Below are 144,179 nucleotides of genomic sequence, written 5' to 3'. Positions count from 1 at the left end.
TAAGATTAACTCTGTAATCTTCTAAGGTGTTTTTCATCCATACAACTTGTGCACAGCATGCACTTGCTGCAATATATTCAGCTTCGGTTGTTGATAGTGCAACCGAGTTTTGTTTCTTAGATGACCAGGAAACAAGGGCATGTCCTAAGAATTGACATGATCCTGATGTGCTTTTTCTATCTAGTCTACAGCCAGCAAAGTCTGCATCAGCATAAGCAATTAACTCAAAATTCTCTGATTTTGGGTACCATAATCCTAGATTTGTGGTACCATTAAGATATCTAAGTATTCTTTTAACTGCTTTGAGATGAGATATCTTAGGGTTTGATTGAAATCTAGCACAAAGTCCTACACTGAACATGATGTCTGGTCTGGTTGCAGTGAGGTAAAGTAAACTTCCTATCATACCCTTATAAGTTTTTTGATCAAAGCTTTCTCCACTTTCATCAATTTCTAACTTAGTGGAGGTGCTCATAGGAGTGTTACTAGCCTTTGAGTTGTTCATATTAAACCTCTTTAATAAATTCATGGCATATTTGGTTTGACTAATAAAGATGCCATTGCTTAGTTGTTTGATTTGTAAACCTAAGAAGAATGTTAATTCTCCCATTAAGCTCATTTCGAATTCAAGACTCATAGTTATAGCAAAAGATTCACAAAGAGATTCATTTGTAGAGCCAAAGATAATATCATCAACATAAATCTGAACAATGAGAAAATTATTTTCAAAATTCTTATGAACAATGTAGTATCAACCTTGCCTTTTGTAAAATTATTTTTGATAAGAAAAGAACTAAGTCTCTCATACCAAGCCCTTGGGGCTTGTTTTAAACCATAGAGAGCTTTAGTTAATCTAAACACATGATTAGGGAGGCTATTATTTTCAAATCCAGGAGGTTGTTCAACATAAACTTCTTCGGAGATAAAGCCATTTAGAAAAGCGCTTTTAACATCCATTTGAAACAACTTAAAATTATTACTACTAGCGTAGGCAAGGAGCATCCTTATGGCTTCCAATCGAGCCACAGGTGCGAAGGTTTCTTCGTAATCGATACCTTCTTCTTGGTTGAAACCTTTGGCCATTAATCTAGCATTGTTTCTAACCACGATACCATTTTCATCTTGCTTGTTTCTGAAAACCCATTTAGTACCAATAACTAAATGGTCATTTGGCCTAGGAACAAGCTTCCACACCTCATTTCTCTCAAATTGATTCAATTCATCTTGCATTGCGATAATCCATGAATCATCTTTCATGGCTTCGTCAACGCATTTGGGTTCAATTTGGGAGAGAAAGGCGGCGTTTGCACAAAAAGTTTTAAGAGAAGATCGTGTTTGAACCCCCTTTGACGTGTCTCCTAAGATTAGCTCCTTGGGATGAGCATCTACATACTTCCAATCCTTGGGTAAGGATATTTCGGGAGTGGATGCATCCAAGTTGCTAGTTGGAGAAGGGGTTTCATTTAAATTCAAGGAATCAAAATTAACATCTTCATCAAGATCATTTTTCGTGATTTCGGAAATCTCATTGAAAACAACATGAATAGATTCTTCGATAATTAAAGTTCTTTTATTGAAGATACGAAAGACTTTAGAAACTGTAGAATAACCAAGAAAGATTCCTTCATCGGATTTAGCATCAAATTTTCCTAAGTTGTCCTTTTCATTTAAGATAAAACACTTACACCCAAAGACTTTAAAATATGAAACATTGGGTTTTTTATTGTTCCATAACTCATAGGGAGTTTTGGTTAGTAGGGGTCTTACTAGAACTCTATTCAAAATGTAGCATGCAGTATTTACGGCTTCGACCCAAAAATATTTGGGTAGGTTGTATTCATTCAGCATGGTTCTTGCCATTTCTTGTAAATTTCGATTTTTTCTTTCTACAACTCCATTTTGTTGAGGATTTCTAGGAGTAGAGAAATTATGATTGTATCCATTGAGTTCACAAAATTCCTGGAAATCATGGTTTTGAAATTCACCACCATGATCACTTCTAATTGACGAAATCATAGAACCTTTCTCATTCTGAACAAGTTTACAAAACTTGGTAAAATATCTAAGGCATTCACTTTTCTGTTTTAAGAAGTAAGTCCATGTGAATCTGCTATAGTCATCCACAATGACGAAGGCGTATTTGCTACCTCCTAGGCTTGATGTGGAGATTGGTCCGAACAAGTCCATATGGATCAATTGTAAGGGCCTAGAGGTGCTTATTTGATCCTTTGATTTGAAGGTACCCTTAATTTGTTTACCTAATTGGCAAGCATCACATACATTATCTTTGATGAACTTGATATGAGGAATTCCTCTTATAAGTTCTTTAGATGATATTTGAGTGATTAGTTTCATGCTAGCATGACCCAATCTTCTATGCCATATCCAAGCATCCTCATTCAAGACAGAAAAACACATTTCATTACATAAATCATTGATGTCAATAGTGTATACGTTATTTTGTTTCAATGCAATCATAGATATGTTTTTGTGTGGTTTTTCAATGATGCAAGCATTAGATTCAAATCTAACAATATATCCTTTATCACATAATTGACTAATGCTCAAGAGGTTATGTTTTAAACCATCAACTAATAAGACATCTTCAATAAAGAAGTTGGATTTGTTACCTATGGTTCCTTTGCCAATGATTTTACCCTTGTTGTTGTCTCCGAAGGTGACATAGCCTTCGTCTATGCTAGTGAGCTTAGAGAATTGAGATGGATATCCGGTCATATGCCTTGAGCATCCATTATCAAGGTACCATCTCTTGCTCCTAGCTTGCGATGGTTTAGTTTTCTACAAGAAAGGATGATTTTTAGATACCCATTTGCTTTTGGGTGCCTCACAAATAGATCTACATTGTTTATCATATTGTACAGAATTTATTATTGTTCCTTTAGGAACCCAGATCAATTTGTTTGGACTTATTTTCTTGAATGGACAACAATGTGTCTTGTGTCCAAATTTACAACAGAAGTTACATTTGTCTTGATGTCGAACATGTAAGATGGAGCCTTTTATGAAGGTGGTTGGATTTTGGTGAGGACTTCTCACGAATCCAATTCCACTTCTTTTTGGAACGTGACCCTTGTTCGTAAGGATCATGTTCAATGATTTGCTACCAACCTCGAATTTCTTCAAGGTGTCCTTAAGTAGCACGTTTTCCTTTTGGAAGGTTTCTAGATCATGGCATTTTATGCATGAGTTTAAACTATCATGATGTTCAGCATTTAACTTATCGAAATTGCAAATAAGACTATCATGCTCCTTTTTTAGCAATTTGTATTTTCTACTAATTGTTTTACATTCATCAAACAATTCATGGAAAGCATTTAATAATTCATGATAAGGTAAATCTTCATCTATTAAATCTGTTACCTCATCTCCGATGGCCATTAAGTCATAATGAGCAACTTGCTCGGTGTTGGACTCCTCTTCTTCGGATGCGCTCGAGTCATCCCATGTTGCTTTGAGTGCCTTCTTCTTCGATGTTCTTTTTTTGACTTGGGGACAATCACTTTTGTAGTGTCCCGGCTTTTTGCATTCATAGCAGATAACTTGGTCCTTCTTGGGTTCAAGTTTATTTTTTGCGTCATTCTTAAACTTGTTTCTTTTAAAGAATTTTTTAAATTTTCTTGTTAGAAGTGCTAAGTCATCGTCACAGTCCTCATCACTTGAGTTTTCTCTCAAGTGGCATTCTGAAGTTTTAAGTGCCATATCCTTCCTGTTCTTTGGAAGGATGTCTTCTTGCTCTTCATGAGCTTTACAAGTCATCTCGTAGGTCATTAATGACCCGATTAGTTCTTCAAGAGGGAAGTTGCGCAAATCTTTTGCCTCTTGAATAGCAGTGACTTTTGGATCCCAACTCTTAGGAAGGGATCTTAGTATCTTATTAACAAGCTCAAAATCCGAAAAGCTTTTTCCGAGTCCTTTTAGACCGTTGACGACATCCGTGAAACGGGTAAACATGTCGCCAATGGTTTCACTCGGTTTCATCCGGAAAAGTTCGAAAGAATGTAACAAAAAATTGATTTTTGACTCTTTTACTCTACTTGTGCCTTCATGGGTCACTTCGAGTGCAGTTTCACAAGTTGAAACACGGTTAAACTCGTTTTTATCAAGTGCACAAAATAAGGCATTCATAGCCTTTGCATTAAGAGCGAAAGCCTTCTTCTCCAAATCATTCAAATCGATCATTGGAAGAGAAGACTTCAAAAATTTGTTTTCGACAAGATTCCACAGTTCAAAATCCATAGAAATAAGAAAGATCCTTATTCGGGTCTTCCAGTAGGTGTAGTCCGTCCCACTGAACATGGGTGGACGCGCAATAGAATACCCCTCTTGGTTTCCGGCGTATGCCATCTCTCTTGGGTTTTAATCCGTTAGAGAGTTAACCGAGCTCTGATACTAATTGTTAGGATCGAGAGCACTAAGAGGGGGGGGTGAATTAGTGCAGCGAAAATCTTTCTGCGATTAAAAACGAAAGCTGCGTTCGTTCGATAAACACGATTTCGATGTAAAAGCCGATTCTAATATTACTTAAGATTGAGCGCAGTTTACGTCTAAACACAGTTTACGTCTAGATGCAATTTTGCATCTAAATGCAGTTTGTGTCTAAACGCAGTTTTACGTCTAAACGCAGTTTTACGTCTAAACGTAGTTTTACGTCTAAACGCAGTTTGTGTCTAAACGCAGTTTTACATCTAAACACAGTTTACGTCTAGACACAGTTTGCGCAGTTTATGTCTAAAACACAGTTTTACGTCTAAACACAGTTTGCGCAGTTTACGTCTAAAACACAGCTTTACGTCTAAACACAGTTTGCGCAGTTTACGTCTAAACGTAATTTTACGTCTAGATGCAGTTTGCGTCTAAACATAGTTTTACGAAAAGATCTGAACTTCGAAACTCGTTCGTAAAAGCGCAGAAGACAGTTTGCAATTATAAATAGAATCAAAACGTAAGCGTAAACAGCAATGTAAAGATCGTACGAAGACACCGATTTACGTCTGAATGCAGATTCAGAAAGATTAGAACTTAGAAACTTGTTCGTAAAAGTGTAGAGAGCAGTAGCTGTGAAGGCGGTTTGCAGTAATGATAAAGTGCTCAAAATAAACGCAAACCAGAGATTTAGAGTGGTTTGGTCAGTCTTGACCTACTCCACTTTTGGCTTCCTCCACCGACGAGGTCACCGACGTCAACTAGAGGCCTTCCTTCAATAGGCGAAGGCCAACTGCCCTTTTATAGTTTCACTCCTTTTGACAGGCTCAGGAGACAACCTTTACAGAACCTTTCTCTCCTCTCTTTACAACTCAAAACTTGAAGAACAGAAAGAGGAGAAATTTAGGACTTTACACAAATTTGAGCTCTTAGAATCACAGAAAATATCAAGAATTCGGTGTAGGTCTGTATCTTTTCAGTGCTGAATGGGTGGGGTATTTATAGGCCCCAACCATGTTCAAATTTGGAGCTCAAAACGATCAAATCCCGGAATTCCGGGATCAAGCGGTTGCACCTCCTGACTAGAGAGGTTGCACCGCCTGGCAGAGCTCGAAGACTGAGCCCAGGCGGTTGCACCTCTCTGTCAGGGGCGGTTGCACCGCCTGCCAGAGCTCGAAGACCGAGCTCAGGCGGTGCTACCTCCTGTCAGGGGAGGTTGCACCGCTCAGTCTCGCTCGGAGACTGAGCCCCAGGCGGTGCTACCTCCTGGCTGGGGCGGTTGCACCGCCCAGTCTCGCTGGGAGACTTAGCCCAGGCGGTGCCACCTCCTGGCTGGGGCGGTTGCACCTCCTGGTGCAATCAGGGTCCGAATGGGTAGCTCCATTCGGCCTAATTTCGATTTTTCAGGGGCCCAATTGCCCCAAGATTAAGCTAATGGGATCACCTCCCATTTCCAACTTAATCAACGTGCTAACTACGATTAAATCTAAGACAATTTCTATAGCTTTGCTTCGGTGTGTCACTCGCTTCTTCCGGCGAGTTTCCGGCGGACTTCCGTCGATCATCCGATGAACCCTCGGTGATGCTCCTGCGTACTTCCGGCAAACTCTTGGACTTGCGACGATCCACTTGGCGAGTTCCGACGAGCTTCGCTTGGCAAGCTTCTGGACTTCTCGGATCTGTTCCCGCAGAACCTCCGACGACCGTCCGAACTTTCGTCGAACTCTCGAACTCCCAACGTGATCATGAACTTGACTCTGGCACAACTCCTGCTGCTTATCTAACTTTCATCGTAGTTAATCCTGCACACTTATCTCAACACATAGATTAGACAACAAATGACAATTGACTTCATTATCAAAATCCGAGATTCAACAGATATAGCGCATGATCTGAGTGTCATAAGCAAGTATCAAGCGGATCCAGGCTTGGAGCACTAGAAAATAGTAAAGTGTATTCTTAAGTACTTGAGAAGCACTAAGGATCTTTTACTAGTATATGGAAGTAGTAGCCTCATGGTTGAAGGCTACATGGACTCGAGTTTTCAATCTGATGTCGATGATAGCAAGTCAAATTTAAGGTATGTGTACACCTTGAATGAAAGAGTAATGTGTTGGAAGAGTTCCAAGTAAAATACTACTACTGACTTGACCATATAGGCGGAATACATTGTTGCAGCAAAGGCAGCAAAAGAGAAAGTCTGGATGAAGAAGTTTATTACAGATCTAGGAGTTGTGCCGGGCAACCTGGGTCTCATAAGAAATGTTCTGAGGAGGTTCTAGCTTATTAAAAAGATCATGACCTGAGGAGATGTAGTAGTGGAAAGAGTTCCATCCGAAGATAACACTATAGATCCACTGACAAAGCTGTTATCTCATATTGTCTTTGAGCGTCACAAGGGTCTGATGGGGACCAGACACATAAGTGATTGGCTTTAGGTCAAGTGGGAGATTGTTAATCATATGTGCCTTGCAAGTCAATTACGTGAGTAATGGCACGTGTGACTTGACATACAGTCTTTTTGTTTATTATATTTTGACATTTTATCACTTTATATTGACTATTGCATATATGCATGTATATATATTGTGATGTCCTTGGATTTGTGCAATGGGAATTGGATCGTGATGAGATCACGATAATGAGATCGATTTGCCTTTAAACACATATCCTAAATAATCTCGGTCATAGGTTACTCGAGAGAGACATCGAGATAACTAGATAGACTGGTGTTGTATACCTATCCATATGATAGATGCAGCTAGTCTCATAGTTGCTCGTGTGGGGACACTAAGGATATAGTACAAGTGCTCATTGGAGAATGAGTTCATTGATTGATCCGCTTACGGAATGCTGAATGGTCTATGATGCCTTATTGTCAAATAGTGATTCCGTAGTCCTAGTGGTGTATTTAGTTCTTAGACTTGAGATACCAAGAATGTCCTATATGAGTGCTCCACTCTTTGATACCAGACTTATAGGTTTGGATGCCCCAGATTTAGCACAGTCGATTATCGGGAGTGGCAATCAAGCTTACGAGGGCTATTGAGTGTCGATAAAGGATCATCTACTCTCGATGTCATGAGAAAAATATCTCATGTGTTCTTGCTCAGACAAATCCTTGGACAAGATCATTCGGATTGAGAGAAAAAAGTTCTCCGGGAGAATCCGATTAGAGTGAGACTCGAGTAAAAACCGTATGGGTCTGATAGCACCATGCTTAGTATATAGTCTCTAGGATATTAGATGGATGAGGGACTATAAGTAAATGATAACTATGGACAAGTATATCCATTGGATTGGATTCCCTTATATCATCTAGGGACTACGATGTAGTGGCATAGTACATCCGTAGTCGATGTGTCGAGTGAATTATTATGAAGATAATAATTCACTGAGCCAAAAGGAGTTCTAACAGATATGACTCATGACCTGCTCGATATTGGGCCTAGAGGGTTACATATATATGGTAGGTGTTGCGATGAGTAGAGGTTCGTATATGAGATATCCACCAAAGCCCCTATCTTATTGGATATCCAATAAGCCCCTGAATTATTGGATCTTATGGATGAGATCCAATAAGAGCCAATGAGAGATTATTGGATAGAGATCCACTAATTTAAGAGGCTTAGGTAGTTGGATGGAGATCCAATACCTAATAGGGTAGGATCCATTAGGGTTAAGTTGACATGAGACCTCTATAAATAGGAGGGAATCAGTGGTTCATAGGCTAGAGCCTTTTTGGTTTGCCTCTTCTATTCTCCTCTCATCCTCCTCCTCAAAGTAGGCCTAGAGTTTTGAGGAGCATCGTTGTAACCTGTGGATCACTGCTAGAGAGGAGAGCACTTGACCTCCTTCGCCCTCTCCTAGAGATCTGTAGGGATTTAGGGATATACGATCTCCCTAGATAACACAATCTATCTCACACGTGGTTTACTATTTAACAGATTTTTGTGCACCAATTTTAGCATAACGATGAACATATCTTTGGGAATTGGGGATTTTTTTTTTTTAGTTCTTTCGCTGCGCATGTGATGTCGCCCCCAAGATTTCCCAACAGTTCTTTCCTTACTACTTATTCTCTTTACTTCATTGCAAACTATGCAATCCTCTCTTCTATACTCACTTGCAAACTTATTCGAGTCTAACTAACAGGTTTTGTCGAACTTAGAATTTCATTGAATGAAGTTTTTCGAAATCATTGAAATTTATCATTTTTATCCGTTGCACTAATTCAAACCCCCCTCTTAGTGCCATTCTTGATCCTAACAATTGGTATCAAAGCGAGGTCACTCTCACTTTGGTTTAAAACCCAAGAGAGATAGCATTTGCCGACAACCAAGAGGGTTACTCAATCACACGTCCAACCATGTTCAATGGGACGAATTACACCTACTGGAAAATGACTACGGATTACACCAACTAAAAAACCCAAGGATTTTTCTAATTTCTATGGATTTTGAGTTATGGAATATTATGGAAAACAACTTTCAAAAGTCTTCTCTTCTAATGAACGATTGGAATGAGTTGGAGAAGAAGACTTTCACTTTAAATGCCAAGGCTATGAATGCCTTATTTTGCGTTTTAGATAAAAATGAGTTCAATCGAGTATCTATTTATGAAACGACTTTTGATATTTGGCATACACTTGAAATCACTCACGAGGGCACTAGTAGAGTAAAGGAGTCCATAATTAATCTTTTAGTCCATACTTATGAATTGTTTCGGATGAAACCAAGTGAGACCATTGGAGACATGTATACCCGATTTACGGATGTTGTCAATGGTCTAAAAGGACTTGGTAAAAGTTTTTCTAATTTTGAACTTGTTAACAAAATATTAAGATCCCTCCCAAAGAGCTTGAGAACAACTTTCCAAAGAACAGGAAGGATATGATACTAAGAATTCATGAAGACCACTTAAAAGAAAATTCAAGTGATGAGGACTATGATGATGACTTGGCACTCTTGACAAGAAAGTTAAAAAAATTCATAAAAAGAAATAAATCTAAAAATCACACTAAAACAAAATTGAACCCAAGAAAGAATAAGTTATATACTATAAATGTAAGAAGCCAAGACAATTCAAAAGCGAATATCTCTAAATAAAGAAGAAACAACCAAAGAAGAAGAAGGCGGTTAAAAGAAAGTGGGATGACTCGAGCGATTCCAAAGATAAAGAACAAAGCAACAAAGAAGTCACCAACTATGCACTAATGGCTATCAGAGATGATGTAAGTAGTTCATTAGATGCAAATTTATCTTTAAATGAGCTTTTAAGTGCTTTTCATGATTTGTTCGATGAATGTAAAATAATGAGCAAAAAGTTTAATGGTTTGAAAAAGGAGCATGACCTTTTAAATACTGAATTTAAAAAACTTAAGTATGATAGTAATTTATTACCTCCATGCACTAAGTGCAAACACTTAGAGGTACTTAAGGAGGAAAACTTGTAGCTCAAAGAAACTCTAAAAAAGTTTAAGATTGGTAGCAAGTTCTTGAACATGATCCTTGCCAATAAGGGTCATGTTCATAGAAAAGGTGGAATCGGATTTGTGAGTAGCTCTCATCAAAATCCAACCACCTTTGTTGAAGGCTCTGTCTTGCATGTATTACCCCCCAATAAATATAACTTTTGTTATAAACTCGGACATGTTGCTTATAAATGTCCGTTTAAGAGATATAGTCTACACAAATTGATTTGGATTCCTAAAGGAATCATAAAGAACTTCATGCAAAATAATAAACTGGGTAGACTGATTTTTGAGGTACCTAAGGTCAAATGATTGCCTAAAAATCACCCTATTTTGTAAAAATGTTTACCATCATAAGCTAAGAGCAAGAGATGGTACATTAATAGTGGATGCTCAAGACATATGACTAAAAATTCATCTAAATTCTCTAAGTTCATTAGCATAGACGAAAGATATGTCACATTCGGAGACAACAAGAGTAAAATCATTGGCAAAGGAACCATAGGTAACAAATTTAACTTTTTGATTGAAGATATGTTATTAGTTGATGACTTAAAGCATAATCTTTTGAGCATTAGTCAATTGTGTGATAAAGGATACGATTTGAATCCAATGCATGCATTATTGAAAAACCACACAAAACATATCTATGATTGCCCTAAAACAAAATAATGTATATACTATTGACATTGATGATCTTTGTAATGAAATATGTTTTTCGATTTTGAATTATGACGCTTGACTTTGACATAGGAAATTAGGTCATGCTAGCATGAAACTAATCTCTCAAATCTCATCTAGAGAACTTATAAGAGGTATTCCAAACATTAAGTTTGTTAAAGATAATGTATATGATGTTTGTCAATTAGAAAAACAAATAAAAGGTAGTTTCAAGTCAAAGAATCAAATAAGCACCTCTAGACCATTGCAATTGATCCATATAGATTTGTTTGGACCAATTAATATAATAAGCCTAGGAGGTAGCAAATACGCCTTTGTAATTATAGACGATTATAGTAGATACACTTGGACATACTTTGTGGCACATAAAAGTAATTGCTTTAGGTATTTTTTAAAGTTTTGTAAACTTGTTTAAAATAAAAAAGACTTTATGATTTCATTAATTCGGAGTGATCACGATGGTGAATTTCAAAACCGTGAATTCCAAAATTTTTGTGAATCTAATTGATACAACCATAATTTCTCTACTTTGAGAAATCATCAACAAAATAGAGTAGTAGAAAAAAAAAAAATGAGTTTATAAGAAATGACAAGAACCATGTTAAACAAACATAGTCTACCCATATATTTTTGAGCCTAATCCATTAACATGACATGTTATGTTATGAATAGGGTTGTAGTAAGATCATTACTTTCCAAAACTCCTTATGAATTATGGAATAACAAAAAATATAAAGTTTCATATTTTACGGTTTTTGGTTGTAAATATTTTATCTTGAATGAAAAAGATGTCTTAGGAAAATTTGATGTAAAATCCGAAGAAGGTACTTTTCTTGATTATTCTTCTATTTCAAAAGCCTTTCATATCTTTAATAAAAAAACTTTGGTTATAGAAGAGTCTATTCATATTGTCTTTAATAAAGTCTTTGAATTTAAGAAAAATGATTTTGATGATGATCTTATTTTTTATGCTTTGAATTTAAATAAACCCTCTCCTCTAACTAGCAACTTGGATACATCTTCTTCCAAAATATCCTTACCTAAGTAATGGAAGTATGTAGATACTCATCCTAAAGAGCTAATCATTGGAGACACATCAAAGGGTGTTTGAACTCGTTCTTCCTTTAAAAATTTTTGTGCGAACGCCGCTTTTCTTTCTCAAATTGAACCGAAATGCATTAACAAAGCCTTAAAAGATGATTCATGGTTTATTGCAATGCAAGAAGAGTTGAATCAATTTGAAAGAAATAAGATGTGGAAGATTGTTCCAAGACCTAGTGACCATTTAGTTATTGATACTAAATGGGTCTTTAGAAAGAAACAAGATAAATTTGGTATTGTGGTTAAAAACAATGCTAGATTAGTGGCCAAGGGTTTCAACCAAGAAGAAGGTATCGATTATAAAGAAACCTTCGCTCCTGTGGTAAGATTAGAAGCCATAAGGATGCTACTTGCTTATGCTAGTAGTAATAATTTTAAGTTATTTCAAATGGATGTTAAAAGTACTTTCTTAAATGGCTTTATTTTCGAAGAAGTATATGTTGAATAACCACCCAGATTTGAGAACTCTTTTTTTCTAATCATGTGTTTAAATTAAAAGCTCTATATGGATTAAAACAAGCCCGAGGGCTTGGTATAAGAGACTTAGATAATTTCTTGTCCAAAATAATTTCTCTAAAGGAAAGGTCGATACTACATTATTTATTAAAAATTTTAAAAATGACTTTCTTATTGTTCAAATTTATGTTGATGATATTAATTTTTATTCTACAAATGAATCATTATGCGAATCATTTGCCAAGAGTATGAACCAAGAGTTTGAAATGAGTTTAATCGGTGAACTAACTTTCTTTTTAGGCTTACAAATCAAACAACTTAGTGATGATATTTTTCTTAGTCAAACCAAATATGCATTAGAATTACTAAAATAGTTTAATATAGATGGTTCAATAGTTATCAATACTCCTATGAGTACCTCCACTAAGTTAGACATGGACAAAAGTGGAGAAAGCTTCGATAAAAAAACTTATAGGGATATGATAGGTAGTTTACTATACCTCACCGCAACTAGACCGGACATCATATTTAGCATAGAACTTTGTGCTAGATTTCAATCTAATCCTAAGCTATCTCATCTTAAAGTAATTAAAAAAATCTTAGATATTTTAAAGGAACCCCTAATATAGGATTATGGTATCCAAAATCTAAAAACTTTGAATTAATTGCTTATGTTGATGCAGATTTTACTATATGTAGAGAAGATAGAAAAAGCACATCTGGAACATATCAATTCTTAAGTCATGCACTTGTTTCTTGGTCTTCCAACAAACAAAACTCGGTTGTATTATTTATAACCGAAGTGGAGTATATAGCAGCTGGTGCATATTGTGCACAAGTTGTATGGATGAAAAATACATTAGAAGATTATAAGATTCACCGTAAGAATATTCTCATAAAATGTGATAACAAGTGTAATATGTTTAACAAAAAATCCTATTTAACACTCTAGAACTAAACATATTGACATTAGGCATCATTTCATAAGAGATCATGTTAATAACCATAAAATATCTTTAGAGTTTATTGATATGAAAAATCAATTAGCCGATATTTTTATAAAACCTTTAAATGAAGAATAATTTGATTTTATTAGAAGAGAGTTTGAGATGTTAAATTGTCCGAATACATGAGTTTGTTGTATATCTTTTCTAGACTTTCTTAAACTTTTAAAGCTTTTATGAAATTATAAGGATTTAATGAAATCTGGAATATCAATTTACTTGGTATCAAATTTATTTCATATCCTTGCTCCATCACTTAATGATTTTTGAGACACTTAGTCCCTTCACTCATGGATTTCATTGATAAATACATCTCTCATGGATTTCATTTGTGGATTTTTTATCCTTAATTTGATGCTCCTTTCCCATGAATTCTTCCGTACTCTTCTCACAAAAGAAGAATTTTTATGGACTTTTAGTATGCGATGATCACTTGCGATGAATCCTTTTAATGAATTAAAAGGATTTGATTTTGATCCTTTTAATGAATCCTTTCTCTTTGTTAAAATAGAAGCATAATTTGATAAAACTCATTTATTGTTTTGGATTTGACTTGGTTCAAATCTTTTCATGAATTTGGTTCTTGATGAATTCTTCCCTTACTCTTCTTCCTCTTCTTCTTATTTTTTATGACAAAGGAAGAAAGAAACTTGCACATTTCAAAGAAGAACCAAAAAGCTTTTGCACATCTAAAGTAAAAATGTTAGCTTATCCATTTTAAAAACCAAAAGTAGTTATCATGCAAAGTTTTTACTTACCTTCCTTTTTGGCTTAGATAAATTGGTGTGGAACTTGCTTGAATTTTTTTAATACACTTGCATTATTGAATGGTTCTCCTTTTTGTTGATGACAAAGGGGGAGAAATATGACAAATTGATGACAAATTGGCATTACGAATATTGGAAATAATGTGTAAAATGTATTTTATCGTAAATGCTTGAATGTTTTGTGAATACTTAGAATATGATTGGAATCGTCAAATTCATCGTAACATATCACAAATACTTGAAATATATCAAAATGTATTGCATATGCATCATATGTATCATAGATACTTGAAATGTTTCATGAATGCTTGATAAATATATATTTTTATAATAAGGTATCATGAGCTTAATTTTCTAGTTACAATTGCTATCATGCCTTGGATTGATGAATTGTCATCTTTGAAATTTGAATCTTACTAAATTTCATATTTGAAATTTGTATCATACTTGAAAATGATGATTTTCTATCATTATTCTATATTAGACTTAAAACTAGATATCATGCCTTGATATCATTTGTATTATGATAAATAAGTTGTATCATATTTTGAGATGGTAAATCATGATTGGTATCATGATGTGTATGTCGATAAGTTTAAATGCTTATAACTTATCGATTTGATACTTGAATTCAAATGCCTTGAATTCAAGAGTGTCTTTTCTCAAGTATGGCAAATAGATAGGGGGAGTTAAGGTTAACTCTGTCATCAATTGATTGTCATCTTTAAAATTGGGGAGATTGTTGAATCTCGAATTTTGATGATAAAATCAATTGGTAAATTATTTGATCAAATCTATATGTTGAGAAAAGTGTTCAGGATTAACTATGATAGTGATCAAGGCATAAAGTAAAATAAAGTGCTATAATCAAGATCGAGATTTCGTTGGGAGTTTGAGAGTTTGTTGGAAGTCTAGAAGTTCGTCGGAAATGCTACTAAAATTGACCAAGAAGAAGCTCGTCGGAACTCACCAAGAAGATTGTCGTGAAGTCTAGGAGCTTGCTAAAAGTTCGCTGGAAGATTACCGAGAGATCCTCATATGTTCGACAGAAGATCCCCGGAAGCTTGCCGGAAGAAACCTAGACTTACTAGGCTTGTTTTATTTAGTATAAGCCTTAAAAATCATAGTTAATATATAATTAGGATTAGGTTTGGGAGGTAATCTCATTAACCCTATTAAGGGCTAACTAGATCTGTAATTGGACTAGTTTGGACTGAATTCAAGACCCAACCAAGTTGCTGGACCCTATTTGGTGGTGGCACCGCTAGACTAGGGCGGTGGAACCACCCAGGGAATGGTCTCCTAGGTGGTCTGAGCAGTGAACCACCCAGACTGAGTGGTGGTACCACCGGTAGTTATTACTTCCAGGCGGTGGTACCGTCCTATCAAGTTATGGTACCGCCAGAGCTCAGTATTTGAGACTTTGTCAGGTGGTGGTACCACCAAATTGGGTAGTGGTACCACCAAATTGGGTAGTGGTATCGCCAGTATCGAGAAATATAGGATAATACATTTTTTGGCTCTAATTTTGAAGCCAATGGGGCCTATAAATACCCCACCCTCTTCTGCATGAAAGGGTAATAAAGTAATATCTAAGTGTAGAAAAATCTTGAAGTCTTGGGGTGTAAAAGTGTAAGAGTCCTCTCTTTCTTTAGTTTTATAATCATCCAAGAAGAGGTGTGAGACTTGTAAGAGTTATCTCTTAAACCTATGAAAAGGAGAAAGCACTGTAAAGAGATAGTTGGTCTTTGCCTATTGAAGGAAGACCATTAGTGGATGCCGGTGACCTCGACGGAAGAGGAATCAGAAGTGGATGTAGGTCAAAACAATCGAACTACTATAAATTCCGATGTGTTCTTTCTTTATTGCTTATTCTCTTTACTGCATTTTACTTTGCTTCATTGCAAACTGTCAAATCCCCTCTTCTCTACTCGCTTGCAAACTTATTCGAGTCTAACTAACGATTTTTATTAAACTTAGAATTTCATTGAACGAAGTTTTCCGAAATCGTTGAAATTTATCATTTTTATCTGCTACACTAATTCATGCCCCCTCTTAGTGTCGTTCTTGATCCTAACAGTCCCTACCTATGATAATGGAAAGTCACGTGGGTTAATCTAATTACCTCATATTTATCAACTTAATATTATCAAGAGAGGGGATTTTGATTCGGTCTCCGAATGTAATGTGCCACACACATACATATTTAATATATATGTACATCACATGTAAATGTATATTCATATCTGGTAGGTGTATAATTCAATTACACATCATATGAGCAATCACACTAGATGATCATAGACCACATCCTAATGTGATTAAGCCCGAGCTAGTGAGCTTGATCAATTATATCAAGATCTATATATGTCACGGTGTATCTCTATACCTTGTGATTGTCCATCTCGTCATCGTCGGTTCTGTTGACATCACGGTGCATCTTCATGCATTGCGATCGTCCATCTCGGCCGCGTGGGTTTCACTATTACCTCCATGCTCCCGCTGTACCTTCTTATATAATTATAACTTAATCATAGGTACGCAGGCCCGACAATAAATGAGAAATAAATTAGAGGCTCGTAGGCCCCAATAATAATAACAATCACATCACACGTACACACACACATTATGTTGGGAAATCTTGCGGGCGACATCACATGCGTAGCGGAAGAACAAGAAAACAAAATCCCCGATTCCCAACGAGATGTTCGTCATCGTGCGAAGATTGGTGCGCAAAATCCGCGAAACTTAAAACTGCGTATAGAGTAGATTGTGTTACATAGGGAGATCGTATATCCCTGTTTCCTTACAGATCTTTAGGAGAGGGTGAAGGAGGTCAAGCGTCCTCCTCTCTAGCAGTGATCCACATAGTAGGGCTGTGACGACGCTCCTCAAAACTGGAGAATAGGAGAGGCAAGCAAAGTCTCTAGCCTATGAGGCTCTGAATCCCTCTTATTTATAGAGGTCCCATGTCAAACCCTAATGGATCCTCGCCTAGTGGGTATTGGATCTGCATCCAATAACCCAAGCCTTTTCGATTAGTAGATCTCTATCCAATAATCTCTCATGGGCTCTTATTGGATCTCGTACATGGGATCCAATAATTCAGAGGCTTATTGGATATCCAATAAGACAAGGGCTCCGTCGGATATCTCATATCCGAACCTCTACTCATCGCAATGCCTACCATATGTGTGTGACCCTCTAGGCCCAATATCGAGCTGGTCGTGAGTCATACCTATCAGAACTCCTTTAAACTCAGTAAATTATTATCTCTGTAATAATTCACTTGACTAATCGACTATGGATGTACTAGGCCACTACGCCGTAGTCCCAAGACGATATAGGGGAATCCAATCCATTGGACCTGTCTGTCCTCAGTTACCGTGTACCTATAGTCCCTCATCCATCTAATATCCCAGAGACCGTATATCAAGCATGGTGCTGTCAGACCCATAGGGTTTCTGCTCGAGTCTCGCTCTAATCGGATTCTCCCGTAGAACTCTTTTTCTTTAAACCCGAATGACCCTGGCCAGGGATTTGTCTGAGCAAGAACACATGGGATATTTCTCTCATGACGCTGAGAGTGGATGATCCTCTATCGACACTCAATAGCCCTCGTAAGATCGACTACCACTCCCAATGACCAGCTGTACTAGATCTGGGACAACCAAACCTATAAGTCTGGTATCAAAGAGTGGAGCACTCATACAGGACATCCTTGGTGTCTTAAGTCTAAGGACCAGATACACCACTATGACTACGGAATCGCTGTCTAACAATAAAGCATCATCAACCATCCAGCATTCCGTAAGCGGATCAATCAGTGAACTCATTCTCCAATGAGCACCTGTATTGTATCCCTAGTGTCCCTACACAAGCAGCTATGAGACCAACTGTATCCATCATATGGACGGGTATACAGCACACCAGTCTATCCGGTTATCACGATGTCCCTCTCTAGTAACCTGTGATTGGGATTATTTAGGATCTGTGTTTAAAGGTGAATCGATCTCATTATCGTGATCTCATCACGATCCAATTTCCATTGCACAAATCCAAGGACATCATAATATATATATATATATATATATATATATATATATATATATATATATATATATATATATATATATATATATATATATATATATATATATATATATATATATATATATATATATGCAATAGTTATAAAGTAATATATTCCGAAATATAATAAGCAAAAAGATTTTGTATCAAGTCACACGTGCCATCACTCACGTGATTGGCTCGTTGGGCACCTATGACTAGCAATCTCCCACTTGACTTAAAGCCAATCACCTATGTGTTTGATCCCCATCAGACCCTTGTGACGCTCAAAGACAATATGAGACAATGGATTTGTCAGTGGATCTACAATATTATCTTCGGATTGAACTCTTTCCACTACTACATCTCCTCAAGTTATGATCTCTTTGATAAGCTAGAATCTCCTCAGAACACTTCTGATGAGACCCGGGTTCCCTTATTTGAGTAATCGCCCCATAGTTGTTGCAATATAAGGAAGTCGGCTTCTCGCTATCCGGCACGACTCCCAAATCTGTGATGAACTTTTTCACCCAGACTCCCTCCTTTGCTGCATCTGATGTAGCAATGTACTCCGCCTCTGTTGTCGAGTCATCAGTAGTATCTTGCTTGGAACTCTTCCGGCACACTGCTCCTCCATTCAAGGTGTACACACACCCTGAATTCGCCTTGCTATCATCGACATCAGACTGAAAACTTGAGTTTGTGTAGCCTTCAACCTTAAGGCTACTACCTCCATATGCTAGTAAAAGATCCTTAGTCCTTCTTAAGTACTTAAGGATACACTTTACTGCTTTCCAGTGCTCCAAGCCTGGATCCGCCTGATACCTGCTCGTGACACTCAGAGCATGCGCTATATCAGGCTTAGTACATAGCATGGCATACATGATAGACCCTATTGCTGAGGCATAAGATATCATATCTATGTTCACCCTTTCTTCTGAAGTCTTTGGGGACATATTCGTAGAAAGCGATATCCCATGTCTTATCGGTATGAAACCTCTCTTGGAATTTTCCATGCCAAACCATTTGACAATAGTTTCTATGTACCTGGACTAGGACAAGCTAAGCATCCTCTTGGATCTATCTCTATAGATTCTAATCCCCAAGGTATAGGATGCTTCCCCTAAGTCCTTCATGGAGAAGTATCTAGATAACCAAGCATGTACTGTGGATAGCATTCCTACGTCATTCCCAATTATCAGGATGTTATCTATATATAACACCAAAAAGGTGATAGCGCTCCCACTTACCTTCCTGTACACACAAGGTTCATCTTCGTTCTTAACGAAGTCATAAGATCTGATTGCCTCATCAAATCTTATGTTCCAACTTTGAGAAGCTTGCTTTAGTCCATAAATGGATCTAAGCAACCTGCACACCTTATCTGGGCAGTTCTTGGACACGAATCCTTCAGGTTGCATCATATACACCTCCTGCTTGAGGTTCCCATTGAGGAATGCGATTTTCACATCCATTTGCTAGATCTCATAATCATAGTGTGCTGCAATAGCCAATAGAATTCTGATGGAATTTTGCATTACTACAGGTGAGAAGGTTTCGTCATAGTCAACACCTTGCCTTTGACGATACCCCTTAGCCACTAGCCTTGCTTTATAGGTCTCTACCTTTCCATCTACTCCAATCTTTTTCTTAAAGATCCACTTGCAACCGATGGGTACAATACCTTCGGGCATATCAACTAGGTTCCAAACCTTGTTGGAGTACATAGAATCCATCTCAGAATTCATGGCTTCTTGCCACTTCCCGGAGTCTATACTCATAATAGCCTCCTCGGTTTGAGGATCAATATCCTCAACATCCTCTCCTCTAATATGTGCCACATATCTCTCAGGAGGATGAGATACTCTATCAGACCTACGTAAAGTTGAAACTTGTGTATTAGGTACCTGAACAGACTCGGGCTGTAGAGTGGTGCTTGAGCTTGGTTCTCCAACCTTGCTCAACTCTATCATGCTCCCACTATCTGTGCCAAGAATGTGTTCTTTCTTAAGGAACACTACTCTCTTAGCTACAAAGACCTTTTAGTCCTCGAGATGATAGAAATAATACCCACAAGTTTCCTTGGGGTATCCTACAAATTTGCATCGCTCTATCCTCGATTCTAACTTATCGGGGTTGTGTCTTTTAACATGGGCAGGGCAGCCCCAAACCTTAACAACCTTAAGATCATGCTTCTTCCCTTTCCATATCTCATATGGTGTAGACACTACCGACTTAGTTGGAACTCTGTTCAGAAGGTAAGCTACGGTCTCTATGGCATATCCCTAGAATAAGATGGGTAGATCAGCGAAACTCATCATGGACCGTACCATATCTAATAGCGTACGATTCTTCCTTCCAAAGACACCATTGAGCTGAGGTGTATAAAGAGGTGTCCATTGGGATAATATCTCATGGTCCTTGAGGAACTGAGTAAAGTATGTACTTAAGTACTCACCTCCTCGATCTGATCGAAGAGTTTTGATACTCTTTCCAGTCTGGTTCTCCACCTCATTCTTATACTCTCTGAATTTCTCAAAAGCCTCGGACTTGTACTTCATTAAGTACACATATATATACCTTAAGAAATCATCAATAAAGGTAATGAAGTAGGAGTAACCACTAACGGCATGAGTTAACATGGGTCCACATACATCACTATGTATGAGTTCCAACAGCTTAGTGGTTCTCTCTCCAATTCCACTAAATGGAGAGTTGGTCAGTTTTCCACGAAGGCAAGGCTCGCAAGTTCCATATGACACATAGTCGAATGGATCTAGATATCCATCATTTAGTAACTTTTGAATCCTTCTTTCATGGATGTGACCTAGCCTACAATGCCACATATATGCACTGTTCATCTCATCTCGTTTCCTCTTAGACACTTATATTCATGATATGTGGAGTAGTGTCTAACATAAACAAACCTTTATGCAATATTCCTCTCGCCAATCTCCTCTCGGCTTTGCTAGAATTTATAATAAATTGTAGATGTGATAAGTAATACTGGTATCCAATACCAATGCACTATCACAAAAATCTGACAATTGGAGATTGATCATGAATGTACCTGAAGCTTCTCCAAGCTTCTATTTCGCCCTTTCTGCAAGGTACTCTTTGTAGTTCCTCTTCCAGTGCCCATCTTTACCATAGTGGAAGCACTGGCCTTTGTCCTTTGCTGGGTCTTTCTTAGCAACCTTTGCTTTACCTGGTCTGCCCTTGCCCTTTCCCTTCTTAAGGGACCTTTCTGCTTTCCTTTTCTTTCTGGTCTCACCAGTGTAGAAAACTGGCTTCTCTTTCTTAATAGTACTCTCTACCTCCCTCAACATATTGAGGAGCTCTGGGAGAGTCACCTCAATCTTGTTCATATTAAAATTCATTATAAACTGTGAAAAGGAATCTGGTAGGGACTGAAGCACAATGTCCACACACAAGTTATCCTCTAGGACCATTCCTAGACCTGTGAGTTTCTCTATCCACTCAATCATCTTTATGACATGGTTTTGAACCGGTGTCCCCTCAGTCATCCTAGCGCGGAAGAGGCTCTTGGATATCTCATATCGTTGAGTCCTTCCCTGTTCCTCAAACAATTTACAGACATGTAGGAGAATGGATCTAGCATCCATCTTTCCATGTTGTCTCTGTAACTCAGGAGTCATAGAGCCCAACATATAGCACTGAGCAAGAGTGGAGTCATCAATGTACTTCACGTAGTGAGCGATCTCATCCTCGCTTGCCCCTTCTTCGGGCGTAGGCATCACTGTATCAAGGACGTACACGATTTTCTCCATCGTGAGAACAATTCTCAAGTTACGGAGCCAATCCGTATAATTTGGACCAGTGAGGCGGTTGACATCAAGTATGCCACGTAAAGGATTTGAAAGCGACATTTTCCAAAAAATAAAGATGCAGCAGGAATGAATAACATGTAGATTTTGCAAAAAATAAACTATTAAGATATGGACTTCTATCTTAATATGCTCCCACTATTTTACTAACGAGTCACGCGACACTCTCAGCACATGAAACGGAAGTCTCTGGTAGACTTCTAGTGGGGATTAGGATCCAATCAGCGTCTTAGTGTAACCTTGAGGGACTCGACCAATCACACTAAGCCTAAAAGATAGGCAACTCTTGCCGATCATAACTCCTTGTGATTCCCGTCCTGTTCGGCCTCCGAATCACCATGGTCTCGAGGGACTCAACCAACCATGATGCTCGGTTAAGTCAACACATTCGTTACAAGATGAGTCTGATTTGATGATATACCCTCGAGGGACTGGACCAAGCATACCATGCCCTCAGGTCACCGGTGACATCTCTATGTCGTAAGCAAGATAGTGAATCGTGATATAGGTGAGTCTTGAGGGACTCGACCAACTTAACCTACACCGGGAATCGGTTCCTACTTATAACGATGGAAGGCCACGTGGGTCAATCTAATTGCCTTACGTTTACCGACTTAATATTATCGAGAGAGATGTTTCTATGATTTGGTCTCCTAATATGACATGTCACACATATACATATTTAACATATATCTACATCACATGCAAATATATATACATATCTAGTATGTGTATACGCAATCACACCAGATGATCATGGACCACAACCTAATGTGATTAGGCCCGAGCTAGTAGGCCTAATCACTCACATCAAGATCTATGTGTGTAACGGTGCATCTCCATGCCTTGTGATCATCCATCTCGTTCTTGTTGGTTCCGTCGACATCTTGATGCATCTTCATGCATCGCGATCGTCCATCTCGTGAGTCCCGCTATCACATCCACGCTACCGCTGTGTCTCCTCATGTGATTACAACTTAATTATAGGCACACAGGCCCGACAATAAACGAGAAATATAATTGAGGCTCACAGACCTCAATAATAATAATCACAAGTACACACATCACACGGTCCATGATCATCCGTCCACACATCAATAATCACATGTATAAATAATCATCATCATTTAGGACTACTAGATAATGATAAAAAATAATAATCAACTAAATATTTTAATTAATTAATATTTTATGAAATCAGGGACATATAAAAAATTTCTAAATTCATAGGGGTATTTTCATAATTTGGACAAAAGACAAACTAAAATTTCTCAAATTCCGAGGGGTAAAACTATCTTTTGCCCAAAAAACCCTAATGTCTTACTGCCCTTTGCTGCTACCGCCACCCTACTGGCGGCGGCCTATGTGGCGGGTGCCCTCGCTTGCAAGCGTCACGCCCGCTGGCGCCGCTGCCGCTGCAGGTGGGCGCCCCCACGGGTGTCGTCGCCTCCGCGGGCGGTTCTGCCCGTGGGGCAACGCCCGCAGGCGGTGCTGTCCCGCCGGGCGGCCACCCCTGCGGGGGGTTTTGCCCGTAGGAGCAGCGGCGGCAAGCGCCGCTGCCTTGCGGTGCCTCACCCCGCGGGAGAAGCGGCCACATGCGCCTTTGCCCGCGGGTTGCCAGCCCCGCCGGACGCAAGCCTGCTGCAAGCAGGCCGCCAGCCGGCTGCTGCAGGCGCAGCCCCTTCTCTGCCTGCCTTCGGCTGCGTTGTACGCACGCAGATCCAAGGCAGCAACTGTTGCTACCCTTCCTTGTTTTTGCGTCAACGATTTTGACGTTGAAATTCTTCCTAAACACAACACACGCAGTTCAAAACCAATCATTCACACGAACAACCTAGCTCTGATACCACTATTGGGAAATCTTGCGAGCGACAACACATGCGTAGCGGAAGAACAAGAAAACAAAATCCCCGATTCCTAAAGAGATATTTGTCGTTGTGCGAAGATTGGTGCGCAAAATCCACGAAACTTAAAACTACATATAGAGTAGATTATGTTACCTAGGGAGATCGTATATCCCTGTTTCCTTGCAGATCATTAGGAGAGGGTGAAGGAGGTCAAGCGTCCTCCTCTCTAGCGGTGATCCACACAGCAGGGCTGCGACGACGCCCCTCAAAACTGGAGAATAGGAGAGGCAAGCAAAGGCTCTAGCCTATGAGGCTTTGAATCCCATGTCAAACCCTAATGGATCCTCGCCTAGTGGGTATTGGATCTGCAACCAATAACCCAAGCCTTTTAGATTAGTAGATCTCTATCCAATAATCACTCATGGGCTCTTATTAGATCTCGTCCATGGGATCCAATAATTCAAAGGCTTATTGGATATCCAATAAGACAAGGGCTCCGTCGGATATCTCATATCCGAATTTCTACTCATCGCAATGCCTACCATATGTGTGTGACCCTCTAGGCCCAATATTAAGCTGGCCGTGAGTCATACTTGTCAGAACTCCTTCTAACTCAGTAAATTATTATCTCTGTAATAATTCACTTGACTCATCGACCACGGACGTACTAGGCCACTACGCCGTAGTCCCCAAACAATACAGGGGAATCTAATACATTAGACATGTCTGTCCTCAGTTACCATGTACCTATAGTCCCTCATCCATCTAATATCCCAGAGACCGTATATCGAGCATGGTGCTGTCAGACCCATACGGTTTCTACTCAAGTCTCGCTCTAATCGGATTCTCCCGGAGAACTCTTTTTCTCTCAACCCGAATGACCCTGGCCAAGGATTTGTCTGAGCAAGAACACATGGGATATTCCTCTCATGACGCCTAGAGTTGATGATCCTCTATCGACACTCAATAGCCATCGTAAGGTTGACTACCACTCCTAATGACCAGCTGTACTAAATCTGAGACAGCCAAACCTATAAGTATGGTATCAAAGAGTGGAGCACTCATACAGGACATCCTTGGTGTCTCAAGTCTAAGGACAAGTCTAAAGGTGAATCGATCTCATTATCGTGATCTCATCACGATCCGATTTTATTGCAAAAATCCAAGGACATCACTATATATATATATATATATATATATGCCACATCAAGTCACACGTGCCATCACTCACGTGATTGGCTTGTTAGGCACCTATGACTAGCACATTACACAGTCCATGATCATCCGTCCACATCATACATCACATATACACATCACCACATAGGACTACTAGATAATAATAATTAATTAAACTATTTTAATTTATTATATGTAATATTTTGATAACTCTACCTTAAAGTGCTCCACATGGCAGGTAGTTTCTTCTTAAGCAAGCAAATCTTACTATATAGAGACTCCCCAAAAACTAAGAATCCTAGGCCACTGGATTGCCTTGTGTGGCTAGGAAACCCTAGCCACCAAGGAGTCCCATGCAGCTAGGAAACTATGGCTATGGGGCTGCCATGGGCTACAAGTACCCTATGCTGCCAGAACTCCTAGCCACTTGGGCAACCCCTATGGCCAAGAAACCCTAGCCGCCATGGGTGCCCCTTGCAGCTAGGAAACCTGGCTACAGGGGCTGCCATGCAGCAGGTTGAGGGAAGCCATGCTGCTCTTGTTCCTGCTGGTTTTGGTCTAGCTGAAGCAGTAAATTGGAGCTCTCGGCCAAGGCTGCAAGTAGCCTTCGGCAAATCCAAGGGCAACAACAATTGCTGCCATTTCTTCCCCTATTGTGTCGACAAATTTGACATCAAAAATCCAATCTAAAATATCTCTTAACAACAAGAAAAGGTGCAGCACATATTTGAAAACTATAACAAAGAACCATAGTAATCGGGCAAAATAATTTCAATGTGATTGAATACAACACACACAGTTTAAAAGCTAATCTTTTGCATGAGCAACTTAACTTTGATATCACTATTGAAAAATCTTGAGCAACATCACATGCGCAATGAAAGAATAGAAAATTTAAAATCCTAGAATTCTCGTAGAAAAGAAGGTTTCATCATCGTGCAAAAGTTGGTGCGCAAAAACCCGTGAAATCGAAAAATTATACGTAAGAGAATTACCTAGGGAGATCGTATATGCCTAAAAACCTACATATCTATAGGAGAGGATGAAGGAGGTCATATATCTTCCTCTTTAGCGGTGATCTACATGGTAGGGGCTACGAAGATGCCCCTTAAATCGTTGTCCAAAACTCTTTCTCGTGTGCATCACGCAATCGAGAAGGGGCTGCCCCTTCTTACTATCAACACGCCCCCAATAGGGGCTATAGTATGAGGAGAAGAGGAAGACAGGAGAATAGGAGGAGGTGTTGAATTTTAGATTTTGATGATGAAATCAATTGATAATTTATTGATCTAATTCATATGTTGAGATAAGTGTTGTAGGATTAACTACGATAATGAATAAGGCATAAAGCATAAGTTCGGCTAGAGTCAAAGATCGGACGATACGTCAAAGATTTGGATGATGTGCCGAAAGTTTGTTGAGAGTTCATCGAGAGCTCGCCGAGAGTTCGTAAGGAGTTTGCTGAGAATTTATCGGGAGTTCGGCAAGAATTCATCGGGAGTTCGCCAAAAGCTTGCCGAGAGTCCATCGGAAGTTTGTCGAGGTTTCGTCGGAAGAACAATTGACATAGCAGACAAAGATTGCTTAGTTATTGCTTTAATTGTCATAGTTAGAACCTAGATTGAGTTAGGATTGGGAGTCCACTAACTCAGTTATGGGCCAATTGGGCCTAAAACAAGGTTGAGTTGGGCTGGATGGTTGGCCCACTCGGTCACTTGAAACCCTACTAGGTAGTGTCACCGTCCAAGGTGGGCGGTGGAATCACCTGAGGCTTAGCCTCCCAAGAGATCTGGGCGATGGTACCGCCTAGACTGAGCAGTGTTACCATCGGTAGTTAATGTTGCCAAGCGATGGTACCACCTTGTTAGGCGATGGTACCGCTAGAGCCTAGTCTCCAAGGTTCTGTCAAGTGGTGGTATCGCTAGACTGGGTGGTGGTACCAACTAGTGTCAAAGTGCTAAGCGATAGTATCGCCAAATACTAGTAGTGGTACCGCTAGTACTCTAGAAATCCGGGATGAGACACTTTTTGGCTCATATTTTGAAGTCATTGAGGTCTATAAATACCCTACTCTTTTCTACATGAAGCAGTAATGAAAGTATGAACAAAAATCTTGAAGTATTGGGGTGTGGAAGTATTGTAAAAGTGCTAAGTGCCTCCTCTTTCTTTAGATTTGAGATCATTCTAAGAGAGGTGTGAGGTTTGTAAGGGTTATCTCCTAAACCCGAAAAAGAAGAGAGTATTGTAAGAAGGTGGTTGGCCTTCGCCTATTGAAGGAAGATCATTAGTGGACATCGGTGGCCTCAACGGACGAGGAATCGGGAGTAGATGTAGGTCACGATAACCGAACCACTATAAATTTGGTGTATATTCTTTTGCTCTTTAATACTGTAGTTCTTTGTTTTTAATTGCTTATTACATTTACGTGAAACACACTTTCGATATCAATTCCGATATGTGTTTCATCGAATCAAACTTTTTAAAATCATCGAAGTTTTATTATTTGACATGATTTTTTTGAAAGTGCTAATTCACCTCCCTTCTTAGTGCTAACTTGATCCTAACAATTGGTATCAGAGCAAGGTTACTCTCAATTTGGTTTAAAACCCAAGAGAGATAGCTTTTTCCAGCAATCATGAGGGTCATTCTATCACACATCCTCCCATGTCTAATGGAATGGATTACACATATTGAAAAACTAGAATGATGATTTTCTTAATTTATATGGATTTCGAGTTATGGAATAAATTGAAAATAGGTTTCAAAAGTCTTCTCTTCCAATGAACGATTGGAATGATTTAGAGAAGAAGACTCTCTTTGAACGCCAAAGCTATGAATGCTTTATTTTGTACTTTAGATAAAAATGAATTCAATCAAGTTTCTATTTTCAAAATGACTTATGACATTTGACATACACTTGAAATCACACACGAAGGCACAAGTAGAGTTAAGGAGTCAAAAATCAATCTTTTGGTTTATAGTTATGAATTGTTTTGTATAAAACCAAGTGAGACCATTGGAGACATGTACACCCGGTTTACGAATATCGTCAATGGTCTAAAAGCACTTGGTAAAAAAAATTTTAATTTTGAATTCGTTAACAAGATATTAAGATCCCTTCCAAAGAGTTGGGATTCTAAAGTAATCGCAATTCAAGAAGCCAAGGATTTGAATAACTTTTCACTCGAAGAACTTATCGGGTCTTTGATGACCAACGAAATGACATTCACTGCATATGAAGAACTTGAGAATAACCTTGCAAAAAACATAAAGGATTTGACACTTAGAACTCAAGAAGACACTTGAGAGAAAACTTAAGTAATGATGATGATGATGATGAAAACTTGGCACTTCTAACAAAAAATTTAAAAAATTCTTAAAAAATAATAAAACAAAATAAGACATTAAGAACAAAAGTAAACTCAAAAAGAACCAAATAATATGCTACGAATGCAAGAAGTCGGGGCACTTTAAAAATGAATATCCCCAAGTGAAGAAAAAGTTACCAAAGAAAAAGAAGGCACTCAAAGCTACTTGGAACGATTCAAATGCATCCAAAGATGAGGAGCTAACCAATAAAGAAGTCCCGAATTATACTCTAATGACACTCAATGACAAGATAAGTGACCTAAACAAATCTTATTTATCTTATAATGAATTACTTAATGCTTTTAATAATTTATTTGATGATTTTAAATTAGTTAACAAAAAGAATAAGTTATTAAAAAAAGGATCATGCTTCTTTTTCTAGTTAACTTGAAAAATTAAAAAGTGAGCATGATAAGTGTTTATTAACTCCTTGTACTCAAATGTGCAAAATTAGAGTCATTTAAAAAGAAAATTTTATTACTACAAGAAACATTAGAAAATTTTAAAATAGATAACAAATATTTAAACATGATCCTTGCTAATAAGGGTCATGTTCATAGAAAGGTAGGAATTGGTTTTGTGAGTAACATTCAACAAAAGCTAACTATCTTCGTTAAAGGACTCACATTACATATCTCATATAGAGAGAAATGTAATTTTTATGGAAGAAGTGGACATTATGCTTATAAATATCCATTTAAAAGGTATAGTCCACACAAATTAGTTTGGGTTCCTAAAGGAACCATGAATAACTCAATGCTACTAATCAAGATAGGTAGAACTATTAATGAGAAACCCAAAATTAAATGGGTACCTAAAAGAAAACCCCCTTTCTTGTAGATGTGTTTACAATCAAGGGTTAGGAGCAAGAGATGGTACCTTGATAGTGGATGCTCAAGGTACATGACTGAAAATCCAATACACTTCTCTAAACTCACTAGCTAAGACGAAGGGTACATCACCTTCGGAGATAACAACAAAGGAAAAATTATTGGCAAAGGAACCATAGGTAATAATTCAAACCTTTTGATTGAATATATGTTATTAGTAGATTGTTTAAAACATAATATATTAAGTATTAGTTAATTATGTGATAAAGGATATATCATCAAATTTGAATCTAATACTTATATAATTGAAATATCACACAAAAATAAATCCATGATTTCCTTAAAGAATAATAATGTGTATACTATTTATATTGATGATTTTTGTGATGAAACATATTTTTTGACTTTAAACAATGATGCATGGCTTCGGCATAGCAGACTAGGTTATGTTAGCACAACCGGTCATCGGGAGTGGTAGCCAACCTTACTAGGACTATTGAGTGTTGATAGAGGATCATCTACTCTCATGAGAGGAATATTTCATGTGTACTTGCTCAGATAAATCCCTGGCCATGGTTATTCGGATTGAGAGAAAAAAAGTTCTTTAAGAGAATCTGATTAGAGTGAGACATGAGTAAAAACTATACGGGCCTGACAGTACCATACCCGATATACGATCTCTAGGGCATTAGATGGATGAGGAACTATAGATACATGGTAATTAAGGATAGATATATCCAAAGGATTGGATTCCCCTATATCGTTTTGGGGACTGCGGCATAGTGGCCTAGTACGTCCGTAATCGATGAGTCTAGTGAATTATTATAGAGATAATAATTCACTAAGCCAAAAGGAGTTCTGATAGGTATGACTCATGGCCAACTTGATATTGGGCCTAGAGGGTCACACACATATGACAAGTATTGCGACGAGTAGAGGTTCAGATATGAGATATCCATTGGAGCCCCTATCTTATTGCATATCCAATAAGCCCCCGAATTATTAGAACTTATGGATGAGATCAACTAAGAGCTAATTAAAGATTATTGGATAGAGACCCACTAATCTAAGAGGCTTAGGTAGTTGGATGGAGATTCAGGACCCAATATGACAGGATCCATTGGTGTTAAGTTGACAAGGGGCCTATATAAATAGGAGGAAACCAAAGACCCATAGATTAGAAGTTCTTTTTTAATGCCTCATCCTATTCTCCTCTCTCTCTCTGTACTCCTCATACTACAGCCCCTATTTGGGGCATGTGGACTGCAAGAATGGGCTACCCCTTCTTGATTGTGTGATACACAAGGAAGAGTTTTTGGCAGCGATTTGAGGAGCATCTTCGCAGCCCTTACCATGTGGATCACCGCTAGAGAGGAGGATAGTTGACCTACTTTATCCTCTCTTATAGAACTGTAGGTTTTTAAGTATATACGATCTCCCTAGGTAATTCTCTTATACATAGTTTTTCGGTTTCGTGGGTTTTTACATACCAACTTTTGCACGATGAAGAAACCTTCTTTTCTATAGGAATTCTAGGATTTTGTTTATCTGTTCTTTCACTGCGCATGTGATGTCACCCTAGATTTTCCAATAATGATATGTCGGACAAAGAATTCATGCTTTGTAATCACTTATCTATATTGAAGTAGTTTAAGGGACTAATTGATTTAGCTTTTGGTGTAATCATTTTAACTCAATTATAGGCCAATTGGGGACTAATTTGGGCTCATTGGGAAGCCCATTTAGTGACCAAAAGTTAAGTCAAGTGATGGCACTACCAAATTGATAGTTGAACCGCCTATGAGTTGGAAAAGTCAAGAACACACTTTTCCAGGCTGTTAGGTAGTGGTATTACCTAGTATTAGCATGTCAGGTAGTGGTACCGCTAAACTGAGTAGTGATACCGCCCAATACTAGAGATGGTACTGTAGGGAAATCATGGGGGCGACATCACATGCGCAGCGGAAGAACAAGAAAACAAAATCCCTGATTCCCTTATGATGTTCGTCGTCGTGCGAAGATTGGTGCGCAAAAATCCGCGAAACATGAAAGCTGCGTATAGAGTAGGATTAGTGAGATTATCTTTTAGCAACTTCAGCATTTTGTCTCTATCTTATAGTTTTATGTCTATTTGTTCCATTTTAGAGGTGCCTAACACATATTTTGAGGTCACAGGAAAGGTCGACCATACATAGCCTCATAGGGAGTACATTTTGTGAATGAATGAAAAGTTATATTATACCACCACTCGGCCTAGGGTAGCCACTTTGTCCACTCTTTTGGCTGGTCATTGGTGAAGCATCTAAGGTATGTCTCTAAGCACCTGTTCACCACTTCAGTCTGGTCATCGGTTTGTGGGTAACATGTCATACTCATTTTCAATTTAGTGCCCTACATCTGGAATAACTTTGTCCAAAATCTGATCATGAAGACCTTATCAAGATCACTTACAATAGATCTCGGCTGCCCATGTAATTTATAATATTCTTCATAAAAATTTGAGCAATACTAGAAGCAGTGTAGGGATTACGAACAACACAAAAGTGAGCATACTTTTTAAGGCGATCCACCATGACAAAAAATTTACCTTTTCCTTATGATGAGGGAAGCCCTTCGATGAAGTCCATTGATATATCAGTCCATATTGAGTCCGAGACGAGTAAAGGTTGCAGCTTTCCGGGACTTGCCATTGTCTTGCCTTTATATCGTTGACATACATCACATTGTGCCACAAATTTAGCAATAAAATTTTTCATCTCTACCTAATAAAAATTTTACTTAATTCTCTTATAAGTTCTAAGGAACCTAGATTGCTCAACCACAGGTGTGGAATACATCTCTTGAAGGATGATCTTTATGCAAGTAGAATTTGGCACAAGCACAATGCATCCCTTATAGCATAATTCTTTTGAGTCCCAACTGTAATGAGTCACGAAGCTTGGTGTTTCCTCCCATTTTTTGAAGATCTTACTAGTCTCCAGATCTTCCTACCATTCCCTCTTAATATCCTCAAGGAAGTCACTGATCAGAAGTGAAATGGTCGAAAATTCAGCTTGCTCTAGTAGTCATGAAAGCACATCTGCAACAATATTTTCTTTCCCCTTTTTATAAGTTATTTCATAATCATATCCAAGAAGCTTTGTTACCCATTTTTGCTACTCGGGGATGTTGAATCTCGAATTTTAATGATGAAGTCAATTATAATTTGTTTGATATAATCTATATATTGAGAAAAGTATGTAGGATTAACTATGATGGTAGTAAGACATAAAGAAGGTATTGTGCCAGAGTCAAGATCGAGATCATGTTGGGAGTTCGAGAGTTCGTCGGAAGTCCGGATGTTCGTCGAAAGTTCTACTAGAACCAATAGAGAAGTCCAGGAGCTTGCCATAGAAGCTCGTTGGAACTTGCGAAGAAAATCATCGCAAAGTCCAGGAGCTTGCCGGGAGTCCACCAAAGCATTATCGAGAGTTTGTCGGATGTTCGCCGGAATTACGCCGGAAGCTCGTCGAAAGAGCAATTGATGCATCGGAACAAGAAGTATAGTAAATATGTCTTAATTGTCGTAGTTAGAGTATTTAAATTAACTAAAGCTCTATATGGTTTAAAATAAGCCCCAAGGGCTTGGTATAAGAGACTTAGTTCATTTCTTATTGAAAATAATTTCTCTAAATGCAAGGTCGATACTACATTGTTTATCAAAAATTTTGAAAATAATTTTCTTATTGTTCAAATTTATATTAATGATATTATTTTTGGTTCCACGAATTAATCTCTTTGTGAATCATTTGCTAAAAGTATGAGTCTTGAATTTGAAATGAGTTTGATGGGGGAATTAACTTTCTTTTTGGGCTTACAAATCAAACAACTAAGTAATGGTATATTTCTTAGTCAAACAAAATATAATTTAGATTTGCTAAAAAGGTTTAATATGGATAGCTCAAAGGCTATCAACACTCTTATGAGCACCTCCACTAAGTTAGAAATTGATGAAAATGGAGAAAGCTTTGATCAAAAAGCTTATAGGGGTATGATAGGAAGTTTATTTTACCTCACCACAACTAGACCGGATATCATGTTTAGTGTAGGACTTTGTGCTAGGTTTCAATCTAATCCTAAGATATCTCATCTCAAAGTAGTTAAAAGAATACTTAGATATATTAAAGGAACCACAAATCTAGGATTATGGCATCTAAAATCTGGGAACTTTGAACTAATTGCATATGCTGATGAGGATTTTGCTAGATGTAGATTAGATAGAAAAAGTACATCCGGAACATGTCAGTTTTTAGGACACGCACTTGTTTCTTAGTCATCCAAGAAATAAAACTCGATTGCACTATCTACAACCGAAGCTGAGGACATTACAACTAGTGCATGCTGTGCATAAGTTGTGTGGATGAAAAATACTTTAGTGGATTATAAGATTCATCTTAAAAATATCCCCATAAAATGTAATAACACAAGTGTAATATGTTTAACAAAGAATCTCATTCAACACTCTAGAACAAAACATATTGATATTAGGCATCATTTTATACGAGATCATATCACTAATCATAATGTAATCCTAGAGTTTATTGATACAAAACATCAATTAGCCGATATTTTTACAAAGCCTTTAAGTGAAGAATAATTTGATTTTATTAGAAGAGAAATAGGAATGTTAATTTGTCCAAATGTATGAATTGAATATATATCTTTTCCGGATTATCTTTCACTTAATGGATTTCTTGAATTAAGCTTTCATGAGTTTATGTCATATCAAGTTTACTTCGTACCCTTGCTCCATCACTTAATGATTTTTGATACATGGAATTAATTGACAAATGCATCTCTTATGGGTTTATCTCTTGTGAATTTTTAATGAGAAATGGATTTGATGTGATTATTCATGAAATTTCTTTTATTGGAATTTCTTTTATCCTTTATATAATGATTCTTTCACATGAATTCTTTCTTAATGAAAGAAGAATCTTTATTCTTTTATGAGATGAACACTTGCAAGAGTGAGGATTTGATTTCATATGAATATCTTGATCCTTGTGAAAATTGAAGCATAATTTAATGAATCTCTTTTATCATTTTTGACTTGATTCAAATCATTTCACAAAGTTGGTTCTCAATGGATTTTGATGAAAAAATGGAGAAGTTGATGGAAGCTATCTTTTTTTATAACTTTTAATGTGAGAACTTTTGAATCATACCATGTCATGAATGCTTGAAATATGATTGGTATACAAATTGAAATGCGGCATGAATTTTTTGTTGAATCTCGGATTTTGATGATGAAGTCAATTGTCATTTGTTATCTAATCTATATGTTGAGATAAGTGTGCAGGATTAACTACGATGAAAGTAAGACATGCAGCAGGAGTTGCGCCGGAGTCAAGACAATGATCACGTTGGGAGTTCGAGAGTTCGACGGAAGTTCGGACAGTCGTCGGAGGTTCTACGGGAACAAATCCGAGAAGTCCATAAGCTTGCAGAAGAAGCTCGTCGGAACTCGCCAAGTGAATCGTCGCAAGTCCAGGAGTTTGCCGGAAGTCCATAGGAGCATCACCGAGGGTTCATCGGATGATCAACGGAAGTTCGCCGGAAGCTCGCCGGAAGAAGCGATTGACGCACCGGAGCAAGTTGCAGTAAATGTCTTAGGAAAAATCGTAGTTAGCACATTGATTAAGTTGGAAATGGGAGGTGATCCCATTAACTTAATCTTGGGGCAATTGGGCCCTTGAAAAACCCAAATTGGGCCGAATGGATCAACCCATTCGGACCCTGATTTCTGCCAGGCGATTGAACCGCCCAAGGCAGGAGGTTGCACCGCTTGGGCTCAGTCTCCGAGCAAGACTGGGAGGTGCAACCGCCCTAGCCAGGCAATGGCACCGCCTAGGGCTCAGTCTCCGAGCGAGACTGGGCGGTGCAACCTCCCCTGACAGGAGGTAGCACCGCCTGAGCTCAATCTTCGAGCTCTGCCAGGCGGTGCAACCGCCTCAGTCAGGAGGTGCAACCGCCTGAGCTCGGTCTTCGAGCTCTGTCAGGAGGTGCAACCGCCCTTGACAAGAGGTAGCACCGCCCAGAGGCTCAGTCTTCGAGCTCTGCCAAGCGGTGCAACCGCTCCAATCAAGAGGTGCAACCGCCTGATCCCGGAATTCCGGGAATTGACAGTTTTGAGCTCCAAATTTGAACTGGGTTGGGGCCTATAAATACCCCACCCACTCAGCACTGATAGGAAAGAAATTAACACCGAAATCTTGATCCTTTCTGTGATTCTTAGAGCTCAAAATTGTTGTAAAGGCCAAAAGTTCTTCTCCCTTTGTTCTTCCAAGTTCTGAGTTGTAAAGAGAGGAGAGAAATTTTCTGTAAGGGTTGTCTCCTAAGCCCGTCAAAAGGAGTGAAACTGTAAAATGGTGGTTGGCCTTCGCCTATTGAAGGAAGGCCTCTAGTTGACGTCGGTGACCTCGTCGGTGGAGGAAGCCAAAAGTGGAGTAGGTCAAGATTGACCGAACCACTCTAAATCTCGGTTTGCATTTACTTTGAGCATATTATCTTTACTGCAAACCTCCTCTGAAGCTTACTGCTTTCTGTGCATATACGATCGGGTTTCAAGCCTTTCACTTTTCGAATCAGCATTTAGAGGTAAATCTGTTTTTTCATACGATCATCATATTTCAGATTGCATTTACGTTTTGAGCTCTACCATAACTGCAAACTACCTTTATACTCTTGCTTAAATTGCATCTTGCCTAATCAAGTGATTTACGAATCAGCATTTAGACGTAAATCAGTTTCTTCGTACGAACGTCGTATTTCTGTTTGCGCCTATATTCTGGTTTTCATCATAGCTGCAAACTACCTTCAAAGATTGACTTTAACATCATCTTGCTTAGAATCGGCTTTCACACAGAAATCATTTTTATCGTTCGAACGCAGTTTCATTTTAATCGCAGAAAGTTTTCCGCTACACTAATTCACCCCCCCCCCCCCCTCTTAGTGCTCTTGATCCTAACATTTTTACCACACTTGCATTGTTGAAATTGTTCTCCTTTTCGTTGATGACAAAGGGAGAGAAATAATACCAAAATGTGGTAAATTGATGATAAATTCATGCAATGTATTTCATCATATATACTTGAAATGTTCGCTTGATAAATTTTTTTCATTATGATAAGATATCTATAGCTTAACTTGTAATTTTACAAATTGATATCCTACCATAGAATGATGAATTGTTATCTTTGTCATCTTTCATATTTAAAATATCTTGGAAATGGATATCATGCCTTGACATTATTTTGAGAATGTTAGATCATGATAGGAATAATGATGTGTGTATTGATAAGTTTAAATGAACTTAACTTATCAATATGTCTCTAGAATTCAAAAGCTTTGAATTCAAGAATGTCTTTTCTCAAGTATGGCAGATAGATAGGGGGGGTTAAGGTTAACTTCATCATCAATTGATTGTCATCATCAAAAAGGGAGAGATTGTTGAATCTCAAATTTTGATGATGAAGTCAATTGTAATTTGCTTGATCTAATCTATATGTTGAGAAAAGTGTATAGGATTAACTACGATGGCAATAAGACATAAAGCGGGTGTTGTGCCAGAGTCAAGATCAAGATCACGTTGGGAGTTTGAGAGTTCGTCGGAAGTCCAGATGTTCGTCGGAAGTTCTGCGGGAACCAATTGAGAAGTCTAGGAGCTTGCCATAGAAGCTTGTCAGAACTCACCAAGAAGATCGTCGCAAAGTCCAGGAGCTTGCCGGGAGTCCGCCGGAGCATTTTCGAGAGTTCATCGGATGTTCGCTGGAAGTACGCCGGAAGCTCGCTAGAAGAGCAATTGACGCACCAAAACAAGAAGTGCAATAAACATGTCTTAATTATCGTAGTTATAGCATAAATTAAGTTAGGATTGGGAGGTAATCTCACTAACTTAATTAGGGGCCAACTGGGCCCTTGATAGGGCTGAATTGGGCCGAATGGAGCAGCCCATTCAGCCCCTGAATTCTTGGCCGGCGGTGGCACCACTTGGGAGACTCGGTCTCCTAGGAATTCTGGGTGGTGGTACCGCCCTTGTCAGGCGGTGGCACCGCCGGCAGTTATTGCTGCCAGTGGTGATACCACCCTTGTCAAGCAGTGGTACTGCCAGAGCTCAGTCTCCGAGCTCTGTCAAGCGATAGTATCGCCCAGACTGAGCGGTAGTACCGCCTAGTGTCAAGTGTCAGGTGGTAGTACCGCCCAGTAATGACGGTGGTACCGCCAGTACCCTAGAAATTCAAGATGAGACACTTCTTGGCTCTATTTTTTAAAGCTATTGGGGTCTATAAATACCCCACCCTTTTCTGCATGAAAGGACACGAAAACTTGATATATTCTTGAGTCTTTAGAGTGCTAAAGAGTTGTAAAGGTACTAGAGTTCTCCTCCTCCCTTTCTAAGTGTTGAGATCTTTCAAGAGAGGTGTGAGACTTGTAAGGGTTCTCTCATAAACCCGTGAAAAGGAGAAAATGTTGTAAAAGAGGTGGTTGGTCTTCACCTATTGAAGGAAGGCCTTTAATGGATGTCGGAGACCTCATTGGAGGAGGAATCCATAAGTGGATGTGGGTCACATTGACCAAACCACTCTAAATCTGGTTTGCATTTCATTTTGAGTAATCTTCTTTAACTGTAAATCATTTCATAGCATAGTACTTCTTCTCCTCATCTTGCTTTCACTACACTTACGCTCTCTTACGTTTTAAAGTTACTATCTTTCCGAATTGATTTCCTTCGAACGTATGAAATATTTTATGAAATCGTAAAAGTTTTCCACTACACTAATTCACCCCCCTTCTTAGTGCCGCTCTTGATTCTAACAAGGGAAAGATATCTTTTGCTCCAAGAAATATTTTAGGCTTTTATGGTTAGTCTTGATTTGAATGCGTCACCCGATCAAGTACGGTCTCCATTTGATCACCGCATGCACAATCGCGAGCATCTCCTTATCGTAAATAGTCATCATGAGATAGGAAAGAGATAATGTCTTACTGGTATAAGCGAGAGGGTAGCCATCTTGTATTAGTACAATACCAATTTTGACTCCGGAGGCATCGGCTTCAATAATAAAAGTCTTGCCGAAGTCGGGTAGCGCTAGTATGGGCGCTGTCATCATTATGGCTTTAAGTTCGTTAAAGGTGGTGGTGGCTTTGTCCGACTACTAAAAAGAATCTTTTTTCAATAAGGAAGTAAGGGGTGCACTGATCTTTCCACAGTTTTTCACAAACTTGCGGTAGTAGCCTATTAAACCGAGAAAGCCACGGACTTTATGTTCCTCGGGGTTGGCCAGTTCTGTATTGCTTCAATTTTGGAGGGGTCTACCACCACACCTTCCTCTGATATGATATGCCCAAGATATTCCACCTTTTATTGAATAAAGCTGCACTTTGATTTTTTGACCAAAAGAATATGTTCTTGCAAAATCGTCAAAACAAATCGTAAGTGCTGAAAATGACTTTCAAGAGAAGGGCTATAAATAAAGATATCATCGAAGAAAATCAGCACAAACTTACAAAGATAATTTCAGAAAATATCATTCATAAGGCTCTAGAAGGTAGAGGGAGCATTGGTGAGACCAAAGGGTATTACCAAAAATCCGTAGTGGTCGTTGTGTGTTCGAAATGTGGTTTTCGGTATATTTTCTTTGCACACTCATATTTGATGATATCCGGATCGAATGTCCAGCTTTATAAAAACTCATGCTCCCTTTAATTCATCAAGCAATTCATCTACTACTAGAATAGGATATTTATCCTTGATGGTTATGCCAATGAGAGCTCGGTAATCAATGCATATTCGCCATGTTTCATCCTTCTTTCATTCAAGAAGCACCGGTAAAGAGTCGGGGCTGCAACATGGCCGAATAACTCCAATTTCGAGCATTTCTTTTACAATCCTTTCCATTTCATCCTTCTGGAGATGTGGATACTGATATGGCCGAGTATTTGTTAGAGGTTTGCCCGGAAGAATCGGTATAGGTAAGGCCATCTGGATAGCAACCTTAGTGTTCATAAAATTATTAGTGCTCCTAATGTTAATAAGAATAGCGATAGGTTGTTGCTTCAAAAGTCCTCCCACTTTCATCATTTGCGAGTTCGTGTAACCGACAAGGGCATGCATTGTAATATCAACCGACTACTGTTCTTCATCTGCGACCTCTTCCTCATGCTCCTGGACCTCCTCCTCCATGTCTTCAAGAGGTTCAATCAGTAGGAGGTGGCCCCTTTTGTAGTGATGATCGTGGTTTCACGACTCATCACAATGCAAACAAAGTCCCTTTGCTGATCGGTCACGTAGTTCTTCTCTTGTCAATTTTTTTGGCAGCAAAGGATAGTTGGGAGCAGAAAGAGGTTTATATACCATAGGCCTAGGAGAGGTTCTCATCCTCTAAGCATCTTAGTTGAGCTATTCTTCTTGTATTCGGGTGAAAGAAATTGTAACTGTTACGGTATAGGGCTGTCGCGCCTTAACCTCCCCTTTTATCTCTAGCTTGAGTCCTTCGATGCATGTTCCTAACAATTGACGGTCAATCCAATCATGAGCAAGGTAGGATAGCTTCTCAAACCTAGTTTGGTACTCTTGAATCGTAAAGGTTTGTCGAATCTTTGCGAGTTGGCTATCGATATTTTTATACTCCATAAGTCTGAAATAATTCAGTAGTGCGTTCTTAAATTGATTCCACATCGGAGCCCCATGATTATATTCCAGCCAATTGTACCATTGAATAGCATCTCCTTCAAGGTGGATGACAGCAATTTACACCATAGCATCATCCGACGTTCTGTCACGGCCTTAGCTGGAATTGCCTAAGGCATGAGGCACCCTTGTGGCCAAAGACGCGAACTTAGCTTGCGTTGCCTAAGTCGCAAGTCACCCTTGCGGCAAAGACGCGAACTTAGCTTGCATTGCCTAAGTCACGCTTCGCCCTTGCGATATTGCTCCGCAAGAATCAGCCCACTTGTAACCTCTCGCAGGTCCCGAAGGACCTGTAAAAGAGAAAGTTGGTTAGTTCGAAAGAACGAGCAACGGACAAGTCCCGAAGTCTCGCAAAAAGGGGAAGCTTTACAAGCAATTCAGCGAGCACCTTGCGTGCACAAGAGAAAAGAGGGAGAGGGAGAAAACAAGGCTTTAGAAGGATGAACGAATAGCTGCAAGCCCACAAACAGCCGCTCACCTGGTCCCGGGCGCGAAGACAAGTTCCCGTAAAGGCCACGTGCGAACTTGCGAAAGAGAGTTCAACGCCCGGTATATAACCGAAGCCCCATCCAGCCCTATGCCACCCAGGGGGTTTAAAGGGGCTGAGATGGCTGACGTTTTGGTGAGCAGAGGCAGATTACCGCAACCCTCCCGCGGCACGCGAAAACGGAGCTGTTTTGGGGCTGTTTTGCTCGGTTCGGTGAGTGGTCGCTTTGCAACGCTGCAGCTTGTTCAAACTTATATTTTTACAAGCAAAATGACCCAAAACCAAGAGAAAGTATGCTGTCAAGCAGCTGTACATGCAGGTGTGAGCGACAAACGGTTCGTTGAATGAAGTTGTTGTGGGTGCGCAACGACCGTTCGTGACATTCTCCCCCACTTAAACTGTCGACGCCCTCGTCGACGCTTGTTGGTAGTTGTTGACGACTTCTTCTTCATGTCGCAGGGCGTCTTCAGGCTCCCAACTGGCTTCAGTTCGGGGAAGCTTTCGCCACTTCACCAAGTACTCTGTCTGCTCAGCTCCGTTGGGTAGCTTTATCTTGCGGTCTGCCAGAATGGTTTCCACTCGCTTCTCGTAGGAGGCTGTGATGGGAGGTAGCCGAGTTGGAACACTTCGGAAAGCATCTCGCGGATCCGAGTGGTAGGCTTTTAGGTTGCTGGCGTGAAGAACGTTGTGAATTTTGAACCACGCCGGCAGATGCAACTTGTAAGAGACATTGCCTACCCTGCTGATAATTGGGAAGGGCCCTTCATACTTGCGCACCAATCCTTTGTGGACTCTGTTCCTAAAGAATTGGAGTGATGCTGGTTGGAGCTTTACCAACACCAAATCGCCAACTTTGAACTCTTGCGGTCGCCTTCCCAAGTCTGCCCACTTCTTCATCCTTTTTGCCGCCTTCTCCAAGTAAGCCCGCGCAATATCTGCATTTCGATGCCACTCCTTTGCGAAATGATAGGCTGATGGACTACTCCCAGTATACCCAATTGCCATGGTATGCGGAGTCGACGGTTGTTGTCCTGTGATAATCTCGAAGGGGCTCTTGTTGGATGCAGAGCTCCGCTGCAAGTTGTAGGAGAATTGGGCAATGTCCAACAGCTTCACCCAATCTCATTGATTGGCACTCATGTAGTGCCAGAGCGAGTTTATCCTTTCAGTCTGGCCATCCGTCTGGGGGTGGGGGCTTGTAGAGAAGTATAACTTCGACCCCAACAATTTGAACAGCTCGGTCCAGAATCATCCCAGGAACTGAGCGTCTCGATCGCTAATGATATTGTGCGGGACTCCCCAATACTTCACTACATTCTTCATCATCAGCTTGGCCGCCTACTCTGCTGAACAGTGTAGGGGAGCAGCAATGAAAGTTGCATACTTTGAAAACCGATCGACCACTACGAGTATCGATCCGAGTCCCCCTACAGGTGGCAAGCTTGATATGAAATCCAAGGAAATGCTCTCCCACGACCTTTCTGGTACGGGCAACGGCTCCAAAAGCCCCACCGGCTTCCGCTGCTCCACCTTGTCTTGTTGGCAAGTAAGGCATGTTCGAACATATTCCTCCACATCAATCCCCATCTTCGGCCAGTAGAAGGCCCTCTCCACGAGAGCCAACGTTCTGTGAATGCTTGGGTGTCCAGCCTAAAGGGAATCGTGACACTCTTTTAAGAGCTCACGCCTTAAATTGTCCACTCGAGGAACATAAAACCTATTCCCTTTTGTGTAAATAAGTCCCTCCTGGACCCAAAATCGTCGTGCCTTGCCTTCTTTGATGAGTTGCATCAGGATAACTGCCTAGGGATCACTATACAGTCCATCCCTGATTTGGGAAAGGAAGTTGGGGTGCAACTGACTTGTTTGGCCTCTGCCCTCCAGTTGTACGGCATTCACGCATTCCACTTTCCTACTCAGCGCATCGGCCACGACATTCGCCTTTCCGGGCTTGTACTCCATTGCCATATCAAATTCAGCCAGGAAGTCCTGCCATCGCGCCTGCTTTGGGGAGAGCTTCTTCTGAGTTTGGAAATAGCTCAAGGCGATGTTGTCCGTCCTCAACACAAATCGCGACCCAAGGAGGTAGTGTCGCCAAACTCGTAGATAGTGGATCACTACTGTCATCTCCTTCTCATGCACTGGATACCGTCGCTCGGTCTCGTTGAGTTTGCGGCTCTCGTAGGCCACCGGATGACCTTCCTGCATGAGTACCCCCCCAATAGCGAAGTCCAAAGCATCTGTATGGACTTCAAAGGGCTCTCCATAGTTTGGCAATCTGAGCACCGGTTCTTCTAGAACAACAGCCTTCAGATCTTGGAATGCTACCTCGCATTTGTCAGACCACTTCCAAGGCTGCTCCTTCTTCAGCAACTCCATCAGTGGGGTTGCCCGCTTCGAATATCCCGCTATGAAGCGTCGATAGTAGTTGACGAAACCAAGGAAGGATCTCAACTCTGGCACCTTCTTTGGAGTTCGCCATTCCGCAACTGCTTGCACCTTCGACTTATCCATTCGAATGGAGCCATCACCGATTCGATGCCCCAAGAATAAGATCTCAGTTTGAGCAAAGTAGCATTTCTCCCTTTTCACGAACAAAGTGTTCTCCCTGAAAACCTTGAAAATCGTCCGAAGGTGCTTAACGTGCTCCTCGAGCGTTTGACTGTAGACGACGATATCGTCTAGGTAGACGACCATGAACTTATCCAAATACTCCTTGAATAGTTGGTTCATGAGAGTGCAGAATGTGGCCGGAGCGTTAGTTAAGCCGAAAGGCATCACTAAGAACTCAAACGCTTCATACCTGGTCACACAGGTAGTCTTCGCTCCGTCGCCTTCAGCAATGCGCACCTGCCAATACCCCGACCGAAGGTCGAGTTTTGAGAAATACTTAGCCTTGCCCAATTGGTCGAACAAGTCCGCAATGAGCGGGATGGGATACTTGTTCTTCACTGTTACTTTATTGAGGGCTCGGTAGTCGACGCATAATCGGAGGCTCCCATCTTGTTTCTTCTAGAAGAGAACTGGAGCTCCGAAAGGTGCTTTAGAGCTGCGGATGAGACCACCGCTTAGCAGTTCACCTAACTGCTTCCTGAGTTCTGCCAACTCTGGCGGGGGCATGCAGTAGGGTGGTCTCACTGGAGGCTTCACTCTTGGCTCCAGCTCGATGCTGTGATCCACGCCTCTACGTGGTGGAAGAGTCTTCGGCAACTCGGGTGGCATAACGTCTTTGAACTCTTTTAGGACGTTCGCCACCACAGTAGGTTCTTGAATGGCCTTCTCGTTGAGTGGCTCTAGCTTCATAGCAGCCACGAATGTCAATTCGCCTTTTCGCACCCCTTTCTTCAGTTGTAATGCCGAAATGTGTTGGGGCTCCTTAGTTCCTCTCTGAGAGACGGGAACCACGCAAGGGTCATCGCCTCCCATCATACATAGGGAGTTCAAGAACGGCATCGGCACCAACTTCGCCGTGTGCATAAACTCCATTCCAAGAATCACTTGGAAGTCATCCAGTGGCACGGCCATCATGTTTGTGTTTCCGCTCCAAGTCCCGATTTTGATGGGAACTCCCTTCGCCAACCCAGAGATTCGCTTGGCCTCCGAGTTCACCGCCTCCATTCGGCTTGGGCTCTTCTCCAAGGTCAACCCAAGTCGCTGTGCTTCACGATCGGCTATGAAGTTGTGGGTAGCGCCCGTGTCCACCATTGCACGGGTCGTTTGGCCATTTAGCTTGATGTCCACATACATCAGCTCGCTACTCCATGCTTTTTGTACCTTTGTCTTCATGTTCTCCCCCACTTGACCCCGCATAGCGTTCAACAAACGCATTACTCCCATTCGGGGTCCTTGCGACCCCTTGTCGTCGCTGCTGGATTCAGAACTACTCGAACTAAGAGCAACAGCTTTGCCCTTGTCCGATCGGGGGGGCTGGATGGAAGCCGTTAAAGCATTGAGTGCCTGTTTTTGTGGGCACTCCCTTACCATGTGCGATCCTCCGCACAAGAAGCATCCTCCAGGTTTTGAGGCCTTGCCTTTCGGGTTCGGCCCTTTGTGGGAGCTCTTCTTCTTTTGTTCGCCCCTGAGCTCCTTCCCTCGATAATGCTTTGGAGGGCGATTGCCTGAAGATTGTTTCCTCCTTGCTGGGTCTTTAGAGGAAACAAAGTCAGTGAGCCTTTCTGCAGCAGCAATTGCCCCGACCACATCGGTAACATTCCTTCGATTTAGCTCCTGTTGAGCCCATGGTTTCAAACCATCGAGGAAGCTGCACAACTTGTCCTTCTCGGACATGTCCTGTATGTCCAGCATTAGTGCAGAAAATTGTTTCACATAGTCTCGGATGGTGGTACTTTGGCGGAGTTGTCTCAACTTCCTTCTTGCGATGAACTCTGTGTTCTCCGGTAGGAACTGAGTTCTCAACTCCCGCTTCAAGTCCTCCCATGTGTCGACTCTACACCGACCTTGTTGGATCTCCTCCCAACGAGTTCGCCACCAAAGTTTCGCATCTCCGTTCAGATACATTGTTGCTATAGAAACTTTGGTATCTTCAGAATCGGGCCTTGTAGCTCGGAAGTATTGTTCCATGTCGAACAGAAAGTTCTCGAGCTCTTTGGCATCTCTGGCCCCTCCATATCCATGAGGCTCAGGTGCCCTCAAATTTTATGGTGGTGCAACACGGGTGTTGCTTCCTCTCGCATTTAGTGTTCTTGTGAGCATGGCCACTTTTGCAGTGAGTTCTGCCACAACATCATGTAAGTGTTGCACGGAGTCTTTGGTGTCATCAGACAGTCGGTCGACTAGGGCCTTGACCTTGTCGATCCTGGACTCTACTTCCTCTTACGAGCTCTCTACCCCAACAAGCCTTTGTTAGCCATGGTAGAGTTCCTCCACGCTCGCTTCAAGAACATCCAGGCGGGTTTCTGCCGTTGTGAGTCTCTCCTTGTGACTCTTTTTCCCAGTTAGCACTCCAGATTGCGCTTCCTCCGCTCGCGGAGAGTAGCCAACTTCTCGCTCATCCTGTTCGCTGCCGCGCTCCTCTTGAGAAGCTCCAACAGCATGAGAGCGAGTGTGCACATGCAGCCCACCTGCGGCTGCTTGGGGCAAGGGTCCAGCTTGCCCCGTCTTGCTTGATTCGCCACGATGCTTTGCCATGGCGAAGTTGCGAAGTTCGTTCGCTACTCGCTCGAAGTGCTTGCCCGCTCTGATACCACAATGTCACGGCCTTAGCTGGAATTGCCGAAGGCATGAGGCACCCTTGCGGCCAAAGACACGAACTTAGCTTGCGTTGCCTAAGTCGCAAGTCACCCTTGCGGCAAAGACGCGAACTTAGCTTGCGTTGCCTAAGTCGCGCTTCGCCCTTGCGATATTGCTCCGCAAGAATCAGCCCACTTGTAACCTCTCGCGGGTCCCGAAGGACTGTAAAAGAGAAAGTTGGTTAGTTCGAAAGAACGAGCAACAGATAAGTCCCGAAGTCTCGCAAAAAGGGTAAGCTTTACAAGCAATTCAACGAGCACCTTGCGTGCATAAGAGAAAAGAGGGAGAGGGAGAAAACAAGGCTTTAGAAGGATGAACGAACAGCTGCAAGCCCACAAACAGCCGCTCACCTGGTCCCGGGCACGAATACAAGTTCCCGTAAAGGCCACGTGCGAACTTGCGAAAGAGAGTTCAACGCCCGGTATATAACTGAAGCCCCATCCAGCCCTGTGCCACCCGGGGGGTTCAAAGGGGCTGAGATGGCTGACGTTTTGGTGAGCGGAGGCAGATTACCGCAACCCTCCCGTGGCACGCGAAAACGGAGCTATTTTGGGCTGTTTTGCTCGGTTCAGTGAGCGATTGCTTTGCAACGCTGTAGCTTGTTCGAACTTACATTTTTACAAGCAAAATGACCCAAAACCAAGAGAAAACATGTTGTCAAGCAGCTGTACATGCAGGTGTGAGCGACGAACAATTCGTTGAACGGAGTTGTTGCGGGTGCACGACGACCGTTCGTGACAGTTCGGTAGTGGCGAAAGTAACGTTCAGCGCGTGAAATCCACCCCGCCGGGTCTTCTTCTTCCCATCGTGGGAAGTCCACCCTCATGCGTGGCTGAAGTATGTCCGAGGGCTATCCCTCCTTCTCTGGAGGTCTCTCTAAAGTCTCTCCTTACTAAAATTTGGTTGGACTCAATGGTTGTTCAATTTTAAATTCTACAAACAAAGCACGCAATTTGTCCTCCAAGCACGATTCAAGTCGCAATTCAATTCGAGATTCCAATATTTCAAATTTGGCATCAATTAATTCTTGAGAAGCTATAGCATATGCTTTTAGATCAGAGATGTCCTTGTCTTTTTTTTGTTGATAAGTTAATGGCATGGGGTGTGGAAGGTTTGGAAAAATTGAAGATCACGGAAAGGTACTATGGTAGATTTTTACGTATAAAGTATAGCAATTTGGACATAAAAGGTCAGTAGTTTATATTTAGAATTTTTTGACGAAACCAAAGGGAAATCCACCGTTAGGAAGTGTCAAAGCCATCATAAAAATTTCGTAGAGATTTGGATAGAAAAAATACAGTAGCAAGATCAAATAAATTGTGCTATATAGTTGGAATTCTGCAATACATCTTTTGTCGTAGAGATGAAAACTTTACAACGAAAAGTTTATGCAGCAATATAGGAATAACTTTTTTGGATTTTTGAATAAGGAACTAAATTACAGTAGTAGTAAGATAGGAAACCAGAACCTATTATAATTCACGAAGAAATCAAAGGATGATCTGCGATGGTAGAGATGACGGCGGAATTCGGCAACGATCTTTTAAGCAATTGTGGAAATTACTTTGGGCAACTGTGGAGGGCTAATGGATAGCTGTGGAAGGGCAACGAGATGCCAAGAATGCTACTCTGATACCAAATATTAGAACCCTTGTAGATTCTAAACTTGGAGTTGATCTCTTTAGGGATCAACCTCCTTAGAACTCTATAAGGGTTCCTTCCTCCAAGTTGCTACTCAAAGGCTACTAAAAAGATTCATCTATTTCTTTCCAAAAGAGGATGAATACACAATTATTTATAGGGATTCTAAACCCCAACTCTTAATAGGACTCCTACTCTACTCATACTTTTAACCAACTCCTAATAGGACTCCTATTCAAGACTTCTACTTCCAACCAACTCCTAATGTTTTTATAAAAAAGCAACCTCCAAACTAATCTTATTCTTAGCCGGCCTCTTCACCTCTTTAATAAGAGTCGGTTAGGTAGGTTTTACATGAATGTCTCTTTCAATAAAACTCAATTATGACTCTCCTAGCTAGAGTCCTAATATTATCACTCTAATATATTGATGACCCCATTTAAAGCTCTTTATGGAAGTAATCGTAGATCACTTGTGTACTAGGATGAGGTATGAGAGTGAAAGCTCTTGGAATCTCAATTGATTTAACGAGATGTTGATAATTTTTGAACTATACATCAAGGATTATTAATAGCCCAAAGTCACTAGAAAAGTTATGCAAATTAAAAGCGAAGAGATCTATAGTTCAAAGTTGATGATCACGTCTTCTTAAATGTATCACCAACCAGGGGAGTCATGAGGTTTAGTCAAAAGCCAAAATCAGCCCCTAGATTCATTGACTTATTTAAGATATTATAGAAGGTTGATTTGTAACATACATATTGACATTGTCAATGGCTTTGGTTTTGACCTATGGTGTATTCTACCTCTGAAATATATCAAAGATACATCCCATGTCATATATTACCAACCATTATAACTAAAAAGATTATGTCACCTTTGTAGAGCAATCAATCTAGATATTGAAGATGAAAGAGGGTATTTTGAAAAATAAAGTTATACCTTTAGTAAAGATTCATTGGCATCATTAAGTAGTTTCTTAGGGCAAGCTAAATTTTGAAAGAGAAAAAGATATAAAAGAATAATATCATTAAGTAGTTTCTTAGGGCAAGCTAAATTTTGAAAACAAATTTCCTTTAGCAAGGGAGAAATATAATCAAACCCTCAATTTATGCATGATTTTTTAATTTTTTTTTCTTACTAATAAAATTTAAAACATAACTATTCAACAGTTCAAGTAAGATGATGCCATTTTTGTTAATAAATTAAATAAAAATAAATATTAAATAAATATGAGAATAAAAAAATCTCTTGCATAGAGGGCTTACCTCCTTTTATTTAAGGGGGGATTTCACTCATTTATTCGTCACCAAACTAAAACTAAGCCTAGTAATAGGAGGAACGAAGAGTTACATCTTATTGAGAAGAGATAGGTTTTCTCATCTTTTAAAAAAAATAAAAAATTTCTTCAATCCCTTTAAATATTTAAAATTTTATTCTTAAATTAAAATATATTATATGCAGTTCTAAAATAATTTTTATTCCTTTAAATGTCAAAAATTTTATTATCAGATTAAAACATATTATATAAAGTTTCTAAAATCTTCTTTTATCCTTATAAAGGTTTCTAATTTTACTTTGTGATTAAAATATATTAAAATTATTTATGTCATATGTATTTCTAAAATTTTTGTTAGATTTATACGAAACTTTATTAAGAATACAATTTCCTTCTTACGTAGTTTATTTTTTAATCTATTATTATTTATTATGTTTTGACTACTTATTAACTAATTAATAGATGCTTGATTATAATTTTATGACATCATAATTTAAAATTGAGGGAATTAGATAGGATTTAGATTGAAACCGTTAAGTCTAACCTATAGGTCAAGCCACAGCCCGCAAGTTAGGTCACAGCTTATAGATTATGTCACAACCCACAAGTTAAGCCTAGTCAAGCTAGGTCTAGTCAATAGATGAAGCTCAATCAACAAGCAGGTTAGACCTAACCCATAGGTCAGACCACAGCTTACAGGCTAGGTCTAGTCAATAAGCCAAGCCCATCTAGCAGGCCAAGTTCGCTCGTAGGTCAAACCCCAACCTATAGGCTAACTTAGCCCAGCCTAGGGCAAATCATGTGTGATATATATGATCAATCCATGAGTTATGAATTGGCCTAGCCTACTATGGTGCATGCATAACTAGTGCACATGGGCTAGCCCAACCTAGCCCAGTATAATATAATTTATCTCATTATCTTTATTTTATTTAATTTGAGCCTAAATATTGATTGACCCAAATAAAATTCGATCAATTTAGATTGTTTCAAAGTGTTATCAAATTGATTTGACTTATTCAAGTTTGTTTAACTTAAATTGAATTTAATATGATCTAAATTATAATGATCTAAATATCAAACCGATTAAATGAAGACTAGAAATTGATTCATATATATTCTAGTTAAATCAAGTTCAATTAGACTAATTGAACTAGAGTTTAAGTTAATTAAAAACTAATCGATATTTGAAAAAAAAAATTTAATATATTATTTTATATTAATATAAACATAATCATTGGATGACGTTATTTTTCTATCGACACTAATCTCATCCCCCTAATCATTCTGTCACCACGTGTCTGTCTAATCGACAGATATACTTAATTAATATATTTCCTTAAAATGATCAGAGTAAAGCTGTCACGACCTTAATTAGTAAGATGACCTTTTCTCTGTGCTCTCTTCTGAAAGAAATCACACAGAAGAGTCATGAATGAAAGAATTGGACATTTGATGGAGTTTAGAAGGTAAAACACGACCATGATATTTGAGGTAACCATCCTCTCTCTCAGTATCAAGCATTCATAACACCATCAGATTAATGCACAGGATTGTAAGTAATCTAAGAACTCGACAGCATATACAAAGGATCTCTGTATTAAGCAACTTCAAGAGACGACAATACTCAAACCTCCTGGTCTACTAAACAAAACTCGAGTTAGCAGCCTGAAAGCAACCACCTCTCTCTTCCTTCCAATTCAGATGATGCATCTGTTCTGCCATAATAACAACATTTGGCCACCAGGAGAACATTTAGCTCCCACGCAATTTGTTGACGAAATCATTCTTCAGAGCTTCCTCCAATCGTGAAAATAAAGAAGAAAACACTCCTGAAAAGAGCAATTAGGAACGTACTGCAAAAGATGAAGTGACCATCATAGTACTGCAACTGACCATGGTAACCACAGTATGTCCAGTACTACACAAAACCAAATAAGCATGTACTTGAACTGAACTATATCTTTCGTAAGTATAATCAGAACCCTGCACGATCTAACAACTACTTTAACTACCATACTCTGATACCCATATCAATCAACCTACGTCTCGCTACCAGCTGCACAACTAGTTTGGCTATGACTGGAGAAAATTTCTCTTGCAGGTCAGACATGCATGTTTTGAAATACTTCGACACAGCTGGACTTGTATGTTCCATTGCTCGTTCATAACTCCTTACAATTCAATTGCTTAATACATCCTTTTAGTTAAGCTACAAAATTCATCTAGATTTTTCTGTCATGGTAATTCATAAAACAGATAGGCACTGATAGAGAAAATAAGATGTTGAAAATAGAGATTCCCAGAAAAAAAAAAGAGGAAAATTCACTAAATAACATAAAACACTCAAACAATTCTTATCATATTAACATCAGCAAATAGTCTAATCAGCAACTTCATGCATTCACCAAAGAGAAGATAAGTACCTAACAATGGATTGTCTTTGTGCAAAAGTGATCCTCTTACTAAAACTGTGCCAGGAGACTGCTCAAACACCTAGAAGAAGCATTTGATGATATTAGAAGCTAAACCACAAATTAGCATCGAGTACATTTTAGTACGACATATACCGAAACATGAAACAAGAGTTCCTTCGGAAACTTCAAGTCAGTTGATGTATTTGACATCGAACTAATGGCTCTTCCACCTATATTAGCAAGGCCATCTTTAAGTAAATCACCTATCTGGTCATTTGATAATGTAACCTATAAAAAGGCCATGAAGTTAAAGAATTTGAAATGCATAATATGACACAAATATAAACAGAAATTTTCAGAAATTAGAGAGCTCACATTAACCAAAAATGATGAAAAATCACATTTACAAATGGCACCATTGGCCAGGAAAAAAGATTCAACAGCCTTCAATATTTGGAATGCACCAAACTGTCGTTGAAGCCCCTGCAGCACCAGAGAAATGGTAAAAAGTCATCATTACAAAAAGAAAAATCAAGCACATTTCAGGATTTCTTAAAAGAACAAGATTTGTAATTCACTATTGCCAAAAAACCTGACATGTCTGAATCATCCAATCTGGCTGATCTTTTTTTTTCAAAATGGTCATATTTCCAATAAAGATGTTTTATTACTTAATTGCTTATTATAGATGCACCATATAACAATGTTTTAGCTTTCTAAATACATCAGTCTATTAGTTCAATAGTGTGTTTGATGTACAAACCTCGAGCATGAAGGAATGATGGCTCTTTATTTGTGTATTTAATGCAATGGAACTTTTCTTTACAGCTATAAATGACCATGCAAGACCCCATCTTGCTGTTTGGCCTTGAACAAACTCAGTAGTCTTAACTAAAGAAACCCCAACCTCACGAAGCTTTGACACCAAAACTTTCAAATTTGCCTTTCTCCCTACCATTGATGTGAACCACCTACAACCAAAAATAAACAGAATGTGACCTCCTTCGGAAAGTTGTAACATATACTAACAATAAAATAGGTTCAAATCTTACCGAAAGGAGTTCCTCAGCACAACACTGTCATTGATAATTTGAGTTACAAAAGCTTGTTCTCCACCAGGATAAACCAGTTCCTCGGGAGTTCCTCCACAAGAAGTTTTGGGATTTAGACCTGCTTCTTCGATGCTCTCAAAAAATGGAGGATTGCACATGCAGAAGTCGAATTTCTCATCATCCTTGACCACACCTACAAGTACATGAGGTTTAGAAAAGCTGCTCAACACCAGCTTTGGTTCCAAGGATTCTGCTTCTTTTTCTTCTGCGAACAGCTCCCCCTCAATAATTTTCCCTGATTTGGGCTTGACTTCAGAGGAACATAAAAAATCATTTGCATTTCTGATTTCAATCAACTCTGACAGGTGGGGATTGCTCTCTACATTCTTTCGAGCCCATTCTAATGCCGCATCTGTTACATCTACAACCAAAGTTCTTTTACCATGATGCATTTTCAGGAATTAAGAACTAATCAAATACAACAACATTCAAATAGTATTTAGAGAGCAGAAGGTTAGAGATCACATAGCTCACCTGATCCAACAAAACTCCATCCAAGGAGAGATGCACCGAGGAGAGGGTATATGCAGTTTGCACCAGTTCCAATGTCAAAGCCTCTCACTTTTCTATTAGAGCAGTCCCATGCTGGGATCAGATCAGAGGACAGCAAGTCCTCAATCCAATGGATGTAATTTGATCGATTTGGCACTGTAGGACAGAGCTGACGATCAGGGATCCACCTGCAAAAGTGTCAAATATCAGACTAGTACTATGTACAATCCCCCTTATGTAAATTGAAACCATACAAGTGGAAGCTTTTCTACAAAGGAACAATAGCTATAGAACACAATATATCAAATAATTTAGTAATATTAAGTCCAAAGATCCTAATAATAACAACAAAACTGCAACTTCTTCTGTGAATGTGAAGTTATAAAGGGTAATTTTATGTGCACCATTCAAAATATGTAAAAATTTTACATATACCCCTTTTGAATTGCACTTATTATTGCACTATAAGTTTAACAAACTCTCATATATACTCCAATTTTAAATCGAATAGGTAATGGTGAGGTTTGTAACTTTAGAAGGGTACCTATAATATCCCAAAATGTGTTCATAGAAGCTTATTAAATTTAGAGGAGCATCTATAATATTATAAACGTGCAGGGAAGCATCTAAGAACTTATCTGCTAACAATTAATAATATGTGCTTCAAAAAGGGAACTATGAACGGGGCAAAAAGAATTTGGTAGATATAACGAAGAAAAATCAAGCAAATTTTCCTGAGAACGAAGGGGATAAGCAGAAGGGCACAATCAAAATATTAAAACATTTATTCAAAATATTGAAAAAGATCCCCTTTTTTTCGAATATAGCCATATAATCCAACACAAATGAAATATTATCCATGCTCACGTTAAATTTCATAAACTGACTATTGCTTAGTTCTACAGATACAAAGGAGAGTGAGAAAAGCGAAGTCATCAATACCCCCAGTTGGGGGAGCAAAGGAAGGAGAGAGATGTCACCAATTGACGCCGTGATCGTGGAGAAGGAGGACACGGGTGAGCTCGCGGGTGGCGTTGAAGTCGGTCCAGTCGATGGAGGGGCGGCCGCCGGGGCGGGAGGATGGGAAGACGTAGGGGCTGAACGAGGGGTAAAGGTAGGCGAGGAGGCCGAAGTCCGGCGGCTTCTCCGAGTACCGATTCCGGGGGTGGATCGTCGGCGGATCGACCCGTCGCCTCTTCTTGCTCTGCATCGCCGCCTGCCCAACCGGAAAAGAAACCCTAGCTGAATCCCGCCTTCTCCCTCAAATAGAAACATCTCGGTGTGCACGCGGGCCCTCAAATGGACCTGACCCGATAACCCGATCCGAATCCAATAACAAATCTACAAACCTGTCGAGGGAAAAAAGAATGAAACATCAATATAAATATGATAACAATGATGCTTGTTCGGTCTTGCATTTGATTGATGCTAATAAAACATGAATATAAACTACATTAAATATATTTCAGGCTCTGAAGAAAGAGAATCCACATCCGAAAGGAATAGTAACGTCTTAGGGTAGAAAACAGCAGTATCAACATAAAAATTCATCAACACAATTTGCTTTAAATTAATAGCAAAAGAAGTAGTAACACTGTGAATGACATCAGACACATCAGAAGACTCTTACGGCATATTCCACAACTCAAACCTCCCACATTGGCCAATTCAAGCGTCACATCATCCGTGTTAATGTTCTCGCTCCATCATAAACCACGAAGCACCAAGTGACTAACCACAACCAAGAGGATTCCGATCAATCCCTCCTTCCTTGAGCACCCACTGTCGTAAGCATTGTTGTCCACCAATGGTTGGTTCACTCCGTGCAAGCCGTGGAACGCCGACATCTGCTGCTCTTGCTGTTGGCCGAAGGCTACATTGCTTGAATATGATGGCGGCTGCTGGTTGTATGGGATGTTCTCGTCTCCACTTGTGGGTGCTGCAAATGGTGCCGACGTTGGTGCCAGTGGCGGCGCCTGGCCAGATGTGAGGTTGTCGTCTCCAACAACTGGAGGCGACGCCGGCGCCAAAGGCAGAGCTCCTTCGCTCAGATACGGTGGCGGCGGTGGCAGCTGCTGGCCTAACGGAGAGCTATCGTCTCCACCGACGAACGTGGGCGACCCTGATCCTAGATCCGGCGACCCGCAACCTTGGTTCACCCTCGGATCGTCGCTGGCCTTCCAGACCAGCTCCCCGTCATTGTCTGCCACCATCATGTCGCCCAGGTCGGCCAGCTCCAACGTCGCCGGGAAGTTGTTGCCGTTGCTGGCACCAGTATCCCATACCGACTGGCTCCCGTCGAGCACCGCGAGCCCAGTGTCGGAGAACACGAGCGTGCACGCGTTCGCGCTGCTCACTGGCTCGCACTCCGACTCCCACACGCTGTCACCGGAGGCCGTGTCCTGTATTTGGATGTAGCAGAAGTCACTTCCGTAGCCGCCGGACTCCGGTGTGGTCTTGTGGCGGAGGAGGTAGCCGGTGTACTTCCCCGTGGGAGAAGTCAGGAAGGGTTGGGTGTTGGACGACGAGTCTGGAAGTACGGTCGCAAGGATTTGCTGATCCATCTCCCTCTGGATTTCACCTGGGGGGGTGGGCATGGTGGTAGCGTTGGGGTCAGCCAGTGAAAGTGGGGATAGGAGTAGAGAAGCCATGGAGAGTAGGAGCAAGAGAGAAGCCATGTCCACCATGTCTGGGTTGAAGTTTGGATGAGTGAAGCCTGTACTGAATGGTAACGGTATTTAAAGAAGCTTGGAGGGAAGGGTCGGTGCAAAATGAGATGGAGTGGGGGACAGCAATGACCTAAAGATGATGGAGTAGGGAGTTCAAGGTTCTTATTCTTATGAGAACTAGTTAAAAAAGGAGTCAAAGAGATTAATGGAGTTGGAAGGAAGCCGTCCGGAAGTCATCACTCATCTTCCTTTTAGTAGGGCACCTGTTCCAGTATGCAGAAGCTCTTTTTTTCATAGTCTTCAAATGCAGCATCCCACAAGAATGTCACACCATAATGTGTTAAAGAATGAACTATAAATTCCTCTTCTCCAACCTGGCAGCATTGATTTGATCTTTTAGTTGGAACAGCTTCAAGCAGTCTCATCAATGCTGGAACAGCTAATCCACCCTTAAGGTTGCCTTAACAACTGGTATTGGTTCTTTGAAGGTGTTTAGCCATCACTGATATTTCAGTCACCAAGTATGTAGATAGAAGTGCCCTGAAATGTTCTCTCTTCAGCTTGATTTAAGCTTCACTGCCTACTTGCATCAAGTTGGTTAATATTTTGAATATATTAGGAATCCACAGATATCCATAACAAGCATAGTCGAATTACTTTAAAATTGTGGCTTTTACCAACCTATATGAGAAAATAAAGCAAATTTGCTGACCACAAACATTGACAAGTTCAATATGTGATGATCAGCCTTTAACAAGAAAAAGAATAATCTTAATGCTCTAATGCTTTGTCAAAGTTCATCCCAGAACACAAGAGTATGACAAAGGGCAGAAAGCTTCTGTGTGATAAGTTTACAACTACTAAGAGAGCCTTCTGTTAAAAAGAACAATTTAATTATCCTGAAATAACTACTAGCATTATGCTTTGCTTAGCACACAGATAACAAGCAATCCCCACCCACTTTAAGGTGGTCTTATATGCGAGAATTGATCTTCGTAACCATGGAAATGACTTCTTCATAACTTAAGATGTCACAAGTGTGAATCCACAACCAGCATAGGCTTGCATGAGAGACGAGGCATTACAGTTACACCAACAAAGAATTCAAATGAACTCAAACTGAAGTGTGGCACAGATCACATAGGATCACACTACGCCAGAAGGAAGCCGGAGCACCAGCTGTCCACCAACGAGACTGCAGGAGAAATGAAAAGGCAGAACAAAAAAGGGAAGATCGATTTCAGATTTCAATTTTTTCCATATGGGAATGTAGACACAAGAAGATTTTTAGTTACCTTTTCACATAATAATAACAGAAATCAGCAAGAATGAAAGTTTGAACTATTTCAGCAAGAAGAACCATTGATGGCCACAAGCCATACCCCAAAGCTGTCAACAATCGCCCACGAGTGTCCAGGACCTACAAAAGACACCAAAAAGGAAATACTTCATGTAACATATGTTTAAGTATAACAAATGTCCATGTTTCCAAAAGATTCCCTTATTTCACATTTACAAATTTCTCTGGTAACTAGATTTTTTTACTTCTCATACCTTCCCATACAAATTATTTAAACTTTACTACCAAAAATGTATGTATCTGTTTCTGCATGATGTCAAAAACACTTGTATACAACATATGTTTTCTTGATTTTTTTTCTAACTAGTTTTTTCTTAAATCTTCTACTTATTCTTTACACTTAAGGACAATTACAAGTCAATTAATTAGGAATGATTACAGAAAGTGTGGAAACAACAGAATTCGAGTTGGATTTTTTTTTCAAGAATAACAAAGGTTCCAGCCACCTTTTCTACAGTAAGATAGTGCAAAAGCTTTTTCTTTGTGAGTTTGTGTTCCATTTATAATATTCACCTCAGAGATAAAAAGTATAATGCTAGCCTATACTAGCAAAGTAGAACTCATTACTCATAACTGTGTGGCTCCATATAATTAGACCTATCATGGGTCATGCAAATGATTGTCATAGTATGGAAATGCATTGTGGATAAAGCTAACTTGTGGCTGTCAATACAAATAATAAAACTATGACTTTGAAGGTATAAAGCAGATCGAGAGAGGAGGGAAAGTGAAAATTGTCTGTCCAATTGCAGTAAAACAGTGACACAAATAGTAGATCTTTGGTATGCAGTAAAATATGGACACCAATATTGGTCACCTGGAGAGATATCCAGATAGATTGGAAGTAGGATAGGCCAGACCATAAAAATTACTACAACAAAAATAAATGAAAAATCAATACACATGCCTTTCAAACTGATAACACAAAAAAGAAGCAGGACAATAATGGTGCACTATGTATGGGCTTCACTAACAGGGTTTATGGAAAGAACATATATTCACATTAAAATCTGATTATTAGATTAAAAGTTTCAGAATTGAAATTCAAGAAAAAACAGATTTGCAATGATGTTGAAAACTCAAGTTAAGAATTTCAAAATATAATAAATATAGTAGGGCAATTTATCCAAGCAAACAAACACAGAAAATTTGCAGCAATTTTATAAATGGTAAATAGGTTATTGTCAATCAACTTTCTATGTTAATAGATGAAGAACCAGTAGCCTACAAATTATCATGATCATGAACAGTAGGAGAAAATAAAATTATCCTGCCTATGCTTAAGAAATCAATCTGTTAAAAGCACATGGGTGACATATTAATAATTCCTAATCAAAATGCAAATATGAACAATATTTCCATAAAAGAACCAAATCTCATACTAAACCAACCTGAAGGACCCAGTGAGCACAACTCAGAAATCTTGCAACCCCCAGAGCAAAAACGTAATGAGCTGTGAATGGTTCTACAATCTAGAAAGCATGTTGAAGATACAATTAGAAAACTTTTATAAAAAATTTACAAGAATCTCAGAATTCAGGTTGCACCTTTGTGTTCTGCATCAACCGTAACTGGGGCAGAACTGAAACAGCTTCCAAATAAACACAAAATGCCCAACATATCCTATTGAAAATGTTATGTGATGTAGAAGGATGAACTGCAAAGGCTAACAGAGCACAAGGCACAACCTACAATCATATAAAACAGAAAAACGGTTGATCCATTTATAATCTTAAATAAAAGGTACACTGTTATAGCAGCTAAGAAAATTTTCTGAGACTAGCAAAGAGGCTTAAATTAAAAGAAACTCTTAGTAGAAGAAAAATAAACTTTTAATAAACTTGTATATTTCCTTCAAAATCCCAACCCTCCATGTTATTGACCCTTGAGACCCGAGTGAAGGAAATACAAACTTTGAAAAACAAATTCATCACCCAAATTTGAAGAACATTTCCTCCATCACAAATACAAAATATTCCAAAGAGTAGGCTAAAGCCATTACTTCAACCAAGAAAATAATTTCCAATGAGATTATTATCATTTTGTTTTTGAAAACATACATAACATATCTTACCACATAATATATGGCAAAGTTGTCCTTATCCTCCATGTAACTAGACTTCAGTTTAAATCGAATCATGTAAATAACCCAAAGAGTAGTAGCAAGAGTGGCAGAATCTAGCAATGTGTGTATATCGTATTCCATAACGAAGCTGCAATAAAGTCTGACAGCTAAAAACAAAGCTGTTAAATCTTGAGACTTCAATGAAAGTCCTGCAAATTAAGAATTGTAAATGCACGAAATCAATTCAAGAAGATAAGTGCAATTTATATAAGCTTAGAGGTAGGTACCATGAATTCCAAAGCAACAAAAATTCATGACGTATTAAATCCATTCAACTCCCTAGTAAAAACAAATATCTAAGAGCCTCACATATAAGTAATACAAATAAATCTTTAAAAAGTTTGATGCAATCAACTATTTGAAGATACATGTGAAAGAAATTATAAGGTTAGAAGTTCTATTTTTTTTTAGCATTTCAATGCTCCATGAAAGAATGTTCCAGATTCCCAAAAAAAAATGTTAATTTTCTTCAAAACGAAGTTGGAACTCCTTATGAGACAGAAACTGAATAACTTAATTGGAAAAATTAGTAAACATAACAAAAATATATTAAAGAAATCCATAATCAGATAAATTCTAAGAAGGGTTTTTTCTTGTAGTTCTTTTATTTCATGGTCTCACATGTACTCATAAATGATAATGCTGGAAAAATAACACCAACAATGGGGCAAGCAAGAGAATATGCAAATGTCCATATAGCAACATGAATTTTATGATAGATTTTGATAAGCTCAAATTGTAGACTCACTTAAACCATCATTAAGCAGGCACATCTATTCAATCCAGAAATAGAACATGTTCTAAATATAACTAACCACCCAAAGCCAATCTTTTCGAAGTTCTCATGAGCAGAATTTTTGAACTTTGTAATCAGCTGATAATTCTGCTAGTAGCAACGATGTAATACGCTTCTCCAAACTTCCATGTCATAACCCTACCATCAACGGTAACGGCAGCTCCAACAAACTCACAAATCAGAACCCTGACGATAAATCAGATATTGCTCCAGCCCATAAATTATGTCAGACGGTGAACAATTAACTTTCTTGAGTCATCGTATCTAAAGCACCCTTTAGGTAAATCACAAAATTTCATCAAGTATTATTCTCGCCGCTACATCCACAATCAAATCAAGCACACAGAAGCAGTAAGATTTACGATTTTTTTATCAAAAACTATACGAAGATCGATTTCTTGAATTAACAACAGATCAAAATAAACCAAAACAGAGCAAGCAAAGGGAAAGCGAGGGCGGCAGGCACCGGCGCAGGTCCTCTCCTTGGTGAGCTTATAGATGAGGACGGAGATTCCAAGGGCGTGGACGGCCTCTGCAGCGACGAAGAGATTGTCGTGGTCGTGAACGATGAAGCGGAGGAAGACGAGGGCCGCCATGCCCGTGACCACGCAGAGGAACGCCTTCACTTTGGGCGGCTGCCGCCTCACCCATGCCGCCCCGGCGTAGATCGGCTGCTTTGCTCCCCTCATCGCGACGCCTTCCCTCGCTGCGATCCGATGCTCGAATCCAAGCAGAAAAGAGGGCGAATCGAGGAGCCTCTTTTTTCCGCTTCCTTCACTCCCGAAAGTAGCGAGCTGAGGTTTGGAGGATGGAAAAAATGGGACCCGGATGAGCTATCGCGTGGTATGTGCGCGGGTACGAGATCGTGGGGGTTAGTCGATGCTGACGTCGATGCCATTGCCCCATGGCCGTTAGATAAAGAAGCGGTGCGTTTGGCGGTCACCAACTGGTTGGGTCTAAGCCTTCGAGATGAACCCAACTTGGGTCAGAAGTTTGATCACATCATGATCATTTTCTTCTTCCTGTTGCTAATACTACTTACTATTACTACTGATATTAGTAATTTAGTACCATTATAATAATTATTATTGACATATGGAGAATGTTCTGTGTGGAAATTGGAACTAGAAATAAAATGTTATAAAAATGGGTGTCTTTCTCTTTTAAATTTTGGGAAGAAGAAAACACATGATTGATTTGAGCTTGTGAGAATCTAAAGGCACGGGCAATCCTAGTGGTTGATTTGAGTTCAATAAAGAGTGACATAAAAAGTCATAACGAAAAGATGAAAGTAAAGATGCAGCAAAAACATCAACCTGTACAGAGAACAAAGAAGGCAATGAATGATTTCCAAATTGTATCAGTATGACTTCAACCGTGTTATGATAGGATTTCAGATATGATGCTCTTCCACAAAAATGAGGAACCAGAGAAAAATCAAGCAGAGCTAAAAATTGAACCAATATGATATGGGAGCTATATGATTCCTGTTAACATAATAACAATGTCACCAATAGTCATTAGAAAAGGAATAGAACAAAGAAAGTGTGGTACATGAAAATGACGAGTTTTAGTTGGAGAAACAGGATGATCATTCCCGCTTGGATCCTTGAGTGGCACAAAACATCAATAGGACCAACATCTCTGATCTAGCATTGCTCATTAGAAACAAGCATAGAAGTTAAGACATATAAGGACACTCTTCGATTCTCTGAAATAATAATCAGAATGATGATAGCACATTCATAAATCCCAGTGACATTTTGGTCGATCAATGTAGCAGCCAGTTACATTTTGCAACATGTCCGAAAAGCTGTATGTACTTGACCATTGCACACTCAGAACTGTACAGTTAAAGAATTTAACCACAAACTTTCAGTGTGGTAGAAGGATCACCACGTTGAATATTTCAACTGTTCAATATATGATCAATTAATTGCCACTACTAATAGCCATGAACTTACATTGTTCATTCATGGCTAGTAATTCAGCCTCCTTCTTGTCTAACAGAGCTCTCAATCTCACATTCTCCTCAATGAGCTTCTGAACTTCAGCCTCCTTCTGAAACTTATCATTCTGTAAATGAGTCGTCTCAACAAGCAGCCTGTATATCGAAACAAAGAGCTCTTTGGTAAAGTAATCCTCTGGATTTCAATTTTAAAATCCGACAAAAATATAAAAGAAATTTTGATATGTTGGCTATGAAAATACATACTACCACAGGAGTGCTACTGGACTCTGGTGATAAGTCTGAGAGACTGAAACTTTATTCACATCCATTTCATGAAAGAAACAGAAAAGCCAGACAATGTGAATCATTAAAAAAATATCATAAGCTCACGATGTAGAAATCAGCATGAGAAAGCAATTACCATGCATGATAAAGCAAATACTGAAATCTCACGATGTAGACATCCATTTAGGAAATAAATAGTATGATTTACACTAAACAGATGTAGACATCAGAGTGATATCCATAACTTCACATCAAAATACATTATGATGTTCACATACATATTAAGTTATATTGTACTAAAAGTTTTACCCGGTACTAGTTGAATCAAAACAATAAAGAAAAAGATGTTTTAGCAAATATGACAAGAGAATGAAATAGAAAATATATACCACGGCAAAATGTAGATACTTTCCTTATTTTTATTTTTAACTATTTTAGTGCCACCACATGGCTTAAAGCTATGAATACAAACTTGACTTCTTAATTCAAATGATGATATTGCTAATTAGATGTACACAGGAACTATCAAAAGTTAAGGATACTACAAGTCAAGCTAGAAACAACTTATGTAAGTTAGAATCTAATAACTAAAGCAACAAAAATGCGGTTGGCTCAAGTAAATAGAATAAGGTACCTGTCAAAAAGTTCATCAACAGTCTGAAATTGTTGCTCCGATGATAGGAGGAGTTCTCTGACACTGATAAGACTTTTAACAAATGATCTTAATGTCTCAAAGTTCTGCTTTACACGATGAAGCTCCTGCTTGTTCTCTTCAGCTTGTTGTCGCTGTATTAATGTTTCTTCGACCATATCCTCAACCTTCTGCCGCATTTCATTCAGAATACTATTTGCACCAAGTGCAAACTTTTCCATCTCTTCAACCTTTGCTGACATGATCTCAATTTGAAGGGTCATCTTTGTATTTTCTTCCATGCCCAACTTCACTTTTTCCTTCTGATTATCAGCTTCAGTTTCTGCCATGATAACTCTCTTAATGAGAGATTCCATGACATCTGATACCATGTGTACTGTACTGAGTAATTCACCAGTATATGCTCCATCATTGGCATCAAAAGATTCAAACTGAGGAATATTTGTCAGTTGAACTTCCACATCTGAATCTTCCGAGGAAGGGCAATCAACATCCTTAAACCAATCAGATACTGGTATCCCATGTTTGTCAACAAGCCCTACCCCCTCTTGATGTTTGATCCCACATGACGTATGAGCTAATTGAGGAATTGCCATGATTGTTGCTTTAGATTTCAGGTAGGCAAGCATTGTTGCAGTACTTTTAACTCTACGCAAAAGGAATTCTATCTCATTCTCAGAAGCACCTTCTGAACATTCTGTATTAGCCTTCACCTCCACAAGTTCCAGTTTTTCAATGTCAGGTTGCTGAAACTCCACCTCATGATTCTGTATAGTATTTGTATTAGTGAGCTCACTAATTAGGGCCAAATATTCACCCTCCTGAATTTTGTTCTCCATTACCTGTCTGTATGCCACGAAGGCAAGAAAAGTTTCTTTAAGTAAACAGAAAAATGATTATCTTATAAGAATAACTATGCAACTAAAGAAAACTAAAATGCTGAATTTATGCTTATATTAGTCAGACAACTTTTCATTATTTTGAAAACAAGGAGATAATGGAACTCCATGTAAAACAAAATAACCAAGCAACACACATAGTAAGTAATCCACTAATTTTGTTTACTTACCAATAATCCACTTATCTGAGATATAATCAAATTTTAGGAAAAGGCTTTTGAAAAACATATATATACATATATTTCAAATACAGCGCAAAAGAACAAAAAAATCTTAAGAGTTGTTTCATAAATGAGAACCATAAATAATTTAAAAACTTAAATGGCCAAGTGTATCATAAAAAAAAATTAACTCAAGTTCAACTGGACGCAATTACCAATATATTTCTCATTGGTTTCAACGTAAGAGATAGTACCAGATCCATGAAAAATAGTTAATGCACAAACTTGATGATGGAGACATGTTGAACTGAAATCCAAAGAAAAACTATATTAGTTGGAACAAAATTAGCAATAGCTAATATATAATGATAGATGGTATCATGGAAAGCTCTTTTAACAAACTCGCCCAATGCAAGCAATTTTGGCTCTGGTAGGAACATTGATGTAGGGCGAGTTCATGACCACCAAAGGAAGTATATTTATTTTATAATAATAAAAGAACAAAAAGAGAGAGAAAAGAAACATAATAGCCAAAAGATATTAGAAAAGGAAAGGGGATAACAAGTTAACAACAACATTCGCTCTGACTCAGAGAAAATGCCCGAATCACAAAATCCTCTTTGAATGTCCATCTTAAAAGAACAAATCAAATATCAAGAAACCATGTCATTTTTCTCCAAAAACTATCACAAATCTAATTATAAGGACTTACCCTCGTTTTGATTTCGATACCTTGACCAATTCGTGCCTGTGCAACAGAACAATTAGTCTCGCGGAAAACGCTTAGCATAGCAAATAAGACATAAACAATAGACCGATACGTATGACTTCCTACGACAACCTCTTCGAATCAGGATACCCTTCGTAAAAAGAAAAGGTGCCTTTTTATTGTCCAAAATCGAAGAATGTCTCATTGAAACATCCCGCAAAAAGAAGCCAAATCCCATCACAACCGACGGAATCGGACATAAAATGGCATTTCTCAAACTCTCATCACAAGATCCAGAGACCCACGTGTATGGATGAGAAAGCGCAGACAAAGGAAACCGATCTAATTTATGCGATGAACGAAACAGACACTAGGGGAAGAAATTTAAATCTTGAAACCCCAACCCTAGTTATTATCAGATCGCCATGATGACGAAGATATGAATTGATTTCACAGAAAAAATAACAAATTTTACATCAAAATCTTACCTTTTCCACGTTGAGAGACGACGAAGGGCACTTCTTTTGTTCTTCGTCCGCGTTGCCTACTTTGCCCTCTTCTCTTCTCTCGGTGCTTTTTTATTGGCTTTTCCTTGAAGAAAAAGAAAAAGTCAATTGAGGCTTTTTAATGACGCTGCATGCGTATACAGATAAATAAAATAAACAAAAATCATTTTAGTCATATTAATATAAAATTGTAATAATCTTTTCAAAAAAATAATGCTCATATGACAACATTTTTTTAATTAAGGATAGCATATTGATGAATGAAATAAGTGCCAAAACGAACCAATAAATATATTTTAAAATTATTTATCTAAAAAATAATTTAAAATTTGGACATTTTATCTGAAAAAAACCCTTCAATGTTTGACTTTTATAAATGACACCCTCCTAATTAGTTTTTACCTAAGGGGCACCATTTCATCAATTTAACAAAACTACCCTCCTCCACCATTCACTTTGACTGCCACCACCGTCGTCCGTCGCTCCCACCCCCCTCCTCCTCTCCCCCTTCCCACTTCTCCTCCTCCTTCCCCCCTCTCCTCCCTCATCGCCCACCCTTCCTCATTGTGGTGAGAGCATGTCACTCGCCCTTCCTCCTCCCCCCCTCCTCCCTCGATGCCCATCCCACGGTGCTTCACAATGGGGGTGATCGAGGGTCGAATATTCACGGCAGGGGACGCCGATGGCATAATCTCAACAATGGAGTGCTATGACCTCGTGGCGTGCCAGTAGGCACTAGTCGTGGGGATGCGACGGGGGATGACGCGGTACAATGCGACGGTAGTGGGGCAGCGGATGTACGTGACCGAGGGCTCGCCGAGGGGCGACGTCTACAACATGGATTGCGAAGCATGGGATGAGATGCGGGTGGAAGGAGATGCCTCGCGATGGTGACACTTGTGCAACGCCGCTAGCTGGCGACAGCCTTGTCCCCCTCCCTCAGCAAGGCCGCCTCCGTCGCCTCTTTGTTGCCTCCATCGTTGGCGCCCTCGCTGCTCGCCTCCGCTCTACCAAACTGCTCCCACCGCGACGCGGAAGGGCGAGCGACGGGGGAGGAGGGGGAGGAGGCGACGGGTGGCGCGGCTTGTGGTGGGAGCAAGGGCGGGGCTGGTAGCGGAAGCGACCGACGATCGGGGGCATTGGGTGAAGAGCAGAGGGTATTTTTGTCAAATTGACACAAAAAAATCCCCTAGATAAAATTTAATTAAGAGCACCATTTGGTAGAAACCCAATTGTGGACGCTCTTAAAATTTTAATTTGGAGCCTTTTTTTTTAATAAGTAAATAATTGAAAATAGAAAAAATCATGATTAGAATATAATAAGTGCATCATAAGAACTCAGCCAAAATGACAAAAAAAAAAAAACGCTTTATAGTTACAATTTGGTTCATCCTTTCCGGACTAAAATGTTGAATTTATTGTTCGAACTTTCCTCGTCTTCTCACGCGCTAAAAGTGTGTAATAAAAATTTATAAGGTGCAAGAATGGGAAGAGAGGAACATTTGTATAAGTACGAACAATTTGGGGGGGGGGGCATCTATGAAAATATAATGCATTTTTTATACCTATAAAATAATAATAATTCAAGTAGTTATCACAAATTAATAGTAAATTTCTAAGAGTTAAATTCTCCTCATCAAATATCTATTTCCTACTTTGATTTAAAAAAATAATCTTCGTCAATAATAATTCTTGGTGTCTTGTGAAGACCGGAGGTCATTAACGTATTGTTGTATTGTTACTGATTTTCACACACATATTCATAAACATAAATTTAATAAATTAAAATCATTTATAATCATAAATAATCGTTTATGTCTCGTTTATCTACATTTATATTAAAACCACAATGTTACAATGTTAAGATTCTATACATCCGATATAGAGAGAGAGAGTTTGGATCAATTAGAGTTTATTTTCATATTTATTATAATATATACTGTCATGAAGATAGAGAGTCGACAAATAATCTTATAAAAATTACTATTCTAAGTTAGTAAAAGATTTAAATAATTTAAAAATATAATAAAAATTGAGGCAATGGTTAATACAAATAACAATTACGTGGATTATTCGATTATTATTGAGTCATGATTTCGTGTATCGAATTATTAGGATTGTGATTATAAAATAGTGGCTCACCTTAGCATCGAGGTTATCGTTGGTTGTCTCAGTCGAATGGATTGCCTCATTCACATAGAGTCAATCTCTCTGTTCATATCACGTTGCCAATTTTGTAGGATAGAGATTCGAGTTACCTGAAATATGATATCTCATCATATACTTTGGTCTCAGGCATCCCTTGTCATTTAGAAAAAAACCAGTAGGCTCCGGTTTTAACAGGCATACTTGGTCATTGATTACTATATAAGTCAATATCAATATGCTAAAAAACTATTAATCAATGACTAAAAACCTTTGAAACTTTCATGGATCCGTCAAAACCAATGACTGATTTCCATATAGCAAAATTAAAAGAAGTGGACAAAGACTATTACTAAATCAGTAATTTTCTAAACCCTAAACCATATAATACTAATTGCTTAAGACTTCAATTTTATTTTGTGAAAATGGAGCTCATTCTTCTCCTTCCTGATATTTGCTGGAAGTCTTTTTCAATCATCTGGCTTATTTCAAGACCAAAGCAAGTAAGCATAGGCTTACTCCATCATATAATATATATATATATATATATATATATATATATATATATATATATATATAGGCAGAAGACTACCGGATGCTGCCAGGCAAGTTTTCCTGACATGTTGAACCATGATAATTTATCATTCCAAGCACCATGAACACATTCCTCTCGAGTATGATTGATCACCTTACTATCTTCTATCATAGTGCTTCCTTGCAGTAGATTCATGATGAGTTTTCCTTTTCTTGGACTAATTTGAACAGTTGCTGGTTATTTGTGTACATCTAGTAGAGGCTTTACGAGTTAATTTGGTCACTTAGTTCTTGTTTGATTGCTTCTTCTATTAGTAAATATTACATGTAGGGTTATCATATAATCTGTTGTCTGAAAATAATTGCTTAAAGTTACTAGATTTCTTGCAAATTTATCTTCCATTAAATTTGTCTGTTCGGTAGCATATAAATCGCAACTCGTTTCATTTTAGGTATTCGATTTCGATCATTATCTTGTTTCTGTATCTCTGCAAACAATTCTAATCTTTAAATCTGGTAGTGGAGTGTAAAAAATCATAAAAAAGTGTTGAAGGAACGAAACAATATAATTAGTATTTTATTTAGCTCAAAGAAAGTAAATAACTTCCTATAACTCAAAGAAAATAAGTATTATGGAATTCGCTTATTCCGTCTAACTTCCATACTCAAATACTGAAGAGCTGATCCTATTAATGGACCTCAGACTACAAAGGCGCTTATCGACTTAAGTTGATTAAGCTGCTGAATTCATTTAGGATTACCAAAACAGGACCCCCTAAGTCTTAGTTATATATATGAACTTGTAACCATGCTTGATGTGTGTATCAACAAATGTAGATGTCATCTCCTTTATTCTTTAGTAAAGAGTAAAAATTGACAAAAGAAATCAAAGGGATCATGAACAAATTTTTATTTTTGTGCTTTGCAAAATTGATTTGTGAGTAAACATAAATCAGACCAGAATAAGGATTATCTGCATGCCACCTTTGGAACCTTTTTCTCATCTTGTTTTGGGATCCAGAATCAGTTTAGCTTCATCCAATCCAACCTTTTGGTCTGCTTTTCGGCAAGTAATAAATACCATGGTAACATACATTCTCCATGTAAAATGTTTTGGAATCTTTTTTACAATTTGGAAAATAAGTCAGATTGTTATTAGTAGTGTGGTGTCCATTTTTGCTGGATGGCCTGTACATTCTGATAAATAATGATGGGATATACTTGACGAATTCTTTACGAAGCAACATTGGCCAACCCAATTTGGTGGGTTAATTTAATATTATAGCACTTCATTTTGTCCTTAAACGTGTAAACACTGTTCATTATAGTGGTGGTTTCTCCACTTTTGGGGACCGTGGCTGACCTTTCTGCGTTGTATTCATAACCTCTCTAGAAGAAATGTTTTCAGTACTGTGAGATGGCTTGAAGTAGCATTATTAGCATTACAGTGACGTTCCCACTTAGTTTATTGTCCTATGCAATAAACTAAAGAATCAGTCCCTCACACAGACTGTTGGAATCGTTCCCCTCCAGTATTGACCAATTCTCGAGCTGTGGTAGGCGCAAGTTCACCATCAGAAGGGACGGCCGACGAGGAGGCACTACATGTGACGGGCAAGCTAGCTGCTAGGGCGACTGCCGACGCGGACTAGTTAGCCCTATCTAGTGTCCCTTCCTTCGCCTGCGCTATTAATGCATGCGTCCGTTGATGAAGGCTTGAAATTTCAATACTCATTCTAGTAAATGTTTTTATAAAAGGTAAGAACATGGACGATCCCTGAAGGTTACGAATAAAGATTTCCTTGAGAACGAAAACAAAAAAAGATAAAGATTTTATGTGATGATGATTGATAGGGGGGTCACCATAGAGTCAACGGGGACACGGACTGTGACGCCAGCCATCCTATGGTTGGACAATCGAAGTGACTCCCCTCAGGGAGTAATGGCGACGCGACATGCCACGATGCCATCCGCGCGTGGCCCATACCCTGCCCGAGTGAACGGCCATTAACGCTGACCCGACGTCGCCAACGTCACCCCCTCTCAGCCAGCGGCTCCGTCGCCCATACCCTGCACGTTCACCCAAACGTAGAAGGCGACGACCGAGGCCGCCCATACCCTGCGACAGGATGGTCCGCCACGCGACCCTAATGGCGATGTCAAATCCAGCCAGAAGCACGACCCTGCTCTGACAGGCAGGAACATCAGGTAGTATCAGACCCAAACTATAAATAGTCCAGAGCCCTAAAGGTAATAGGGGGGACAACAGCACGAGTTCTACACACAGAAATCCTCTTCTCGTCCACTAATTAGACCGTCGGAGGGGTCGGGCCGAAGATACGGTCCGACCTTTGTGCAGGTACACGACGACCGCGTTACCGGGACGCTGCAACTAGCCATCTCCGAAGACCACGCCCCGATCGAGTTGCCGCGAGCACTTCCCCAAAGACGTCAAGAAGCTCTACCTGTGATCCTCGGCATCCGGACCCCTGAACCGAGCCGCACCGCCCCGAGGTCACGGCTTAAACAGGTGCAGACCGCATCAGATTGTCGCTAGAAGGAGGGCCCGAATGTCGAGCGATCCTCATGCCGACTCCGTCGGACCCGTCGCCCACGGAGAAAGAGAAATGCCGACGTCAACGCCGGATCGTTATTGGCGCCTGTTCAACGACTTAGGGATGCCACCCCCATTACCCGCGGTCGGCCCCCCGGCCGTACCGCCCGAGGCGTTTTTCGCCCTCGCTAAGCAAGTACAGGGAATAGCGGAGATAATGCAGACCGTTGTCCCACTTATTTCCGAAATCAGGCAACTGACATACGCCTCCGCCGACCCAACCCAACAAAGGCCAAGCACGGGACAGGATGCAACCGGTGAAACCTGAGACAGGGCCGTTCACCACGAGAGTTCGCCCGCACGCGTTTCTCCCGCACCCTCCCGAGCCGCGCGACGTCGCCCTGAGCCTGACTCCGTATCATCCGACTCGGCGGACAGCTTCATTAAGGTACAATTCTCCCAAGTCAACTGCTGCCTGGACGAATTCCAACGTGAGCTCCAGAAGTCACGGGACGAATCAAACGAGGGCACCTCGGGTGGATCCCCTTTTGTTCAGGAAATACAAGAGAAACCTGTTCCCCTCAACTTCAGGGTGCCGGCCCTAGAAACATACGACGGCGGCTCCGACCCAGCGAAGCATGTCGCCGCGTTCGGGACTCAGATGGCCCTCTACGGCACGTCCGACGCACTAATGTGCCGTACATTCCCGACCACCTTCAGAGGACCAGCACGCGCATGGTTTAGCCGGTTGCGCCAATCCTCAATCACATCTTTCGACCAGTTCGCCAAGGAGTTCGAACAAAGCTTCCTTACCAGCGCGCGACCTCAGCCTCCCATAGCCGCCCTGCTAGCGCTATCGCAGCACGAAGAGGAGACGCTCGCACAGTTTGTAACACGCTTCGCCGCGGAGATCCGCGGGTATCCGGATACTCACCCTTCTTTGATCATGCAGGCGTTCCTGACGGGGCTGAAACCCTCGAGGTTCTTCTGGTCACTAATTGAGAAGCCGCGCGACGTCGCCCTGAGCCTGACTCCGTATCATCCGACTCGGCGGACAGCTTCATTAAGGTACAATTCTCCCAAGTCAACCGCCGCTTGGACGAATTCCGACGTGAGCTCCAGAAGTCACGGGACGAATCAAACGAGGGCACCTCGGGTGGATCCCCTTTTGTTCAGGAAATACAAGAGAAACCTGTTCCCCTCAACTTCAGGGTGCCGGCCCTAGAAACATACGACGGCGGCTCCGACCCAGCGGAGCATGTCGCCGCGTTCAGGACTCAGATGGCCCTCTACGGCACGTCCGACGCACTAATGTGCCGTACATTCCCGACCACCTTCAGAGGACCAGCACGCGCATGGTTTAGCCGGCTGCGCCAATCCTCAATCATATCTTTCGACCAGTTCGCTAAGGAGTTCGAACAAAGCTTCCTTACCAGCGCGCAGCCTCAGCCTCCCATAGCCGCCCTGCTGGCGCTATCGCAGCACGAAGAGGAGACGCTCGCACAGTTTGTAACACGCTTCGCCGCGGAGATCCGCGGGTATCCAGATACTCACCCTTCTTTGATCATGCAGGCGTTCCTAACGGGGCTGAAACCCTCGAGGTTCTTCTGGTCACTAATTGAGAAGCCGCCGGCCACTGTCCCTGAGATGCTCCACCGTGCCAACCAATACGTCGCCGGCAAAGCGTTGGCAGCAGGAAGACGCACGGTCGGGAAGAAACCGCGGATCGAGCAATCCCGAGCCGCCACCTCGTCGGTCGACCCGCAACCCCGTCGGAGGCTCGACCATCCCGAGTAGCGGCTCCCGAGGCCTCCGCCCCTCCCACTCAACACGCCTCGTGCCGAGATCTTCCTCCAGATCAGGGAGAAAGGTCTTTTGCGGCCCCCCAATCCCATGAGAGCTACTTACAAAAATCGGTCGAAATACTGCAGGTTCCACCAAGACCATGGCCATGACACAGAGGACTGCCACGACCTCCAGAACCAGATTGAGGAGCTGATCAGAAGGGGGTACCTCAGCCGCTATCTCAAGGAACCTCGAGAAGCAACCCCTCGTCCCTGGATGCCCGTCGAAAGGCAGGTCGATGTCATCATCGGGGGACCGGCGGCAGGCGGCGGCAGCTCAAGCGCAAGGAAATCCTACGCCCGGAGCTCGGTCGAGAAATGCCCCCGACCCGAGCTAGAACCCGAAATCTCTTTTGGGGCCGAGGAGGGGGAACGGTCCCATCATGACGACGCTCTGGTGATCTCCATCTAGATCGCCAACGCTCGGGTAAAGAGGGTAATGGTCGACACTGGGAGCTCCGCCGACATCTTGTACCTCGACGCCTTCAAAAGGCTCGGCTTGCCCACCGAGGACCTCATTCCCATAAGCTCAGCCCTCACGGGATTCACCGGAGACTCAATCTCCCCGCTCGACACCACCACACTCCCTGTCACCATTGGGGAGGAACCAAGGACCAGGACAATAATGACTACGTTCATGGTGGTCAACCTGCCCTCGGCCTACAACGTCATCCTCGGACGCCCAACGCTCAACAAGCTGAAAGCGGTAGTCTCAACCTACCACCGAGCCATCAAGTTTCCCACCTCGGCAGGGGTCGGAGAGTCACGAAGCGACCCAGGAGAGTCGAGAAGGTGCTACCTCACCGTGGTCTCCCTCCCGAAGAGGGCATGCCCCCATATCCCAGACCCTCGAGAAGAGGCTGCCACACCAACGCACCTTGAACCCCCTGAGCAGCTTACCGAGGTGCCGATAAAGGGAGACCAGCCCGGTCAGACTGTGAAAATCGGCGCGGCCCAACCCAAAGAAAACCAGCTCCAGCTCGTCGAGTTCCTGAAGGAAAACGCTGATGTATTCGCATGGTCGCCCAAGGAAATGCCAGGGATCGATCGCACAGTAGCCGAACACTAGCTTAACATCAATCCCGAGGCCAAGCCTGTGAAGCAAAGGCCACGGAGGTTCGCCCCCGACCGGCAGAAGGCGATCAGCGAAGAAGTCGACCGATTGACAGAGGCCGGATTCATTTCCGAAGTGAAGTACCCCTAGTGGCTGTCAAATGTAGTCCTTGTTAAAAAGCCTAATGGAAGCTGGCGGATGTGCGTTGACTACACCAATCTCAACCAGGCGTGTCCCAAAGACTACTACCCGCTCCCGAGGATAGATCAGTTAGTCGACGCCACCTCGGGTTGCGAACTCCTTACCTTCTTGGACGCATACTCGGGCTACAACCAAATCCACATGGCACCAAAAGACCAAGAGAATACCGCCTTCATCACCGACAGAGGAATATATTGCTACAAGGTGATGCCGTTCGGCCTAAAGAACGCTGGGGCAACCTACCAGAGGATGGTCGACAAGCTGTTCAAACACCAAATTGGCAGGAACATGGAAATATATGTGGACGACATGATCGTAAAGAGCAGAACCGCGGAGGCGCACCTGGCCGACTTGGCGGAAACCTTTCAGACCCTCAGACGATTCAATATGCGTTTGAACCCCGCAAAGTGCGTCTTCGGGGTTAGCTTGGGAAGATTCCTCGGCTTCGTCATCCACCAGAGGGGAATAGACGCCAACCCGGAAAAGGTACGGGCCATAACTCGGATGCACTCACCCCGCTCCGTCAAAGAGGTACAGTGCCTCACGGGGAAGCTAGCGGCACTCAGTAGATTCATATCCCGGTCAGGTGACAGATGCATGCCCTTCTTCCAGGCCCTGCAACAAGTCAACAACTTCACCTGGACCCCCGAGTGCGAGGAAGCTTTTGAAGACCTGAAGACGTACCTTACCCGCCTGCCCCGACTCGCTTCCCCTGAGCCAGGGGAAACCCTGGACCTTTACCTAGCGGCGTCAGCGCGAGTAATCAGCTCGGTACTGGTCCGAGAAGCACCGCCGAAGTAGCAGCCTATCTATTACGTCAGCCACGTCCTCGCTGGAGCCGAGGCGCGGTACCCCCCTATCGAAAGGCTGGCTCTGGCGTTGGTAAAGACAGCGCGAAAGCTGCGCCCATACTTCCAGTCCCACACAATCAAAGTCGTCACTGACCAGCCGCTGCAGAAAATCCTATCCAAGTTCGACGTGTCAGGCCGAATGTTACGGTGGTCGGTCGAGCTCAGCGAGTTCGACATCCAATACTCTCCTCGGAACGCCATCAAAGCCCAGGTACTGGCCGACTTCATCTCTGAATTAACGCCCGAGGATTGTGCAGATGGACGGAGGGACACCGACCGCGCGTGGACCCTACACGTCGACGGCTCCGCCATCACCGGCGCAGCCGGAATCGGCCTCGTCCTTAGAAGCCCTACTGGAGAAACCTACGAGAGGTCCATCCGACTGCAATTCCAAGCCACTAACAACGAAGCCGAGTATGAGGCGCTACTACATGGCCTACGCCTCGCCTTGGAGATGCAGGTAGACAACCTCGAGGTATTCAACGACTCTCAGCTGGTGACAGGACACGTGAATGGGAGCTACGAGGCCCGGGACCCCACAATGGCATCATACCTGGCGGAAACGCAGCGGCTCGCCCGCCTCTTCAGCCGGTTCTCAATCACGCAAGTGCCCCGGGCCCAGAACGCATCAGCCGACGCCCTGGCGAAAGCAGCCTCCACATGGGGTTTAGAAGAAACCTCCATGACCGAGCCCATAGCGGCGCCAACCATACCATCCTACGGCGTCGTCGAGACTCGAACCCCGCCCAACTGGATGGAGGAGATACTCCGCTTCAAGACAGATGGGACGGAGCCCGACGACCCAACGGCAGCAAGACGACTAAGGCGAACACAGGCCTGGTATAGCTTAGTTGGTGGGAAGCTGTACCGCAGAGGTTTCTCACAGCCCCTCTTGCTCTGCCTCGCACCACCCGAGGCCAACACCGTCCTCGCCGAGCTTCACGAGGGAATTTGCAGGGAGCATATCGGGGGTCGGACCTTGGCCTTCAAGGCCCTCCGACAAGGATACTACTGGCCAATGATGCGCCGAGACGCCGCATCATACGTGCAACAATGCCAACCGTGCCAACGGCACGCCAGACTGCAGCATCAACCGGCGGTCCCTCTCAACCCGATGGAAATCGCTTGGCCCTTCACCCAGTGGGGACTCGATCTCCTCGGCCCCTTTCCTCCGGCTTCGGGGCAACGACGTTTCCTCATTGTCGGGGTTGATTATTTCACAAAATGGGTTGAAGCCGAACCCTTGGCCTCCATCACCGAGAAGCAAGTTCAAAGCTTCACGTGGAAGAACATCATCACTCGGTTCGGGATCCCGAGGGCCATTATCACCGACAATGGGGCCTAGTTCAACAACGCCAAGTTTAAAGCTTACTGCTCGTTGTATGGAATACAACTAAAGTTTAGCTCGGTGGTGCACCCCCAGACCAACGGGCAAGCCGAGGTAATGAATCGGGCGATTCTAGAGGGCCTCAGGAGGAGAGTCTCGGGCACGCACGGAACCTGGGTAGACGAGCTGCCGAGTGTTCTATGGGCGATGCGGACAACCCCGAAGACGGCTTCAGGCGAATCCCCGTTCAGCCTTACATTCGGGACTGAAGCGGTCCTCCCGCCCGAAATGGTATTCCCAACTTTTCGCACCTCGGGTTATAAACAAGATGGTTCTGAGGAAGGCCTGAGAGCGCGCACTTAGACCTCCTTGAGGAAAGGAGGACCGAGGCCCACCTGCGCTCCCTGGCCTACAAAAAGGCCGTGGCATGAATGTACAACCGAAGAGTTCGTCCCCGCCCAATCAAGATCAGAGATCTCGTCCTCCGCAAGGCAGAGGTAACCGACCCGACCCGGGCGGGAGGCAAGCTCGCACCCAACTGGGAGGGCCCATACAGGGTCTATGACATGGTCCGAGAAGGGACCTACCGACTCAAAACTATGAAAGGAAACCACTTACCAAGAACCTGGAACGCAGCAAACCTGAAGAAGTTCTATCCGTAAAGAAAGATCAAACGAGGGCATGCATTATAAGGGACTCACACGACAATAGTCAGAACGAACTACCTCCAATATAAAAGATCTGTACATGCAATGGGTAGGCGATACAGAGATCAAAGGCCGACCCGACCAAAAACAAAAAGTAAAATACAAATCAACTCGGAGGAGGCGTCTCGGGCCCATCATCAAAGGGAACGCTCCCCGGCATATCCACGCCATCATCCGCAGGGTGATCGGCAAAAGGGTCCGGCTCCAGCTCCCACTCCGGATGGGTCGATCGGGCGCGAGCACAGGCCACCCGGTATCCGAATTCATACGTCACCCGCCCCGACGTTACCAGGCCACACTCAAAACTCGCCGAGGCCTTGTACTCAACGACCGCTCTCTCCAGCCGCTCGGGCAGCGCTCGCTGCTCTTCCTTCAGGGCTTCCTCAGCCGCCCAGGCCGAAGATCGGGCGGACTCGATGTCGTTCGAGAGCGTCTGCAGTTCGTCATCCAACGTTCGGGCTCGAGCCTGACTCTCCTCCAGCTCGGCCCTCAGGCGCCTCACCTCCTCCTCCAAAGCCGAGGCGCGCTGCTCGGCGGCTGCTACAACCTCTGGGCCGGATGACCGCCTCAGCTCTTCGTTCTCAAGGCGCAGCGCGGCGAAGGCGCTCGATTGGCGCTCGATCATCTTCCCAGCGTCAAGGGCCCGGTCAAGCAGAGCCATGGCGTAATGTTGGCCTTGCACCGAGATGTAACGTCAAGATCCACAGGAAATAGATGTTGAATGGGAGCGGGATGCCGGTACTTACCCAGACCAAAGACTTGGCCGCCCGATCTGCCAAGGCCTCCGAGGTCAGGCCGTAAAGCTCCTTGGCCAACAGCGGGTGCAGCGCACCCCGGATGAACTCCTGGGCCATCGATCCATCGGCCCATACATGGCTGTCCGCTTTAAGGGCGGACCACCGAGGAACATAGGGAGTTCCCGCCGCTCCAGTAGGAAGGCAGGTCATGCCCGGAGTCCGGTACTCCTCGCCGGCCGACCCACCGATGCGGCACAAGTCCCGCATCGACTTCGGGCGCAAAGAAGCCCCTGGCGCAGGATCCCCTCCGGCTGACCCGGCCGCCTCCTTGCCTTTGGCAGCCCCCGAGGCCTCGCCCAGCGGAACGCCTCCCGCAAGATTGCATTCACGAGTAGCCGACCTCGCGGACACCTTCCTGACCGCGGTCTTCAGTTTCTTGGACGCCTCACGTCCGGAGAGCCCGGGCCACCCTCCGACGCCCCCCTTTTCGGGACGGCTCCCGAACCGTCGCCACCCCGAGGCGCGGCCACCCTGGATCAGCCCTGAGACGCTTTCTTCACAGATTGAAGATCCACCATTTCTGCAAGAGAAAGCCCGGTTGGTCAGGCGGCTCGAGACAAAAAAGCTATACGCGGCATAAAGAACAACCATACCCCCGGCAGCCGGGCTCAGCCCTGCGGTGGCCAGCCACTCCTCGATCATCTCCTCGATTGCCCGAGAAGAAGACAGAATGCCCCTCAGACGATCCACATCCGCCGACTCACTACCAGAAAGCAGCGGGAGGACATTGTCGACAGAGCGGGAGGTCCACCCAGTGCTGAAGCCCCATCCCCGACTGCAACGACGAAGAAGAAGCGGCTCTTCCAACCTTTATTGTTGGAAGGAGCGTCGCCGATCTTGAACCCGCTACGCGCGGCCAGGTAATAGCCGCCCCGACCCCAACACAGTCGAAAGCAAGTCAGAAATAGATCCCTGGACGGTTCTATCCCGGTCGCTCGACACTCTCCAAGGAAGACGACTAAATAGCGCCACGAATTTGGCGCCATCTGAGATGGCGATATACCCCACTTACGGAGGCAGTCCTCAATCATGGGATGGAGTGGAAACCGTAACCCCGCCTCAAGGGCGCCCGCCGTCAAACCAAACCCCTGAGGAAACTGGTCATACGGGCGCTGACCCGGACGGGGGGCGGATAGGGTATAACCCTCCGGGATCCAGTAGCGAGCCCGAAGCTCCCCCAGAAGCTCCTCCGTCACCACCGAGTCTACGTCATGCCACTGCTTGAACTTCTCAAGCAGGGCAGAACTCCCTCCCACTTCTAGGGATACGCTCCCCGGAGACAAATGCCTAACCCCGGGGCGCTCGGAAGAGGAGGTAGAAGTTGAAGGAGAGGAGGAGGAGGAAGACAAAGACATCCTAACCTCAAGACGATGGGAAAAGGCCTGAGTCGAGAGACAGAGCGAACCCCTCTGGGGAAGGCTTATGTATAATAAGTCGTGGACGACGGTCGAGCTTCCCGAGGAAGGAAAAGCAGATCGCGGCCCTCGAGGCCAGCAGGGCGCCTTAGAATCCCACATTCACCGATTTCGGAGATCCCGCCCAGGGGAACCTGATCCCTGAGAGCCGCGCCACCTCCCCTCCAAGCGCCATGTGGCGTGCAGCGCCGCACACCCCACCGCCACAACTTACGGCGCCTGCATTCCTGCCTTTGGAAGACAGCAAAGCAGTGACTCCCAGGTACAAGAGAGGCCTGCGTCCCAGGCACAGCGCCAATGCGAGGCAACTTGCGACTCGTCGATCCAGTCATATTACGAGTCGCTCCAGTTCGGCCTCCGACTTGCGACTCGTCGGTTCAAAGCATATCCCGAGCCGCTCCAGTTCATTTCCCGACTTGCGGCTCGGCGATCCAGTCATGGCGAGTCGCTCCAGTTCAGTTCCTGACTTACAACTCGTCGATCCAGTCATATTACGAGTCGCTCCAGTTCGACCTCCGACTTGCGACTCGTCGGTTCAAAGCATATCCCGAGTCGCTCCAGTTCATTTCCCGACTTGCGGCTCGGCGATCCAGTCATGGCGAGTCACTCCAGTTCGGCCTCCGACTTGCGACTCGTCGGTTCAAAGCATATCCCGAGCCGCTCCAGTTCATTTCCCGACTTGTGGCTCGACGATCCAGTCATGGCGAGTCGCTCCAGTTCAGTTTCCGACTTGCAACTCGTCGATCCAGTCATATTACGAGTCGCTCCAGTTCGGCCTCCGACTTGCGACTTGTCGGTTCAAAGCATATCCCGAGCCGCTCCAGTTCATTTCCCGACTTGCGGCTCGGCGATCCAGTCATGGCGAGTCGCTCCAGTTCAGTTCCCGACTTGCAACTCGTCGATCCAGTCATATTACGAGTCGCTCCAGTTCAGTTCCTGACTTGCAACTCATCGATCCAGTCATATTACGAGTCGCTCCAGTTCATTTCCCGACTTGCGGCTCGGCGATCCAGTCGTTACGAGTCGCTCCAGTCCAGTTCCCGACTTGCAACTCGTCGATCGAGTCGTTACGAGTCGCTCGTTTGAGTCAAACATTACACAAGGATGCCATCCATCCACGGAACTCTAAAAAATCAATGCAACACGCCTCCGCCTGGGGGGGGGGGGGGAAGTGATAGGGGGGTCACCATAGAGTCAACGGGGACACGGACTGTGACGCCAGCCATCCCATGGTTGGACAATCGAAGTGACTCCCCTTAGGGAGTAATGGCGACGCGACATGCCACGATGCCATCCGCGCGTGGCACGCACCCTGCCCGAGTGAACGGCCATTAACGCTGACCCGACGTCGCCAACGTCACCCCCTCTCAGCCAGCGGCTCCGTCGCCCATACCCTGCACGTTCACCCAAACGCAGAAGGCGACGACCGAGGCTGCCCATACCCTGCGACAGGATGGTCCGCCACGCGACCCTAATGGCGATGTCAAATCCAGCCAGAGGCACGACCCTGCTCTGACAGGCAGGAACATCAGGTAGTATCAGACCCAAACTATAAATAGTCCAGAGCCCTAAAGGTAATAGGGGGGGGGGGACAACAGCACGAGTTCTACACATAGAAATCCTCTTCTCGTCCACTAATTAGACGGTCGGAGGGGTCGGGCCGAAGATACGGTCCGACCTTTGTGCAGGTACACGGCGACCGCGTTATCGGGACGCTGCAACTAGCCATCTCCGAAGACCACGCCCCGATCGGGTTACCACGAGTGCTTCCCCAAAGACGTCAAGAAGCTCTACCTGTGATCCTCGGCATCCGGATCCCTGAACCGAGCCGCACTGCCCCGAGGTCACGGCTTAAACAGGTGCAGGTGCAGACCGCATCAATGATGATGATGATGATACGCCCCAAACAAAAAAAAAAAAGCTATACTAGTATTTTTATGCTTCGATGTCCTTCTTATAAATATTAATCCCTTGTTTTTTGCTCGGTCGTGGGACCCACATATTACTGATTCACACTGACGCTTGTATTTATCCCTTGTTTTTATTCGACAAAGCGGAGGGGGGCCCACCCAAGCGGTCGTACCCTTTCGAGACACGAGAAACTGTTTGAGTCAAATCAGCACTCGCTGAGACTCAGCTATCGTCGAGTCAAATCGAATTCAAGGCGCCGTTTCGTGTCGGCTCCACAGAAGGCCTAACGGAACCTAACCTAATCATTTTAGTCCTCCCCGCCAACCGCTGGGATTCGAAAAGGCCGGAATCGAGTGAATACAGGAACCGTGCAGCCCCCACGGACGGAAAAATACGATCTGGGAGTGAATACAGGAAAACCTGAGCAGTAATTCTTTTCTCTCAAAAAAAAAAAAAAAGGGAAAGAGAAAAGAAAACAGATCAATTAGCATCTCCTACTCTGCTAAGTATTTTTAATTATCATCTTAAACTAAAGGAGGCGTTCTCGTCATCGGAAATTTGGTGGCTTCTGTGTGGCCACTGTTACCCGACAACAGGGTATCTTCTCACCCATCAAAACATCAGATACCGGCCATATTCCCACTCGATAAGAGTACAACACTCACCACATCCTATTGCTTGGCATGCACAGAAGAAAGAAAGTAAATGGATAGCTTCCTCGTCTACGCCGCCGCCTGCCTCCTTGCCGCCCTGTGGTACGCCGCCTGGTTCCGGCGGCACAGCCGCCCGAGGTCCGCCCCCCTCCCCCCCGGCCCCATTGGCCTCCCCCTTGTCGGTAGCCTCCCTTTCCTCGAACCCGATCTGCACTCCTACTTCGCCCGCCTCGCCCGCGCCCACGGCCCCATCTTTAGCCTCCGTCTCGGCGCCAAGCTCGCCGTCGTCGTCACCTCCCCCTCCCTCGCCCGCGAGGTGCTCAAGGACCAGGACGCGGCCTTCGCCAACCGCGACGTCCCCGCCGCCGCCCGCGTCATCACCTACGGCGGCGGCACCGAAATCGTGTGGAACCCCAACGGGCCCGTGTGGCGCATGCTCCGCCGCGCCTGCGTCCGCGAGATGCTCTGCCCCGCCGGCCTCGACGCCGTCTACGACCTCCGCCGCCGGGAGGTGCGGGCCGTGGTCAGAAGCCTCCGGGCGCGCGCGGGCAGCCCCGTGGACGTCGGCGCGGAAATGTTCCTGGCTATGATGAACGTGATCACGAGCACGCTGTGGGGCGGGACGCTTGAGGACGGGGAGGAGCGGAGCGTGGTGGGGAAGGAGTTCCAGGAACTGGTGGCGGAGATAACGGAGCTGCTGGGGAAGCCCAACGTGTCGGACTTCTTCCCGGGGCTCGCGAGGTTCGACCTGCAGGGGATTCAGAAGCAGATGCACGTCCTGTTGGAGCGCTTCGATCGCATCTTCGAGTCGATCATCGAAAGGAGGAGGAGGAAATTGGAGGAGGGGGGAGGCAAGAAGCAGGGAGGAGACGACTTCTTGGAGTTCATGCTAAGGTTGGAGACGGAAGGTGGCGACGGTAAGACGCCGTTTACCATGACTAACGTTAAAGCGCTTCTCATGGTCAGTATTCTCTCTTTCTATTCCTTTGATTTTAGATGTCATGTATTTGATGTTTTATCGGTTTATCGAATATTACATAATCAAACAAATAAGAATATTTAACAAATTTTCGAATAATTTTACTTATTTAAAGGTGTAATTTAATGGTACGCTCTACAGCCGGTCATTTTCGAGTTGACCCAGCATCTCACGAAACCTCTCATGTGGCCCCGTAGCTTGACGCTACTAGAGGTCAAAATTGATGGGAGAAAACATTTGGGACACTAGAATATATACATAATTAGAGAAAACATTTGGGACACTAGAATACATACATAATTATCCACTAGTATATATATATATATATATATATATATATATATATATATATATATATATATATATATATATATATATATATATATATATATATATATATATATATAAAATCATTTGTTAATATGCTAATGGAATATTTCCATTGTGTTAGTTTATATAGTTCTATCTAACTATATAAGATATATTATAGATATAATTAGATTTTAATTATAATTATCAATCAATGAAAAGAAACTCAATTATGATATAATTACTTAGGAAATAAGTTTGCTGAAACGAAATTTCATAATTACTTATTTTAGACCCTTTGTTTTCACTTATAAAGACACACGACCTTTTAGGAACTAAGTATGGATATGGATATGTGGATATACCAATAAGGGAAGACAGGGATACATAATATTATCAGATGATTATAAATCTTCTCTTATTAGTCACGTAAATTAGTCAATGATAGATTATAAATCTTCTCTTATCTCTCCTTTATCATAATCTATCGCACATAATGGTCCTGTGAAAGATAGAAAGAGAGGAGAATGTGAGTTTAGTTCACTAGAGATAATCCACTATGAGAATAATGAATATACAAATCTCAATCTCTTGCCCTAAACCTTAGCAACAATCTCAAAAGAATAACTCGGATATAAGGATCACGTCATTGTCTATAATATCTAAAACCTCCCCAAGTAATCACAGCAAGAGTCTACTATAGATTTGATCTAACCTGAGATGAGAACACTGCTAGATGATTGAGAACAGTCTCTTTACGTTGTCCTTGTCTTCTTCCCTTTCTTTCTCTTCATTTTCTGCCTTGTTTTCCTCATTTTCTTTGGAATCCCGTGGCTGTTTCCTTCTCTCACGTTGCTGCCTTTTTATAACCTTTTTCTGCCTCTAAAACACAGCCACCACACCCCCCTAATGTTAATTAGGGTTAAGTTAAGAGGGGGTATGGGCTGTGGGCTGCCCAAGCCCACTATGGGCTAAATCTGTGGGCTGCTAGCCCAATAACATATTAGTATCACTATAGCTTTTGGATCGAATGAAAGTGTGCTCGCTTAAAAATCAAATGAAAGTATTTTAAATAACATCAAAAGGTATACATTATAAATTAGATCGATTGTTGTTTGATTTCATACTTTAGTATTAAAATTTTTTGTATAATAGTAGCATAAGGATAGTTTTTATACTTACAATTGATATCAAAATCATGTTTATAAAATAAAAAATATGCTATTTGATTTTTATTTACGATCCATGAATGATTCATCTGTATTGCTAATCCGCTTTTTTATAAAGTTTGTCCTATCACTTGCTTATAAGATATGTGAAGTTTCTCGTGTTTGATTGATGGAACACTATCTATAACTTGTTATCGACCATTATTTTGTTAAGGGCGGTAATCTTTGATGGTCGCTAGCCCAATCGTGGGTGGTGATTATGTATGTAGTGAAAGTGCTATAGATTACAGCAACCTTGCGGCAGCTATAATTCATGCTACGGCTATGCAACGTTGTTGCTTGTAGCAACTTCGACCACTACAGATGCATGTGGTGGCTACAACGATTGTCACTGCATGCAATGGTTACAACAGTATCATTGCTGCCTATAATGGTTATGGTAGTTGCAATAATGCCATTGCAGCGTCATCTGTTGGCCACGGTCGACGTCATTGGATGTCGAAGGCCAACAGGATTGTCGGGCGACGTGTAAGCGATGGTGATCACATAAAGGGAGTATAATTAGGGTTTCTTTCTTTTAAATAGAAGGAGATTTTTACCTCTATGTAATTAGTAAAATTTTAATCTATGTCCTTTTAACAATTCTACCCTTCAAAAATTATATATTTTATCTACATATCCCAATAAAATTATAGTTTTACCCTTGAAAAATTAAAGTTTTTTTATTTATATCCTTAATTATAAAATTAATTTAATTTAATTTAAATTAATCAAATATTTGGATCGAACTTGATCATTATTGTGTTTTGACTATTTGATTGGATTTAGTTTCGATTAATTAATTTTTGATCAAATTCAAGGAAAAAAATAAATTTTGATCAACTTTAATCTTGATAAGTCTAATTGAGTGAATGATCCACCCAAATCTATGAAGCTAATTTGGGAAGCTCGGTTATAGGTCTGTCCAATTAAATAGAGTTGATTGTTAGAAGAGTTACATATAAAATTAAAAAAATATATAAATTATGGTTTTCTTTAATAGTTTTCTCATATAACATATTAATAACATTTTATATATGATAAATAAAAATCTAAGTATTGTTCATATACATTTATTTAGTTATTCATATACATATATTTAAAATTATGAAATAATATTTATTTTTTACAAAAAGGCATGATTTATATTTCATCATGATTACAGTAATCATATGAGTTTTTTTATATTGACTAATGTTCAATAATATTATGATTATTATTATTAAACTATTTTAGCATAAATTAGATTGAAGAAATTTTATGAATATTATTTGTAACTGATATCCCTAAATTTTATTTGACTAGTAGCTACCAAAGTGGTTTATGATGGTAGACTTATAAGATGTAAATTATAATAAAAGTTATATCATTTATAAGATAATTTAAATTATATTTTATTTTATGATATTAAACTTATAGCTATCAAATTGGCCTAGACCAATAACTTATAAATTAACCCTAAATATCATTAAAAAAATAACATTCATAATAACACACATAATTAAGAGATTTAAATAATCATAAAGAATAATCTATTTCAAATAATTATATGATAGGGTATGGTGATGTTATTTTGAAAATTCTTATAGTTTAAAGTTATATTATATACCCAAAGGTAGCAACTCTATTCTACGAGAATGGTATCAGTTCTCCATAAATATTTGTATATGAATACTAGATATGTCAATATTTAATCCAAATGTAAAATAGATATGATATTAATAGTTCAGCATTTATTAAAAAACTTAAAACTTTAATATTATATTATTTTATTATAATGATACTTTCTTAATTATTTTCTAATAAATGCCCTTATATTTTTTAGATTAAATTATTATCAATGACTTGAGTATATGTAATTTTTATTAGGTGTGTTACACCTTCATTAGATTGGTTGAAAGAATCACAGACTTAGCTACTAAAAGTTTTGTAGAACAAATAATTGAGATAAATGATAAAAAAGATTTAAAATACTCAGTTTTATGATAATTATTAATAATATCCGGACATCATTACAGTATACAACTAGCACACTAAAATATTTAAAGATCAATTTATATTTATTAATAAGTCATTGACTTATATATTAATGAAAACACTAACTGTAATTCAATATGATAATATTTGAGAAATTTAATATTATATCCTCGATATGGCTTGCAAAGCTAAGCTTAAAGAGCATTGAGCATGAATGTAATTGAGCTCCTTCTTATATAATTTATTTTTAATTTTATTTATTATTATTTTACTCATTTAAATTTTAAATAATAAAATTAAGGATATGTAAAACCTAAATAAGTTAACTAGTATATGTTTTTAGAAAGAATTAAGATTAAAGTAAGAAATACTCATAATATTTGGGTACTAAATAAGGAGTGGATAACAATAAAAGAAAGTTAAAACATAAATTATCTAAATTTATAAATACTATATAAACTAAAAAAAAATATTCGTAGTAAAGTACTACTTCAATGACAAGAAATGTCACGTGAAGAAGAACTATAAGATTTAGTCTAAAAGTAAAAGATATAAGCATAACTTTTATATGTTTTAAATCAAACATTATAGAAATATTTTTCTAATACTTGATAAATTGATTGTTAGGAATAAGTCGGCACTAAAACGGGGGGGTGGGTAAATTAATGCAGCGGTAAAATATGATTTCGATGAAAACCATTTCAGAAATATCTTTAGATTGAAAGCATACGGAAGTGTAGTTGATGTAAAGTAAGGAAGACAGTTTGCAATTAAGATAAATAGCAAAACATAAATGCAAACCGATTTATAGTGGTTCGGTCATCGTGACCTACATCCACTCCTCCGATTCCTCTTCCGTCGAGGCCACTGGCATCCACTATCGATCTTTCTTTAATAGGCGAAGATCAACCTCCTTCTTACACCCCTTTTATCCTTTTATCGAGTTTAGGAGACAACCCTTACAAGTACTCACTCCTCTCTCAAACTATTCTAACACTTAAACTAGAAGAGGAGGATTCTCACAAGAGATATAATAACGTTTTTCCCTCTTTAAATTCTCTATGGTTGTATATGTTAACTAGGGATGAGAGGGGCATTTATAAGCTTCAAGTTGATTCAAACTTGGAGCCTAAAAGGTCTCATCCCATGTTTCCTAGGTACTGGCGGTACCACCATCGTTCTTGGGCGGTACTACCGCCGTAGGATCTGGTACTGAGTGGTACCACTACCGAACAGGCGTAGTACCACCGCTGGCAGCATTACTGCCGGTGGTACCACCGCCCAGGTTTCTTGGGGTGATGTTCCCCAAGCGGTGCCACCGTCAGCCCTAGTGGTGCCATTGCTGGCCAAGGTTTCAGCACCCTGGTTGGGACTTGAATCCGGCCCAAACTAGCCCAACTTCAGGCCTAGTTGGCCCCTAACAGAGTTGATGGGATTACCTCCCAATCCCAACTCTAATTATATGCAAACTACGATTCCTAAGATATATTCTAAGTAAGATAAGTCTGATTTCTTCTAGCGAGCTTCCGGTGAACTTCCGACAATCTGTCGACAATGTTCCAACGGACTCCCGACAAGCTCCTGGACTTTACAACGATATTCTTGGCGAGTTCCGACAATCTTCTTTGGCAAGCTCCTGGACTTTTCTGTTGGTTCCGGCAGAACTTCCAACGAATGTCTGGACTTCCGACGAACTCTCGAACTCCCAATGAAATTACGTTCTTGACTCTGGAACTTCATTTTGCTTCATGCCTTGCTATCGTAGTTAATCCTACACACATAAAAATACACTTCGATCTAGATAATTATTACTAAGCATGAATCATGTCGTCCAGCATGTCATTGGTCCGTCGATGCTTCATCCGATTCTTCGATGCATTGTCCTCTCTTGCGGCCTATTGCCCAATCGGTCAGTTGACCTCGTAACTCCGATATACTTGGTGTAATATCCGCTCTTCTTGGCCCAATGCCCGAATCCATGGCCCGAAGCCTTTTGTCGATACGTCGACCAATCCTCCAGCCCGACATCTAATCTTCTGACATGTTTTCCTCCGGCCCAACATGATTCTTCCTGCTTTAATTGTCTCTCCCTGATTAAAGCATCCTGCGTCACTTAAAATGCAGATTAAATCATAAACACTTATTAATTGGTTTCATCATCAAAATCCAAGATTCAATAGGCCATCCATCCGGCCCAACTCAACCTTGTTTTGGGCCTAATTGGCCCATAACTGAGTTACTGGGATTAACTCTCAATCCTAACTCAATCTAAGTTCTAACTATGACAATTAAGGCAATAACTTAGTAATCTTTGTCAAGTATGTCAATTGTTCTTCCAGTGAAACTTTGACGAACTTTTGGTGAACTCTTGGTAAGCTTTTGATGAACTCCCGATGAATTATTGGCGAACTCCCGATGAACTCTTAGCGAACTCCCGACAAACTCTCGGTGAGCTCCTAATGAACTCTCGGCAAGCTTCCGGCACATCGTCCGAATCTTCGACGTATCATCCGATCATTGACTCTGACCCAACATCTGTTTTATGTCTTATTCATTATCGTAGTTAATCCTGCAATACTTATCTCAACATATGGATTAGATCAATAATTTATAAATTGATTTCATCATCAAAATATGAGATTTATCAATCTCTCCCTTTTTGATGATGACAACCAATTGATGACGGAGTTAGCCTTAACTCTCCTTATCTATATGCCATATTGAGATAAGTCAAACTTGAATTCAAAAGGAATCATGACCTTTGAATGCAATATATCAAATCAAAATTTTATATAAGAAGTGGAGAAGGGTTTAGAGGTGCGAAGGAGAGGTGGAGGAAGGTTTGAGGATAATTCTACCATCGGCCCTAAAAACCCTTTTATAGGGCATAGTTTCGAGTGATGGTACTACTATTTAGGCAGTGCTATCGCCAGTCTAGTGGTGCTACCACTAGTGTACTACCTTGGTTCTTTTTCAAGCTGCAATTTTATCTTTCAACTATTCAAGCTTCAACATTTGACTTTGAACTGTCCAGCACCCATATTTAACATTCTAGTGGTGTTAACATTTAATATTCAAGTCAATATATAAAAATATTCAAGTTAACGTTTAGGCGGATGATACCAATTCTGTATTTAGCATTCAAGTGGTCACTTTATTGAAGGTATAAGCTTTACAGCACTGAGATATGCAGGCTAACAATCTTTTGTCCTTATACATCAATGATTCAATCAGACACATACAAATCATAAATATAAGATAATTTATAATATAATTCAAGTCATAAACATTAAGAAATCTTAGTGACATACTATAGTTTATTTGGATAAATCCTTTCCTTAGTCAAAAGGGCAGAATTATAGAGAAAATGATTAATAAAAAACTTATAAATAAATTTAAACAGGTGAAATAATCAAAATTTGTTTGGATAAATATTCTTGAGAATCAAAAAAATTGATTCATGTATGATACATCTCAAGTCAATAACATCAACATATCATCTCATACCAAGACAAATCCAAAGTCATCATCAAAATGACTTTTTGAGAAATCCAATGAAAGCAATGTAGATACTTTCCTACAAGATTAAAAATAACTAAAGTTCTTTAGCTTAATTCATTTTTATTCTTAGTATTCTCTAGCATTCCATACACAAATCATGCATCATGATTTAAAACCTAAGGACAATATTTATCACAATAATCATCAAGATCAAAAGTATAACACATAATTTCATATTTTAAACCATCATTACTTCAAATCCTCATGCATAATATAATATCATTAAGAATGATTTCATAAAGCATCCTCAATTAAAATTATTTTGTTTTGACTAGTGAACTTTATAAAGTGTATTGGATATGTGGTTATAAACCTTGAGCATCCTCTATTAAAATTTTATTATTGCTCCTAGCTTTCAGTTGTAGAGATGTTTACAAGAAATGTGGTTTTCTTTTAGGTATCTATTTAACCTTGGGTTCATCATAAAAAGATCTGCCTAACTTATCATTTTGCATTGAGTCATTTATAGTTCCTTTAGGGACCCAAATTAGCTTATATGGACTATACCTCTTACATAGACATTTATAAGCATAATATCTAAATTTATAACAAAAGGTGCATTTGTTTCAAGGTGAAACATACAAAGTTAGACTTTTAACAAAGATGATTGGATTTTGGTGAGTGTTACTTACAAAGCCGATTTCATCTCTTCTATGAACATAATCCCTTTTTGCAAGGATCATATTTAAGGATTTACTTCCTATTTCAAATTTTTCCAAGGTTTCATGTAGTAGCAAATTTTCCTTTTTAAGCATCTCTAACTTTTCACATTTTGTACAATGAGATAATATTTTATTATCATACTTTATATTTAATCTATTGAATTCACTAACAAGAGAGGCATGCTCTTTTTTTTTAATAATTTATACTTTTTACTAACTAATTTATATTCATTAAATAAATCATGAAAAGCATTCAATAATTCATCAAAGGATAAATGGGCTTCGATTGAGTTACTTACCTCATCGCCAAGCGCTATTAGAGCATAGTTAGCAACTTCTTTGTTGGTTGGCTCCTCATCTTCGGATTTGCTTGAATCGTCCCAAGTAATTTTTAGAGCTTTGTTCTTCTTCAATTGCTTTTTTTCACTTGGGGCCGTAGCAAATTATTTGATCATTTTTAATTTTAATTTTATTTTTAATGTCATGTTTAGTTTTATTTATTTTTATGATTTTTTAAAATTTTCTTGTTAGAAGTGCCAAGTCATCATCATCATCATCATCATCATCATCATCATCATCATCATCATCATCATCATCATCATCATCACTCGAGTTTTCTCTCAAGTGATCTTCTTGAGTTCTATGTATCAAATCCTTTCTGTTCTCAAGTTCTTAATATGCATTGCATGTCATTTCGTAGGTCATCAAGGACCTGATAAGTTCTTCGACCGGAAAGTTGTTCAAGTCATTGACTTCTTGAATTGCAGTTACTTTAGGATCTCAACTCTCTGGAAGGGATCTTAATATCTTGTTAACGAGTTCAAAATAGGAAAAACTTTTACCAAGTGCTTTTAGACCATTGACGACATCCGTAAACCGGATGTATATGTCTTCAATGGTCTCGCCTGGTTTCATGCGAAACAATTCATAACTATGAACCAAAAGATTATTTTTTGATTCCGTAACCCTACTTGTGCCTTCGTGTGTGATTTTAAGTGTATGGTAAATGTCATAAGCCGTTTCGCAAATAGAAACTTGATTGAATTCATTTTTATCCAAAGCACAAAATAAAGCATTTATAGCTTTGGCGTTTAAAGAGAAAGTCTTCTTCTCCAAATCATTCCAATCGTTCGTTGGAAGAGAAGACTTTTGAAATCCGTTTTCAATGATATTCCATAACTCAAAATTCATAGAAATCAAGAAAATCCTCATTCTAGTTTTCTAATGTGTGTAATCTGTTTCATTGAATATGAGAGGACGTGTGATAGAATGACCCTCATGATTATCGGTAAAAGCCATCTCTCTTGGGTTTTAAACCAAATTGAGAGTAACCTTGCTCTAATATCAATTGTCAGGATCACTATTGCACTAAAAGGGGGGGGGCTATAAATTAGTGCAGCAATAAAAATGACGGTTGTGATTTCAAATCTTTCCGAGTTGATAAAAATGTAAAAAAAAAAATCATATCGAGAAGATGTCATTTTGAAGTAAATGTACAATGCAGAGTGTAGCTAAGTAATGAAAGTAAGTAGTAAGGAAAGAACATACCAGATTTATAGTGGTTTAGTCGTTGTGACCTACGTCCACTTCTGATTCCTCCTCCGTCAAGGTCACTGACGTCCATTAATGGTCTTCCTTCAATAGGCAAAGACCAACCACCTTCTTACAATACTATCCTTTTTTAGGTTTAGGAGACAACCCTTATAAACCTCACACCTCACTTGAATGATCACAAGACTTAGAAAAGGAGGAGGAGGACACTTAGCACTTTTACAATACTTTCACACCCCAACACTTTAAGATTTTTGTTCACACTTTGTTGCTCTTTCATGTAGAGAATAGTGGAGTATTTATAGGCCTTAATGGCTTCAAAATTGGAGCCAAAAAGTGTCTCATCTTAGATTTCCGAGGTACTGACGGTACCATAGCCAGTACTAGGTGGTACCATCGCCTAACACTCTGACATTGGGCGGTACCACCGCCTAGTCTAGCTGTACTACCGCTTGACAAAGCCTCGGAGACTGGGCTCTAGTAGTATCACCACCTAACAGGGCGGTACCATTACTTGACAACATTAACTATCAGTGGTACCATCGCCCAATCTGAGCGGTACCACCACCTAAACCACCTAGGAGGCTGAGCCTCAAGCAGTTCCACCGCCCACCCTGGGTGGTGCCACCGCTTGGCATGGCTCCAAGTAGCCGAGTGGGCCATCCATCCGGCCTAACTTAGCCTTGTTTTGGGCCTAATTGGCCCTTAACTGAGTTAGTGGGATTAACTCTCAATCCTAACTCAATCTAAGTTCTAACTATGATAATTAAGGCAATAATTAAGTAATCTTTGTTCGGTATGTCAATTGTTCTTCTGACGAAACCTCGACGAACTTCAGGTGAACTCTCGGTAAGCTTTTGGTGAACTCCTAATGAATTCTTGGCAAACTCCCAACGAACTCTCAACGAACTCTCGGCGAGCTCTTGATGAACTCTCAACAAGCTTTCGGCACATTGTTTGAATTTTCGATGTATCATCCGATCTTTGACTCCAGCCCAACATATGCTTTATGCCTTATTCATTATCGTAGTTAATCCTGTAACACTTATCTCAACATATGGATTAAATTAATAATTTATTAATTGATTTCATCATCAAAATCTGAGATTTAACATACCGGGCATGGTACTGTCAGGCCCATGGGGTTTCTCCTCGAGTCTCGCTCTAATCGGATTCTCTTGGAGAACTCTTTCTCTCTAAGTCCGAACGATCCTAGCGAGAGATTTGTCTAAGCAAGAACATATTGGATATTCTTCTCATGACACCGAGAGCGGATAATCCTCTATCGATACTCAATAGTCCTTATAAGGTTGGCTACCATTCCCGACGACCGGTTGTGCTAGATATGAAACTTCCAGACCTATAAGTTCAGTATCTAAGAGTGGAGTACCATACAGGACATTCTTGGTGTCTCAAATCTAAAGACCAGATACACCACCGGGACAACGGAATCATTATCTGACAATGAGGTATCATTAATCATACAGCATTCCGTGAGCGGTTCAATCAGTGAATTCATTCTCAAATGAGCACCTGCACTATAGCCCTAGTATCCTCACATGAGCAGATATAAGACCAGCCGCCTCTATCATATATACGAGTATATAGTACATCAATTTATCTGGGTATCTCAATGTCCCTCTTGAGTAACCTATGATCAGGATTGTTTAGTATCTGTGTTTAAAGGCGAATCAGTCTCATTATTGTGATCTCATCATGATCTGATTCCCAATGCATAGATCCACGAACATTATAATATATATATATATATATATATATATATATATATATATATATATATATATATATATATATATATAACAAGCGATATAAAGTGATAAAATGCCAAATAATATAATGAGTAGAAAAAATATGTATCATGTCACACGTGCCATCACTCACGTGATTGGCTTGCATGACACTTATAACTAGCAGTTGCATCAGGCTAGAGGAGGCAAAGCCGAAGGGGATGTCGAGCGTTCGTCGAAGGGAACCTCCACTGGGGCAAGCACTTCGACGTTCAAGGGAAGCTCAGCATACAGGTCTTCGTCGACCTCAAGTTTAGAGTACCTCGCCTTGAAGCGACCAGTGATGATCTGGTACCCAAACTCATATACAGCTTGGTTGGAGTGTCGGAGGCCATATTGAAACCCCTCTGATTCCTTGTAGGAGGCCCCTCCTAGGCTTTTTTCACCTTCTCAACTATCAGGCGGGTAGCCAATAGCTTATCAGAGTTGATTAATAATTGCTCCCCCAACAGCCTCCTCTCCGTAATGACCTTGCCCAACGGCTTTGATTTGCTGCTCACCCTCCATTATGCTCTTGACAACCATGTACTTAGCCCTAGCCACTTCGACCTGAGCCTCCTCCACTCGTGCCTCAACTTCTTCGGCATAGTGGATGGCTAGGTCTAGATCCAAGGCCGATTCGAATGTCTCAACCTCCGCCCTCTTGCATGCCCCCACGAGGCACTGCTCCACCTCCTCGACTTGATGGCAGTCCTAAGTTAGCTACGAGGACAACTATGCAACCCAAGCTTCTATCACCTTCTTCTCCTCCTCGGACCACTACTTGAGCTTGTAAGGCGAAGTTAGCCTGAGAGGGCTGGCTGATTAGTGTCCCCGCATCTCGTAGATAGTCGATGAGCATTATCACGTAGCTATGGTGCTACAAAAGCAAGGTAGCTAAAGAGGAAGACCAAAGAAAATAATAAGGTATGCTCAAGGAAGGGGCCTTACCGGGACTTCATTGCAAGAATAGAGGTTAGCTAGTACCTCTAGCGGGCAACAGTATACCAGGCCAACTAAGATAGGGCTGAGTGAGCCTCGATAGTAGCTGGCGGCCGGTTTGACCTCCTCCCACAATCGCTGGTCCTCGATCAGCCCCTCCCAATGCGGTTTCAGGCTGGCACCTAGGGATGGAGCCATGCAACCAAGCTCAGTAGTGGCTGACAAGCAGGGGGCGAAGAAGTTCTAGCCCACCAAGGCATTGGCACACAAAGGTGGGGGAATAACTAGCAAACCCTCGATGGCGTCATTCCCCTAGGGGGTGAAGGGCTTTTCAGCCACCCCCTCACATGGTGGTGTCGCTGTAGGTGGACCCAAGGATGGGTCCAAAGAAGTTACGTGTGGACCCTCCCCTATCAAAGATAGTGACAGGTTAGGGTCCTCCTCAATAGATGGCTCCATATGTGGATCTGTGACCTCAGGGAATGGAGCAATTAGGGGCTGGAGTGGTGATGCTTGTTACCCAAAGGAAGCCTATTCAAATGGCTCTAGGGTCAACCCAAATAGTGGCCTTGGAGAAGTGATAGTAATAGGATCGGGACGCCCAGCCAAGGAACCCACTAGAATGATATGATGGCTCTTAGGAGGCCCTTGCCCCCATAGGTGATCTCGACCTAGGAAACAAAGCCACCTCTATTATCACGGGCAATGACTCCTCCGTGAATAGTGGCTCCGGGGCCTATGTTGTGGCTCGAGGACCTCAGCAGGGGCCCCAATGCCTCTTTCGAGGGTATAGGCCTGCAACGTTGTGCTCATATAAGGACCCCAAAGAAGTCAAAATCCTCGTAAGAAGTTGTGTGTCCCCCTTGAATAGATTGGCGCCAGCCTTTGAGCTTTCGGAGGCCCTGATAGGAGGGCCACAAAAGGAGCCCTGGGCCCACGACAATGGCTCGCCCATCAACAGGCCCTCCTTAGGCCCAGAGAGATGAGCAGAAAGTGTTGGGAAATCTTGGGGGCGACATCACATACACAACAGAAGAACGGAAAATAAAATCCTCAATTCCCAAAGATATGTTCGTCGTCGTACGAAGATTGGTGCACAAAAATTCGTAAAACAGAAAACCACGTGTGAGATAGAAAACTCAATTACCTAGGGAGATCGTATATCCCTGAATCCCTGCAAATCTCTAGGAGAGGGTGAAGGAGGTTAAGCGCCCTCCTCTCTAGTGGTGATCCACACAACAGGGTTACGACAATGCTCTTTAAAACTCCAGGCTGAGGTGGAGAGGGGGAGGAGAATAAGAGAGGTAAGCAAAGAGGCTCTAGCCTATGAACCATTGATTCCCTCCTATTTATAGAGGTCCGCTGTCAAACCCTAATGGATCCTGCCCTATTGGGTATTGGATCTCCATCCAACTATCCATGCCTCTTAGATTAGTGGATCTCTATCCAATAATCTCTCATGGGTGCTTATTTGATCTCATCCATAGGATCCAATAATTCATGGGCTTATTGGATATCCAATAAGATAGGAGCTCCGGTGGATATCTCATATCCGAACCTCTACTCATCACAATGCGTATCATATGTGTGTGACCCTCTAGGGCCAATATCGAGCTAGTCATGAGTCATACCTATCAAAACTCCTTTTGGTTCAGTGAATTATTATCTCCATAATAATTCACTTGACTTATTGACTGCGGACGTACTACGCCACTACGTCGTAGTCCCTAGACGATACAGGGGAATCAAATTCATTTGACCTATCTATCCTTAGTTACCATGTACCTATAGTCCCTCATCCATATAATATCTCAGAGACCGTATATTGGGCATGGTGTTGTCAGACCCACACGGTTTCTACTCGAGTCTCGCTCTAATCGAATTCTCTAAGAGAATTTTTTCTCTCTCAATCCAAATGACCCTGGCCAAGGATTTGTCTGAGCAAGAACACATGAGATATTCCTCTCATGACACCAAGAATAGATGACCCTCTATCGACACTCAAGAGCCCTCGTAAGGTTGACCATCACTCTCGATGATCGGCGGTGCTAGATCTGGGACATCCAAACATATGTCTGGTATCAAAGAGTGGAACACTCATACAGGACATCCTTGGTGTCTTAAGTCTAAGGACCAGATACACCACTGAGACTACAAAATCACTGTCTAACAATAAGGCATCATGAACCATTTAGCATTTTGTAAGCGGATCAATTAGTGGATCAATTAGTGAACTCATTCCCCAATGAGCATATGTATTATATCCCTAGTGTCCCCACATGAGCAGCTATGAGACCAATTGTATCCATCATATGGATGGGTATACAATACACCAATCTATCGGGTTATCTCGATGTTCCTCTCGAGTAACCTATGACCAGGGTTATTTAGGATCTGTGTTTAAAGGCGAATCGGTCTCATTATCATGATATCATCATGATCTGAATCCCATTGCACAAATCCAAGGACATTACAATATATATATATATATATATATATATATATATATATATATATATATATATATATATATATATATATATATATATATATATATATATATATATATATATATATATGCAATAAGCAATATAAAGTGATAAATGCTAAAATATAATAAGCAAAAAGACTGCATGTCAAGTCACACGTGCCATCACTCACGTGATTGGCTTGCAGGGCACATATGACTAGCAGAAAGGCGCTGCCTCTTCAGCTCTCCAGGGTCTCGGCTTCAATTGAGGACACAGGGTGCAACGTGTTATCTATGGTGTGCACTGCCCAAACCACCAGGAAGCCCCAATCTTGGTTTCTGCTAACATTGAAGAAGTAACTTCTCGACCCCTTGCTACAGGCGGCTGCTCCACTTATCTTAAACTCCGCATGAGGAGATAGGTAGTAACTACTTAGCCCTTGACTTAACCGAAAGCACAAGGCAAAGAGGTCACGAGATGGCCCCATCCCAACATCGTTGCACACCCTGAGGAAGACTCTCAGGAAACACTAAGAATTTGGCGCCATCTAGGAAGGCAAAATCTGCCAATATCCTAGATAGGAAGCCACCACTCGAGGAAGAAGAAAGCATAACCCTGCCTCCATAGCATCGATGGAGAGGTAGAACCCTTTGGAGAGCCAATAGAAAGGGCGAACCTTATCCCCAGCGACGAATAGAACAAACTTCGATAGTGATGAAAATAATAAAAGATAAGAACAATTATTGAAGAAGCTTTATTGAAGAAGTGAAAAAGCTTAAATACATTAACATGCCCCTCTCCTATTTATACAGATTAAGAGGAAGGATTTCCCTCAATAGAATAGAGGATTTTCCTTAACAGAATAGAGATATTTCCTTATATAGTTGGGGAAATCTTATCTTCTATCTTGCCCCCGTGCTCCTATCAAGGATACCAATCTTGGATCGATGCAAAGAATGGTTTACGAACGAGAGGCTTCGTGAGTAGAGCAAGAGCATATCGTTGCTGTTGCTGCGATTACTATTGCTGTGAGGGCACAGGCGTTCCTTTCGTTCCCCTTAAGTTCACCCTTCATTCTCCTTAAGTCTATTGACTGTTGGCAGATCAACGAAGACTATCGCGGTGAGGAAGATGAGGATTAGCCATGGAGCCTCTTAGGAATTTGGCTATAGCAGCGTTGGTCGCTGGCCGAAAGCAAGGGCAAAGCTTTGCTTTTCTCAGCCGAAGGCAAGAGCGAAACTTCACTTTCTCACTGCTCTGATACCATGATAAAAATAATAGAAGATAAGAACAATTATTGAAGAAGCTTTATTGAAGAAGTGAAAAAGCTTAAATACATTAGCATGTCCCTCTCCTATTTATACATATACAGATTAGGAGGAAGGATTTTCCTCAATAGAATAAAGGATTTTCCTCAACAGAATAGAGAGATTTCCTCATATAGTTGGAGAAATCTTATCTTCTATTAGATAGAACCCGGAAGCAATTGTGCAATGCCTCTAACTATAACAAGGTCACCAGGAACTGCATTCATGGACCTCCTTTATTCGCATAAGGTCCCAAGGGACTATAGAAGTCTCAAAAGGTTCACTCTCCATGAATGAAGAGCTCACTTGAACTACCTTTCGGGAGGAGGACGTTAACATTTCAGCACCCCGTTGGTATCGAGAAAGAGGACTAAAGGCAATCAGAAGGTCATCGCCAGAAGAGGACGACCCTAAAGGAGAAGGCAGAGTTTTATTAGAGGAGGAGGACATCTTAGTTTGCACTGAAGAATTTAACAACCAACAACAAGAAACAACGATAGAAGAAGAAAAACAAGAGAATACTATATAAAAACAACTCCTTGTCTAATAGGCATCGGTTTGACATAACGATATACCTATGGACCATGCAAGCAATGACTAGCGAAGATCGCATCGCCTACCCTAGTACAACTATAGAAGCACTAGAAATGGAAAAGGGGAGCTCAGATTCCTCTGTGAATCAAACCCACGGAGGAGGACCCCATAGAAAGGGGTGTATGCTATCAAGATAAGGTGGCACACCATATATGCCCCGCAATACCAAAAACTGCCTACAACGCAAGTGAATCCGACCCCGGGTGGATCCAATCTCTTGCTTTAATGCGGTTGGGTTGAACCTTCAAATGAGTCTGGACTCTTGCTTCAACACAACTGAGTCTGGACTCCTGCTTCAATGTAGTTGAGTCTGACCCTAGACGAGCTAGATCCTCTACCTCGATGCAGCCAAGCTCAGCTCCTGGAGGGCTACACCTATGCTAATCCTACATGCTCCCTAGATGTGCACCTCAGCATGAAGACCTGAGGGATGCACCTAGGCCAAGTTTACACACTCCCTAACCATGCACTCAATGAGAAGCCCTGAGAGCTACACCTAGGTCGAGCCTATGTGCTCCCTAACTGTGCACCTTGGCATGAAGACTCGAGAAATGCACCTAGTCCGAGCTTGCATGCTCTCTAGTCGTACACTTGGTGAGAAGCCCCGAGGGCTATATCTAGGCTGAGCCTATGCACTCCATAGTCGTGCACCTCAGCATAAAGACCCGAGGGCTGCATGACACGGGAGTGTCTAATTTACTACAATCTGATTATATGAGCCTTGATTATGATCTAGTATCTTTTTCAGTCAATAATGATGCCTCATAATCTTTATCTCAGCATACTCAAATATGACAACTCATCAGCATATTCTCTGCACAAAGTTAAAGCTGTTTCAAGGTGCTTTTCTTCAAGACAAAGGAATGCATTAAAGGAGTTGGTTGGCAGCTGTGAACATTTCTTCATTACCAATGAGTGCATTAAAATAGTTGGTTAGTAGTTGTAAACACTTAATTTCGAAATTCCCTATGTATGAAGGGTTGTTTCATGCACTAGTATTTATTTTGGTGTTTAGGACTTAGAAAGGATTTTAGAAACTGATGATATTTGGGCAGAAGCTCTTAGAGAACCCCTTAAACTCTGTATCTCTTGGATGCGTCCTTGAGTGGTGAGTCTTTTATTTTCTAGTTCTGTATCCTCATTTAATTTTCGTTGGGTGGTGAACTTTATGTATCCCATTGCGATTTTAAACTTGGTGGTGAGCTACTTTTCGTTTTTATCTAAGCTGCTTCGTTAGTGCTTCTGGTATCAGTTCTTCCTTGTCTACTGTGACATTTTCTATCTGAACAAATTTTTCATCGGTGTTATTTGGAAATCCATTCTGCATTTTTACCCTCCCCGGTATCAGTTTGGTATCAGAGCTAAAGGCTAGAGGTCATGGCAAGGCGGAATGGAAAAGATGTAGTTGGTGAAGGTAGCGACCATGGAGATGACGCTGAGTCGTTGAGGCTGCAGCTACAAAAATTACTACGTAGCCTACAAGAAAAAAATGAAATAATCGATGAACTTCAAAGTAGACACAACCAGCATGAAAATGACGCTCGACAGTTTACTTCTGATGATGAAACACCTCATCTTCCAAGGGAGTCAAGAAGATGTCGGAGAAGAAATGAAGTCTAAGACGAGTGGCAGAATAAATATAATCCCAGATTTGATATTCCAGAATTTGAAGGGAAAATAAATGTTGATGACTTTATCGATTGGCTTAATACAGTAGAAAGAATCTTTGATTTTCATGAACCACCAGAACAAAAGAAGGTCAAACTTGTGGCACTCAAACTCAGGCGGAATGCATCTTTTTGGTGGGAAAATCTGAAGAAACAAAGAGAACGTGAGGGGAAGAGTAAGATCGTTACATGGGAGAAAATGAAAAGGGAGCTAAAGAGAAAATATTTACCTGATAATTATAGACAAGAGATCTTTCTCAAAATACATGATTTCAAGCAAAAAGATCTTAGTGTGGAGGAGTACACTGCAGAATTTGATAATTTGATGTTAAAAGAAGAGCTTGTGGAACCGGAAGAGCAAATAATTGCAAGATACTTAGGAGGTCTGAAGTATGAGATTGCTAAAGTTGTTCAGCTACAGCCATATTGGTCTTTAAATGATATGAGCAAGCTGGCATTAAAAGTTGAAAAGCAACAGAAGTTTGAAAAGAGTTTTCGGTATGGCTCAAAAGAAGGCTACACAAAAGGAGGAAGTTCCAAGCCTACTGTCCAAAGCAATGTGATATCGAAGGTGCAAGAAAAGGGTGAAGAGTCTACTGGCAACAAAAAAACACCTAATTCTTCTACCCCAAGTGGTCGAAAATGCTTCAAATGTCATGGTTTTGGGCATATTGCTTCGGATTGTCCAAATAGGAGGATTGTAACTTTGGTTGAAGATCATAGTGATGGAGGCGAAGATGAAGCTGACGACGAACCAAAATACAATGATGATGAGGAAGAGATTACTTATGCTGATCATGGTTTGTCTATTGTATTGCAACGTAGTTTACAAGTGTCATATGTGGCCGACGATGAAAGTTGGGTGAGAAAAAATATGTTTCACACTAAATGCACTTCACTTGGCAAGGTGTGCTTGGTGATCATCGACAGTGGCAGTTTTGAGAACGTGGTTTCTTTGGAGATGGTGCAGAAGCTGAAGTTGGATACGATCCCTCATCCACATCCATACCAATTATGTTGGTTGCAAAAAGGAAATGACATCAAGGTAGCTAAAAGATGTTTAGTTTCATTTTCTATTGGCAAGTATTATAAAGATAAAGTGTGGTGTGATGTTGCCCCTATGGATGCTTGTCATTTACTATTGGGAAGACCTTGGTATTATGATAGAAGAGTGTTGTATGATGGTTATAAACATACTTATTCTTTTAAAGTGAATGAAAAGAAGATTATCTTAGCTCCATTACAACCTTCCGAAATCAGTGCGCCAAAGAAGGAAGTTAGTGCTTTTATTTCTTATAGAGAATGCAGATATGAATTGGACAAGGGCGGTCATGTTTTGGCCCTAATGGTAGTAGAGGAGAACGAACAACATAAAGAGACACCGAAAATCATGCAACCAATTCTAGAAGAATTTCAAGATGTTATACCGGAAGAGATTCCACATGGCCTTCCACCTTTGAGAGACATTCAACATCACATTGATCTTATTCCGGGGGCTGTTCTACCTAATAAGGCTGCGTACAGAATGAGTCCTAAAGAACATGAAGAACTTCAAAGGCAAGTTGATGAATTGGTTAAAAAAGGGTTAATCTGGGAGAGCATGAGTCCTTGTGCGGTTCCTGCTTTGTTAGTGCCTAAGAAGGATGGTTCTTGGAGAATGTGCGTGGACAGTCGCACCATCAACAAAATCACAGTGGACTATCGCTTTCCTATTCCAAGGTTAGATGACTTCCTTGATCAATTGTGTGGTGCTTGTATTTTCTCAAAAATTGATTTGAGGAGTGGCTATCACCAAATAAGAATGAGGCCCGGAGATGAGTGGAAAACAACATTTAAAACTAGAGAAGGCTTATATGAATGGTTGGTTATACCATTTGGACTATCTAATGCTCCTAGCACATTCGTGAGATTTATGAATCACATACTTAAGCCATGCATTGGAATATTTGTTGTAGTTTATTTTGACGATATATTGGTGTACAGCAAGAGTGAAGAGGAGCATATGAGTCATCTGAAAGAAATCTTTCGTATTTTGAGGTAGCAAAAACTTTATGCTAATCTAAAGAAATGTGATTTCTTTACTTCTAGTGTGGTGTTTTTGGGGTATGTTGTTTCAAAAGATGGAATCATGATGGATCAAAGTAAGGTTGAAGCTATTCTCAATTGGCCAACACCTGCTTCATTACATGATGTGAGGAGTTTCCATGGCTTAACATCTTTTTATAGAAGATTCATCAAGAGTTTCAGCTCTATTGTCGCTCCAATCACCGAATGTCTGAAATGTGACAAATTCAAATGGACTAGTGAGGCTAACGATGCTTTTGAGCTTTTGAAAAGAAAGGTTACTGAGGCTCCTATCTTAGTTCTACCAAATTTTGATAATGTGTTTGAAGTTGAATGTGATGCATCTAATGTGAGAATTGGTGCTGTTTTGAGTCAAGATGGAATGCCCATTGTATTTTTTAGTGAAAAGCTGAATGATACAAGAAAGAAATACTCTACTTATGATAAGGAGTTTTATGCGATTTATCGAGTTTTGTCTCATTGGAGTCAATATCTTCTCGCCAAGCCATTTGTTCTATATTCTGATCACGAGGCATTAAAGTTCATTAATCATCAGCACAAGCTAAACAAGAGGCATGCAGCTTGGGTGGAGTTCTTACAATCTTACAACTTTACAATCAAGCACAAATCTGGTGTTCAAAATATAGTTGCTGACGCATTGATAAGAAAGCATTCTTTATTATCAACAATGGAAGTCAAAGTGGTTGGATTTGAAACATTCAAAGATCTATATGAGAATGATGTGGATTTTGGCTCGATATGGTAGAATTGCAAATCAGGTTCCTTTCAACAATTTTCGATCTTTGATGGTTTTCTTTTTCGAGCTAATGCTTTATGTGTTCCAACTTGTTCTTTGAGACAAGTAATTCTAGCTGAAGCTCATGGTGGTGTTTTGGGAGGACATTTTGGTAGGGATAAGACTCTAGCTCTTGTTCAATCAAATTTCTACTGGCCTAAAATGTTCAGAGATGTGGATAGACATGTGAAGCAATGTCGATTATGTCATTTGGCAAAAACAAGAAGTCAAAATTCTGGGTTGTACACTCCATTACCAGTGCCAAATGCTCCATGGGAGGATGTGAGTCTTGATTTCATTTTGGGACTGCCTAGAACTCAAAGGAACAAGGATTCTATCATGGTTGTTGTTGATAGATTTTAAAAAATGTCTCACTTTGTTCCATGCAATAAATCAAATGATGCATCTCATATTGCTGATTTATATTTTAAGGAGATTGTTAAATTGCATGGTATTCCAAGAACTATGGTGTCTGATCGAGATTCAAAATTTGTTAGTCATTTTTGGAGAACTCTTTGGAGGAAGCTGGGTACTTCTTTAAATTTCAGTAGCTCGCATCATCCACAAACCGATGGGCAAACTGAGGTAACAAACCGAAGCTTGGAAAATTTACTTAGAAGCTATGTTGGCAAGAATATTAAGCAATGGGATGTCATTCTTCGATAAATTGAGTTTGCTTACAATCGTTCTATGCATCATAGTATTGGTAAGAGTCCATTTGAGGTAGTTTATGGTGCTAATCCTACTGGTCCTTTGGACTTAATCCCTCACTCTATAACAAAGCAATTTAGTGGAGATGCTGATGAAAGAGCTAAGCAGATAAAGAAGCTGCATGAGGGTGTGAAAGCAACCATTAAGAAGCAAAATGAGAGGTACATGCATGCTGCCAACAAACACAGAAAACATGTGGAGTTTAATGCAGGTGATTTGATCTGGATTCATCTAAGGAAGGAGAGGTTTCCACCGGGCAAATTTGGAAAATTGAAACCAAAGGCTGATGGTCCATTCAAGGTGCTTAAGAGAATTGGCAGAAATGCTTATGAGATAGAGCTACCTGAAGATTACGGAGTATCCCAAACATTTAATGTGGCTGATTTGAGTCCTTTTTATAATCATGTTAATAAATCAAACGAAGACTTGAGGACAAGTCTCATTCAACCGGGGGAGATTGACACGGGAGTGTCTAATTTACTACAATCTGATTATATGAGCCTTGATTATGATCTAGTATCTTTTTCAGTCAATAATGATGCCTCATAATCTTTATCTCAGCACACTCAAATATGACAGCTCATCAACATATTCTCTGCACAAAGTTAAAACTGTTTCAAGGTGCTTTTCTTCAAGATAAAGGAATGCATTAAAGGAGTTGGTTGGCAGCTGTGAACATTTCTTCGTTACCAATGAGTGCATTAAAATAGTTAGTTAGTAGATGTAAACACTTAATTTCGAAATTCCCTATGCATGAAGGGTTGTTTCATGCACTAGTATTTATTTTGGTGTTTAGGACTTAGAAAGGATTTTAGAAACTGATGATATCTGGGCAAAAGCTCTTAGAGAACCCCTTAAACTCTGTATCTCTTGGATGCGTCCTTGAGTGGTGAGTCTTTTATTTTCTAGTTCTGTATCCTCGTTTAATTTCCGTTGGGTGGTGAACTTTCTGTATCCCATTGCGATTTTAAACTTGGTGGTGAGCTACTTTTCGTTTTTATCTAAGCTGCTTCATTAGTGCTTCTGGTATCAGTTCTTCCTTGTCTACTATGACATTTTCTATCTGAACAAATTTTCCATCGGTGTTATTTGGAAATCCATTATGCATTTTTACCCTCCCCGGTATCACTGCACCTAGGTCGAGCCTACATGCTCCCTAGGCATTCACCTCGTCATAAAAACCCGAGGGCTACACATAGGCCAAGCATACGTGCTCCCTAGCAATGCACCTCGGTGAGACGCCCTAAGGGCTTCACCTAGGCCGAGTATACGCGCTCTCTAGTCATGCATCTCGGCATGAAGGCTCGAGGGTGGCACCTTGGATGAATAGAGCTAAAAAGGCGAGCGAAGTAGCTTGGCATGAAGCCTTGAGGGCTATACCTAAGCTGAGCCTACACGCTCCCTAGCCATACATCTCGGCGAGATGCCCCAAGTGTTGCACTTAGGCTAAGCCTATGCACTCCATAGCCATGTATCTCGGCATGATGACCCGAGAGTGGCACCTTGGATGAGTGAAGTTAAAAAGGACTTGCTCTCGAGCTAAGCACCTTAGCATGAAGCCCTGAGGGTTACACCAAGGCCAAGCCTACACACTCTTTAGTCGTGTACCTCAGTATAAAAACCCGAGAGATGCACCTAGGTCAAGCTTACATGCTCCCTAGTCATGCACTCGGCATGAAGACCCCAAGATCATACCTCGACCGGATCGATGCGCTGGAAACCCCCGGCACTAGCCTATCATATAGAATTGCCAATCACCCGAAGACACCTAAATGACCCAGCCCTCGGGGAGAAACCTAACAACTAGAAAGATCCCAATTCACTTACATGACCATCCTGAACTAGGTCCTCACCAACAGAATGACTTCCAATCGGATAGCCTATGCGGTCTTACCTCACAAAGTCTTCCACATCAGCTAGAAAGAGACACCTGAATGAGCTTGTACCTTCGATAGTAGACCAACCGGGTCGACTCGTCAGTCGACGATACTCTCATGATACCATCATGTAGGATTCCTCAAGAGATACTTTAATAGGAGGGACTCTCCTAATTACTTATCCTACTCCCTCTACTATAGTCTATAAAAGGATATACCTTCTAGAGACTCAATATGGATGTGAATACGTGGATACACAGATAAAGAGATGAGAATACATGATACTATTGAGAGATTACAGATATTCACTCATCTCCCCTTTGTCCCTAATCTATCGCACATAATGGTTAGGATAGGAAGAAAGAAAAAAACAAGTCTAGTTCTCCTTGTATATTGAAATCATTCGAATATAATGACTACGTCCATAGATTATGTAAAAGCTTTCTGAATGACATCGAAAGGTACACATTATAAATTAGATCTATTATTATTTAATTTTATATTTCGATATTAAAGTTTTTCGTATAATAATAATATAATGATAAGGCTTCTATCATTATGTTATAATTAGAGAACTCTTACTCTTATGTTATCTTTGAGAACTCTTATATATATATATATTTGTATATATATATATATATATATATTTGTATGTATATATATATATATATTTGTATGTATATATATATATATATTTGTATGTATATATATATATATATTTGTATGTATATATATATATATATATTTGTATATATATATATATATATATTTGTATATATATATATATATATATATTTGTATATATATATATATGTATGTATATATATATATATATATGTATGTATATATATATGTATATATATATGTATGTATATATATATATATATATATATATATATGTATGTATATATGTATGTATATATATATGTATGTATATATATATGTATATATATATATATGTATGTATATATATATATATGTATACATATATATATATATGTATACATACATATATATATGTATACATACATATATATGTATGTATACATACATATATATGTATGTATACATACATGTATGTATGTATACATACATGTATGTATGTATACATACATGTATGTATGTATACATACATGTATGTATGTATACATACATATATATGTATGTATACATACATATATATATGTATACATACATATATATGTATGTATACATACATATATATGTATGTATACATACATATATATGTATGTATACATACATACATGTATACATACATACATACATGTATACATACATAAATATATATATATACATACATATATATATATATATATATATATATACCTTCAACTTCGTTAGTCAATTCTCCTGCATCATCGCATGATATTCCAACATCAGACGCTTCTTTGGCATTAGTGTTAAATGCGGCACTTACTATTATGACTATTAATGCAAGTGTTAGCCCAAGATGATGAAGCTGTGCAATTAGGAACATTATTACATTCCTCTGCATTATTAGAAGTTTCCCAAATAATTCAAGCCTGCCATGAACGCTTGTGGGCAGGACATGGTGGTGGGTGGGACAGAGACCACATCTAACACGATGGAGTGGACCTTGGCTGAGATGATGCAGAAGCCGGACGTCATGAAAAGAGCCAAGGGGGAGCTTGACCATGTGGTGGGGAAGGACGGCATTGTGGAAGAGTCTCACCTCCCCAAGCTCCCCTACCTCGGGCTGGTGATCAAGGAGGTGCTCCGCCTGCACCCGGCCCTCCCCCTCCTCGTCCCGCACTGCCCCAGCTCGACGCGCGTCGTCGGCGCCTACACCGTCCCCGAGGGCAGCAGGGTCTTCGTCAACGTGTGGGCGATCCAAAGAGACCCCGCCATCTGGAAAGACCCCTTGGAGTTCAGGCCGGAGAGGTTCGCGGACGCCGACAGGTGGGACTTCAGCGGGAACGATTTCAGCTACTTCCCCTTCGGGTCCGGGAGGAGGATCTGCGCCGGGATTGCGATGGCGGAGAGGGCGGTCATGTACATGGTGGCGTCGCTGCTGCACTCGTTCGACTGGGAGCTGCCGAAGGGCACGACATTGGAGCTGGAGGAGAAGTTTGGGATCGTGATGAAGAAGGCTCGCCCGCTGGTTGCCATTCCCACGCCTCGACTTGCAAGCGCTGATCACTACTGCTAGATCTCCACCCCTGTCTTTATGATAGTAAACAACGGGATCAGTGCATGTGTTCGAAGTCTCGATAATAGCATTGCAAGTGACTCCTAGTGCTGAAGAACAATACATTGGTAATTAACAGCTCCCTGGTATACAGTGATAAGATTACTACTTTGCACATAGTTCGCAGTGGTGAATCTCTTCAAAAGGAGCAAGAATCTAGTCACATGTCAGTCCTATTCCATTCGTAAGGAGCAGATTTTTTCTTGCTTTCTCATGCATCAGAGCGTATCGAAGTCAATTAAGAACCTTCCATTTCATACAGAATAGCACAAACACCATGCTGGTAATCACTGTCTCAGTCCTAATGGTTTCTTTGTAATTAAGAAAGAGAGGACAAATTCTAAATAACCTCCATTTAAAAAGGTGAGAATTTTACACGTCACGAGCCACTAGCATCCTTTTCCTTCGACCCCTTCTCCATCCTCTCTTAAAACCTTCCGGCCACTTCTCACTCCCTCACTCCACCACTTCCATCCTGCCGAGCAAGATAAGCGCATAGAGTCAAAGATGTCCGACGACAAAAAGGGCCGCCGCGCCTCCCCCGGGCGCCTCCTCGCCACCTCCCTCCTCCTCTTCCTTCTTCTAGCTGGCATCACCGCCCTTGTTCTCTACCTCGTCTACCGCCCCTCCAAGCCCCGCTTCACCGTCAGCGCAGCCGCGATCTACGACATCTCCAACGCCTCGTCGCAGGCCAACGCCATCTCCACCAGCATGCAGTTCACCCTGGTCATCCGCAACCCCAACGACCGCGCCTCCGTCTTCTACGACCGCATCTCCGCTTACGTGTCCTACCGCAACCAGCCCATCACGCCACCCGCCGCGCTACCGCCCATGTTCCAGGAGAAGGACAGCACCGTGGCCATCTCGCCGGTGCTCGGCGGCGGGTTCGTGCCCATATCGGGGGACGTCGCGGCAGGGCTGGCCACCGACCAGGCCTACGGGGTGGTGGGGCTAAGGCTGGTGCTGCTGGGGCGGCTGAGGTACAAGTCGGGCCCCTTCCGCAGCAACTGGTATGGGATGTACGTGCGATGCGACATGCTCACCGGATTCAGGAAGGGTGTTACCGGGCCGGTGCCGCTGCTCGGTGAACCGGAGTGCAAGGTCGATACCTGAGTCCAATGGCTCCTCTCGCATGCTCAAGCTCTGTGTACCAGAGACCGTCTCTCTTTACCTTTCTCTTTCTTCTTATGTAAGAAGCAGCAGTGTCTGGACTGTCGTGTACTGTGTGCTAAGTGTATCAGTAGTTAAAGCAAACTTGGTTTCATTAGGGAAAAAGCTCATATATATGGTCTACTTCTGCTACCATCCAAACTACAGTGCAGTGATAGAGAGAGAGAGAGAGCACCACCAAATAATTGCTGTGGACGAAAGCCATGTAGCCAAAGTGGTTCAACGACGCTTCCTTCCTTGCAAAGGAAGCCATCGACGAAGAACCCGATGCTTTTAGCTTTTCCCCACTGATTCCTACGCCATTAAGCGGGTAATGTTCTTTGCATGAGGGCCATAATGAGAAAACTTTGCTGCGTCGTCCGTCCTTTGCGCTAAGTGGAGGCTTCTACAGAAACATTCCATTCGATGGAATAATATATGGTTGATTGGTGATCGGTGACACTCTCCCTATTCGCCCAGAGGAGTCTCCTTTCGCATGATGAGGGGAGTGGTGCAGAATCTTCTACCTTAGACACTAATTTCAATGTTCGACGCTTAACCTAAATGTAACTTCATCAGAGTTTTTCCTTGTGGCATTCATAGTGAGGAGAGACAGACAATCGAGAAAAAGATTTTGCGCTAAATGGTTTGGCTGATTTTTACCTTTACTGCACAAAATATTCTCACAACAAAATTTAGTGGGTTTCAACCCAATCTATGACGAACAAAAAGAACTGCTCGAATCTGATTCCACATAATCCATGCATATCAAAGTAGGTACGGGAAATCCAGAATGATGATATTACACCAGCATGATGCATGATGCATGATGCATGATGCATGGTGCATGTGTAATCCAGAATATATTTGAATTTTGCCGAGATGGTTAAACCTTAAGAAGATAATGACAACTCAGTTTAGTCTCACATTAAGTATGTTGTGGAATTGCCTTGGTTCAAAAGGCTACAATTTAATGCATTAATTACCCCATCCGACCATTTCATGACATGCAAATTCATCAACTTAACGACGCCAAAATATGATTGACCACACTAATCGATAGGCCACATATTCCCCTATCTACATTGGTGATTTTCTAGAAAATTTGGCTTATATCTATTTAACTAAAAATATTTTCCGATAATAGAATTGCAAACATAATTAGACATCTTCCCTATTTCTGTTCACCGTAGTGGTCAAACCCTATCAAATGGGCAGGGAGATTTAATTCCATATCCATTTTTTTTATTTTTAAATAAAAATAAATAAATATGTTATTTCTTTTTAGGGTTTCATAAGTAGGAACATACATTAATTATTGAGATTATGCTCTTTACTAGAACATTCAAGATTAGGAAGTAAATAAAGTCATTGTCCAAATTATGATATGGTATTGTAATTGATGATTATAATGACTTGAATAATGGGGTACAAACTCTAATAACAATATATATCTTATAAAATGGCTAATTTATATGATCATTAGTTTAATGAGAAATGTACTTAATGTAATGACATGATTTAGTAAGAAGTCAATACGATTTTTGTATTCTATAAAATAAAATTTTATTTATTTTATATAACATATACTTTTTTAAGATTATATTTATTTATTTATTTACTTATTAATTTAAAACTAAATAAATAAATATTTATCTTTGAATAAATATTAAAAATATTAGAATGATAAATTACAAAATTTATCTGTCAGTTCTGTATGTATATTCGCTCAATCTTCTCTCTGTAAATACACATTAAAAATGTTTCATAATCTTCTTACAACAAGTTGATGTGCAACATCGAGAAATAATCAAACAACTGAGTCCATTCGCATTATGGATATAATGTTCCAATCCGTACCATAGATATAACTATAGAATATTGTGATAATTGAGATATTTTACATAACACTTGTCTTCACCAAGCACAAATATGTTCTTAAACTGTAAACATTTAGTTGATAACAGATCAATACGTCTGTAAATCCATTCAAAGACGAACCTTTATGCACTGAAATCATCCCCAAAGCTTACTGAATGTTGCCGTCGTCAGCAACCCATTTCCAGAAGTGTCTCCTGACAAAGATCGCCTTCTCCGTTGCTTCAAACTCTTCCCCCTTCTCTTCCGTCGAGAATTCCGCTTCCTCCGGCAGTCCATCGACCTCCGCATCAACAGAATGGACCACGTATCGTGCCGGGAGGCCCGGATAGGAGACAGAAGCCTTCTCCTCTACCCTCATCTGATACGACCCCGGCAAAATTCTCACCGCGTCCTTGCCTAGTTCCTCACGGACTGCACGGGCGACAGCCTCCTCCACGGGCTCCCCGGGCATCATCTTCTCGGAAAGGATACGGTGACGGTAACGCACCGCGCCATCGGAGAGAAGCTGGTGAGATTCAACAAGGACGGCGCCGCGAGGGTTACGAATTCTGAGGGTAGCCACGTTGACAACGCGGAGGAGGGTAGAGGCGTCGTCTTCCTCGCCTTTCGTCTCAGTCTGGGAGTGGGGGAGGAGGAGGAGCGAGGCCTCGCCTTTGCAGATCTCGAGCCAGAGATTACGGAGGGATTTGGTCCCAGGAGTGGCGCCCCAGGAGGCAATGGCGTCGGCGGGAAGTCGGGGGCGGATCCAGTCCAAGAGGGACTCCGGCGAAGAGAAAGCGATGGGAGGCGTGGGCGAGGCAGCACGTTTCATCGCTACCGCGTGGAGCAGGCCGTGGTAACGGCGGGTGAGAGGGGCGGGAGGAGGTAGTGGGGGTTGAAAAGGTAGACGACGGAAAAATCGGCAGCCGCGGCCGCGAAGAAAACGAGACCAGGGGCGAGAGGGGAAGGCGGAGAGGAGGGCGGCGATGAGACCGGCGGTGACGCCTGAAAAGGAGAAGCAGAGATGAAGAGAATGGACGCGGTCGGTGGAGATAAAAAAAAAAAAATCTCTTTAATTTTCTAAATAATTATTTTTTACAAGGATGATTATTTTCAAATATAAATTATTCGACGATTTTTTTATAAAAACAAATATTTATATTTTAAGTATTTTATAAACAGCGTTACCATTCATGGTGTTTTTCTCGTGCCCTTCGCCCTTTCCCTTTCCCTTTATTGAAAATCTCTTTAATTTTCATTGAAAATCATCTAAGCACTCTTCAATAAAATATTTTATGAAACCGAACACATCTAATAAGATTAATAATTAATATTTATGATAATTTAAATTAAATAAGATTAATTTACAATATTTTTAGATAAGATAACTAAATAATTATAATATAATTCAAAAACACTATAACCAAAGATTTTATTGATTGAACCAAAGATACTACTGTAACTGATTTAATTTAACATCGAATTAGTTTGAATAGTTTGGTTTAGTTGGTCTCCGTAGGAAACTCAAAATTTAAATTGTTAGGAAGGATATATTTACTATTTTAAAAATTAAAGATTTTTTTCGATATTTCAAAAATAAGAACATTATCCGAGAAAATCACCCTAAAATGCATCGTTTATGCTTTATTTATTATTGGGAAGAACAAATACGTCCTTCAATTTTAGTTATATTAAAACTCTCAGATAAACAAACCCCATTATCTATTATTTTTCCTCAATTTAACGCAATCTAACTCGCAAAAAGAAAACTCCATTATTTCCAACCGTATAATTAAGACTGCTCTTTCTTGCTGCTACCTGAATCATCTCGTGTGATGATTTTATCAAATCAATTGGCCTCGTTGTTCCGTGACTGACAACATACGTGTCACGGCGGATTGGTGGCCACGCTTCGGCTTCTTTGGACCCCAAGAAGCAAACAAAACAGTGAGTAGAAAACATGGGAATCCTTTCCCTGTAAACGATTGGAATTCCCACACGCCTCCTCTTTCTGCTTGCTTACAAACCACACACTCCCACCGCCAGAATGCGGCAGAAGCCGCTGACTTCTCGGTGTAGGCAACCTCGACAGCGAGAGAGAGAGAGAGAGAAAGAGCGCGCGAGAAAGGGAACTCATATTAGGTGATCAGCGGCCCGACTATATCCCGAACAAGTCTGAACGAAACAGAACGCAATAAGGAGGCGTGACTCCGTGGCCACTTGGTTCCAAGTGTCCTCGAGTTTCCCAAATCTTCCACAGAGGTTGGAGGAGGCTAGCTACTGTTTCTACCTTATCCCTGTGCTTGTTCTCAGCCTTCTTCTTCTTCTTCTTCTTCCTTTTGCTCTGTTACCTGTCTACTCTTGGGTTGTCATGGCTCTCGCTGCCGGTCTGTTTCTGCTGCCTGCTCAACTAAAGCAGCACAGCTGTTGTCCGGATCTTAGAAGGGGTCCCTTGTTAGTCTTCGGCAAGCCGAGAGAAAGACGAAGGCGATCCATAGCTCCGGTATGCTTTCTACATATCGTGATATCACTGCTGTTGTCTACTGTTCTGAGATCATGAACATCTACGGTAAGGAGGCAAAGAAGAGAACATGTATGGATTATATCCTTTTTGGTGTCTGATAACAGTTTCCGATCCATCTTTTCTTCTGTTGTTTTCGTTTTGCCTCCTGAGCTTAACAACCAAATGATGTTGTATTAATGGATTTGTCTATTTCTGTATACATATCTGCAATTCTGAATACTTCATGAACTTCTTCACAATTATAAATATAAAAATATATTGTATCATCAACCTGCCAATTGCAAATAAATACTATCATGACCAATACCACAACAGAGAAGCAACGAACGCAAAGCATGATTTCACGTAGAGCATGTCTCTGTATCTTATGCAGAAGACAACATATTGAGATCTCATGTGCTGGTAATCGTGATTAGGTTGCGAGACTATTTGGGCCGGCAATATTCGAGGCTTCCAAGCTGAAGGTACTGTTCTTGGGGGTGGACGAGGAGAAGCACCCGGGGAAGCTACCCAGGACCTACACCCTCACCCACAGCGATGTCACCTCCAAGATCACTCTTGCCGTCTCCAACACCATCAATCGTGCTCAGGTATCAATCGACCTGTCATAGGCACATCTCAGCTTGCACATATCTCGTCGTCGACAGTTGCTACAGAGCTTCTTCGTCTCCCCTGTTTTTCGACAGCTACAGGGATGGTACAACCGGCTGCAGCGGGACGAGGTGGTGGCCGAGTGGAAGAAGGTCCAGGGAAAGATGTCCCTTCACGTCCACTGCCACATTAGCGGCGGCCACTTCCTCCTCGACCTCATCGCCAACCTCCGATACTACATCTTCTGCAAGGAACTCCCAGTGGTATAGATACACATATGTATACTCGTGCAGTCACCAACTCGCTCGCTCATGATTTCATCATTATGAGTCCTTTTGCACATCGAGTGATGGACACTGTGCGTTGGATGATGCGATGAAGGTACTGAAGGCGTTTGTTCATGGCGACGAGACGCTGTTCAACAGTTACCCGGAGCTGGAGGAGGCGATGGTGTGGGTCTACTTCCACTCGAGCCTCCCCGAGTTCAACCGGGTCGAGTGTTGGGGGCCGCTCCGGGATGCGACCTCGAGGGGGCGTGGCAAGGCCGGGGACGCGTCGTCCTCCTCCTCCTCGGGATCGCCGATGGACCGGCCGCGGCAATGCCAGGTGGAATGCGACTGCTGCTTTCCTCCACAGAGTTTGATCCCCTGGCCACACGATCTCGAAGAAGAGTACCAGGAATCCGCTGGCCAACTGCAGCAGTAGGAAGGCACGATGCAGTCTAATCATACAACACAGATTGCAGAAACCGATATCCTAGTTCTTTGGATTGAAGATTATTTGCATGAACTGTACTACAGACAGTTGCAGAGCATGCTGGAGGGAAGGCTTATGAATAGTAATCTGTAAATACATTATCTTAACGTGTGTAGAAAGCTTTAATCGACCATGTCTTTGAGACAACCTTGACCGATGATTTTGCCTCGAATTTTGGTGGGTTGGGGGAGACCTGGCGGTGGCGGTCAAAGAGTGCTGAAAGCTAGCTAGGTAGGGAGTTTCGGAGCAATCCTGCTCTTGCGGTACGTTGAACTTAGTTTTGTCATGATATATTTCTTTTAATTTTCCTAACACCAATTTATTGTGCACACAACCTCTCACTTGATGTAGTTGATTTGGCGTGATCTATCTCTTTATTATTGTCGTGCTTGAAAATAAAATATTTTTTAAAATCATCTTTAATATCTAATTTGAATAATATTTATTCTTAATGAACAAGGAGACTGAAGTTCCTAGTCAACAACTAAGTGAGTATTCATCGAATATTTTTTCATATTATAAAATATATTTTTTAGTTTGATTGGTTATAAAAAATCAATTAAACTATAATAATCGATGTTAGACATTGTTCATCCCCATCTTATCTTATATCTCATTCTATTACTTATTTGGACATCGAAAGGATCATGTTGAGAACCTTATTGGACCTCAGTCTTCTTATAAGTTAACACCAATTCAAGCATCTAAAGCCTAGGTTATATCCTAAAGAGTCTTTACACACATGGATTCGAAGTGAGTTGAGTTGATCCAACTACTATCGATGTTCATCCTAATATTTTGACTCTAGTAGGAGGATGCATTATGTCACATAGACTCTCTCAACGAGTGCTCTAATAAGAATATTCCACCTCATTCTTATAGTGTCTTCACCTATATTACCCAACTACTTATGTTTTTGGCCATTAGTATTTCCTCCTCGATGCAAACTTCTCTTTAGTATTAGTAGCTATTCAATGATCTTGGTTTCTTTTCCCCGTATGGAACATCTACTAATATGATGATCCCCTTGAAAGTTTTTTTTAGCAATGACCTCCTTGACCTCCCACTACCAAGGTCAATGGGCTCCATTACCCTCATCCAATGACATTCAAATTGGAGATCTAATCGGCCGACTCTATTTATTAAACTATATGACACAAATCCAACAAATTGACTGACATCTAAAGGGTATGCATGCTCCATCTAGAAAAAGAGGAATCGATAAACACCACCTTAGCTGAATCTCCTATTGTCCAAAAGATTAAAAACAAAAAAAGCTGAGTCCTAAAATATTTTGACTGCTTATCTTGGAGGCATTCGACGGAGGTGCGAACCCCACAAAACATATAGTGGTTTTCTGCACCCATATGACAGATGCCTTGATGTGTAATGCTTTCTTTATGACATGATGAGTTATTATGGTTTCTCTATGATAAGATGAGTTGTTGTGTTTTCTTTATAACATAACAAGGTATAGCTCGTGAGTGATATTCTCATAGATGAGCTCCTTAAGGAGTTCAAATAATACTTTATAAAGAACGTGTGCCTCAAGCATATAACTACGACCTTATATACAATCTGACTAGTTAAGGAAGAATTATTGGTAGACTTTATCACTAGATTAATAAATAAGACATGAGGAATCACTAACAGAAACCCTTCAGGCCACATTCAAGCATTCATATTTAGGCCAAGACCCTATTAGTTCTTATGGTCCTAAGTAATCGATCTCTCTATCCAAGTTGCTCCAGTGCATTAATTAGTACATCGTAGCTAAGACATTAGTCTCTATAAGCGCGGGGAATCATGCAAACATCTGAAGTATGAGTAACTAGCCTTAACGAAGAGGGTCGAACCAAGTAGGCCCATCCAAATCATGCATAAATTTAACTCCCTTCAACATGTTTTAGATAAAAGTCATTTTCCATATCAAAGAGAAGGGTTATTGTAGGACCCGTATCCTAAAACATCCTCATCGATGAGATGTGACTAAGCAAAGTATTATATATTCCATTAGGATCATAGCCATGATATCAAACATTATTTTGATTTAGATGAGTAGATAGAAGAACTCATTTGCCAAGGGCACCTTAGGCACTTTGTGCACAAGTGATGAGAGTCATATGACTCTGGGGACTAGTAGAGAAGCATATTTATGTTATAATCGATGGTTCAACCTCCAAAAGAGGTAACTCATTGGTTAGCAAAGTATAAGCTCGAGTTACTATTGAGAAGTGCCTGGGGTTGGAGGGAGATCTAAAGATAACTTTAAAGGAAGAGAAGACAGAACACCTTAACCTCAATCATATCATTATAATGCCCTTATAGTCTCCATTAGAATGATTAATGCATTAGTCAAGAGTATTATGATGCCTTCCATATGTTAGAATCGGTTACTAATGACTAGACCTCGGTGTCTTCTTCTTTGTTGGGGTTCATTGGTGATTCAATCTACCCCATTGACATTGTTAATATACATGTGACGTTCAATTCAGAGCCCTACTCTAAGACAATCCATAATAAAAAGAAAAGTATAAACAAAATGCCTAAAAGTTGAAGAGGTAGAGGACAAAGCAACAATAGTTGGTGGTGACATGATTACGATTGAGATAGAGGTACTGATGGAGGAGTTAGGATTATCGTCGAAGGGCACCATTAGCTACATCGATATGATTGTATTTTCAAGATAGTCAATATATAGGTTTTCCTCAACTATCACATTGAGATATCTTACCATGAAGTGAGCTAATGCAAGGAGGTACTTGTTTAAACGAGGCATCCCTTACCTCAAGAGCCCCTTCTTGAACTTGATCGATTCCTTATATGTGATAATGGTATTTATTGCTTTGCTCTATTTAGGGCCAATATCACCTCGACCTCCTACTAGACCTTTAGTTCTATAATCTGAATCTATGGAAATTCTTCTTCAACTTTTTTTATTTCATAATGGTACTTTAGCAGCTCAACCTCCATCATTCGATTTTGACCTTGAATAATTTTATTAGCATTGCTATTTGATAGTGCCTCGATTTGCTATTGCATCTAAGCCAACTTTGCCTCCAAATCAACCACTTTCGACTTTAGGTCAATAATTATTTGTGGATGGATCATCTTCGCCATCAATTCGATCACTTCGACTTAGAGTTTGTTCACCTCATTTGTGTATGGGAGATGATGACTATAGAATTCTTCAATCAATCAATCAATCAATCAATCGATTCGATCACTTTCATTTTTACTTATCGGATCTGGCATGGTCATGAGACATGAATTACTACAATGGGCTTGGTTACAAGCCTTGGACATTTTATTTTAATCGATATATATATATATATATCAAATGGAAATTCGGTACATTGGAAACGTTCCCAACTTACTACAATGGGCTGAGTCAACTGTTCCGATGGAATAAGTAGCGTCTCAAATCATGAAGCAACTTTGGCTACAATTGTTGACCAAAATACCAATTTCCGTTCTATGCGACTATGATTGGGATAGAAAATTCCCTATTTAGTCTCACATCAAATAATCTAATAATAATGCCTGACTTAATACGTTCTCCATCTTGTATTGGTGGACCCAAACACCTATTCCAGGTGTGAATATTTTCAAATGTGAAGGATAATATTTATAATAACCTTGTTTGATCTTTTATGTTAAAGTTGCTTCACCGACTCTTGCATCTATGTAGCATCACATTCAACAACGTGGAATTCAAATCATAAATTTGCCACCGAGCACATAAATCAACGCTCGGTCGCATTCGCCGTGGACACGTCACATATAAAAACCCAATTATATATATATATATAGCATAGTTTTTTGCTAAAGACCTTTTATAGTCACCAAATTCTCATTCCGCATCCCTCATCTGTCCCATTTAAGTCCCTTGAATTGCTATATTGATCAAAACACCCTCGGAAGTTTGGTTCCCAAACCTCACCTCAATAGATATGAGAGATTGTTGTCATAGGCTACTGGGTTTTGATGAGGAGAAGGTTAATTATCCCTTTGGATGAGATTATTTTTTTATTGATTTTGAACGAGTATTATTGTCGTAGGTTATTGGATTTTTGACGAGGACAATGAGGTGATGACTAGTTGGGCTAACTGGAAATAAAGGAGACAATCGATGAATAGATAGGCTGATTTTTTTTTATAAAAATATATTATTTAAATTTTTTTTAAAAATAGACTAGCTATGTAAAAAATATATTATTTAAAGTTCGCACGAATCCGAAATCCTAAATTACGGAGCAGCACGTCACCGTTCGGCCCCAAAATCACAGGCAGAGTATAAACAGTGGGACCCTGAGGGTCCCTTTTAAACAATCAATCGTCATACGGAAACGTGTTCAGTTGAGACTTGACGGGTGCGAAATGTACTAATGTTATCCCAACTTTGACCGTCTCATATTTTAAACATATAACGTAGCGGCTCAGATCTGACCGTCAAGTACGTGGGCATTCCAAATAACGGACGCGGTACGTCGAAGGATCCTCTGGTTTCCAGAAGCAGGATACAGGATTTTCCTGCATGCTCCCGTCCCTGGCGTCTTAGGGATTGGGTGGAAACGTTGTTTTTATGTTTTGTCGGACAAAGGGAACATCAAACCACGCGTCCGATCCGATGTCCCAATCCCAGACCGCAGCTCGCCTGTCTCGGACGATGCAGGGAACACGGGTCTACGATACGCCGTCGCCGTGGCCCCCAGGGCAAACAACGTATATTTTGGTGCTCGTCGACATCGCGTCCTTCCTCACCGCACCGCCTCTACCGCACATCGGCCATCTCCCTCTCCACCTCGAGATCCTTCCTCTCTTCCTCCCATGGTGCATGCCAACGGCGACATCACTGCGCCCCTGCTTGACGTCGGCCCTCCCGAGTTGGCCCTCGACCTCAATCGCTTCCTCGATCGAGGAAGCGAGGCGGCTGGGCCGCCGCCGGAGAACCCTTTCGAGTTCTTGGGCGCGATGCCTCTTGTCCTGCCCCAGATGAGCCCCGTGGACCCATTCCGCAACCACACACCCCACATCGCCGGGCTTTACGAATGGTGCAAGACGGTCTTCTGCCTGCCGATCGCCGCCGCCCGGCTCGTGCTCTTAGGGATCGCGATCGCTGTGGGATACGTGACGACGGCGGTGGCGCTCTACGGGTGGAAGGATAAGGAGAGACCAATGTCGCGGTGGCGGTCCCGCGTCATGTGTGTCACCAGGCTCTGCGCCCGTTTCATCCTCTTCTCCTTCGGGTAATCTTGATAGATTTGTGTTTTCTTTTCTTTACAATTCTAATCTGAGTAGACGCGTGTTAGGAAAATCGTGGTCTTTTTATCTGCGAGGATGGTACGGGCGGGTTTGGGTTTGGTTGCATACACGAGCTAGATAAGATCTGGGGATGTAGCACTTAAGTAGTCGAGTACAGTAGGGTCTCTTGGTTCTTGATGCTAATAGTCGAGTCCATCAGAGTTTCTTGGTTGAGATTTCGAGAAAGTATCATTTGTGTAGTCAAGTACCATAGGGTTTCTTGGTTCTTGGTTCTTGATGCTAATGGTCGAGTGCATTAGGATATTTTGGTTGAGATCTGGAGAAAGTATCGTTTGTGTAGTCCGAGTACAATAGGGTTTTTTGGTTCATGGTTCTTGATGGTAATAGTCGAGTGCATATGGTATCTTGGTTCTTGATTTTGGATGCATATGGTAACCAATATGATTTTTGGTTCTTGATGCTAAAGGTGTAAAAACGGACTTACCAAAAAGAAAAACTATCAGAAAAGGAAATTGTTTTAACAAATATGATGCAGGTTTAGTTCGACAAAATATTTACCATAAAAACGCATACATTTCTGACAAAGACAAGGGTTTAGTATAGTTGCAAGCCTTGGTTGGGTCTTCTGGTTGTGATTGATTTAAAGCAATTTTTAGCTCATGGGCACAAGCTTGTCCTGTTTCCTTTTTTGCTATATTCTCCTGAATTTTTTATTCATAAAAGATAGAACTATTTTGAATCACATCATTTCCGATGCGAACAATGCTAACAAAATGTCCTTTATTTGTAAATTCATTGAGTTACCTTTGGCATATCAATTTTTCTGTAACTATTCTGCAAAAAAAGGCCTAAGTGATTGGTTGCTGGTTTAATGTCAGCTTGGGTCATATCAATATATCCTATTTGCTTTAATGTCAGCTTGCTAACTAGGATGTCTGTTGTGATGGTTTAATTCCTCAGTCTTTCTCTAATCATACTTTTCCGAGTCTTGTAGCTTCTCCATGTATCCTTTTATGTTTCCTCTATGAATGACAAACTGGTCATGCAAAGTGTATCTTTTGGATCATAACTATTTGTTGAAATATATTATGGGTATACCTTTCTGAAGAAACATCTTTGTTCTAAAGGTGGAACAACAGCTTACAAACCAAGGTCAACGTGAAACTACCAAAAGTAATAATAACAAGACTTTAGCAGCATATGATCAGGCTTCGTTTGTTCTTTTTTGTTTCTGATCACTTTAATCTTTAAAGCTTAAATACTGCTTCTCGTATTGTGGTAGGAAATGCAATTAAGATTTGAGTGGTGAATACTAGGTTCTTTTATCTTTTAAAACCGATGTATTCTGTCTACTATTGTGGTAGGAAATAAGAGTATGGTTGTAGTAATGGATGGATGATGCTTTGCATGTCATTTTAGTTTTATTTTATCATCTGTTCAGTTTTTTAGGTGTTCACAAATAAAACTTGATTACTCTTTGAGGAAGAGGTAGAAGTATGTCATATGTGTTTCCTTTTGTGGGAATTCTGAGCAACTCTTATATATATTTGTGTGTGTGTGTGTTAAAAAAATGCTAAGTTATACGATTTTGGGGTGCAAATAGGTAAATTGGGATTGAATTATGGTTGATCCAAGAACCTGAGCAAATGCGTCCATTATGAAGCTGGATCTGATCGATATACTGGCAAATTCTTATAACATTAACCCAAACTTAGCTAAGTACAACAATTAAAGCTGGGATCAAGTTGAGTATATTTGGCCAGGTTGAGTATAATGAAGTTTCTTGACAAATTAAAACCATTGCCTTATAGTTGGGAAGGGCACTCACTATACAGAGAAGAGGAACAAAATCAAAGGGAAAGAGGAAGAGGCTTTGGACAAGAGGGTAAGGAGTCATCATTTTTCAGTAGTGGCAGGTGCCATAGGAGTATTGATGACAACGCTATGTGTGTTGCATGTCCAAGAGAGAAAAAGAGGAGCTCAAGGAAAGTGGGTGCAAGATTGTCTATCAAGGCATCAAGTTACGTTTACAAAGTACACAAACGAGGCAGAGTTTGATAAGTTGGCTCACCCAGTATAGATACACAAATCCAACCATCTTAAGTTGATGAACTGTCAACTCAAGCTTAATTGAGTAACAATTGAAGACATGCCCAAGGCTTGCTTAAGGCTGTGTTAAACTCTGTTAAGTTCTGCATTGCTTGCAGTTGAACCTCTAACATTAATATTCCCAGATGCAGATATAAGTTTTTAACCTCACTGAATGCAAACGACTCTGCTGCAATTTGATTTCAAGCACTTAGGATAATGATCATGAATAAATTGGATGCATTTGGTTGCTTAGCCCTTCCTAGAGGAATGTTCAGACTCCTGATAACTATAATCCATATCTGATGTATCTTCTGTTAGATTAGTGGTTGTGCATCTTTTCTTTATTCATTTCTTGTCAGTTTTGTACTTGTGTATTTCTTTATAAGGCTTTGGCTTTTTTGCAAAGAAATGTTTGTGTGGGGGTTGTCCTGCTTTTGAATCAATTCTTAAAAGCACGAGAAAAGATCTAACCTAATGTTATATACTGACTGTATGCATATAAATGATTGTTTTTATACTTACAAATACCTGTTTGTATGGTTGCTCTTCCATCAGATATCATTGGATTAAAAGAAAAGGAAGGCCTGCTTCAAGGGACATTGCACCTATAGTTGTTTGTAATCATGTCTCATACATTGAGCCAATATTCTTTTTCTATGAACTATTTCCAACTATGGTTGCTTCAGAGTCACATGATGCATTACCCTTCGTTGGAACCATTGTTAGAGCAATGCAGGTGGACGCTCATCTTTTTTGGCCGGAAGTCTTTCTTATTATGTTGCTTTATTTATCTGATTTTTATTATTTTTTATATTAAGGGAGAATGCACTTCAATTGGAACTTTTGATGTTAACATGTTTCATCTATGTTTCATAGGTTATATATGTTGATAGGTTCTCACAACAGTCGAGAAAGCTCGCAATTCATGAAATAAAGGTATAAAGGCTTTGGAACTTATGATTGATGCTATCATTTCTTTCCTCAAGTTTTTTTCTTCTGCAATCATACTTTTTTCTCAAGATATTAGTTCTATTGGGCTTTACTTACGCCACCTTTCTTGTTTTGGTTCGGCATAAGATGTGCCATTGACTGTATATCTTTCATTTCAGTTAGTTGATGGAAAGAAACCTGAACCTTAAGAGCTTGCCTTATAAATGAACACAAAACAAAATCTATATTTTATCTATTTGATACAGAAATATGTTTTCTAGGACATGAATTCAGAGAAAGGCTTCTTCCAATGACTTTCCGCGTATTATGCTATTTCCTGAGGGGACCACTACAAATGGGAGATTCCTCATTTCATTTCGGCTTGGTGCATTCATTCCAGGCTTCCCAATCCAACCGGTGGTTGTTCGATACCCGTACATACATTTTGACCAATCTTGGTGAGAATTTTACATGAGACATTTCTCTTATTAATGTTCTTTGTCCTGATACATCTGATGATGTTACTTGTTTTAGGGGAAACATTAATTTGCTGAAGCTCATGTTTAGAATGTTCACACAGTTTCACAACTTCATGGAGGTATGTTTTGCCCTCATATACGTGTCATGATTTCCACATTTGACAAAAGTCAGATTGCCCTGGTGGTTCTGTAACCCAGTTTTCCCACTTCCTAAAGTTCTCATTTCTTCTTTAATATTATTTGTTAATGGTGATAATTGCTCAAGTAAATAGAACTTTCTAAGTCTCATGTTACACATTGCTTTCGGAACTAGAAAATCTGGTAAATCTTCCTACTCCATCAAGAAAAGATTTTACATTGTGTAAGGTAAGTTTGTTGTGGTGTTAGTTTTTTTTATAATCCAAAAAAGACATGTCCATGAATTGTAGCTATGTCTAGGATGAAAATGAAGCAATAACAAGAAGGGAAAGATCAGAATTAAGATTTTACGAGATATATAAAAATCTTATGAGAATGTCTGTGATAAAAATTAACTCTGAACAAGGCTTCATACATAATTGTTCTTGGTCTAGTAGGCTAGTTGAGCCAAGAAAACTGTCATTTGAGTCAGATTTCAATCCTGGTTTAGGAGTCGTCGATCCACCTCTTTTTTACCTTCAGTTCTTGGTCCCATGACTTATGTGCCATGTGCAGTAAGCCATATTATGATGTCACGTGAGTAACTCTTTGCTTGTCACTTCCATGATGAAAGTTCAATTAAATATAGTTTTTATGATCCAAGGTTAAATTCAATTGAAACTTTTTCCCAAAGCTTCCCTAAAACTTTTTCAGTTGGTAACAACTTGTACATTGTTCATGTTGTTTTTATTTCTGGTACAGGACTGCTTGGGATTTATCATAATCCTGCCCTGTAATGCTTGATCCCCTTACCACATACGGTCGAGATCTTTCTTTGCATCTCTGCATGAAAACTTGAGCACATCATCTCGGTGTGCATAAGATGTGCTATTTTGGCATGTGTTAGGCCACAATTTCAGAAGTGTTGGATTTTTATTTATAGACTTAGTGGTCTAATACTAACAGTTTGGGCTTTTGGGCCATATTATACACATTATAGGCTATCTGGTCAGTTGAGCTATTATGTCATACCAAAGCACCTGTGCAAGATCTTTCATGTGGGCTAAAATGATGCTCCTGTTGCAGATTGAATTGTTGTCTCTAGTATGTGCAACCTTGGGCACCCCAAGGGTTATCTCGGTATTTAAAGGAATGCCCTAATGGCGATGTGAAACATTTGAGTAGGGAGATTGAGATGCTTGCAAATACTCTGTCATCTGGGGGATATTGGGAGGAGGTGGGAATCATGGGATTGTTCAGGGAAGAGACTTATCATTATAACAAACCAACTCTCTAGATGTGGCCGATGCACAACCATTTGTAGTTAACGAGACTTTTTTCACCATTTGATCTTGTTCTTGTCCAGAATCAGGATCAGTATATTAGTGATGATGACAATTTACCTCTCTACTCAAAAGTAACAGTATGACATTCAGTTTGGAAGATTATTGGTACCTTATCTGGGCTGAGACTATTACTTGGTACAGATCCAATGTTCAGTTCTTCATGGAATAACTTGGCATGTTGCTGATTCGTATGAAAAAAATGTCATAGATAAAAAAATGTTTTATGTATTATGACGTATAGGTTGTGTTTGGGTACAGTTTTGATGATGTTGGAATTTTTTCCCAAGTGAACTGTTCTTGCTTATTATTTCATTGTAAAGATTTTGATGGCACCAATTTTCTGATTCTAGAATATGAGTAGCTATACTTAAATAATAAGGTTAGTAACAGTCAGTGCATATAGCTTCAGTACCAGTGTGTACCAACATTTTATTTATTTTATTATTTTATATAATCATACTGGCAGTGCAAGTCATTATACCACGTGATTTATAGGTACTACAACAGTCTGGTAGGTTGTCGAAACCAGTATCTGATCAGGATTTAAAATCCTTGCTTTTATTATTTATTAACATGGATTTCCTGGTATTTTTTGTGAATAACTTAATTTTTAGTTTGTACTTCTTAGCAACATCTACGGTCATGAATCTGATTCTGTATTGCTCTTTAAGTTCTAGTAGCTTCACTGATTGTTGTTTCCAAGAAAAAAGTAGTTTACTTCTGTTATTGCATATAAATTTTTACATAAATGCATGCATGCAGTGTAGTATTAAGCCAAATCCTGTCTTCACGTAAACAGAAGAGGATTTTATGATTTCATATTAATAGTCAGTGAATCTGCTTAATTGGTAAAATTTTGTATTAAGAGTGCCACTTTTTGCTTAACAGGTGGAATACCTTCCTGTAGTCTTTCCAGATGAGAGCAAACAACAAAACACAGTTCATTTTGCAGAGAGGGTGAGTATGTTCAATGAATCTGTGGTGACATGCTGCATCTTATATGTTATATTTTTTTCCAAAATGGAATTTACAGTTTGTCAGTTCAGAAGTTAAACAAATTAGTAATGTGCTTCGTTAATTGATGTTCGTGTCTAGAATAATATTTCCCCTTTGGTGCTAAAATATCTTTTTTCTTATCATGATTGCTGATATATTGGAGTGAAAAAGGATATATAATTTTGAAAGTTTAAACGAGCTTATGATTGGTTTGTCATGGCAAAACTTGGAGCAACATAGTCAAACAAGGATGAGGATTTTGCTATGGTATTGCAAGCAGGGGTATCAAATTTGGATGGCATGTCAAAGCACATGGAACGTAATACGAGATTAATAGGTTTAGATTAGCTGCAAGGACTAAAATACCTGATCAGACATGATCATACTATGACCAGTCCAATCAATTACCAATACTATATACATGTCATGCACCTTATAAACATTTATCGTTTGAATTGTAGCAGTTATCATGATAAAGACTAAAGTTAACATGCTGTTCTTGGCCATTTTTTTTGCAGACTAGCTATGCTATGACAAATGCACTTAATGTTCTACAGACATCTCATTCCTTTGGTGACATGATGCTTTCTGCAAGAGCAGCCGAACTTACAAAGGTGAAGATAACTGCTTATTTTATGGAGCAACAGACATTCTTTTTTGTTTATTTCTCCTGTTCATAGTGTATATCATGGTTTGCAATACCATGATATATGGTACAGATGGTTTCTATCAGTCCGACAACTCATTGGTACATGGACCAGAGTAAACCAGTTGGTATGCTTGGCACAAGATGGTACAGGTCTTGTAGTGGTGTTTTTCTTTTCCAGTTTTTTCTTTGAAACTTGGTATATACTGGCAATACACCTAGACACTCGATATGGAATGCCCATGCTTAATTTGTGCTTCGCTTCCTATATAGTGGCACACACATGGGAAATATGGCATATGTGAACTAGGTAAGTGTGAAATTTTCTTAAGATCTTAACCTAAACTTGCCATATTTGAAGTTTGATTTGCATTCTTCCCAAGCCCAACTGGAACACAGTTGGACTTTGTTTGGCTGGCAGATGTTGCACCAGATCATATGCTTTGCTTTTTATTATGTATCCTAATTTCCTCAAGTATTTTTTTGAAAGTAATTTTTAAAGCTTACTTGTGTCGGTGCTTATTACCTTAATAACACATTGTTTCTTATGCATTAACATTCTTGTTAGTCTATAAGATACGTTTTACTGCACATATTGCTACACTTGCATTAGCAAGTTTGACATATTTTCAACTTTCAAATCCAAACCATCAAACTTTCTATTTTGCATTTTTTGTGGTACATGATGCATACACAATATATGACAGCCATATCTATCATTCCCATAAAATATGTGTTGCGTTCTCTTGAGGAAAAAGTGGGAGTTGATAGAGTATATCATTTTTCTAGTTGTTGCTTAAGTGTGTGTATGTGATTTATAAATATTCCGTATCTTTGTATGCAACCTTTTATTGGCTCTTTTTATGTCATAATTTTTTCTTATAGCTTCAATCTTTGTTCATAGGAGAGAGGCTCAAATTATATGGTAGAAATGGCATGGGTTGAGAATGTAAGTTATCAATCTGCAATATATAATCTACATTTTACATCATTTGTTGGCATTGTAGTTGGAACTTTACGTGATGCAGTTTAGTGGAGAACAACCAACATATGAAGCCATCAGTTGTTTTCTTTTCTTCCTTGTCTTTGTAATAATTAATAATTTTTGAAGTTTTCGATTTTGGATTTTCTTTCACTTTATCCAAATTGGAGAAACAAAGATAATGATTCTTTTGAATCTGATCCTAATAAAATTTAAATCCACATTGGTGAACAGCGTCACTTACCTCTAAATTGAGTCTTGTCTCTCCATGACAGTGCAACTACCCTTTAACTTTTGATGATGAAATATCTACTTTTCATCCATCAAGTCTTTTATAATTTATAGAAAAGTAATAGTGAACAGAAACCTGTCTGCCCAAACAAACTGAAGTTGCGAAATATAATGATGGATTTTCCATGGAACATCTTTCTCCCAGAGCTGATGGCTTCTAATGACTAAAAATTGACTTGTTTGAGATATCCTATATAGCTATATGGGACTAATTTTAACACATTGATGACTAGCTGAAGTTGATCATAATGTTTCATGCAAACCAAGAATTGCAGTGACTATTATAATATTTTTTTTGAGAAAAAATAATGGATGGGGTCATTACTTTCACCAAGAGAATTACCTATGTCAAGTTTTTAGGTACCACCTTTGGAAATATTTTCACCTAAAACCTCTTCGAGAGGGAGAGAGCACCGATATCACCTAAAATCTCATGTGAAAAGGTTGGTCATACTCTGTTAACTGTCAAAACCTAATAACGAGTAAATGGCCTAATATCACCTAATTCATAATCTTTCTTTACATAGTATGGCATGAATTCTTTTCCTATTTAGTCTTTCCTGCAGCTATAGGAACACAAAGCAATGCAACCACATGTAATGCCAAGAAGATGATTTTCGTAATATCTTAAATTTCTGAAACTTGTGGAAAATTTTATTTAGCCAGATAAATAACTAAATTTAGGGACTTGTTGTGAATGACATTGGGATGTCTGCATTTTTTCAGTTACAAAATAAATTCAACTATTTTTCAAATTTTAGTTGACATCATCATTATTTCTTGTATCTTATATTTCAGACATCATACTTACTAGCTTTTGCTGACTCAAAATCTATTGTAGTGTTCACTATGCTTTTAGAGGCAGTGATCCATACACTAATTTATCTGAAAATGGAGTGTTTTGCTTTTTTATTGTCTATTTTATGGTCTTTTTCTTAATTCTACTACTATTTTCATTTGCAGTCGTTTAACATAAGCTCATCTGAGGCCGTGTTACTTTTGGATCAGTTTCTTGCTATGAACCCAGATTCCAAGTAAGTCTCAGACAAATCTCAAATTGCATGTTTGAATAAGAATACTTCATGGATTACACATACTGGCCCATGTCACATAATGTATACCATGAAATCATGGGACAACTGCAGTGGAACAAATTCTGTGGTATGCCAAGGTCATGTGATATAGTGTTGGCCTGTCTTAGAGCCCATGCCAGGTGTTGGCGTACCGAGCTGGCATGTTACCTGCATACCACTTGTGCCATGGAACTCAGAACCTTGCATTCGTTATTTTTTTTGTAATGACAACCAATCAAAAATTCCATGCTAGGACATTAGTGGATATGGCTGAGGCTTTAAGGATTTGTGACTTGATAGATCAAAGGACACCCATGTGCTAAGTTTAAATTGATAAATTCATACTGCTATGAGATTGTCTAAAATCTGATTATTATTGTTGACATTTATATTCAATAACTAAGGATTGCAATCTCAGGTATCAGACCCATATCAGTCTTGGCTCGGACAAGTATAAGCCTGAGCCATATTGGTGTATCATGTGTTGGTAGACCCGAGTATCACTGGTGTTATATATGTTGGTACTTCGACCTGTACCAACATATCATGTGTTGATATACTGGTATATATCATGGGGCTATTTGGGAATGGGTGAGGAGAGAGAGGAAGAGAGAGAGGGGGTGTAGCGGTTTGAGGAGGTGTGTGCAAAGGGCAGGAGGTGGTGGAGAAAGAGGAGATTGACCTCCTGCGGAGAAAGAGGAGATGAAGTACTGGGTCATATGGCGATGAGCAGTGGCGATGCAATTGGGCAACGAAGTGTTATATATATAACTGAACTGGACTGCCCAAAATAAGGGCAATCCACATCTGTTTGGCGGTAGGACTGGTAAATATCGGTTGAACCTTACCGAACTGGTTGGTTTTGCATTCCCTGCAGGAAATCATGATGCTTTAACTTGTTTTTGAAAGCTTGCATAATTTTCTTGATTGTTATTATTAGATCCAACTATGCCTTTTGAGTTTAAGGATGACAATTTTTATGTGATCTTGTAATATGGTGGTGGCAGTGGACATGTTCAAATTCATGGTTTTTTGACTGCTTATGGGTTGGGGTGGAGTCCTCTATGTGAAAAGGTTGGTCATACATATCATGCTTATTTTTCCATCTTATGAAAGAATGAACTTTTAACGTGATTTTCCTATCAGTCTCTAGAAAGTTGATCTTTTTTGTGGACCTTGTAGTGCTTAACTGATCCTAACCTATAGTAAAATTTAACATTGTTAGGTAACTATGAATCCAGCTAGGGTCTAAAATAAGTCCTGCTACATATTGTTATATCTCGTGCTTGATACTGTATACGAGGAAACTTAGAAGTTGATACCTTTTCTATTGACTGTTAGAATGTCTTCTTGTTTGTGTATAACTTGTGTAATACATGATGTTAGGTATCAATGCTTTATTGAAGTTGTTTTTCTAGAAAGCATAGCTCGTGATTCTTAATGAACATTGAAATGATTGGTCAGGAAACTAATGCTTTATCACATGCAGATATGGTGTTGAAGTTACTACAAACTCTTCACATGTATAATATCAACTATATACACATTTGTACGATTGCAAAAATATGTACTCTATATTGTTAGGTTTCTAGAGACTTCTCAGAACATTTGTTATCAAACCATAGGTACTAAGGAATTGTGACCATGCCATGTTGCCAAATTGTAACTAGATTTAACGTTTGCATATCATTATTGTATCACGCCTTGTCATCGCACCATACTGACACTCATATGAATCAACCCATGTCAATCTGATATGAGAGCACTTATTACCATCATCAAGTTTCCATCCTGAAATCTTGCAAAGGATGCCAACAGCAGCTCTGGTTTGTTTTCTCCCACTAAGAAAATCATAATGTACATTAAAGTCCTTTATTCAGTGACAAGCAGATTATAATGAAGTGCCCTGGTTCTGCAAGGTCAAGGAGGTTTTTCTATGATTTCTTTCACATCTTCATTTAAGTACTTGAAAGAATGATGCATGTTGTATTTTGAAGGAAATCTATAACTTATTAATTTAGTTTGAGATCAAATTTGTTGAAGCATCATCATGGGGCTATAATCACAAATTCAAAGCTTCTGTTTCGGGAAGTGATGCATTCTCATGGGAAAGGAATATGACATGCATGTACATATGCATAGACATTTTAGGGGATTGAGATTTGTATCATCATATTAATGCAAGTGTATGAGAAAACGATTTTTTCTTAAACCTGATAATATGTATGGACTTACAGCAGAAAACTGGTGACTCCTAATTGTATGTAATATATATACTCGGATGTTCTAATATTTCGGTCCATATTTTGGTTGAGGAACCTGCAATCTGTAGAATATGAAGATTTTCTATAAATATTTGTGCCAAGATCCTTTCATGCATAGCTAAAGGTTAGATTTCCTCCTCCTCAGATATTTGGCTATCTGGACTTGGAAAAGAAGGGGTCAATAACATTTCATCAGGTATTATTGTGTATTTTTTACGTGTTTGATTTTAGTCTTGGATGATGTAAACTGTTGAACTAAAATCTGTCTTATAATTTTGACTGGTAAGTGACTTCGTATTCAGTATGTGCATATTTCTAGTAAGTTCATTGTCTAAGCACCCAAGGACTGGCATTGTTAACCAGTACTCGTAGTAGTATAGGAACACAGGTGAGGCGTGTACATAGGTTGATTTATTTTGAGTGTAAACTGTTTGACCCACGAAAAAACCTTATCAAATACCAACCATCCTATCACATTAACGGTAGTCTAAGGTTCATCGTATCACGATGTATTATTCGATACAGATAATACATATCAATTCGATAGGGGATCTATATAGATGGTATATATATCAGTTTGTCAGTATATCTCATCGTATCATATATTGATACATTGGTATGATTCGATATGTATCAAGCCAACAATCTGTTATGGACTTAGTTGGTTTTGTCTAAGTCGTGCGACACCCTTGCATGTCGATCTGTAAAGGATCAACCTTTCTAAAACTTCTTATAGTTCCTTAAAGACCTATAAAGTAAAAGACAAGTTAGAGGAAGTATTTAACTCAGGATAAAACAAAGTTATTTCAACTAACACTTGATAGGCAATGCAAATTACAAACATAGATTTTGTCAGTGATTTAAATAGGCACTTGGGCGTTTGCCTAAGTGCTCGGGTAAGGCGAGGCAAGGCCTGAGCGCCTCGTGTGTGCACCAAGCGACGCGCTTCAATGAGGCGTCGCCTACGCTTGCCCAAACGCACGCATTGGGCACTTCAAGCAAGCGCATGATTCTATTACGCGAACTGAACTGGTTTAAGGCTAGTTCGGTTCGTAATTTCTTACCTCAAAACCACGCTTTAGGTCTGCGTGACCCCGAGTAACCCTCTCGCTGCTTCTGCCTTCGCTGCTGACACTTTCTGTCGCTACCTTCGTCGCAAATGCAGCGGACCGAGCCTTCCTCTATTGTCAACGGATGAGTCCAACAACCCTTGTAGCTTCCTTCTGCTGTCGCTTCCTTTCACTATCGAGGGAGAGGATCGCAGGTCCTCTGCCACCGACGAACGCCCTCTGAAGCTTCTGTCGCTATCGCTGTTGTTGTCTGCAGCTTTCATCGCTATCGTCGCTACTGTTTGCAGCTTCTGCCATTGCCACTATTGCTGCCCGCATGTTTCGTCACTGTCATTGCTTCTGTCCGTAGCTTCCCTCCTTGCCACTATTATTGTCCACAATTTCTGTCGCTATCGTTGTTGTTCGCAGCGTTGTCGTAACTATCTTAAACTAATCCTCTGCGACTGTTGCTATCTCCCTCTATTGCTGTTAACATTTTTTTTCTCCCCTCCCCTTCTAACTTTAAGTAATATACTGTTAACAGTATATTTTTAATTTAAATAATTATATTTAAATTATATTATATATTTTTTATATTTTAATATTTCAGAGAATAATTTTTTTCTCCCCCTCTAACTTAAGTAATATACTATTAACAATATTTTTAATTTAATATTATATTTTTATTTAATTAATTATATTTTTAATTATATTATATTATTATATTTTAATATTTCAGAGTGCCTAGCGTTTTTAAATCATTGGATTTCATAAGCTTTGAACGATCGCAGACAAAAGGTATAAGGTGATTCGTCACGATCATAAGTCGTCACAAGTACTCACATGATATTACTACGGAACAAAACAGTGAACTAACCATAGATACTACTCTAAAAGTTTATATAGTCATATGCCACCTGGGTAGCTCCTAGGTGCTGTATTGGTTGACACTTTGCACTACTTTATAGAGTTAGAAAACCTTCGAAAATGGATGTTTGGATAGTTTGTTTTTAGACAATTTTATCTCTGTACAATGATTGCTCACAATCTACATTTACAAGATTGAAATGATTATAAAACCCATCAAAATAAGGTTATCAAACCTACTATAAATTTTTTACATATTATATAAAATATGAATAAAATCGAAAAATATAAACAGACACATAGTATATCGAACACTATTATCTATGATATTTCGATCGATATATTGGTATAGAACGATAAGATGAATCATAGTATAATCTATCATATTTTATATGTTCATTTTCCTCGTGATAATAATCAATATCACTACTGTTAATGTATGTTATACACGTGAGCTCTCTTGATACTTCACAAACTTTACATAGTTGCAGTCGTCGTTACTCCTAAATTCTTACGTTCATTGATGGTTCATCTGCAGTTTTTGTCTGGGTCAGCACAGATCAAAAAACAACCTACATTTATGACTGCTTGTGAGACAGCTTTCGCAAAATTCAGTGATAATCTGACAGGCCACATCTCTGTTGGAAAGGTAACCAACCACAACCATTTCCATGCTTTCTGGATTTCGCTCTCACTACGATAATTTGGTTGTACCACTGATGTAGATGGGTCATATCAACCAGTCGATAGTGCACGGCGCAATCAGTGAAACTGTACGTTTTGGTTTTACCCTAGTCCTATTACACCTTAGAATTACATTGTTTCTGTTATCGTCACCTCCTAATACCAGCGCTCACTGTAATCATTCCTCCTGCAGCTTTGTCAGCTGTTTGATGCTGATAGTGATGGGATTGTCAGCAGAGATGATTTCATGGATTGCCTACAGAAGCATCCACTGCTTATCGCGCTTTTTGCTGCAAATGTGAAGTTTGATGACCAATTGGACACACTATAACTGCATACTATATTCATTCAGCAAATGTAGAAGCTTATATTAACCACTTATTAGTACTTGCATATCGTATTGATTATTGAAGAACCACTTTCAGCGGATTGGCAGCCGACCATTCAATTGTATTTTTTCCTTATATTGAATGGTGAAAAACACTGATATAAATGGTGCAAGATTATGCTGTTCCACTTTGGAGGTATATGTAATCCATGGACCTTGGAACTTGTTTCAATATCGTTCCCAAAAGAGCATTCATAGATTGTATTTGACATAGCAATGCATTTATTTTTCATTTTTGATTTTCTTTTACGAGGTATCACCATAACTCTTTGCGATCTTTTATAGTATTTTTAAGCAAAGCTTGGCACATTATCTTTTAATGCTTTACAATTCAAGTTTGTATGTCTTGACACCTTAAGTGCTCTTGCATCTAATGCTTCTAGTCTAAGTTAGAATGTGGTGAATGCTCCTAATAGTATAATTGAAGTTGGTATATTTTGGATCCTCTAATATGTCTCTTAGTCTCCTCTTACGTTTGAGTTTTCATGCAAATTAGTTGAAGTTTATATTTCTTAATACATTTTTAATTTCTCATATCAAATGCTTTTTGTATGGGTAGTTCAAATTGACACTCTTTAGTGCTATCACACATCTTCAACGCCCCCATGCTCGGAGATTCAAGTCAGGATGTTCTAACGATTTTAGTACATCTTTTGTATTTGATTTTCACAATACAAATAGTTCAAGTTAGTATACCTAGATGCTTTCACATGCATGTTTGACAATACCTACACGAGTCGCTCTAAGGGGCATGTCTCAATGCCTTCATGTGTTTCTTGCTTCCAACAATCGCTAGACGACTAGTTTAAGCTTGCACCTCTTGATGTTTTCATGGATCTTGTATGCCTAACAATCCCTATAAGATCGGTTTAACTTGTATGCATTGATGCCCTTGTATAATTCCTACATTATGCATAGGCAATTTAAGTTAACATGTTTTGATGCCTTTGTGCGTCTCCTATACATTTGTGTCTATTATAATCGTTACATCTAAATTAGTAGTTTAAGTTGACATGTCTCAATGCCCTCGCACGTTTGTTACATCTGGCGTTTTATGCATAGATAGTTGATGTTGATATGCCTCAACATCATTGCACATCTCTTATATTCTCGGCACCTTTGCTACATGGGTAGTTCAAATCGACATGCCTCTGATGCCCTTGTATGTCTCTCATGTCCAATGCTCCTTATATGGATAATTTAAGTCCAATATACTTTCACACATCTTTAGTGTCCCACGCTTCCACTATGGTAAGGATGACACCTCATATTCCTTTTCATGTCTCTAGCATCAACACTTCTTGCATGGAAAGATTGAGCTAGAATGCCCCAATGCTCTTATGCATCTTCAACGGGCAGTTTAACTTGGAACACAATAATGCCCTCGTGCATCTCTTTTATTTGACTCTTCATGCATGACATTTCAAGTTGACAATTAATGATGCTCTCATCTCTTTTATTTGACTTCATATGTCTCATGCACCAACTCTCGTGTTCAAGTCAAAACATTCTAAGACACTCATTTGTTCCGTGTATCCAATGCTCCTTGAACTGGTAGTTCAAGTTAGCATGCCTTGTTGCCCTTGCTCATCTCTTACATATAATGGTCCAAACATGACTTGTTCAAGTCAATATGCTATGACACCCTTGCTTTATCACTTACATTTAACGTTTCTTATAGGAGTACTTTAAGTTAGCATGCCCTCACACCCTTATGCAACTTCCACTTTTGACATTCCCAACGCTAGCAATTCAAGTCATCATATCTTGATGCTCTCTTGCGTCTTTTAACTCCAACACTCCTAAAATGATTAATTTAAGGTAGCATACATTGAATGCTCTATGCAAGGCAATTCATATTTTAATGTCTTTGAGTGTTACACTTTCTACATGGGTAGTCCATGTCCACATGGCCCAATACACTTATGAGTTAGTTCATGTTGGCATACTTGATGCCCTCGTGCATCTCCTGCATGTATTCGACAATTACTGTATAGTTCAAATTAGCATCATAAATAATGCCCTCCTCTATGTGCTACTCTCTTCATGTGTAGTTTATGTGGATAAGTCTCAGCTCCCATGCATGTCTTTGGCATATGACACTTCTTACATAATTAGGTCAAGCCAGCTTATTCTAACACTCTCATGTATATCTTGCATTTGAAGCTTACTACACGAATAGTTTAAGTCAGCATTCTGTGATGCCCTTGAGTGTCTCCTAAGTTCAATAGTAATTGCAAAAGTAGTTCAAACTAGCATTCCTTACTCCCTTGCACTTCTCTTCTATTCAATTCTCATGCATAGGCAGTTAAGTCACATGCCTTAATACCCTCATGGGTCTCCGGTGCTCTCTTTACGATCAATTCAATTTGATATGCCCCAATATCAATTATGGATCTCCTATGTAACATGCTCTCTTTATGGATAGTTCAAATATGCATACTCCAGTGCCCTGTTTGTAAGATTAGGTCAATTCAACATATTTAAATGTTCTTAAGCATCGCCTATCTTATGTCAAGTCAATATGCTCTGATGTTCTCATGTGTCTTCTACATACAATACTTATAATATATAGGTAGTTCAAGTTGGCACAAATCATTGCCCTCATGCTTCTTCTACATCCAACTCTTCTTGCATTGTTAGTTTAAGTTGGCATGCTATGATGTTCTCATGTATTTTCTATATTTGATGCTTTCTAAAAAGGTAGTTTATGCCAGCATATATGCATCGATGCCCTCATGTCACAGACAAATTTCTAAACAGAATGTTTAATGTAATGCTTATATATATCTGTGTCTTTTGGTATATTCATGCTTTATACAGCATATAGAGAGACGGTTAAATGCTTAATAGTCCAATTTTAGTTGGATTTGGTGACTGTTTTAGGCTTGTAAATAAAGGTTGTGTCATGTGGACACTTGTGAGAGATTTTCGGTCTATAGTGGATCATTTTAACCCTTTGTTGTGCAACTGTTCAGAGCTTGTAAAGTCTGTTTGTAATTTACATTGTCTATAAAGTATTTCCTGGAATGTTTGCTTATAGATCTCGAGTGAGGCATTTTTTCTAATTCGTTTTCTCTTTTGTATGTCTTAAGGGACATGGGAGGCTTCGGGGAGACTGTCTTTTACGGACGGACATGCAAGGGTGTCGCATGACTTAGGCAAAACCAGCTAAGTCCATAATAAATGGTATCAAAGTGGGATAAGCACTCATAGAAATACTTGGCATGCAAACGTGGGGGACCCAGCGGGGCTGCGTTGAGGGCAGTCAGCACACGCGCGATCGTTTGAGGGAAAACGAGCATGGAAATGTAGGGAAAAGGAGTCGCTCAAAGGAGCGGGCATCTGAGATTAGCATTCAGAGGAATGACAAACCCTTCACGCAAGAGGCACCATAAGAACAAGCAAGCTTGGAAGAATGCAAAGCACACAAAGGTTCGAATGACTAAGTTTAAACTATGGCTCAACGTTGACAACTATACTTGATGGTGCTCAAGGCTAGTAAGACGCTTGGTAAAGGATGAGACGATGCAAGATGGAATGAGTTGCTCAGCAACGAAAGAGTGGTGCAAAGCTCACAGAGGTGAGGGGAATTGCTAGCTCGAAGAATTCGGTACTCATGCATGGGCTTGTATGTGGACGATGGAATTTTCGCGGCCATTCCAAGGCGACTGATACTTGACGCCATAGAGCATTGAAACTTTCTCTTCGGTATGTGAAGGAAACGTCCGTAGGAGGCTGAAGTGTGCAATGAGTTCAACATGTTGCTATGCCTTTAGTGGTGCAGCGAGAGCTATATTAACGTGAAGTCATAATCTAGCAAGTGCATTTGCAGGAGGCAGAACAATGCATAGTTTGTTTAGAAAATCGAAGTAGTCTAAGGGGATGGTAGTCTCCGAAATAAAGAGAGATATTGCTCCAATGGGACAGTTATCTAGGAGGGATAAGTCCCGACTCTCCGAAGGGATAATCATGTGTGACGGACCACACATGTTGAGGAGTATCTTAAAAACTACTTCACGAAGCTCAATGGACCGAGCCAGCGACGAGGAGTCATCATATGATCTCGCTTAAGAGAATACATTATGGATGCATTACGAGATCAAGTGGGAGAGCGACCCAAAGCAACACAAATGAAGACACACTTGGAGTCGATATGGAGATTGGACTCAAGAGAGGGCTGACCCGTGGAATAGTGGGCGTGAGGGCCACCATCAACTCAATGCAAACTAAGGAGCGGAGCAACTTGGGTGTATCTTGGCGAAGTACCCAAGCTGCATGAAGGGAGCCAGCATAGAAGATGGCACAAGGAGCAGAGGCACAAAGCTTTCCTTGGACAGAGGTCAAGGATATGAACTCTTGTAGAGGCAAGAGCAAGATCATGTTGTTCCATGGGTCCTTTATTCTGATGGAGCGGACTCATCTTGCATGGTGCTAAAGATGAAGGGAGCTTTTGAGCACATGCACCTTATCTCGGAGAAGCATTTGACGGAGGAACTAAGGCGACTCAACTTGCGAAGGCGAAGTGGGGTTCAGAAGACCTTAGCACGGGGCAAGAGGACGCGGAGGTCGGTACTCTTGAAGAATATTTCATAGTGTTGCCATTCAAGTTGCCATGAAGGAAGCGATGCACTACGGAGATTGTGCTGGTAGGGGCAGAGGCTCAGGATCCAGACAATGGTGCACCACTTTTAGCGAAGTCGATGGACTTCAGGAGCTACTAGGCGACGAACTGTCCTAGAGTAGTGCTTCATCTAGGTGTGACCCGAGAGCGGGTGGATGAAGGTCGATTGACAAAGGAGCGAACAAAATCAAAGGTGAAAAAGACCTTATGATGTATTGGCAAAGGCCACACATGGAGGGATCACAATTTGAGTTCATCTCACAAGGATCAGAATGCAATAGAGATGTCACTAGGAGGCGATATAGTGCAGCGGATCATGGTGGAACAGTTTGTGGCAATGCGACACACACGACGAGTCCCGTGAAGGACTAGATCATACAAATGTATAATCGGGAGCTATTGAAAGCTCCACTTCGGTGAACAACACGACGGCAAGAAGGGCTATGGATTCAAGAAGTGAAGGTCATGGTATCGTAGAGGCGAGTCTTCCGTGCGTGCATTGAATTTTGCATCGGATGAAAACCTTGGTCATCAGCATATATGGGCTATGTTCTACCGAGGAAAAAGTTCGAATACAAGTACCAGTGAGTCCCATGGGAGGGACTTGATCATGCAGAGGTATGATCGAAGCAACTGGAGAGTTGGACTGTTCTAGAGCCCATATTGGCTTAAGGGAGCCCGGCAAGTCAGAGGACAAGGTCGAGTAAGCGAACGTTGCTATCAATGAAGCTAAAGAGAATAGAATCGGTGCAAATCCTATAACATGATGGTAGAGGCCATGCATGAGAGTTGTAGTCTGTCTTTCCATCGACCAAAGAGAGCTATTTAGAGAACACAGAGGTGTTGAAGTAGGGGGTCGAAAGGGGCAAGGAAGCGACAACGAGTCCAAAGGGACTTAGCTCTCCAAAATCAAGCATAAGTTAGAATGGAGGTGGACTCAGAGAAGTGCCACAGAGATATATCTACTGATTGTGAAAAAAAGGGATGTAGATGCAAGGCGATGGATAGTAGGGCAATGAGTATGGCAACACCATGGTACCGCAGAGGCGGAACTTTCGTGAAAGTCATTGATCCCTTGCTCTCATGGAGGGAGAGCGCTTGGTCGTAAAAGGGGCTGAGGAGGCGGAGAATGTAAAGGCAAACTCCAAGTACCAAGACAAGGTTGAAGGGCAAAGGCCAAGGAACTTCGTAAGACCGGTGTCAACGAGCTTCTCATCAAGATAGCCGAAAGTGAAGGACTTCGGGTCATGCAAGAGTGCATGACCAAGGAACAAAGCAAGCAGTACGTGGTGCTATACCTTTGCTACTCAATGGAGTGGGCGACCGGGTTGATGGAGAAGACGGTACAATCCCAGAGGCGACCAAATCTATTAGAGAACTACTCCAAGTTGAGGTCAAAACTTCTTACATTCCAGAAGTTCGATGATATTGAGATGATGAATCATAGTAACTAACTCAATGCAAAGAGTGCAAACACTTCAAGTGCTTTAGAAGTGTGAGTAAAGAGCAGGCGAAGGCTAGTAACCAGTTTGATGCATGGAGTATAACCTCGAGGAGGTGGGTAAAGTCAAGTAACCTTTGCCTTCTCAACTCTTAAGAGAATGGGCGAAACTGAGTACCCCAATTCTCTTATCTATTCAGTAGGGAAGCTCTGCACAGGTTCAAAGACCATTCGAAGATAATAGTTGTCAAATCCTCACCAACGGTGATCAGTGCTATTGAGAGTAGATTGTCCGCTTCATTTCCCAATGAAATACTAATCGAAAGCGAAAGTGATGCGAATCTACTTGGAAGTGACAACTAAGTGAAAGAAGAGTCAATGGGTAAATTTTATGAAGGAATGACCCAAAACTTCAGAAGTTTGCGAGGCGATGCTCGTTAAAGCTCCAACAAGCATCTATCCAGTTTAAACAGCATGAGGCATTTGAGAGATTGGCGCATAGTAAGGATGGTCTTTTTCTTCATTTGGAGGATCCGCATGAACCAACAGGGATCAACACAACTCAGCTAACCCCACACTAGAGTTAGAGTCATTGGGGAGTTGAAGCAGCATGGCGGATCAAAGGTTCGACTACTTAAAAACAGTAGCGGAGAGCAGTTGGGAGCCAAGAGGTGCATTGTAGCTAGAGTAGAAGATTGAAGACTCAGCAAAGGCGAGGAGTTGCAGTGTCAACAAAGGCTTCAACGAGGATGTCGAAGGAATAAGTGGGGGAGAATGTCATGGATAAACTTCTAAACAAGATGTTTGATGTAATATTTATGTATGTCCGTATCTTTTGGTATGTTCATGCTTTGCACAACATGTAGAGGGACGACCGAAGGCTTAATAATCCCATTTTAGTTAGATTTGGTGGTTGCTTTAGGCTTGTAAATAAAGGTTATGTCATGTGGACACTTGTGAGAGATTTTCGGTCTATAGTAAATAATTTTGACCCTTTGTTATGCAACTGTTCAGAGCTTGTAACATATGTTTGTAATTTGCATTGTCTATGAAGTATTTCTTGGAATGTTTGCTTATGGATCTTGAGTGAGGCATTTTCTCTAACCTGTTTTCTCTTTTGTAGGTCCTAAGGGACCATAGGAGGCTTCAGAGAGATTGACCTTTGCAGACGGACACGCAAGGGTGCTGCACGACATAGGCAAAACCAGCTAAGTCCGTGACACTCAGGTGTCTCTTATGTTTAGCTCTCTCTACCAGGGTAGTCCATGTCTATATATTCCAATGTCCTTGTGAGCCTCTTATATGTACCACTCCTTGCATGGGTAGTTCATATTATTATGCCATGATGTTTTTGCACATCTTCGATGTCCAATGCTCCCTATATAGGCACTTTAAATCAACATGACCAAACACCCTTATGCATCTTCCACATCTAATGCTTAATGTATGGGTAATTCAAGTATGCAGACCTCAATGTCCTAGGGTATCTTTTGATTTTGATATTAAATGCAAATGCAATTCAAGTTGGCATGAGCTAATGCCCATGTACATCTTTGGCATCCAACTCTGTCTACATGCAATTCAAATTAACAATCTCATGGGTCTATGCTCCTTGGAAGAGTAATTCACATTGACATGTCCTAATGTCATCATACATATTTTATTACATAAGTTGCTCTCTGCATGGGTAGTGTAAATCTAGTGTACTCCTTGCATGAGCAGTTCAGATTGGAACCTATGTTGCCCTCATGTATCTCGTATGTCAAACAATCCCTATATCGATAGTTTATGTTAGCATGCTCTAGAACTCTTATCAATTTATGAGTAATATTCTATATACAAACAATTCAAGTTGGCACAACATGATGCCTTCATAGTTATCCCTTGTTTTACATATACTTTAAATTAACACACTTGGATGCCCTTATATGTCTCCTAAGCTTAGTGTTGTTTATGTGGGTAGTTCATGTTGGCATGTTTCGATACCCTTAGGTGTCTCTTACTTCAAATACTTCTTACTTGGGTAGTCCATATTCATTTGACCTAATGCCCTAAAGAGTCTCGTACACCCATCTACAAGTTCATGATGACATGCCTTGGCATTTTCGACATCCAATGCTCCATACATAAACATAAGTTAATTTACTTAATGCCCTTATGCATCTCCTACATTTAATACTTACTATATGAGAATTTTAAGTTAATATTATAGGAAAATCCAAGGGCGACATCACATGCACAGTGGAAGAATAAAAAATAAAATCTCCAAATTTTCTAAAGATGTGTTTGTCATCATGCGAAGATTGGTGTGTAAAATTCACAAAACTAAAAACCACGCGTGAGATAGTTGTGTTACATAGGGAGATTATATATCCCTGAATCCCTATAGATCTGTAGGAAAGGATGAAGGAGGTTAAGCGTCATTCTCTCTAGTAGTGATCTACACAATAAGGTTACGATGATGCTCCTCAAATTTCTAAACTTGCTCTCTGAGGAGAAGAAGGTGAGAGAAGAATAGGAGGTGGCAACCAAGAAAACCTCTAGTTTATGAGTGTTTGGTTCCCTCCTATTTATAGAGACCCTATGTTAACTTAACCCTAATGGATTATGCCATATTGGGTATTGAATCTTTATCCAACTATCCAAGTCTCTTAGATTAGTAGATCTCTATCCAATAATCTCTCATTGGCTCTTATTAGATCACATCCATAGGATCCAATAATTCAGGGGCTTATTGTATATCCAATAAGAAAGGGGGTTCAATAGATATCTAATATTCGAACCTCTACTCGTTATAATGCCTACCATATATGTGTGAACATCGAGGCCCAATATCGAGCTGGTCATGAGTCATACCTTTTAGAACTCATTCCGGTTTATTGAATTATTATCTCCATAATAATTCACTTGACTCATCGACTATGGATGTACTAGGTCATTACGCTGTAGTCCCCAAACGATACAAGGGAATCTAATCCTTTGGACCTATTTGTTTTCAGTTACTGTATATCTATAGTCCCTCATCCATCTAATATCCCAGAGATCGTATACCAGGTATGGTACTATCAGACCCATACAGTTTCTACTCTAGTCTCACTCTAATTAGATTCTCCTAGAGAACTCTTTCTCTCACAATCCAAATGACCTTTGTTAGGGATTTGTCTGAGCAATAACACATGAGATATGTCTCTCATGACACTGAAAGCGGGGGATCCTCTATCGATACTCAATAACCCTCGTAAGGTTGGCTACCACTCCCGATGAACGATTGTGCTAGATCTAGAACCTATAAACCTATAAGTTTGGTATCAAAGAGTGTATTACTCATACATGACATCCTTAGTGTCCAAGTCTAAGGACCAAATATACTATTGGGACAACGGAATCGTTGTCTAACAATAAGGCATCATCAACCATCCAATATTCCATAAGTAGATCAATCTATTAACTCATTTTTCAATAAGCACCTACATTGTCTCTCTAGTGTCCCCACATGAGCAACTATGAGACCAACTGCATCCATCATATTGACGAGTATACAATACACCAGTCTGTTCGATTATCTCGATATCCCTCTCAAGTAACCTATGACCGGGATTATTTAGAATTTATGTTTAAAGGTAAATCGATCTCATTATCATGATCTCATCACGATCCGATTCTTATTGCATAAATCAATGGACATCACAATATGTTCATACAACAAACAATATAAAGTGATAAAATACCAATTAATAATAATAAGTAAAAAGACTACGTGTCAAGTCACACGTGCTATCACTTACGTGATTGGCTTGCAGGACACCTATGACTAGTAGATATATCTTGATACTCTTGTGTCTCCTAAATTCGACGTTAATTATATGGGCAGTTCAAGTCAACATGCCTTGATGCCTTAGTAAATCTCTTGCATCCAACTCTTTTTATATAATTAGTTTAAGTTAACATACATCGATACCCTCATGGGTATCCTATGATTAATTTTACCTACATGGGTAGTTCAACTATTTAAGTTGGAACTTTTAATGCCCTCATGCATCTCCTATATCAGATAGTCCCTAAACGTGTCATTCAAGTTGGCATGCGTTGATGCTCTCGTATGTCTTCTATATAGAACAATCCCTATTTAGATAGTTTAAGTTGGAAAATCTTAATGCTCTTATGCTTATTCTATGTCCAACTAACCTTGCATGTATATGTTAAGTCGATATGACTTGATGTCCTCGTATGTCTCGTATATCCAATGCTTTTTTGAATGGTAACTCACGTTGGTATGCTCTTATGCCCTCAAGTGTCTCTTATGTTTAACACCCCATATTTAGGTAGTTCATATGACTCATGCCCTCATGTGTCTCTTGCATGTTGGCATGCCTTAACACTATCATACATCTTTAATGTTTAATACTTTTTATACGGGTAATTCAAGTTGATATACTACAACACCTTCATGTGTATGATGTGTACTACGTATGCAGTTCATGTGTTTCTTGA

General features: G+C 40.6%; 11 protein-coding genes across 20 annotated transcripts; 5 read left to right on the top strand and 6 right to left on the bottom strand.

Annotated features, from left to right (window-relative positions):
- Positions 1-49,887: 49,887 nt before the first annotated feature.
- LOC135580915 (uncharacterized) lies at positions 49,888-53,727 on the bottom strand. 3 transcript variants are annotated; one of them, XM_065117829.1, is made up of 8 exons: positions 53,457-53,727; positions 52,459-52,664; positions 51,925-52,336; positions 51,636-51,843; positions 51,248-51,355; positions 51,026-51,160; positions 50,882-50,951; positions 49,888-50,287 (listed from the first exon to the last, which is right to left on the bottom strand). In XM_065117829.1, exons 1-8 carry the CDS (start codon positions 53,684-53,686, stop codon positions 50,211-50,213), a joined length of 1,446 nt encoding a protein of 481 aa, XP_064973901.1. In that variant the 5' UTR covers positions 53,687-53,727; the 3' UTR covers positions 49,888-50,210. The 3 variants fall into 3 exon arrangements, with proteins under 3 accessions (XP_064973901.1, XP_064973902.1, XP_064973900.1); XM_065117830.1 differs by having other exon boundaries at positions 49,888-50,311; positions 51,925-52,345; positions 53,457-53,726; XM_065117828.1 differs by having other exon boundaries at positions 51,925-52,345; positions 53,457-53,726.
- Positions 53,728-53,994: 267 nt separating this feature from the next.
- On the bottom strand, positions 53,995-55,170 carry LOC103973374 (uncharacterized). The gene has a single exon (XM_009387924.3). It carries the CDS (start codon positions 55,161-55,163, stop codon positions 54,183-54,185), a length of 981 nt encoding a protein of 326 aa, XP_009386199.2. The 5' UTR covers positions 55,164-55,170; the 3' UTR covers positions 53,995-54,182.
- A 793-nt stretch (positions 55,171-55,963) lies between these two features.
- LOC135617508 (uncharacterized) lies at positions 55,964-60,231 on the bottom strand. The gene is made up of 6 exons (XM_065117826.1): positions 59,893-60,231; positions 58,580-58,779; positions 58,053-58,193; positions 57,897-57,977; positions 56,441-56,565; positions 55,964-56,340 (listed from the first exon to the last, which is right to left on the bottom strand). Exons 1-6 carry the CDS (start codon positions 60,113-60,115, stop codon positions 56,292-56,294), a joined length of 819 nt encoding a protein of 272 aa, XP_064973898.1. The 5' UTR covers positions 60,116-60,231; the 3' UTR covers positions 55,964-56,291.
- A 902-nt stretch (positions 60,232-61,133) lies between these two features.
- On the bottom strand, positions 61,134-64,692 carry LOC135586536 (uncharacterized). Of its 7 annotated transcripts, none has more exons than XM_065117820.1 (4): positions 64,572-64,692; positions 64,087-64,122; positions 62,297-63,160; positions 61,134-61,530 (listed from the first exon to the last, which is right to left on the bottom strand). In XM_065117820.1, exons 3-4 carry the CDS (start codon positions 63,151-63,153, stop codon positions 61,359-61,361), a joined length of 1,029 nt encoding a protein of 342 aa, XP_064973892.1. In that variant the 5' UTR covers positions 63,154-63,160; positions 64,087-64,122; positions 64,572-64,692; the 3' UTR covers positions 61,134-61,358. The 7 variants fall into 7 exon arrangements, with proteins under 7 accessions (XP_064973892.1, XP_064973896.1, XP_064973894.1 ...); XM_065117824.1 differs by having other exon boundaries at positions 62,297-63,156; positions 64,572-64,661; XM_065117822.1 differs by lacking the exon at positions 64,572-64,692 and adding an exon at positions 64,216-64,552.
- A 9,219-nt stretch (positions 64,693-73,911) lies between these two features.
- Positions 73,912-75,117, top strand: LOC135616385 (uncharacterized). Its single transcript, XM_065115572.1, has one exon. The coding sequence runs from the start codon at positions 73,912-73,914 to the stop codon at positions 75,115-75,117; it is 1,206 nt and encodes a 401-aa protein (XP_064971644.1).
- A 690-nt stretch (positions 75,118-75,807) lies between these two features.
- On the bottom strand, positions 75,808-77,520 carry LOC135616189 (uncharacterized). Its single transcript, XM_065115378.1, has 3 exons — positions 77,197-77,520; positions 76,553-77,123; positions 75,808-76,481 (listed from the first exon to the last, which is right to left on the bottom strand). The coding sequence occupies exons 2-3, from the start codon at positions 76,674-76,676 to the stop codon at positions 75,913-75,915; spliced, it is 693 nt and encodes a 230-aa protein (XP_064971450.1). The 5' UTR covers positions 76,677-77,123; positions 77,197-77,520; the 3' UTR covers positions 75,808-75,912.
- A 3,040-nt stretch (positions 77,521-80,560) lies between these two features.
- On the top strand, positions 80,561-107,390 carry LOC103973361 (geraniol 8-hydroxylase-like). The gene is made up of 2 exons (XM_009387906.3): positions 80,561-81,543; positions 106,613-107,390. The coding sequence occupies exons 1-2, from the start codon at positions 80,635-80,637 to the stop codon at positions 107,234-107,236; spliced, it is 1,533 nt and encodes a 510-aa protein (XP_009386181.2). The 5' UTR covers positions 80,561-80,634; the 3' UTR covers positions 107,237-107,390.
- Positions 107,391-107,715: 325 nt separating this feature from the next.
- Positions 107,716-108,555, top strand: LOC135617506 (NDR1/HIN1-like protein 1). Its single transcript, XM_065117818.1, has one exon. It carries the CDS (start codon positions 107,783-107,785, stop codon positions 108,386-108,388), a length of 606 nt encoding a protein of 201 aa, XP_064973890.1. The 5' UTR covers positions 107,716-107,782; the 3' UTR covers positions 108,389-108,555.
- Positions 108,556-110,231: 1,676 nt separating this feature from the next.
- LOC103973358 (uncharacterized) lies at positions 110,232-111,341 on the bottom strand. Its single transcript, XM_009387904.3, has one exon. It carries the CDS (start codon positions 111,114-111,116, stop codon positions 110,454-110,456), a length of 663 nt encoding a protein of 220 aa, XP_009386179.2. The 5' UTR covers positions 111,117-111,341; the 3' UTR covers positions 110,232-110,453.
- A 1,111-nt stretch (positions 111,342-112,452) lies between these two features.
- Positions 112,453-114,288, top strand: LOC135617505 (protein STAY-GREEN 1, chloroplastic-like). Of its 2 annotated transcripts, none has more exons than XM_065117817.1 (4): positions 112,453-112,787; positions 113,225-113,398; positions 113,501-113,662; positions 113,781-114,288. In XM_065117817.1, the coding sequence occupies exons 1-4, from the start codon at positions 112,656-112,658 to the stop codon at positions 114,102-114,104; spliced, it is 792 nt and encodes a 263-aa protein (XP_064973889.1). In that variant the 5' UTR covers positions 112,453-112,655; the 3' UTR covers positions 114,105-114,288. The 2 variants fall into 2 exon arrangements, with proteins under 2 accessions (XP_064973889.1, XP_064973888.1); XM_065117816.1 differs by having other exon boundaries at positions 112,460-112,787; positions 113,495-113,662.
- Positions 114,289-118,827: 4,539 nt separating this feature from the next.
- LOC135617504 (lysophospholipid acyltransferase LPEAT2-like) lies at positions 118,828-133,879 on the top strand. Its single transcript, XM_065117815.1, has 14 exons — positions 118,828-119,404; positions 122,067-122,247; positions 122,388-122,447; positions 122,736-122,899; positions 122,976-123,039; positions 125,272-125,340; positions 125,898-125,993; positions 126,930-126,974; positions 128,262-128,332; positions 129,379-129,445; positions 130,781-130,831; positions 133,090-133,200; positions 133,277-133,324; positions 133,429-133,879. Exons 1-14 carry the CDS (start codon positions 118,986-118,988, stop codon positions 133,564-133,566), a joined length of 1,584 nt encoding a protein of 527 aa, XP_064973887.1. The 5' UTR covers positions 118,828-118,985; the 3' UTR covers positions 133,567-133,879.
- The last annotated feature ends 10,300 nt before the right edge of the window (positions 133,880-144,179 follow it).

This window comes from Musa acuminata, chromosome BXJ2-7 (genome assembly GCF_036884655.1).
Source record: "Musa acuminata AAA Group cultivar baxijiao chromosome BXJ2-7, Cavendish_Baxijiao_AAA, whole genome shotgun sequence".
NCBI lineage: Eukaryota > Viridiplantae > Streptophyta > Magnoliopsida > Zingiberales > Musaceae > Musa > Musa acuminata.
Note: the sequence above shows the minus strand (reverse complement) of the source record. Positions and strands in the feature narration are given on the sequence as shown.

Coding starts and splice junctions, on each gene's coding strand:
- LOC135580915 (XM_065117828.1), bottom strand. CDS start 53,686: ATGCAGAGCAAGAAGAGGCGACGGGTCGATCCGCCGACGATCCACCCC. Junction 52,346..52,458: donor ATGGAGTTTTGTTGGATCAG/GTGAGCTATGTG, acceptor CTTTGGTTGTAG/ATGTAACAGATGCGGCATTA. Junction 51,161..51,247: donor TTTCATCATTTTTGGTTAAT/GTGAGCTCTCTA, acceptor GCCTTTTTATAG/GTTACATTATCAAATGACCA.
- LOC103973374 (XM_009387924.3), bottom strand. CDS start 55,163: ATGGTGGACATGGCTTCTCTCTTGCTCCTACTCTCCATGGCTTCTCTA.
- LOC135617508 (XM_065117826.1), bottom strand. CDS start 60,115: ATGAGGGGAGCAAAGCAGCCGATCTACGCCGGGGCGGCATGGGTGAGG. Junction 57,978..58,052: donor GGTTGATGCAGAACACAAAG/GTGCAACCTGAA, acceptor CATGCTTTCTAG/ATTGTAGAACCATTCACAGC. Junction 56,566..57,896: donor GTGCTCACTGGGTCCTTCAG/GTTGGTTTAGTA, acceptor TGTCTTTTGTAG/GTCCTGGACACTCGTGGGCG.
- LOC135586536 (XM_065117819.1), bottom strand. CDS start 64,164: ATGCTAAGCGTTTTCCGCGAGACTAATTGTTCTGTTGCACAGGCACGA. Junction 63,157..64,086: donor GTATCGAAATCAAAACGAGG/GTAAGTCCTTAT, acceptor GCATACAGACAG/GTAATGGAGAACAAAATTCA. Junction 61,531..62,296: donor GTTGATGAACTTTTTGACAG/GTACCTTATTCT, acceptor TTCGATATACAG/GCTGCTTGTTGAGACGACTC.
- LOC135616385 (XM_065115572.1), top strand. CDS start 73,912: ATGTTACGGTGGTCGGTCGAGCTCAGCGAGTTCGACATCCAATACTCT.
- LOC135616189 (XM_065115378.1), bottom strand. CDS start 76,676: ATGGGCCGATGGATCGATGGCCCAGGAGTTCATCCGGGGTGCGCTGCA. Junction 76,482..76,552: donor CGGCCAAGTCTTTGGTCTGG/GTAAGTACCGGC, acceptor TCTCGGTGCAAG/GCCAACATTACGCCATGGCT.
- LOC103973361 (XM_009387906.3), top strand. CDS start 80,635: ATGGATAGCTTCCTCGTCTACGCCGCCGCCTGCCTCCTTGCCGCCCTG. Junction 81,544..106,612: donor ACGTTAAAGCGCTTCTCATG/GTCAGTATTCTC, acceptor GCTTGTGGGCAG/GACATGGTGGTGGGTGGGAC.
- LOC135617506 (XM_065117818.1), top strand. CDS start 107,783: ATGTCCGACGACAAAAAGGGCCGCCGCGCCTCCCCCGGGCGCCTCCTC.
- LOC103973358 (XM_009387904.3), bottom strand. CDS start 111,116: ATGAAACGTGCTGCCTCGCCCACGCCTCCCATCGCTTTCTCTTCGCCG.
- LOC135617505 (XM_065117816.1), top strand. CDS start 112,656: ATGGCTCTCGCTGCCGGTCTGTTTCTGCTGCCTGCTCAACTAAAGCAG. Junction 112,788..113,224: donor GAAGGCGATCCATAGCTCCG/GTATGCTTTCTA, acceptor AATCGTGATTAG/GTTGCGAGACTATTTGGGCC. Junction 113,399..113,494: donor ACACCATCAATCGTGCTCAG/GTATCAATCGAC, acceptor GTTTTTCGACAG/CTACAGGGATGGTACAACCG.
- LOC135617504 (XM_065117815.1), top strand. CDS start 118,986: ATGGTGCATGCCAACGGCGACATCACTGCGCCCCTGCTTGACGTCGGC. Junction 123,040..125,271: donor AGTTTCACAACTTCATGGAG/GTATGTTTTGCC, acceptor TTTGCTTAACAG/GTGGAATACCTTCCTGTAGT. Junction 133,201..133,276: donor GCCACATCTCTGTTGGAAAG/GTAACCAACCAC, acceptor CCACTGATGTAG/ATGGGTCATATCAACCAGTC.